Source organism: Zosterops lateralis (assembly GCF_965231275.1).
Source record: "Zosterops lateralis genome assembly, chromosome: 5".
NCBI classification, from domain to species: domain Eukaryota; kingdom Metazoa; phylum Chordata; class Aves; order Passeriformes; family Zosteropidae; genus Zosterops; species Zosterops lateralis.
In genome coordinates this window covers 59,440,110-59,584,288 of record NC_139766.1, presented here as the reverse complement: position 1 = coordinate 59,584,288, position 144,179 = coordinate 59,440,110, and the positions used below count along the sequence as shown (strand labels likewise).

The following is a 144,179-nucleotide window of genomic DNA, read 5'->3' as shown; positions in this document are numbered from 1 at the left end:
CATTTATGTATGTGCTTGGCTTTACCAGCCTGACTACTCCTGGCATCAAGTATGATTTTCATAAGATCAAGGCCTAAGATATCATATGCAATAACTTGGAATAGAAATGCTTTCTAAAAAAATAACACTTGCCCTAGCTGAAAGCTACTGAAATTTCATCGTGATTATCATCAGCAGCCTGGTGAATAAACATGAGACACTCAGGCATTTACTCTGGTCAGGCATCAGGGAGGAGAGCAACGTGAAACAAAAGAGGCAGAAATGAGGCAGAAGGGTAGAAATGGTTCTTTATAGCTTCCTAGTGTTGTAACTTACTCAGAAATGTCTGCTTATTCTTAGTGAAAATTCAGAGAGGTATAGAAAAGGGCCAAATGTGTTTGTTGGGATGAAATTCAGAGTTAGACAGATTTTGAAAGTGAAACTCTGTAATCACAGTAGCTTTGCTCCCAAATACCACACCTGATTACTGCAGAATTGTTTAATGTATCTACCAGGAAAAACAGATCTGGGTCTAAAGGTTTTCTCTTTCTTGCTATTGTAATGGAAAAGAGCATATGATAGGATACAGGTGATTAATAAAGAATCTCATGCTGCTCCATGTCTGATATGACCTAGATTTCCAAAAAGCGGATATTTACTAAAATTAATAATTTAACATCCCCAAAAATACATGGAAGTTGTGTCATAGTGTGGCTTGGAAATCAGTCCAGTTCGTTCTATCATTTCTTTCATGAAAAAGAAAAGTTTCTTCTTTTTTAATAACTTTGTTGCTTTTCAGTGCCTGCTTCAGAATTTTTTCACAGCTCCTACTTCTCATCATTAGACCTTCTCTTCTTAAATCACCCTCTCATTTTCTGTCAAATCCCAATTTGGATCCATTACTGTATCCCTGCACTGAGAGGATCTGCAGATGGCATCCCCTAATCAACCTCAAGCTACTGGGAAATTTTATATGGTAAGTCCTGGACAAGATAAACTAGTGACTTCTATTATTTTTACTGAAAAACTTGAATTTTTGCGTCTGTTAAAAAGGGCTCCAGACTGCCAAATCCCTTGTACATGCTTCTAGTAGCAACTTCTTTAAATTTTTTTCTCACATTAAATGTTTTCTATAACTTAACTGCAGAATCTGGAAGTCCTTACCAGCCATTTGATCTCACTGCAGTCTCTGCATCCTGCCACAATATCAAGACAGACGGTCAGAAGCTTTCTGATACCCTCCACCACTTTTTCCCATTCCTCACCTCCCATGGGAAGAAAAATAGACATGGCAGAGGGGTGTTATATGCTGTGGCGAAGTCTTCAAGCAGGACAAACAATGTGATCAGGTCCCAGTGTTTAGCTGTAGTCATTAGTCATACAGTGGTTAGGATAACAGCCATTACCTCTCATATAAAATGAGGAGGTATTGGAAGTGATCAGAGTCCAACTCCTATTCCTGGGTCTGTCCCCAGTGAGGGACAGACCCAGGAATATCAGCCTGGAAGATCTCTGGTAACAGAATCTTTGAAAGGTGGATTACAGGCAGAGTAAGTTATGTCACTAGGACTTTCCCCATTGCTGAGGAAGTTATTCCTTATTGCTAATGTCTACATTAGCCACAGTGGAATTTCCTTCTAATTTCCACATGCATGTGGGTGAGAGGAATTGAAAAGGATTAAAGGACTTAGCATGAAGGTGTTGCAAAAGTTACCTGGTGGGCCAGCTTGCAAGGGCTGAAGCTACTGCAAGGAACAGCTTGCTTAGCCATGGTCCCAGGTCTGAGGATACTTGTAAAGAAAAATTGACTCAGCAACAAAGGGCGTAATTTCTAGAAGACAAATGTCTAGAAGATATTTTTCAAAGGTGTTGTAGGAGAAGGAGCAAAGTGTACCATAATTGTCCACTGTTCATGAAACTGTTGAACCACTTCGTGGTTTCTTTCTTTCTTTCCTTTTTATTTCTTCATTACCACTCATAGAGGTTTCTAAAAGCTATACCACTGCTAGAGCTTATAACTCCCTGCTGTGATTTGTGGGCAACTAGGCTGTTCTGCGCCTCTGCTTCTTGGCAGTGAAGAACAAAGAAAGAAATTAGAAATTTCTTCCCAAGACACTACAAGAAGAGACAGAAGAGAATGAATTGTATTGTTACATTAGGTAGTAAAAGACTTCAAATTTTTTTTCAGACACTTTTCTGAGACAAGCAAAGACAGTAGGGTCACTGGATAAATGATCTTTTCCTTGAAAACTGTTAGGAGAGACAATCAGAGAGAGAATAATAAAAATCTTAAAGTGTTGATAAGATTATGGCATTACCTCTATGAGAGGATCTGGTTTGGAAGGAGACATGCTCCTGAGAATGAATAATATTATCAAACCAGCTGCTGAGCATAGCAAATGGAAACCTGTTTCATCTGACCTTTCTGTCTCTATAAACAGAATTGCACGCTATGCAGGGCTTGAGAGGCCTGAAATAAGGAGATAATTTTCATGGTCTTTTTTTTTTGTCCTCTGGATAATAGAAACAGATTGTGAGCAGGAATTCAGGAAATGCAAACCTTATCCTAAGATACAAAAGCTGAGACAACAAGTAGAGAACAAGTAATTGAAACTGACAAAAGTTGGTGTATTGCAGAGAATTATTTAGAATTGTACTTAGCATTTTCTAACCTCCTTTGTTTTCATACCAGTCTTGGTACTCATTAGGTTCACAAGAAGCCTTCAAGAAAACCATTCTCATTTTGTTGTGCAATAGGTCAGACATACTTGGTTGACTTGATTCACCTCACTCTGTTCAGTAGATGTTCCAAAATTATAACTGCCAGAAGCTGGAATTACAACCTGCTCTTTCTACCCTATTTGGCCAAGTTCAGTGAACAATGGCTCACTGAGTCATCGAAACTCTATCCCCCAAGGAGAATTAGTCCTCCAGTTCCTCTTGGTTTCTCTCAAGCTATTTCAACTTTTGCTGACCAGCAGGCAGCTCACAGTGGGTATAACTCCCCCTTGCAGAGTATCTGGTGCAGTAGAAGATGGAGCAATTGAACACAGAGTCTGTCTTCAAAAATCTGACTCTTAAGTGAAGTTCCTGACTTCTGCCCACACAACAGCTCTCCTTCTTCTTCCTCTCTTGCCAGACTGTCAGGTCAGCCATCAGAAACAGCCTCATGAGAACACAGAATGGTTGGATCCAAGGGACAGCATGCAGTGTCACATGAGATTGAACAGACTCCACATCAAGAACCAAGGAAGCATAGCTGAAACCCTGAAGAATTCTACCTCTGGAGAACATTTTTTGGCAAAGAGGTCACCAAGGCAGACACCTTGCAATCTTATTTTAATTAAAGTAGGCCAGTAATTGTGAACAACTGAATTCCTAACATGGAAAAACCACACAGAGCAGACTAAGATTACTGATACAAAACTCGTAATTGAACTTACAGACATGAGGAAAACGTACATCAAATTGTATCATTGGATTATCCTGACAAGGAAGACACAGATTTTGTTGTCGAAATAAAATCCTAGAATATTAAAGCCACATCTTTGGGACAAGTCAAGAAACTCTTTGCCATAAGACTAGACTCTGGTTTGCTGTGCATATCTGACATCAGAAAGTATCACTTGACCAGTCTGCTCTTAGTGATTCTATCACACGAATGTCCATGGTTTTGTCAGTCATTGAAACAGGTAAGGAAGGGTGAGGGCGTAAGTGCTGTTCCATTCCCACAAACACCATGATTGCTTCCCTTCCTGCCATTGTAGTAATGCCAAACCCAAGCTTTAAAAAAATAATCATAAACTAGGCCTCTCTAAAGTAAAAATAATGACTTCATAGAAACAGAATTGAAAAAAATAACCAAACCAAACACCACATTGCATAAGTAGGCAGGGAGTGTACAGGGCAGGGAGTTGTTCTTGTTATTCACCTTTGACAGTGCATTGTTCCAAGTTCTCTTAAGAAAGATTTCTCTAACCATATTTTAAAATTAGTGGCAGATGATAATATCTATAATTAGTTAATCCGTGGAAATGTTTAGAAGAGACATCACTTATCTTCAGACGGCTTCTTTATAGCATTGTATTTCTATAGCCAATACATATAATGTTCTTCTGTTCATGCTTTTCTCAGAATACCTTAAGATTCAAGATTCAGCAGAAGCCAAACAACACAGAAGAGAAAAATTGGCCAGACACCTTTTCTAACTGAGTGTACTCAAAAAACCAGCTAGAAACAGTTTCAAAATACACCTTCTACCCATGTATCTTGGTAATATGTACTTGGAAAAACATGGACTTTCAAAGTCATGGGTATTCAGATGTAAGATAAAATTAATGACAAAGGCAGGAAAAAAAGAAAAAGGTTGCAAAAGTATCTGTGGCCCTTGATTGTTAAAAAAAAAAAAAAAAAAAAAAAAAAAAAAAGAGCCATAACAAAAGGCAAGTAGTCACATTATTAATCCCACTCACATTTCATGCAAAATGACCTGCTCTTCTTTTAATAGACCTGACTGTCATTTGCAGTTAGAATGGTTTAATCCAATGGCCTCTGCTCTGGTAAAACAAGACTCTGTTAGTATCCTGCTTGAAAGATATGACACAAAAACCTTCACTGAATACTATTCTAGTGTTCTGTTTTAAGATATACATACCAGAAGTGACATTGATCTTTGACTTCCCTTCAGCTGAAATAACAAAAAATTCTTCCCGCTGACTATAGCCTGATAAAATAACATTTAAATGTCAATAACATATTATTGGTACAAAAAGCAGGTTGGCCAGTAGTGTGAAAATCCCCAGGGACACTCTCTTTGCAGTTAGTTCTCCTCTTATTTTTGCAAGCTTTTCAGACTGTTCAATGGGAGTAAAATTCATCCTTTTCCATATGTAATTTAGAATCATTAATTTGCCAAATCAACAAGTCTCCTAAACCAGCATTGTTAGGAGAGTTATAACAAGAGACATATAGCTTAGCAACAGGGGGAAAAGTTCCCTTTGTAATTGAAAAGAAGTGGTGTTACGCATTTTTCTTGCGTAAGTACATTGTTGCCAGCTCATGGAGAAACTGGCTGTGAGATTTGAACCCTGTAGGAGATACAGATGGCTCCTTGATTTACTTATTGGTGAAACAAAAAGGAATTCTGCCCGTGGACAGAAAAGTGGGCTTTGTTTTTTGGGTTTTTGTTTTGTTTTGTTTTCCATTTATTGAGGGTGATATCTCCTGTATGAGGAGTGTAGCAATCCCTGCTGCATTTCTTGCTTGTGTAGCCATCAATGAGCTAGCATGCACACAGTTGTCCAAACCTAGATTAAACATTGTAAATGACCACAGCATTTTCTTCCTGGAGCTAAAGCTATGATGTGATCTACAGCCATTTTCCCCTTATTTGGAGGCTGCAGGGTTCATACTCCGGGCACAGCAAAAACACAACACAGAGCTATCAAGCAAAAGTAATCCTCTTTATTTCAAAACAGATGACTAGCTATTTGCATGGTTAAAAATACCAGAGTTTTCCCTGGGTAATCCGCTAGCCAGTCTGATCTACTTTTTTCCCCCCATAATGCTAGGTCATTCTTGGATTAAAAACAAGAGACTCCACCCTTGGAGAAATTTTACCTTCACAACACAAAACAAATAAAGAAAAATAAAACCCTTTCACCTAGACCTTCACGTTTCATTTTCTCCCAGTTATATTTTTATCTGATGTTGCAAACATTCAGTACTGTAAACTTCTTATGCGTGGTAGTTCAACTTTTGCAATTTTTAGGTTTTTAGGCTTCCTGTAAAAACAATTGATGTTTCTGCAAGCATAAAAATAATTTAAAACTCCTGTCTACCAAAGCAAGCAATCTCCTGAGGAGGTGATGTGTAGGCACAGCTTGCCTCCTTTGTTGCCCACAGTGAGGATTTTGCAAAAGAGTCCCAACTTCAGTTGTAATGAGTGAGATCTAGTGAATATAACTAAATAGCTCAAGGTCCTGGGTGTGACAGAGTTAGATATTCATTGTAGGAATAGATGGATGGCAGGTGAAACAGCCCTCTCTGGCAATTTTGCAAGTTTTGAAGTTGTATGCTACAGTCACATGAAGCAGGAAGAAATTAAAGTGCTTGCTTAGAAGTCACTATAATGACCCAAGCCATCAGATAGATGGTTTGAGATAAGAATTAATTCTTGCGTAAATGGCAAGTGTTGACAGCAATATTTTTTTCCATCACTTATATACATAAACATTGGTTTAATTTTCTTAATAAAATGATGATATGAAAAAAAACGTTGACCTGGAAAGGGAAAAATTTGCCAGAACAGACATCTTTCTGAAGCAAAACTAAATAAAAAAAAGGTAATTTAAAATTAAAGGGCTCACAGCTTAGGTTTCTGAGAAATTTCATGCTTACTAGCAATATCACTCTTTTTTAAAGAAAATAAGTACATACAACCATCAAGCTCATTTTAGAGGCATATCCCACATGAGAAATTACTGGCAAGGTATCTTTTATAACATTGCACTAATATAGATCTCTGGTAACAGCCTTACACAGGCTGTCACTGCTATTCTCTGATGTAGGAGGGAGACAAGTATGTGAGGCAGCACAGACTGGCAGAGCAGGCTACACACATTACACTTGCCAAGGCTCCTGAGGGATGGAGCAAAACCACCATTCAGCCAGACTCCGAATGCCTGCGGAAGCCTGTGTGAGTCTAGAAACGATAAACAGTGACACCTAAGGGAAGGAGTGGATATTTCCCAGAGGACACAAACATTCGTGCGAGGAAAGAAAAGACAACTATTCCAGTCCTCTCAAAGTTACCTTTGTGATCTCCAGGGTATAAGCAAAGAAGGGGGAGGGGGGGAAAAGGCACTTTTAAAAGGGTAGGCTATCACCCTACCTGCCCAGAACAGGAAAACTGACAGAAAAAACTCTTCCAGTCAAAGCAGCTTTTTTACATTATCACCTAGGACAGATTCAGCCAGCTTTGTCCTATGTGGAAAGTTTAAAAAAACCCTGCTATCCAAGAAAATTTTCACACCCAGGACATCAAAAGCACTGTAGTGCAATATTTTCAATATTATGATTGATAACATATCAATTCCACAGCAAAATAATCTTCTCCAAAAAGGTTATCCTCTCTGTAGAAGAGATTGTTTCCACATCTGGAAGAAAGTGTTTGCAGGTTTGTATCACACAGAAACAGCAAAGCCTGCACATCCTCTAGACAATCTAGGTGTTAGCAGGGGATAGGTGTAATTTCTGCACTGTTGTTCTATGACCTATAATACAGAAGCAGGTTTCTTACTAATTTTCTGCTCCCCAGCAAGTCCCCATGTGTCCCATTCAAAAACCATAATGCTTAAAGATGCTGTCACCTATAACAGAAAAATGTACTGGCAACACTATTACATAGCTTTACCAGAGGGAAAGAGACAAAAATCCCCCTTTTGTTTTTTTTTTTCTGGCATTAACACCTTTGAACTTAATCTTAGCTCAAGCAATTCCCTGATGATAGAAGTGAGATGATACCTAAAGTGAGAACGAGGCCTCGTTGAACAGTGATAAATTCAAGTCCCAGCCTCACCATCCTGACACATCTTCTGTATGTTATTGTGTCATGTTCTTGTTTGTCCATGTCTCACAATACAGCATCTGTGTGTTTCTCTCTCTTAATGTCACCAAATGCTAGTTTACACAGAAGGGCTTGCTTAGGTTCTAGCTAGTTATATACCGTACAAACACAAATTAACAGCTTACAAAAATGACTCTACAATCTTCGGCATCTCAGAACATAAAAATAGTCCATTTAATCTCTTCAGAAATGGTAGCCTAACCCAGGCTCAGGGAAGAACAAATGTGCAGTGATGTATCCCAGTACTTCCCCAGCTTCCAATGGTCTGTGACTTGGGGAGATAACTTCCTCAGTTGGAAGTCTAATAATTCTGTTTAACAACTTGGATGAAATCTTTCAGGACTTTGAACCTGCACAAAGATTTTAGCATGCACAATAACCTTTGGCAGCAAATTCCACACACACCATGCGAACACACTGGATCCTGTCTCTGTCTTGAACATCCTGGGAGTTCATTTTGGTGCTTTTCTTCCACAGTCCAGAAAAGACAATGATCATTTGGAGCCTATCTCCTCTCTCACTGTTACTCATCATATAATAAATCCTATTTCAATCCCCATCAGCAGACTCCCAGAGCCTTTAGAGTCATTAGTCCTGTAGTAACTTCTCATATGGCAGTCACCTGGTGACTTCAATCTTCCTTGTTCCTCTTTCTGCTATCAGCTGCTGACATTAGAAAATGTACAATATTTATTTTGTTCTCCATATTTATCACTCCCAACATCTATCTGTTTTTTTTTTTTGTTTTTTGTTTTTTGGTTTTTTTTTTTTTATTTGTAATTGTCACAGAGCACTGAACTTACATTGTCATTAAAATACTACACTTTCTTTCCTGCCTGGTGACATCCAATTCAGAACTCTTCACCACAAACATAAAGCTAAGAATCAGTTTCTCCATCTCTGTTACTGTACCTTTCTCTGTAGTGAATTTATTCTTCCATTTTATCACTCCATGTCACAGCACCTTTCTTCATTGCAGAAAGTTTTCTCTTTTACTGCTCTGCACAACTTAATGCCATCAGCAAATGTTGCCACCTCCCTCTCTACTCTGTTTCCTAGACTGATTACTTTGAATAACATGGGTCTTCATGCAGATCTCGGTGGAATTTGCCAGGTGAAAATCCTACACTGAGAAAACTGAACATTTGTTCCTACCTTCTGTTTCCCGTCTTTTCAACTCTTACTAATATATGTGAAGACCTTTCCTTTTATCTTATAGCAGTTTGGCTTCTCTAAGTATTTTGGAGGGATTTTGAAGACTTTCTGAAGTCAACCTCAATTGGATCACCTTTGTCAAACACACAACAGTGATTCCTTCAGGGAACTACAGCAGAATCATGAGACATGGCAGTTTCCTGCAGAAGGTAGACCAGCTCTTCTCGAGTACATTTTATTTTTCTATGGCTTCCTTCTCCCTGTAGGGACATCAGACTCACCAGTCAGCAATTTTCCACATCTTATCCAAAGTCCTTCTGAAAACTGGTAGTGTGTTTGATTACCACCATCTCTGATACAGAGGCATTTCTCTATATGTGTAATTTGTATTACACAGGTAGTGGTTCAAAACACTACCTAAACAGGAGTTCACTCACTCTTACCCAAATTTCACTCATATCAACTTTTTCAGAATGTTAAAGTAACCCTTGCTTTGGTCCCCCAAGGAATGCCTAGAATCAACATTAGCAACAATTTCTTATTAGGGACTTTTAATTTTGTTTGTTTCACTCTTTTAACTCTTACATGAAGAAGCCCTTCTCTAGCTAAACAAAGTTTTTATCCTGTACACAGCAGGAGCATTGCAAACAAAAGCATCAAACTTTTCAATGTTAATTGAAATCTTGACCACATCTTTATTGGGCTAGTTGAATACGGTTAAATTCTGGTTAAATGAGCAGTTAAAGTCAATTTTAGAAGCATATCTAAGGTAATGTCTTCCACTGACAGAGTAAAAATATCCATGGAAGAACATTGATTTACATAATATATAAGTTAGGGACCTGATTAAATTAAACTAGTTTGACTGAGAGCATAAAAACTGCATGAACATACTTTAAATTACAGCATTGTTCACAGAAATTCAAATAGCAGTTGTATTAATCCAGTCTATTTATATAATATTATAATTTGAAGGAATTTCCTGTAGGGATTTTAATGAATAACTGTACAAAGAATTATAGAAAATTGTATCTTAGTTATTAACAACCATATAAAAGTCTGTTCCTATAAATGGTATAGGAACTAGAATTAATTATGCTGTGGCATTGCTTTCACCTTGATTCAAATCAATTGGCTTTTTGTATAGAACAAATATTCAATATATTTCATGATTCATAGATGATAACGTAGATAAGTCACCACAGGACACTACACAATGCAGACTAATCACTTTAGGGGTTTAGCAATTGACAGGTACCTTCCTAATTAACCATTCCTTCAAAATTCAAGACCCAATAAAGAAAAAATAAACTGACTTTTCACAGGGTAGAGATGCTAAACTACCTTCCTTTAAAATAGAAAATTGGTCCTGACAGTGTCCCATTTAATTGTGAGTTTTGTGAAATGGACCAAAATAAAGCTTGGGTTTAAACACATTTATTTGGCTAGAGTCAAAAGAGAAACTTCTTTTATATTTATTTTCTGCTACTTAGTATAGAATTTATTTCAGTCTTCAAACATGCAAGTAACTCATTATTTAGGAGGAAAAAAAATCACCCCTTTCAAGCTGCCATTTGTTGTCAGCTTCCAAAATTCTACATCCAAGAGATTTTTTTTTCCTTTTCCATTGAACACAATCTTCTGAGGAAGTAAAAGGGAAGACAGATGTCAAAACAAATCTTGCAGAACGGTTCACAATGCTTTCCAAGTGCAAACATCAATGTTGTGTAGGAGACCTTCACAATGATGTCAGTGTTCTCTGCATTTCCACAAACTACTGCATTAGAGGTGCCCATTGTACTATCCACTCCCCCAAGCATTACAGCTTTCCAGGAGAGGCTTTCCTGAGTTGTCACTTCACGTTTTTGGGACAATCCCTCACTTTGCGGTTTTGTGGTAATTTAGCCCCTTCTACCACATTTTACATAATCCCAGCAGTGATGACAAATTTAAAAATTTAATATACAATATTGATCACACTTCACCTATCATCACCCAGTCCTGACTTGTCTTACCTTAGCACTGGCTGATACAATGCTACTGTCTGACCTGCTTAGTTTGAAAACTAAAATGAACGGCATAAACAAACCAAGATCTTCCAGACAGTTACTACACTTTGCCTACAGAAAAAGAGCTATATAATCCCTGCTTCCTTGATCACAGCACTATGGATGAAATCTACTATAAACTAGCAGAGGAAAATTCAACAGGTTTCTGTTAATAGAGGCTGAGCAATGGGCGCCTGATGATAAACAGCTCCTATGTAAATTCAGTAGAACTCAGCCCACAACTCCAGCTAATTTTGTTAGGATCACCTAGGGACAAGTAGTTGCCAGCTCCAATGGTTAGCACAGCATTGACAGTTCATCCAAAAGAAAATTAATTCTCCTCATAGGCAGGAGGTCTTGGTCTGAGGAGCTGCTATTAAACCCCAGGTGGAGTTTAAACAGCTCTCCTAAGTTATAAAACACATGGAAGAACTGCAGTAGATTCATGGCCTTTTGTTTTCGCCTGGGAAGAGCACTTGTGGGAGAGTAGCTGTCCATCTGCTCTGGTAACACCCTCCACATACCAGCAGCAAAAAAAATTAAAGCTACTCAGTATCAGGCAGTGTACAGCTCATCTAATTTAACACCTGGTATAAAAAAAAAAAGCATCAAGCTGTCATTAAAATGGCAAATAGACTGGAAAGCATTTCAAGGAAAAAAAAGAATACAGAGACATGACAAATAGACCAGCGACACCATAACCAGACAGTCAATTGCCACTATCTTTCTATTTCATTGGAGTGTTAACAGAGACCAGAGCCTGTGGTAATCCCCATTTAGACTGACCAGAGTAACCCATACTCTGCTAAACATTCAGACTCCCATTTACCTGTCTAAAAATTGTCATCTCTGTAATTCCTCATTCAAGTTCAACAAAAATGAAACGGGAACCTTTTGTGAAAACTCCTTTTGAAGCAGGGATGTTATCAGCTGTACAGAAAAAAAAAAAATCTGGAAAACAATACAAGGAATAGGAAGCAACCAGGGACTAATAGAGAATCTGTGACTAAAAGAAATTTGGGTAATGCTGGCAACAGAATACAAATACACTGAGTGTGTTATTGCAGGAAGAGAAGGGCAGCCAAAATGCAGAATGAATTAGAGCAGTCAAATCAGTTAAGAGAAAATTGGATGGGTTATAACAAATCATGAAAAGAATAAAACTGGAGACAACGAAGGACTTTTAATAAATGAGGAGGCTGCAGAAATTAATGAGGCATATCAACTGTTAGAGGTATTGCACTGCTTTATAAAAACGTGCCTTCTGTGAGGCAAGTAGAGCACAGAACTGGCAAGTCATCAAGTGGCAGAGGTATGTAATGCATTGCCCTGACTGAAGGTAAGAGAGGACTTTTAAACATGACCATATGTTCCTAAACAATTCTGGACTTCAGAGAGAGGTATTCCTTTTTCAAGACCTGCATGCTTTAGGAGATATGAAGCTATGAGAGAAAAGAAAGGGAAATTTGGTTTTAATAAATACAAAAAAAATATGTTGTGATTATGGTTGTAGGAGATGGGAATACAGGTGACTTTGCCCCTGATAAGTAACAGCTGTGTTAATTACCCAATACACCTCAGTCCTGATAAGTCACAGTTGTATCCAATAAAAATAAGTGTGATAAAAGAGAATGGGTTAGCTGGTGAGGGGGATTCATGAAGGAGGAGGAACCTTAAGGAAGAGGGAATAAGATAATCATAAATAAGAAGGATCCTGGGGAAAGAGAATCCCTGCTGTGAGGTCAGTCTGGGTCTGCAGTCAGAGTCTGTTGTTGGAACCTGCAGTCGCAGTCCAGCCAGGTAAAAGCTGCAGTCAGAGTCTGCACACTGATCCCTGCAGTCAGAGTTTAGCAGGAAATAACCAGCAGTCAGAGGCTGCAAGGGAAACCTCCAGCAGGAGCTGCTGCAGGCAGAGTCAGGGAATGGTTGGAGTCAGGATGGCTGAGCTGTAGAGAGGAATAAACCAGGCCCCTTTTTATGCTATGATAAACAAGAAGTCTGTGCCTTGGCTCTTTTTTGCCCTCTAACAAGAGGGCTGCTGTAATAATTGTCAGTAAATTCAGCTCCAGTTACAGACCAAATAATGGAACAGAACTATTTCTCCTACAGGAGTTTCACTTTTTAAAAGTCAATAAATATAAGAATGTTTATAGAGGTGAGAGGGTGTATCAGTAAATGCAGGCATTACATCTACACTGAAATATTTTCCAAGTTATAGGAAGCATAAACCTGACTTATTCCTGACAAATGTGACATATTCTACATGTCTTGCCATTAATGACTTGGCACAGAAGTAAAACAGCATAGCAATTAAAACTGCCAGAAGAAAAAAAAAAATAGGAAATATTGCAAATACTAGAAAGAACAAAATAAAAAGGCAGAAGACAAAGAGCTCAGAGGCAGGAAGAAAAAAGCTGAAGCATCCTAAAAGAAAATTTAAACTAATTTTCAAAGCCCAGATTTTTCATGGCCAAATCATGGCAAAAGTGTTGCTAAGAAAACTAAAGAAGTGAGTAGCAGATATTAAAGATGTTTCTTCATCAATCTTTCTGTCACCCCCTGCCTTAACTCTGCTATTTACAATCCCTCTCATCTGCCAGGATTCCTGTCTTTCACACCTAGCCCCCATATTCTGTGCCAGCTGATATTGCTGCCCTGGCCTTGCTCTGCCAATCTACACTGCAAGGCTGAAATGAAAGTCAGAAGGCAGAGGGTATAACAATATTTCCCTCTTCTCATCATTGATTGACATGACCTTAGTCAAATTACATCCTGTGGATTTCTTCACCTTTGCTGCAGGACTGAAGGCTAGTAAAACAAGAAGGATTTCAGAGAGGATTTTGAGAATTAATTGCTATGTGTAGGAGACTTAAACCTAGTGTTACTAGTAAAAAACCCAGAGAACTGTAATCTTTTGCCCAGTCAGTACATGCAGCTGCGCTTTCAGCGTGGGGATTCTTGTTTGGGCTTAGCTGCCTGCTCAACCATTGTCACTAACATGCGTGTTTTGAGTCTCCTTATTTATTCATCACTGTTCAGGGAGAAGACTAAAGCCAGCACAGTTAGAACATGACCTTTTTGTTTCAGTTCATATAAATAATGTTATAGGGTTATATTTCTATTCTCCCTGCTGTGAATAGTTGCATGAACTGGAAGAAAATAGAAGCTTTCAGAACTTTTGCAGTCACAAATACAGCATCTCCCCTAAGTGGCTGAATAGCAAAATGGGCAATTCAAACTCTAAATAGCAAGAAAATATGAATCTGACCTATTTACTCAATGGGAAGGATATTAGTAGTACTTGCAACCCTCATTGATACTGACAGGAAATGCAACATTTCTTTTATACTTCCTCTACATCTTCAAGAAAAGAAGAAAAAAACAAATTACCCTTGTACTGAAGGGAACTGCTCCTGTGTCAGTCTCTTATTTTACCCAGACAGATCAAAATACTTTGGGGGTATTTATGCAAGAATTATCTCTGCTTCACAGATGGGGTATGTGAAACAGATTCTGGTGGCTTGTTTAACAGCCTTACATCAAAGATATGTCGGAACTCTAATTCTGTCTGTATAATTCTCTGCTGCATGATCTTGCCAATGTTGGATCCAACTTTGAAGCTAGTCCTGCTTTGAATGGGAGGTTGGATGAAATGACCTCCAGACATCTTTTCCAATCTAGCAGTTGCTCTATGATTCTTGTTTTCCTTTACATCTTTCAACTTTGCAGCCTGGACATACAAATCACTATGCAGATTTCAAACCCCAGATACAACATATTGGTAGGCTCTGCACAGAGCCTGTGCTTAATCAGGAGCCTAGCAGGACACAGAGTTTTAAATAGCAAAATCCACTCCTTGGCATTCAAGCATCATAGTATCTGTAGAATGACAATTGAGCATCATTACAAGTTTTAATTAAGTGCTAGCACATAGCCCATCATCTTTCTCTGCAGCACAGAACACCCAGCTGTTCTCAATTAGAATTAAGCACCCAAATGTAAATATGGGTATCTTATTTGTAAAGAACAAGGTATGTGCAGCAATAAAGATCACAAATCTAGTTTTAAAATACCAGTTTCATTAAAGAACTCTTATTTTCTCCACTAGCACTGAAAGGGTGAGATATCTCTCATGCTGCAGTTTAGTTTAGATGTCTGTCAGCATTCTGTCAAAATGGTTTGGTTTCTCCGCTCTGGAAAATGATTTGAGAGCATAGAAAACATTAGCTGAGAAGCAGGATAGAATGCATATTCTAAGGCAAAGAGGCTGATGACCTTGTAGTAGGGATCTGAACCAAAAAGAGCTTAATATCTTGTTAGATGACCAGAAGCATTATATAAACTCAAGAACAAAGTTACTTCTAATTCAACTAATATTTTGCAAGTCAGTACACCAGGTGGCTGGTACCACATCTTTTTTGATATCACACTGCTCTGAGTAAGTGAATTTTACTCCAGCTCTGCAAAATTATGAGGGTTTGTTTTTTGTTTTTTTTTTTTTTTACAATTACTCTGATTTGTTACTTTGCAAGTCCTCTGTTTTTTGTTGAGGTAGCTGTGGTTTTATAATTATCTCATTTGTTTTTAGCAAGGACAACACATCTTGTGATTTTTCTGATGCCTGGGGTTTTGCTGACCATGTTCTAGCTTCAACATTCCTGTCTTGTTCCTGCTTTCTCTGGGATGTTTGTGCGATTCTTAAAACCTTGCCACTACAACTTCTTAAAAAGTTATTCCAGTTATTTTAACTTTCTTCCAAACTAATTTTTAGACAATTTAATGTAAATTGTCATTTTTGCATGTCAACTACAGTACTGCTACCTAAGAAGCAGAAATTAATTTCTTTAGTTCTTTCTTCTCTTCTTTTTAACCTTTTATTTCAGTACTGCTCACTTCCAGTTTTGCTTTCTCTTGGAAGTCAACAAGCTTTAACCACAACAGCAAACCACAAAAACCACTTTTGATGAGATTAATAAGTAGTCTGGGATCTGTAAAGTATTTCCTCATTTACAGCTAAAAAATCTATTACGTGTCTTTTCATGTACAACCTTTTGAACTTGGGCCCACTTGATTAAACAGTTACCATCACTTACAGTCTTCCCTTCTACAAGGAGCTTTTCACCCATAAAAATCAAGAAAAGCAAACCTGTAAAACTACTCCAATGGAACAGTTCAGAGTCTGCTGTAGCTGATTAATTCACCAGCAAACACACCACCAATAATACCTCAGGTAGGGAACAGAGGGAGCTGAAGAGCTGACAGGAAAATTAACTTTTTTCAGAGACAAAGACACCATGGATCAGCTTTAAGCAGTAGAGGTAAAACTGCCAGAACCTGCCAGAATCTCTGTATTTTTTAATAATAAAGAACCAAACACAAGCTTTGTTTCTTTTGAGAAGAAGAACAAGGCACTTGGGGATATTTCTCTAGCAAATAGCTTTGTCTCCTTAGGAGAAGCAGCTACCTTTTGTCACCGCCTCTAGGGCCTCATTCAAAAGAAACTATGAATATCCTTTGTGCGGTATTTTTTAAAAATACTTATTTTCCCCTCTGTTTTCCATCAGAGAAAAAGCATTCTTAGGAGCAGTTCCCTGAAAAGGTGACTCTGCATGTTTGCTAGCTTCAGAGAAAGGTAGGAATATTTGGAGTTTTGTGGGGTTTTTCTTTAAACTGGACTTTAGAGCTGCTTTTTTTTACCTCTTGCTTGTATTATTTTCCTGTTGATCTGCTGCCCTTGTAAATAATTCACAATATGTAACAGTGTAAAGATGAAAGGGGTCTGAGGAAAAGGAAATACAAGTTCAAGGTCTAGCAGTCTCCCCACAATATTGCTGTACTAATTCCCTGGTTTAAAATGAAGATAAAATATCCTTTTTTCTTCCCTTCTTTCTGGCCCACTTTAAAGGTAAACTCTTTGGGTACTAGACATTATTTCTTATGTATATTTATATATATATATATATATATGTATGTATTCAATCTAGTTGAAGATGTCCCTGCTCATTGCAGAGGAGGTTGGATTGGGTGATAGGATGACCTTTAAAGGCCCCTTCCAACCCAAACTGCTCTATAATTTTGTTATATTTATATTTACTTTGGATATTACTTCTTACAACTCATTGCTCTCAGCTAGAGCCTGCACTTTTGTGCAATAGCAATAAGACAACAAGAACTCACCCAGTGCCTTCCAAATGTTATTTTCCGAATTGCACAAAGAGATGGGTCTAGATCTATCAAGTTTAATGTGTTATGTTGATTTCTACATCATCAAGTAGCCTTTCTCCATGCCTTTATATTTTTTTACCATCAGAAACGTACACAACACAAATCACCTGTTTATTTTCAGCACATAACTGCTCATAACTGCGATACGGCTAGCTGGACTCAATTTGTGAGCTACAAAATTCTATGGTTATGCACAAGCTCTTCTTGCAGCCCTCCCTAGCTCTCAGTACAGCAATGTCCAATAATTTGCTGTGAAACAGCTGAACCCACCAGAGGACTGAAGGGAAGCAGGACAGCAGTGGGTCACACAGTACTCACCAGCAGCAGAGATACAAAGATGTAGCAGTCAAGCTGTAAAAGGATTTTTTTTTTCCTCTAAAAGGAGTATTTAAGGCAAAAGCAGGGGATTGTTTCTTCATTCTGTTTTACTGGGGGGGTGTTTATTGTTTTTTTTTCTTAGTAGACAAAGAATGGTACTCCAGAAAATTATTTAAATTTGCCTTCTTTTTACTGTTAAACATCATAGGTAGTAAATGCATGCCTTAATTTAAGATAAGAGATGAAAAAGGGAGGAATTACTAAACTGCATAATAGGATGCAAACACAATTAGCTGATGAGTTGGGAAATTGCATTCTTTTCACCTTTAATCCTCTTATAATATCAAAATTTTCTTCCTGCAAATATTAACATACAGGGATATTCTGCATGCATTTCTAAAACAACTAAGAAAAAATCCTCCACATCCTCAAACTACCCACAAGATGGCAGAATAATCTGACCAAACCCGATATCGGTACAACCAGCCTTCCTCTGACTACAAACACAGCTCTCAGAAGATGGTTTTTCCCCAGATCCTGACAAAACCACCACCATTCAGCTACTGGCTGATAAGTATTTAACCCATGCATCGTCTACCAAGACATACAAAGTCGGTGCCACCGTTTCTCCCCACACTTAAAATTCTTCTGGAGGGGAGGAAGGATAAAATAAAAGCCAATATCAAACCAAGTAAGGAAAAAAAAAAATGATTTTTTTATCTGTTAAGCTTTTCACATAAAAAATTCACACACTAAATATTAATCCTCCCTCTATTCTCCTTGTTTAATCCACAACATTTCCATGTAATAGATGTTCCCAGGCCAAAAAATACTGACAGAGGTCACTGAGTCTCTGAGAATTACCTGCCCTAGAGTAAATGAGCAGCAGGGTGGCAAAAGTCCCACCATGCTCACAGCAAAGTTGTTTTCTTGCCATTCAAAACAGAAGTGTCAGTGGGACACACAACTGCCCAATTAAAATAGAATTAATTTTTTTTTTAAATCAAACTAGAAATACTTCCATAGTATGATAACAGCAGACTCTCATGAGTAATTTGCCAGTAGAGGATCAGACAAGAGAACAGATGGAATATCTGCTGAAAAATGTAGCTTTGCACATCAATCAAGTCTGTACCATCCCAGCTGGTGTAAACCCAGCTCATATTGGACCACAAGCCTGTCTATTAATGGGTGAAACACTGAAATAGGGCAGTTGCTGCACTTGCATTTGGACTTTGAATGAACTATAGTCTTATACAATTTTTTACCCCTGCGCATCTTGCTAAATTTGAATCCCTCTTACATAAGAATAGGACTGCAAACTAGCACAATTTAAACTACTTTGGCATATGTCCTTGTTAAGCAGATTAATAGCCTAATTCCCTGTTATCTGCTCTGGCTAACTACGTGTTTCCAGGTGTTACAGTTGCTGTTCTATTAAGTAGAGCACACACTGACAGTATATGTGCACGTGTAGATATAAAAATATATAGCAATAATACATCTATAGAGATAAAACTTTCTCTTTTTTTATGAATACCTGTAAGAGCTATCACATACTCTAAGAGATCTCTACTAGAAAAGAGTAGGAGTTCCTGGAAAGGCTTTTTTCATATGTTTTTCTCATCATTAGAATTCACCACTGCCTCCTACACAATAGCCTAGTGACTTACCTCCCTGATGGAAAAAGACATGGAACACCTCTGTGTTTGTAACTGAGTGGCTGTGAATGTTTTTTGTTTTCCCTGTACTTCAATCATTCAGTATTTTTCTGTATATGGCAGGTGAGCAATATACGGCAGGAGTAGCTAATTAACTTTCTAATTCTGGAAAAATATTTCTTTAAAAACCCAAATATTTAATGATTAGGAAAAAACTCTTCCCAGGACACTTTATTGCAACTCTTGCGTTTGTCTGCAGTATTTATGCTCCTGTTTTGCAAACACATGGGTCAGGTTTTTCAGCTGATGAATTACCATTTGCAGGCACATCCCCTCCAGACAAATTCTTGGGATTGTGACCTCTCTGGGTTTAACACTAAGTCCTTTCAGTGTACTTGTGGCACTTAATCCATTATCTTTATGGAAAGAAGTAAGAAAGAGCTAAATCTGAGTATTCTGGGAATGGTTCGCTTCTCCTTACTTACACAGTACCAAAGGGTTATACTGCATTTAAAATCTCCCATATCTGAGGTTTGAGGATGTTCTTAAAGAAAATATCTTAAATTCTCTGAGAAGGCTATATTTCCAATTAAACCCTAGCATCTGACTTTCCTTCAAGGGAAAAAAAGTTTCAAAATTATTACTTTAGTTCCAAATTCAGGCTCAGCAAATATATTGAGAACTCTGGAACAGCCCAAGGTTACTTTGTGCCTGTAGCCATAGTTGTTCTTTTGTCAGCAGTCAGCTTCTGTGCCCCTTCATCTGTGCCCCCCTCATCTCCTCTGCCTTTCAGCTAGAAGTATAAATAAGAATTATTCCTAATTGAGTCACAACTGACCTTGAAATTATTTTGCTTAAGGTTCTGCCTTCTCAAGAGTAAGAGTTGGCTGCACTTGACAATCTCTGTGCAAATGCTTTGATTCTGTATTATTTCCAGTTCTTTACAAAGCAGCACAGACTACTACCCTGTCTGGAAGAAACATGACTGGTTTTGCACAAATTGTTCACTTTCAAGGACCTAAAAAACCCACCAGATTTCCTCTACTTACCTCTCATGGTTTCTTATTTATTGACAAAACAGATTCTTTCCTCTTTCCAGACCTGTCAGGATCAGCAGTCCTAAAGGAAACATTAAAATAAGAAGTCAAAAGGCAGCAATAGTCTTAGTCTAAGTCATCTTGAGAAAATAAATGTGATATTCACAATGTTACTACCCAAAATTAAGCCCAAAGCAGCACTTCATTTTTTTATTAAGGCCGAGAGTTCAATCTGGCAAAGCTCCCACATGACTTTGACTATGCTGGCTGTAGTAGTTGAGAGACATCATTCTGCTCCTAATGCAAATGGCTTTGCTGGCAGCAAGAAGTCAAATGTATAGATTTCTTGTCAGAGACACAAAGAGCACAGAAACACGCCAACTAAAGTATGACTGATAGAGAAAGAGCAGGAGATTAAGGATTTTCACAAAACTGAATTTGATTTCCTTTTAAAAACTAAAGCAACACTCTCATCAAATGAAAGCCAAGTGGCTGCTTTCTCTTTCCTGTACAGGAGCTGACCTTATTGACTCAACTTCATTGGGTACTGTGCCAATGAACAGACAGAATAACTTTCCTGAAGTTAACCAAAATCTTTGCTGGTAATTAGGAACACAACAGCAGCATTCCATTCTCCAGTAAATCTGACAACACAGATGAAAATATTCACACCATAATTACTAAAGAAGTCACACAAGCCTGGAAGGCCAGGATTGGGTTTGATCTCTCACCTCTGGAAAAGCACTTTTCTTTAGATGCAAGAATTCTCTAAAACAAGGTGCCAGAGCACTAAGCTGAAATTGGTCTCTAGTGATGTGCACAGAGCATATATTAGCACAAAAAGAGTGAAAACACTCTAAGGAGACACAACTCAGTCTCTCAGCTGGCTAGGTGACAGATCTTTAAATAATGTTATAAAATTCTCATCAGCAATTTCTGCAACCCTTCCTGATCATCTCCATCCCTGTATTGGTGCAGTGCAAAACAAGAAAAGGTTCTGACACTTTTTAAAGTCTATCACTGGAAATGTGACTATGTCCCAGGACTTCCACAGCCAAGCAGCAACAAGGATAAGGCCGTATACAGGCTTTAAAAGTGAGATATGCATCCACATCCATGCTCACCCCAAACATATCAACAGAGCAGAAATAATAACTTGCTTACTTTTAAATAAATAAAATCCAATTATTCTTCAAAAGAATGTTGCGTTCAGCAATTGCTTATTTTGAAAGTCTCCCTGCACTGTTTTTTAATTAAATATTTCACCTGATGGTCTTCAGATGAATAAGAAATTGAAAGGCTGCATTTGCTGTTCTTGCAGCTTAGCCACAACTTCTGATCAACAGTTCATTTCTTCATTTTCTTGTGGTGAGTTTCTACTCCACCTCAGAGTGGAAACTAATCCTTATACTATATTATACATATATTATACATATCTGTAATTAATATATACATATATAGTTAATGTGTATAAAATATAATCCTTATATATATTATATATATACTTTACCATTTACTTCTACATGTCATTCCAGTGCTGCAATCTTCCAAGTATTTCTGTACAGCATCATCCTTCTCTACTCCATTAATTATGATTTTCAAAATCCTCAAGGGAGTTACAAGGTCCAGCCAGCAAGTAAAGCTAAGGAATAAAATTCTTATTTCTTCCAGGTATTGGAATTCACAGATCCAATGTAAAGTCAGGAGGTCTTTTTTACATCCAGTGTTTTTCTTCAAGGCAGTTCCTTGTTCTGTCCCTACCTCACAGAAGCAACATTCACCTGTTTTACTCTCTGTATTACAAGGCTCCCAAATCTGCTGCTTTTCTCTTGCTAATGTGCCACTCTGATCTTAACTTTGATTAACATAATTAATTGCTCAAGTCATTTTCCTTAGAGCAACGTTCTTTTAAATGGTGCTAATATATTGCTACCCTTTTGGATGTGAGAGAGGTTTGTGGGCTTGAAAAAACTTCCGTCCTTTTGCTGACAGCTGTACTAACTACTCTGATGCAGTGTGGTACCTCACCTTTTCTTGCATCTTGATCATATTATCAATAGATTTGTCCTTTGTGCAATTTCCTCCTGATTTACAAAAAACAATTCCTTGGATGGAAAGGCTCCTGAAGCCAGTGAAGTCAACTGTGACACAGAAGAAAGTAAGGGGGAAAATTATTGCCCATTTCATTCTCTGCAGTTGTTCTATTGCCTGCTGATGCTCTTGGTATAAAACGACACTATACAACGGGTTTGTTCTCAAACCAACCTAAATATGCAATCTTAACTTCCTGCTCTATGACATTTTAGAGGTGAGGGTTATTATTCTACCGAGTACATTTCCCAGATTCAAATTTGCAAATATCAGATTCAAATAAGGGCAGCAGCCCCAGGTGGGTGAGAAAAAACCATCAGGGAATAGGAGTGTAGATGAGAGAATTCTATGTAGTTGGCTTTGCTTCAGTAACCATCATGTTATAAAATTACATTTTTTTAGAAATTCCTTTAGCAGCTAATTTGCTTCAGAATAGGTTTCATTGTTGTTTTCATCTCTACTTACCATCAGGTTTGGGGCATCAGTTTACTTTAGACATCTTTGCTGAAGCAGCTGCCTCAGTAAATTAATTTTTCGTTTCTAATTATATTGGTGATTCACTATAAAAAAAATAATTGTTGCCAGTGATCTTTGAAAAATTTAATGGAATCTTGTCCTTATAAGTTATTTAACATCTGAAATAACATAGTTCTTGAGGATTTTTTCAAGTTCCTACATTTTTTCCTATTTTTAATACCATATGAATAATCATACCTTGAATTAAGACAACACATTAAATGATCCATTTAATCCTGGATCATAGATTGTTCAACCAGAGTTATAGTAACTATCCAGAGAGCCATTTCTATTGAAAATATAGAATTTTGGTGTCTTGTTTCTTTGATGAAACAGCAACAAATGGAAGTAAAATTATTAATGACTATACAAAAATGATGATGGGGTTAGCAGCAAAAAAAAAAAGTAATAGGTTTTTAAAACCTTAATGACTTCTTTCTTAATATGCTAGAAAAAAATATATGAGTAAAAGATTTTTGTCTGTAAATCATGCCTTTCTTCTCTTCAAATTATCTAAATTTCAAGCTATTTTTATTCTGTTACAGAGGTATTGGGTAGATGAAATTTGCCATATGCAAAGCCTAAATGAGTCATAGAAGTCAATATGACAGCCTCGAACTGCTGGAAGAAAAGCAAGTTCACAAATATCTTGCAATGTAGATTCATTAGCAAAGACATACAGTTTGTAGGTGTTCTAATGCCTCCTCCTTTTTAGGCTTTCAGCTGTGTATCCATTGAGCTTTGGTTTGGAAACCCTTCTTTTCAAAAGAATGCTGAATCACACCTGGGCAGTTTGATGAGAAAGGAACCTGGATGTAATCCACCAGTAAAGGCACAGAGAGTTAGGCATTTATTTATATAAAACCCCCTCATGCTCAATTTATTAAATGGGGCCATTTCTGATCCAGCTTGAGTGGGAGAGGATCATTACCTTGTGTCACTGAATAACCAGTTATAACCAGTTGAATTTTACTGGAGTGCAAAAGGGCTGAGATCTCAGTTGACTTCAGAAGGAATCTGCTGGGGAGGGTATCCTAGCTCTTCCAAGATGTTTACTACAGCATAAAAACTAGGTTTGCATAATGTATTTACTTATTTTGAGAATATTTTACAACTTCACTTATGCTGCTCTGGGTGGAGGTAGCATCCCACTCTCAGGCATTCCTACATGAGGGACAGGAAAACGGGACAGAATGTCCTATAATGTTGAATATTAGCAAAGTACTAGAGATGTTCTGCAGAAATCTGCTAATCTGGAAGAAAAAAAAAAAGCACTGGATATGAAGGTAAAAATTATCATCTGAGCAGCTACTGGCAGATGTGAAATCTCAGCCATGAGGAGGCTTCATGAGTCCTTTCCCAGGACCTTGGTGGGAGGGGTTTTGATACATTTAAGTCTTCTTTGGTACAGCAAATTGAAATAGAACATAATGTGAGGATCTTTTCTTCTCTACATTTTTGTGTTTTGGGTTCAACATTGGTTTTATGTGGCTTTTATTCATATGGTTTTTAAAAATCTTAAATTGATGTTCTGAAATATTCTTAAACACAAATTTAAAGACAAAGCTACCCTTTGGGAAGTGTACAAAGTCATCTACAAAGTAACTGAACTTCTGTGTGGCATTTTCATCTAACCTATCAAAACTGGTGCATAATTTTGAATTCTAAATACAGACTTCTAAATAAAAACTTTTGAATTCTAAATACACAGACTTGTTACAGATCCTGGACTCAGACATTTCCCTATGATACATTAAGTTGTATAGAGGTAATTCAGTATTCAACAACACTCAGATTCATACAATTCATCAAGAAATGTTAAGGTACGAACAGCCTTGTAATGAGGTTATGAAATCATAGAATTGTTGAGATTGGAAATGACCCTTAGGATCATCTTGTCCAGCTGCTAGCCCAGCACTGCCAAGTGCATTGTTAAACCGTGTCCCCAAGTGCCACATTTACACATCTATTATGTACCTCCAGGGATGGTGATTCCACCATTTCCCTGGGCAGCCTCTTCCAAAGCTTGACTACTCTTTCAGTAAAGAATATTTTCCTAATATCCAATCTAAACCTTTCCTGATGCAACTTGGGGCCATTTCCTCTTGTCCTATCCCTGGTTTCTTGGGAGGAGGGACTGACCCTCACTTGGCTATAACCCCCTTTCAGGGGGGTAGAGAGGTCTCCCTGAGCCTCCTTTTCTCCAGGCTAAACACCCCCATCTCCCTCAGCGCTCTCTCACAGGACTTGTGCTCCAGACCCTTTCCCAGCTCCATTGCTCTTCTCTGGACACCTCAACATGTTTCTTGTAGTGAGGGGCCCAGAACTAGACACAGGATTTGGGGTGCAGCCTCAGCAGTGCTGAGTGCAGGCAGACAATCCCTGCCCTGCTCCTGCTGGCCACACCATTGCTGCTCCAGGCCAGGATGTCCCTGGTTCTCTTGGCCACCTGGGCACAGCTGGCTCACTAAGGACTGAAGATCATCTTTATTCTACCTACACTGATATATTTCTGTGCTACTTGGTCAAGTTGCTTAAAATTCCGGTTTCCCATTTTATGCATCTATGAAGTAGGACACAGAATCTCACAGGGATGCTGAGAAATTTTATTGTATGAATATTTTAAAAGCATTTTAACATTCTTGGATTGAAAAGAAATCATTGCAAATGATCTTCTAATTGCTTAAATACTCAAATATGGTATCCTTAGTGCTACAAGTAAACATTTCCTTATTGAATTATTCAAATTATATTTTCCATAAATAAAATCTTCAGTCAACAGACCCCAGCTTTATGGTGGGGTTTTTTCTTCTTTAGCAATATTACGTATTATTATTATTTTCAAGGTGAAATCAATGGGCTAAATGTGAAGGCCAGATTTATTTTTTTTTTCTCAAACCACTCACTGTAAACTCTAATTCTGAACTGAATCTCACCTCTCAATCCTATTAAATGTCCTAAGTAACTTGAGTGTCACTGATTACAACCAGGAAGGTAAAGTAAAAAGACATTGCATATGATGGCAAACTTTTCTTAGTTTCCTTCTAGAATTTCTCGCAGGGCTTGCTTGTTTTAAAACAACCAACCAAGCAACAAAACCACACAGGAGCTCTCCTAGATTCAGGAAGAGATTCCAACCAAGAATTTGTGATGCCTACCACAATAAAAGAGAAAGGAAAAAACTAAAGCAAAGCCAGGTGAGAGAACTGATTAATTAGGTGGACATGAGAACTGCAAACTCTTTTCTATTCAAACAGGAAATGTATATTTACAGAATAAGAATATCACAGGAATTAATGATAATCACATTTTAACGGTGTCTGGAAATTTAGGTTAATAACCAAGGTGTAATATGTAACCTTGCTTGCTGTAAAGTGAGCTGCTAATTTGTCAACCCTGTTTTGGAAGAAGACAATGTGAATATATACGTCGCTTCCATACAGGACTGCATATTAATCACATTAATTTTCTAAAGTGTAACAGCAAATGTCCTTCAGTTGCATATGGAGTTGTTTTGGGATTATATTCCTCATTTTGGGAAGTTTTTTAAAAACACCTCTTTGACTGGAGATAACTCTGTAGGGGAAGCAAGGTGGCAAGGAGAAAGCAAAGCATGCACACTGATGGAAGCACTGTGGACCATTCCCAACAGGGATTTACAGATCTTAATAAAGATACACATAACACTGAGGAGAACCAAAAATAAAAAAAGAGCAAAAGTTGTAGGACCACATTTGAGGTGCCACCAGGAATTTCCTTGGCAGTTACACATGCAGATCTAATCCCAACCTCTCTGTAAATAGCCACTTAATATAGAAATAGTTTAGTTTTACAGACCAGAAGTCAATTTCATGTTTATATGTCCTATAAAACACAGCTGCTCTACAGACTTTGAAATTAGCAGGAAATTCACTTTGAGGAGGAGAGAGAATTTTCCTGGTCAAAGCTGGAGAATTCCCTTTTAACTTTCCTAGAGGTTGTATAAAATTCCTTTCCCTTTTCTAGTGTCCCATTTCTAGCTAGATATTTCAGAACTCAGAGCAAGTCCTGTCCATGACACATCCTACCACCCAGCAAAACAACTTGAAACTGGCAAAATGGTAACAAAATGGTAAATGGTAACCAGATTCTCCAACCTATATTCAGTCACAGACAAAGGCAATACATTAAATTCATACATATTTTTATATATATATTCACATATTAATCTGCATGAGTCCTCTGCACACAGTTGAGGGCTGTCCTGTGGCAATAGTTAGCAGCTCGGAGAGACAAAAGGTGTGTGTGTGGGGGGGGGGGATTAAACTTCCCTGGGCTTCTGCGACCTGCTTCTGAGCAAATGGAAAAAGGATAGTCCAAATAATCTTCAGCTGAGGTTTGGACTAAGAAATGTGACTTGTTCTGCAAAGGCCAGATGTGCCCAAGCAGCGTGGCACCATTTGGAAAAAAAATATAATTTTGCAGCTGAGACCCTTCCACTTTGGAGGAGAGTTCCCCGCCTGAGCTTGAATTTTGTCTGTGTAACTTTGCCTGTAACCAACACTAGAAACTACGTATCAAAGGCAGTCTAAAAGTTATCCATACTGTTTTGTGGCTTCTAGGTCCTGGTTCCTAGGCACGACCTGTGCGTCTAATCTTAGCAAGTGTATTCATGCCCTGACTGTAACAAAATTCCCTCTCATTCAGTTCCTTTTGTTGATTTTACCACCAGAGGAGATAATCCAGCTCCATAGTTTATCACTTCTTTTTGCTTGTGGAGGTTTTCAGGCATCACAGAAGTTGGCACTTCAATAAGGAGTGAGTTTCACTGATGTTTTCTATGTATCATGTTCAGAATATTGTAGCTAGATGTTTAATCTACTTTATAAAAAAAACAGTAATAATGGTGAGAAAGTACTCAATTTTATTGGTATTTCAAAACATAAAAAGAGAAAAGGGATAAATCCATTAAAAGTGTGGCAAAGAATATTGGACAGAGGAGCACTAACTGTGGTCACCTGTAATGACATAACTGCAACTTCCTGATGCAAAAAGACCTAAAAAAAATTGAAAACACGTACATAGTTGTAAAAGCTTTTACATATTTTACATTCTCATTGTGCCAAGAAAAGATAATATGTTCTGTGATGGTTGAAAATAAATTGAAATTGCATCCATTTCAGCACATTTGTTGGCCATTTCTATGAAAAGTGAATTTGACTTGAGCAACCTGGGGAGCATTGAGAAGATGCCTGGGGAAAACATGGAATGTGGGCTGCAGCACATTTAGGAGTTTTGGGCTGTGTGAATGGGTTTATTTGAGTCCTCAGGGAGAGGTGGTGGCAAATGCAAAAGGAAAATCACAGAATCACAGAATGGTTTGGGTTGGAAGGGACCTCAAAGGTGATCTGGTTCTGACCCTTCTGCCAAGGGAAGGGATGCTCTTCACTGAATCAGCTTGTTCAAAGCTGTTCAACCAGGCCTGGAACGCTTCCAGGGATGGGGCAGCCACAGCTTCTCCGGGCATCCTGTGTCCGTGCCTCAGCACCCTCACAGGGAAGAATTTCTTCCCAATATCCAATATCTACACCTATTCTCCCTTGGAATCCATTACCCCATGTCCCATGGCTACACGCCCTTTACAGCAGTCCCGCCAACCAATGAAAGGGACGCGTAGTTTTCTGCCCCGGGGTATGTGTTTTAGGCTGAGGGCTGTACAGAAGAAGCATTTTTATCGTTTTAACGCAGTGACTGAGCCACGCACAGCCGGGAGAGGGGCGGGGAGGCTCTTGGACAACCACCACAAGGGCAGCACTACCCCTCGGGCAGGGAAAACTGCACCTCTAAATCCCCCTTTCCTAGAAGAACCCCTTCCCGCTCCCCGCCGTTCCCACCCTTCCCAGGGCCGCTCCCGCCCCCGCTCCGGCCGGGATCCGATCTGGCACCGCCCCTGTGCCCGCCCGCCCGGCCCGGCCCGGCGGAGCCCCGCCCGCTCCAGCTCGGCTCCAGCTCCGGCTCCGGCTCCGCCGCTCTGCGCCCCACGGCCGGGCCGCCGGAGCCGCCGCTGCCTCCCCCGCCGGGGAGCCGGGAGGCTGCGCCGCTGCCCGCGGGGCAGGAGCGGAGCCGCAGCTGCCGCACACAGCGCTCCGGGCCCGCCGGAGCAGCGCGGGGAAGGGGCTGAGCGGGACCCGCGCATTGTGCGAGCCCGCATGGGCACGGCGCGGGGGCGCGGCCGCGGGGCTCCTGCCAGCCTCTCGCTGGGCCCCCGGCGTCGCCCGTAGCGGGCGGGAGCCGCGCCGGGCCGTGAGGGATGCTTTTGTGCGCGGCGGCGGGGGCAGCAGCGGGTAGCGGCGGGGCGGGCTCCGCGCTCAGCCCTGCCGGCCACGGCCGGGCGCGATGCTCTGTTAGGCGGCCCCCCAGCCCTTGCGAGCAGGCGTAGCAGCCCGTAGCGGAGCCGGGAGGGCGGGCAGGCGGCTCCCCATGGCGAGCAGCCGGAGCATCGAGCTGGAGCACTTCGAGGAGCGGGACAAGCGGCAGCAGCGCTCCGGGCCGCGGCGCGGGGGCTCGGGGGCCATGGGCGGCGGCGCGGGCCCGCGGGGCAATGGGCTGGTGCCCAGCCCGGCGCACAGCGCGCACTGCAGCCTCTACCGCACCCGCACCCTGCAGGCGCTCAGCTCCGAGAAGAAGGCGCGCAAAGCCCGCTTCTACCGCAACGGGGACAGGTACTTCAAGGGCTTGGTGTACGCCATCTCCCCCGACCGCTTCCGCTCCTTCGACGCCCTCCTGGTGGAGCTCACCCGCTCCCTGTCGGACAACGTGAACCTGCCCCAGGGCGTCCGCACCATCTACACCATCGATGGCAGCAAGAAGCTCACCAGCCTGGACGAGCTGCTGGAAGGTGAGGGGGGTGGCAATTCCGGCTGGAGCGGCCGTGGGACAGGGCGGTGTGGTGGGATGCGGGCGCTCCCTGGGGTGAGCATCCCATGGCTCCCCGGATCCAAGCGGAGAGGTCTCCTTGCTGGAAACTGGCGGCCACAGAGCCAGTGAGGGCGAGTGCCAGGGTTGCCGCTGCTGTGAGGGGCGGTAGGGCCTCGTTTTCTCGGTGTGGACCATCCCCTTCTCCTGCCACCCCGGGCGCTGCCATCTGTGAGACTGGTAGTTAAGCAGCAGGTGCTCTTTTCGTCTGCAAGAACTGTAAAGTTCTTGGTTACCTTCCATTTGTAAGAGAGGGAAGTGCTGTAATTTGGTTCTCTAAGTGTCATTGTTGAGCCACAGTGGCTTCAGCCTTCAGAGAGGAAGCCCCAGTGCTGTACACAAAAGGGTATCTATATCCTACCACTTATTAAAACTAACAGGTGTAAAGTCCTGGTTTCAAATGTGATCAGAGTGCATATTAACAGAGGGAATTATCTACCTTGCCTGACTTTCAAAAGCATGTTACAGAATCAGATGTATTTCAGAGTTGTTCCTAAGGAGCTTTTCATAATGGGCCTTAGCTGCTAAGGTTATGTATGTAGACCTTGCAAATCTGAGCAGAGCAGCACTTGACTGTCTCAAAATGGGGGCAGAAGTATTGTTTTGTGAGTGACACATATGCCCCTTGTTTGTGGGGAGTGATAATTGTCAGAATGAAGAGCAGAATTCCCCAATCTTTTCACGTGATGTCTTAAAATACAGTTTAAGTTCAGCATTGCCTGCTTCCCAAATGCACGGGTTATGTTGTGCACAATGAGAGGTTTGTAATGAATTTGCACTTGATGGTTGTTCTCAGGTATTTAATGCATCAGCCACAGCAGTCCTACACCCTGTGACTGTGTGTGCCAGGTGTAGCTGGTTGGCATTAATGAAGAACTAGAGTTTTTTGTAGGCCTTCCAATGCCTCCTGCTTCCTAGGCTTTTCAGCTCCCTGTCCTTTGAGCTTTGGGTTGGAAGCTTTCCTTTTCAAAGCAGTGCTGAATCACACCTGGAGAACTGGATGGGAAAGGGAAGCTGAAGACCTTTATCTAATCCACCAGTGAGGGCACTGCGAGTTAGGAACCAGCTCCTTCACAACATGGAATAGAAAGGGTGGGGAGGTGTTACAGAATTTGCTGTGCCAAATGGGACTCCCTCAAAAAAGTGCATGGGAAGACACTTCCTGATAGTACCATAGTGCTGAGAAGTTACATGATCTACTATAAGGCTGTTCTACAGTGACAACTGAGGAAATATGAAGTGGTTGTGGAGTGAAATGCTGACCATGGGGTGATAAAAGAAATGAAGAAAGTAAAAAGAAACTTTAATAATTTGGTGGTTAATTTAGAGATACCTTAAGAAAATATGATATGCTGAAGTGGTGACAGAAGGGAAAAGAGATGAAACTAGATGAGACATGGGGTGACTTTTGAAATGTTGCAGCAGAAATGTTATTAAGCTTTTATGACTCAAAACAAAGACAGAATTACTTGCTGGACAGCAGTATATACTCTTACATCTATAAATTAATAACTGAAAGCAAAACTTACTCTTTGTCTCTTCAAATACTCGTTGAAAGCATGACCTTTGTCTTGGCTCTTCACTGGAAGAATAAAGCAAAATAAATGTCACTGTTAAAATGCCACTTCCATGCTTTTGCAATGAAATAAAAGGGGAAAAAAGAGTCCAAGTACTTAGTCATCTATCCATGACCAATACAGCTCTCAGGAATATTAAGAAAAGCCTATAGCATCATAATTGGATTAGTATGTTCTCCAGTTAGCATGCTAAAAACTTCACCAGTGTAAGACTAATCACCACACAGAGAAAGGAAAATATATATATATATATATAAGAAGGAAAGGACAGCAAACAAGTAGTGAATCTATCATTCCTTGAAATTATTTGAGTTTTTTGCCAGTTTTGTTCTTGAGGTGCTGGAAGAGATTTGATTTGGGTTCGTTTTCTTTATTTCTCATGGTTGCAGCACAGCAAGCTTGAATTTCTGCTCTCCAGTAAATACTCCAACAGTGGTGTTGACCTAAAGCTTGAACTGCAGAAGCACCAGAAGTAGCTTTGAATGGTGTTTTGCTGCATTGCTTTTTTAATATTTTCAGAAAGGAAGACAGAACTAAAGTGCTGTAGTGTGTGTGCCAGCCACAGGCTGAGCACCAGACGGGCCATGGCTGTGTGATGCAATACTGAGCTTGCTGCTCTCCTGGCACCTTCCCAGTGTTCCTGAACTGGGACATGGAGTCACAGCAGTTCAGGTTCAGTAGTGGCAGATCCCTGCAGTGAGCAGAAGGTGAGTGCTCAGCAAACCTTGCCAAGCCAGCAAGATCTGCATTAAACCTCCCTCAGCTCCAGCCTGTGTGTGTGGCTCTTGGAGTGTCCCAGTACAGGACAAGCTCTTTAAGGTTTATTTGCTTTTTATCTATCTGGGATATAAAGGCAACATCAAATTCTGTATCATAACGACCTGAGTTGAGTCGCTGATAAATGTTTTCTTTGGAGTTTGGCTGTATTTGGCAATCTGCTTTACTATTTGTCATTTTAAGAGAAAAAGAGCTGGTGCATAAACATACTGAGTATATAAAATGTTGCTGTTATGGGTTGAGCCAGTTAAAAATTGGACCAGATCATGTTTATTAGTCAAAAATAGAAGCTCCATTTTCTGAAGCATATTGCTTTTCTTAACTGGATATGACAATCAAAAAAGCATGCTCTGCTGGACCAGCCTGAGGCAAATATAATTTATATTCTCAGCCCCTGTAGATTAGGAAACATTATGGCTCATGAATTTGACAGTTTTCACTGTTTTCTTAGAATGGGAGGAGGGAAGAATTTCATTGTCTACTCCTGATCTGTTTGAGCAGGCAGATCCAGAGAGGAGGTGGGGGCTGGGACTATTATGACTTTTGTATAGTTTTCTTTCTTCCAGCCTTACTCTCAGACATAGCACTACTTTTTATTTTAGAATATGATATTCCATGTGTAATTTTATACTTGCCCTTCAATATCAAAAATTGAATTGTAGATTAATTTTTATTTTCTACCAGAGTTAGCTGTTCAAGTGTTTGTCTATTTCCTTCAGTTTCTCTTGAAAATGTAGGCTTCCTTAAGCCATGACACCATGGTAATAGAACTGTGCAGCTCTTTAGTCCTGAGCTATGTGTTTTATGTGGATGTTGGTCATGCTCTGTCTCTTTGCTTTCATTGTCTTGTTAATGAAGGACGTGGAGAATCCTGATTGTAAAGGTCTGCTGCAAGGTTGGAAGTTGTTGTTGGATTTTGGGAGATGAAAGCAGGCATAGACTTTATTCCTGGAAAGAGAAGTTCTGTTGATTTTGGATCTAATGGGAATCCTTATAGTTCCTTAGAAAAATGGCTGAGAGTCTTTGTTTGTTCAACAACTCTTAATTAATACAGTCCTTTACAAAATGTCAGTAATTTGGTCTGCCTGGTTGTGCACACAAAATCAACAGGGAGGTCTTTGGGCAGGAAGTGGGAAGGTTCTGCACAGTCCTTGTGCACGGCCAGGACACATAGCACAGGGCAATATTTGATTTACAGAAATGAGCTTTGCCTCATTAAGACAGAGAAAGAGAATGTGTTTTGAAGTGAGGTGCTGAACAATCCAAGTTTTTTCTGCTTTAGACCATTGTTGTTACTGCACATTACATTTTAATCCTGCATAAAGTACCTGTGATTTTAGTTGATGTGCACTGTTGTATTAGGTCAATAATATCTTTTCTCTTGTCAGGGCAAGCAGATGGTAATACCAAGTAGGCAGTTTGTATTTTTGCTTTTTCCTGTGCTAAAGCCAGAAGATGTAATGCTAAAAAAAAAAAAAAAAACAAAAAAAAAAAACCAAAAAAAGAAACGTAGTAAGCTGAACAAAGAAGGGTAGAAAAGGAATATGGAAGAAGGATTTAAAAACCAAAAAATATTATTCCAAATATGTGCTCAAATCACTGTAGTGACACAGTTCTGGAATGATGGGGTGTGGACGTGAAATACGCATGTAGTTCTTAGTTAACTTCCCATCCAAGTAAAATAAAATAGTTCCAACACCATCCATCCCCTAGTTTCAGGGATGGGGAAATTGTAGTTGACCTGAAAGGGATTGCTTACTTCCTATGGAGAAGGCACAGGATGTCAGGTGTGTTTGATACCAGGTGGCATTGAGTGTCTTCTGAGAGATTTTACTCTGCTTGCACAGGGGGTTGAACTTCCAGAGGTCTCTTCCAACCTCAGCTGTTCAGTGATTCTGTGAAAGCCTGTAGGAAGCTGTAATCTGCACCTCTTCATGTCTAAATAAAATCAAAAGAGGACTAGTAGCAGTTAGTCATCTGCTAAAATCCTGGTTTTAAAAAGTGCATGTGGAGCTCTGAATGCTGTAGATGAGGAAAGATCGTGACTCATACAGGGTTATTAAAGGTGATATGAAAGTGAATTGTAAGAAACTGATGAGGAGGGAAGTTGCTCAAAGTAAGGAAGGAAAGAAAAATTGAAATAACCCTATCCTTGGTAAAAGGGGTTGCTTTATTTTTAGATCAGTCATATATGCTGTAAATACGCTGTTCCGGAAAGCTGCTTGGCTTTGTGTTACGGAACACGGAAAGGGCACTCTGCTGTGTTTCCTAAAGTCAGAAAGAGGTCAGTAGCCCTAATAACTATACCTTGCTGTACTAAATAAACAGCTTTTAGTGCCTTTGAAGCTAAAGAGTTGCACCCAAAGTAGCTGAGGAACATAAGGTGAGTAGGTGAAACCTATCTAGATACCTGCCCTGTCCTATGGGATTCACAGGGGAACACATGCTAAAAAAATATGGAAACTGTTTTCCTTCTCTAGGGATGTTTTTACCTGACAGCTCTATCATTCTCTGTTATGCAGGGTACCATTTAAAAAGTAATCCTTTATGTGACTTTCAGGAGAAAGTGCTTATTAACCTTGCAAAAAACAAGCCAGAAAACCTTATACAGATACTTTTGATTAAAATATCCCTGCTGAAGATTTTTGAGTGTTGCACGCTTAATTAATTCCTTTTGTTGCTCAATATTGGCATAGTTGGTTTCTAGCCTAATGCTAGGGAAAAGTAAATAACTGTAAGTATTTCTTTAGTAGTTTCTTTTTTTAAGGACAAAAAGTCTGAATATTTCTAGGTTATTTGATAAATGATTAGCAGTGAGGTTTGGCTCACAAAACTTGTGCTGTGAAAACCCCAAATGGTCAGGCCGCTGTGTTCTCAAAAAATACCACAAAACTGCACATATCACACTTGAGGTGCATAAGAGCAAGATGCATCCTACTCTTCTTATTAGTACCTAATATTGCATGGCTGAATTTTGAATAGTTCATGTAGAGGTATAAAATGATCAGGGTTGAAATAGACCTTTGAGATCACCCAGTCCAACCATCCACCCAGCACTGCCACTCTAACCCCTAAAGCATTTCACCATATCACCAGATCCAAATCCTCTTAAACACCTGCACAATGGCGACTCCACCATCTCAACCTATTCCAATGTCTAACCACTGAACAGTGAAAAGATTTTTTCCATTATCTCATCTGAATTTCCCCTGTCTCAGCCTAAGGCCATTTTCTCTATTCCTCTTACTGCAGGCATGACCCCACCTCCCTCCACCTCCTTTCAGGGAGGTGTAGACAGCCATGAGGACCCCCCTGAGCCTCCTCCTGACTAAACAAACCCAGCTCCCCCAGCCATTCCTCATAAGACATATTTTCTAGACCCTTCATGAGCCTTGTTTCCCTTCTCTGGACATGCTGCAGCACCTCAATGTCATTTTTAAAGTGAGGGGTGTGGAACTGCACACAGCACTCAGGTGTGGCCTCCCCAGTGCCCAGTACAGGGGAACATCCATTCCCTGTCCTGCTGGCTGATCCAGGCCAGGGTGCCATTGGCCCTCTTGGCCTCACGGGCACAGCCTGGCTCAGGTCCAGCTGCTGTCAGCCAGCACCACAGGTGTCCCTTTCTGTCCCAAGCCATTCCTCACCCAGCCTGTGTCATTGCATGGCTCGGGGGCAGGGACTCTGGCATTTCACCTTCTTGTGCCTCCTGCAGTTGTGTCCTCAGGCCACTGATGGAGTCTGTCCAGGTGTCCAGCAGAGCCTTCCATCCCTTGAGCACATCAACACTTCACCCAGCTCAGTGTCCCCTGCACAGTTACTGAGGGTGCCCTCCCTCCCCGTGTCCAGATCATCCATAGAGAGGTTAAACAGGACAGCCCAAAGCAGAGCCCTGGGGAACACCACCAGTGACCAGCTGCCAGCTGGATTTATCCCCATTCACCGCAGCTCCCTGGGCCCAGCCATCAGCCAGATTTGTACCCATTGGAGAGTCCACCCACCCAGCCTGCAAGCAGCCAGTTTTTCTAGGGGGATGCTGTGGCAGATGGTGTCAGACACTTTATTGAAGTCTGGATAGACCCTGGGTAGACACATCCACAGCCTTCCCCTCATCTACTAAGTGTACACTCTATTCTCCTTAATACATGCATTTTTATCTTGAAAGATGAGCTAGGCACATATCCTGAGGATTGGTGTTGAAGAAATAGATTGCAAATGAAAAACTTTGTGGCTGAGTTTCTGAGAAAGCAAACAAGTATTTAGGCAGCTGATTATTTGTCAGTCAGATTGACCAGTGTAGTCTTGTTTCTCTATTTCCATTCTCTGTGTTCATCACCTGTATTTTTCTCTTCTGAGGGAATAGCAAGTGTTGTGTTTCAACTAGTGGCTGTCTGAAACTGGATTCCTTTCACATTGTTCTTGAACAATTTACACAGCAGCTTTTTTCATAGTGAATCTGGTTATTAATTCAGTGCAGCTAAATTATTTAGAGTCAGGTAATGTTTCCTTGTCAATAGACAATGTTCCATGTCTCCTAGCTGATTTTCTACTGTTAATAAGACTGGGAAAATCAGAAGTAGACTTATGCTATTTGCTGATTATATTGTGACCCAAAATATCAGCAGGTGTTTCTCATTTTAAGAGAGCACATGCCCAATTTGAGGAGTTTTGGGGGGTAGCAGGATTTCTTCCTGGAAGAGCTGGCACTTTTAGCTTGCTCTGGGTAGTGTCATGAATCATGGGATGGATGGCACATACGCTCTGTTGAAATTATGCTGTGAACTTATAAGGAGGTTTCAGAGTTCTGCCAAAACTGCTCTGCAGCCCGGTTGAGCTTTCTGCTGTGGAATAGTTTGTCTGGGCTCAAGAGTCCCAGATGTCACCTACGTCTTGTTGCATTTTTTTCTGCATTTCAAAAAAAAAAAAAAAAAGTCAAAAAAAACCAAAACAAACAAACAAACAAACAAAAAAAAGCAATGCTTAATTGAGCTTCCTGTTTCATTACCCTATAGTGTGTTTCTTTACCTGTAAGTCTCAGTGTAATGTTAGAGACTAAACTCATGCTCTGGTCTGAAACCTGGGGAGCTGATTGATGTTAATGCCAATGTTGTAAGCTGAAGACATGGTATTTACTTTCCATAATGTAGCTGCTGTGTCTCTGTGCTAGTTAAAGCTAGTATGCATTAGCTTTAAAAGCTTTCAAGATTATAAATGGAAAGTGGGCCTTTGAACCAAAAAATTGACCATATTGAAATCAGCAGTGTAAATATTTGAATTATTGTTTATGCCTCTTTTTGGACATGTGTCAACTTCCTAGGGCTGGTAGATGTAAAAATGCAAAAAGAAGAAAAAAAAAAAAAGCTGCAGCCTGATCAAAATGCCACGAAAGTCTCAGAAAAGATTTCCTTTGTATTTGGGAAGATATGCATTTAGGTTATTCACATGAAAAATCTCATTCAAGACAGTCTGTAAAACAGTCAAATTTATTCGTTTGTGATTTTTAACTGTAAAGGTATCTGTTAGTTTCAACAACATGTGAAATCAATTTGATTGGTTTAACCCTTCTAGACCCCCTCAAAATCAAGTATTTTGTGTTACAATTTACAAATATTACTTTTCTGGAATATTGTGGAGATTATCAGAAGTGTGTATTTTTATATGAATTAATCTCAAGCAGATTTAAAATCAGGTCATACATGAAAGCTGTGAGCAAATATGGTATATATGTGGTATGTATATTTTCAGGTTCTTAACTTCAGAAATTAATGTAAAAAAGAGATAATACTTCTACAAATGACATCATATTTTTTCCAAACCAACACACATAAGTGCATTTTCTACTTTGGAGAATGGCTAAAATAATTTAAACAATAGCACGCCTTTATTAATGCTTGCTTATCAAGGGATGGTGTTTTCTAAGGCACACTTTTGAACTACGCCATTCTGCAGGAAAGTTTCCTGGAGTTAACTTTATAGGTGTGATTTAAGTTACCCCTGCCATTTTTTTGCCTTACATATTTTCATCTGGTAAGTAGTGAATTGTATACACCTGTCAAACAAATAAATGTTTAACTCATTCCTAGAAAACTGTTCTTTATCCAGAGAGAAGCAATTGGCTTCCTAATTATACTTTTTCTTGGAAGGTTTTTTTTGGGGGGGAGGGCTCCAAGTTTTTAAACAGAACTTAGAAACTGTGAGTGAAGTTCTGGCTGTAGGAAAATAATTAGAGATTTAAGAAATAATTTCAAAACTCCATCCTTTGTCTTTAAGTCATGAAACAAGCAAATCACTCAGTGAATGTGTTTTCTCACTTACAGCCCTAGCTCTAGTCTTGCCATATGTGCTCGCCTTGCAGGTGAAGTTGTAAAATCTGTTTTCCATGTGAAACTTGTGTTACTTAACTTTATTTATATGTCTGGTATATGAAAGCAGGCATGGACTGTAAAACACTTATTAAACAATCTGTAATATACTGCCTTCTCAAGTAATTAGATTTTCCTCTATCTGCCAACTATAGGAAATTTTCAATTCATTTTGGCAGATTTTATCTTTTTTATTTTTTTTTTTTTTTTTTTTTTTTTTTTTTTTTTTTTTTTTTTGCTAGAATAGTTTGTGCTTCAGTTTAAGGCTTGGCTAAATGCAGCTGAAGCAAATAAATTGAAATTCTTTCTTTTAAGTTATTACATTGTTTTAACTTGAAAGCACTTCCTGAGTTTTGTTATAAAGGAAAAGAAGTAACAAGAAAAAATCTGCATCACAACACTTTGAGATAGTCAAGAAATTGTTTCATTCAGGCATTAAGCAAAGGAAGCAGTAGGAGACAGAAAGTTTTACACTGCTATTTTAAAGAAATATAGATCCTTTTGGATTAATATTGACTGAACATTTTATAAAAATACGATTTCTGCTGTCCTATAGGGTGCTGTAGTACAGCTGTGACAGATAATAGATCACATTCCATGTTAGCACAAAGAAGATGCTCTATTTATGATTATGAGTCTGTAAAAGACAAAACCAGCATGCCTGTTGAAACTCTTCTATGATAAATCCTTGAGCAAAGACACCTTTTGTCCTCTACCTTTACTTTATGTAAAGCAATTAATTTACTTCAAGTTTAAGACTCTGTTTCTGAGGAGCTTAAATTTTTATTTATTGTTCTAAACTTTGTTAATTTAAATTTCAATTTTAAGATTTAATTTTGAATTACCTTTTGTGCATTTATTGTTTGTTTGGTTTTTTTTTTTTTTTTGGTTTTTTTTTTTTTTTTTTTAAGGTCTGGGAAGTGCATTGGTTTTGAGTCAGAAAGGATAATTCTGGACATGCTCAGTAATGGTGAATTTTGAGGTAGTTCACTGAATTTACTTAAAACTCTTTTGCACACAGACTGTTCTAAGAGTTTGTGCTCATTTTGGCCGGGTTAGAGGTAATTTTCTTGGTGGTAGCTGCTTTTGTGTTTGATTTTGAAACAGTGTTGATAACAGGGGGATGTTTTTGTTACTGATGAGCAGGGCTCACACCAGCCAAGACCTTTTTGGCTTCTCACATCATCCCGCCAGTGAGTGGGCTGGGAGAAACTGAAACTGGGCGGTGACACAGCTGGGACAGCTGACCCCAACTGGCCCAAGTGATATTCCAGACCATATGACATCATGCTCAGCTTATGAATCTGGGGGAAGAAGAAGGAAGAGGGGGAATGTCAGAGTTACAGTGTGTGGCTTCCCAAGCCATCATTACCATGATGGAACCTGGATTTCCTGGAGGTGGCTGAACACCTGCCTGTCCTTGGGAAGTGGTGAACAAATTCCGTGTTTGGCTTTGTTTGCCCCTGCAGCTTTTTCCCTGTTAAACTGTCTCTATCTCAATCCATGAGTTTTATTTTACCCTTCTGATTTTGCCTCTTCTGTCCCAGTGAGTGGAGTGAGCTGGCAGCTCTGTGGTGCTTAGTCTGGAGTTCCGCTGTGCTGGGGTTCTGTGTCATGCAGGAAGGTGGTTGGAGAGGGGAGAATAGCAAAATGATCAGCAGGTATAATTAGTGAGCCTGTTGGTATGACCTACCAGCTTGTTGAGGTGACTCTCATTTGGCAGCACTGACTTTGGAGACAGAGTTACTAGCAATTGTTCAGAAAACTAGCATAGTCCTTTGCATCTAGTGTTAGAGGATATAGAGGGGGAAAACTTTGCTTTCTATTGTGACTCAGCTGCTGCCACAAAACTTGAATATCTCACACTCTGTTGCCATAGCAGGATTGATGACAAAAGTAGCTGTTGAAAGAGAGCTGTGCACATTTTTAAAATCATAGGATCTTGTAGTTTGAAAGGGGCTTTCTGAAGTAATTTCATTCAATATCTTCCTCAGGTTTGATAAAATCAGATTGCTTGGAGATTTCTTCCAATTTACTGTGTAAACATTCTGGGGCAGCATAGGTTTCTACATACCACAGTCCTTACAGAGCTGTATGGAATTTGGGGTTTTTTTCCTCCTAATTGGTGTTAGTGTGCAGCATGCAGCACTTTGTCAAGGAGTTTGTGTGCTGAAAGCACCTCCTTTTTCTTAGTTAATTTTTTTGAGAAAGAAGAGGAGTCTAGTTTTGTCTGTATCAGTTTGTTTTGTTCACCACTTGATCTATGGAAATATAGAGGAATGATGGGGATGAGTGAAAAGGAAGAGTACAGGCAAGGCAATGGCATCCATAGAACCTCACCCCAGTTTCCTAATACCTGAGTGGAATACAGTTCCAGTGGTGTTTGTGGAGGCAGAACTGGCTGCCAGAATTTCCCAACAAAATCATTGTTAACTTGGCTTAATTATAATCTGTTTTCTTTCAAGTACAGCAAGTAGATTTTCAAGAAGGTCTAAATACAAGATAAATTACAAAGCAGTGTAATTGGTATTGGAAAAGAAACAAGAAAGTCTTTCAGCTCACAGTAATTCTTCAGAGCTTTGAAAGCAGTTTAGTATCTTGCTTTTAGAAAAAGCTCTGCAGCTCCTAAGATAAATCAGCTCTCCAAACTGGAGTTCTAGAGAAAGTAAAAGTGTTGTTTAAAAGTTTTCTAGTATGTATCTAAGTGTAGGATACATTTTGGAACTCTTACAATTCTGTCCCCTAGATGTAGATATACTCTTTACTCTTCTTGCTGTGCATGTTAGGAGCGAGTTTGTTTTCTTCCAGCAGTGACTTTGACTGCGTAGCTTTAATTTTAGAACAGGTTAAGCTTTTTAAGATATAGGTAGCTCTTCTGTCTGAATCAATGGTGTATTCTGTCAGTTTTGAATACTTTACCATTCATCCTTCTGGCAGTACTCTGCCCTTTCAAGAATGCCTTGGGATGTCATTTTGTGACACCCCAAGGATGTGGGTTGCACAAATAACTCACAGTCAAAGATGTCCTTTGTCATGGTTTACATCTTCAATATTGCTGTCAGGTGTCATAAGAGTAGTGGCAAGCAGCAAGCAGTTTTTCTTTAAAAAGAAAAAAACAACCCAAGCAAAAATCCACCAACCAGCTTTGAAATAGGAGAGAAAAATGGGGAAGTTTAGATGTCCTATTGTACTCCCATACTCAAGGACTCATTTGTGGCCTCAACAGGTGTTCAGTACTCTTAAAAATATTAAAGTGATGGATTTCAAATGTGTGTCCTTGGTAGAAAGGCAGTAACTCCTGGTAGATTAATGTGCCTTTCAGGGTAAGGGTCTTGAGGTGCCTAAATTTATTCTGTTAAAACTTGCTGTTGTAAAATAATTAAACATAGACATGGGTGTACGTATCTTGAAGTATATGTTTGAGGGATATATGGGGAGGACCTGGATATTTCTTGTAGGAGAATACTCTTAATTGCATGTGTTGTGAGCTCAGGTAGTTTAAGCATATGCAAAATGGCTCAAAATCCAAAAGACATGTGAAATACCTTGAACCTCCTTATTACTCCGTACTATTTTTTATGTTGTTTCTAAACCAGAGATCTTTTGAAACCTGTTGAAAGCACTCTATGAGAGTGTTGTTTGGGTGGAAAGCTCTGATAATTTACAATCCTCCTTTCTGAACTACAGGAAAATAGCTCCCAAGAAATTCACCTGTTTGTTTTATTTAGTTTTTAATTTGACAGAGCAGCTGCTCTGCCCCTTGAACTGTGAAGGTGTCCTCTTCTTTTCAGGTGAGAGCTACGTGTGCGCGTCCAATGAGCCATTCCGCAAGGTCGATTACACCAAGAACGTCAACCCCAACTGGTGCGTGAACATACGGACTGGCTCCAGCCGCTCCCTGACCTCCCTGTCCTCCGCCAGGAGCGAGGTGAAGGAGAGCAAAGACTTCATCAAGCCCAAGCTGGTGACTGTTATCAGGAGTGGGGTAAAGCCACGGAAGGCTGTGAGGATTCTGCTGAACAAGAAGACTGCTCACTCCTTCGAGCAGGTCTTGAATGACATCACCGAAGCCATTAAGTTAGACTCGGGTGTAGTCAAGAGACTTTGTACACTGGATGGGAAGCAGGTAGGAGAATAAACTACTGTGGCCATCTAATAGTCTAAGATTATTATAAAGTTTATTATTAACTTATTATTATTATTATGATTAAGATTATTATTAACTATTACTAAGTTTTCATAAGTTCAGTTCTCATTACTATGTTTGCTTCAGTCTGCTTCTGAATAATGGCAGTTAAAAAATCAACTTTTAAAAGCTTGAATAATGGCAGTTAAAAAATCAACTTTTAAAAGCTTTATTAAATATTAATACAACAAAATTAGAATTGTATATATATATATATATATGTATAAAATTGGATATTTACATTCAAGTAAAACAAATTATTTTTTATGCCAGCCTTTTTGCATTGCCTAAAAAAGTGACTGTTGGTTAAGTAATACCATTTATTTGAAACATTTGAGCTTAAGATATTTGTGCATTTTCAGAACCAGGATCCTGTTTTCAGGCTACCACATAGTAGCTGAGTGGTATAAGAAAAATATTGATGTCTCCTTCCATTGCACTTCCACAGATTGCTATTTCCAGAGGTAGTAACTGACAAGAGCTGAAGTCAAGAATTTTATCTGAAATTGATCATTCTGGGAGGGTGGTTACATCTTTGCAAATTGCTTTTTTTCGCTTTTGCTTTTACCTCTGCAAAAACACAGCCAGGGTTAAGGTTTGGTAGTTGTGTCTTCTTGCACAGAAATACAAAGCAGTGGCCCACAGGATGTTCTGCTGCACCAGTTTAAAGTGTCAGGCACACACTTGCTGTTGATCAGTCACATTAATGGCTAAACCCTTCATAGAACAGGACTTTGATATCTGATACTTCTATCTGACACTGCTGTGGAGTTCTGACAGCATTGTGACTTTAGTAATAGAGCAACACAGGCTGCAGAGGATGTCACATTGGTATCAGGTACCCAGACTCTTGGACTGTTGACTGAACATTAATAATCCCTGCTCATTCAGCAGGTATTTATATCAACCTGTGTACCTATACATCTGCATGAAGTAAATATAAAAGTTTCAGTTGTGTTCAGAGATGTGCGCATTTTTATTTTCAAGATTTTTATAATGTTCAGTGCCTAAAACCCACTTTTTTGTGGTGCAAGCTTCTAGCAAATGTATCGCAGAACAAGTGCACTTAGATTGCCTCAATATGAGCTCTGTCTCTGGTTATGTTCTCTGTGCTTGGATACACTTCTTGTAGGGAAATATGTGAAAAGAACAACTTCTGTGTTTTGACAAAAATATAGCAAGGCAAAGGCATCACTGAAACTCTTGATTTTCAGTGTTTGGTGGCAGCATGATGATGCGCTCTTTAGTTCTTTTAGCAGGTTTGATTTAAAATGAGATTCGCTAATGCTACTTTTTAACAGAGAATCCTTCCTAGGCACATCGAAAAAATGTTTGTCATGTTTAATTTAATTCATAATAGAATAGCTTTGAAAATATTTATTATGCAGTAATTAGTCTCTTCTGCCCATTAAGTGTTCTGTCACTGTCTCAGATGATTTCAGTCTTCTCAAGCAAGTAATGAGTCAGTAAGGGAACCTGCAAAAGCTAGGATTGTCTTGCATTGTTAAAACAGCAGAAACCCACTGATCTGCACTGGTATGGAAGATGCAGTACTGCATCAGGGATCAATAAAAGTAGTTAAATTTAAATGTCACATACATTGCTTGTGTGTTGCCATCATGGTGGATGATGACTGTGTTCAATGCTCCAAAATACAATTTTTATTTGCTGCAGTACCTCCTCCTCCCCTTCTGTGGTAAAGGCAGTCATCAAATTTGGACTACAGCTGTAGGAGTATTCTCAGGCAGGATTGAGAAATCCCTGATTCTGCCTGTGAATTGTCTGCAGAGAGTTGCTCCATGCAGCTGCCTCTCTGTGTACACTGTGCCAGCAGTAGCAACAAGTTAATGTGGAGACCTCCCTTCCATTGGGAAGACAGGCCTTGTGCTTTTCCACAGAATTTGGGTAGGAGCCTTTGTTGCACAACCATAGTGCAACCGTGTTTTAAGAGCTTGTGAGATGAAGTGTCCCAAAGAGAATCACTTCAAACACCCTGACAAAAATAATAGCCTTCTATTACTTACCTAGGAAGATGGAGAGTTCTAGTTTTGTTTTATTTTTTGTTTATTTCTCTTTCCCCAAAACGGAGGGCTGACCCCAGTTTGAGGCAGTAGGGTTTGTTTTTTTATTTGTTTGTTCATTGCTGGTATACGTAGAGGTTGGTGCCGAAGGGCTTTTTTGGGGTTTGGCACATAAAGAGTTGCTCTGCTGCCAACTACCAATTGGTGGAAATTTCTGAGCTTATTTTCTCTAATGTAGTAATTGCTTATTCTTCTAAATCTGCTAGGGAGGCAGATCTTTTATGTTCGTTGTAGTGTTGGCACAGCTTGAAAGGCAACCATTAAAAAAAGGCAGTTTGTAAATGGCTGTGTTCCTATAAAAATGTAGCTCTTAGGTTTCTCATGGTTCTATTTTCTTTTCCTTGCTCCTTCATATTTTTATCTCTGTGGAAATACTTTTTTTTTCTTTTTTCTGAGTGAATAGGTTGTATTTTATTTTTAATGTGAAAATGGGGCTGAAATTCAGACAATTAAAACATGCATGTATAAAATCTGTATCCTTTGATTAGGGAATGCATTCTTCTGTTAACTTGTGATGTGATCTTTTATTCCAGTAGAACCATTTAATGTGTAGGAAGAAATGGTGATAAAACCACTGGTCTTTCTGACCAGTAGAACAGAAAGGGTGTCCTCAAGAGAGTTTTTATTTACTCTTCTGACTTCATTAATCTTGACTGTCACAACGTCTTGATGATAATAGTAATACAGAGAATAACACCTGAGTTGGATATTGATTATTCTGTGTGAAAACAAACAAACATCTGTTTTTTAATTGTAAGATTTTATAATGTTTGCAAGGTTTCCTTTTATCTTCAGTTTCAGTATGAATGCTGTAACTTAACATATTACTCTTTGTAGCCTGAAGTACAGATTTATTTTTGAACTATGCTGATGCTGGCCTTAATTCTAATTTTTAAGCTATTGAGCAACCAACTTTTTTTTTTTACCTCCCAAGATTTTTAAGATTATTTTTAAGTGAGAAAAGTATTTCTGTAAAAGTAACTAGGCTTTAACTTTGCAGTGCAGGCTTCTGCTGTTCTAGTCTTTGTGCTTCTGACATTGAGGTTTGTCTAATATATTTGCTTGACCATAGTGTTTTCCTTACTTGGCTGCATTTTCCTGGAATCTGTCACTGTCCTACTGTGAAGCAAGGACAGTCAGACTGAAACTTCTCCAGTTGGGAAGTTAACCCTTTGTTATCTCTGAAGGGAATGGAGGGTTTCTTTCTTGCTAAACAAGCTTCAAGCTTCAGTCATTGTGAAGTGTAGGGTAGTGACTGTGTGGTAAATTGGGGGGAGATATTTTTTTATGAAAAGCTCACAAAAAACCATACAGAACTCTGAAGCTTGTGTTATTTGACACAAAAGAAAATTACATCTTCACACTTTTGTGTGTCGCTGTTAATTATGGATTAGTGTCCATAACAGGTTTGAAAGGTGGATGAGACACCTTTTCTATGCTCCATTGCCAAAATAGTGAGAATGCCCCAAAAATTAGCCTTATTTTGAAGGTCCTTTTTGATGGACCACAGGTGTATTTGGGGCTGTCTCTGAACCCAAAAGTTCTCCTATTTTCTATTAATGAAGCTGTTTTATAAAGTGCTCATTAAAAGTAAATTGGTAACTGAAGAAAACAATTACTACATGTGAATGTTTTTGTCACTCATTGTGCTCTCCTCTCAGTTTTTTGTGGGGTTTTTTTTTTTTGTTTTTTTTTTTTTTTTTTTTAATATTTATTTATTTATTTAATTATTTTTATTTTGTAGGGACAGATTTGAAAACTCTTAGCAGAGAAGATAGCTTTTGAAAACTGAATTTTGTATTTGCTTTGCTGTTAGCATACCCACCATAGAGGGCAGAAACCAAAATAAGGAATGAGCAGGAGAGATTTTGTTTATTAGTGTACTGGATTTTCCCCATATTCTTGACAGGCTTTTGTCTTTCAGGTCTCAAAAATTTCCATTAATACAGTGCTTTTGCAACAATCTTAATCTCAGTAGAGATCTTGCTGTTTAGTACTGGGAGAAGTTTTAGAACATGTGAACTTCATTTTTCTCAGTTTTTCTGTTTTGTTGGCAAAGTCCTGCTTGTTTTAAAAAATAATTTTACTGCAGGTAAGTACTTTTTGCAAATATTTCCCTTTAGTTTGATTTTTCTCCTACTAAAGGAGGATGTTCCTTAAGGAACCAGGCTCTGGATGTGTACTTCTTGGGTGTGTGTGTGATTTAACTGTGCTGTTACATCACTGATATCTCACTGCAGACTAAGAAATAACTCTAATAGAAACTTGCTTCAGTGTTAGCAGGCGTGACTTGTAGTTGAAAGCTACCAAAGTATAGCAAGTTTTTATCTTGCTTGTCAGATTCTAACCTAATACAGGCACTGTACAAATGTACTGGAAATGGCACAGATTTGAATTTCTGCTACAAGCAATTTTGGAAGAATAGAAATCTCCAGCTTTTTTTTTTTTTTTTTTTTTTATTTGTCAGTTCTAGTTCTGCTGGAATTTGAAATAGCATTTTAAGCTGAAATGTTGCATTAATCTGCAAGTATGAGGGGAAGAAATCCTTAAGCCCTCATATAGCTCACAACTCTTTATAAAAGGCTTATATATTGTTACAGAGGAATGTCAGTGGCAGCTGCAGAGAGAGAGATTCTCTGCATTGCAGATCCCACAGAGGGAATTTGTGGGCAAGGAGTCTTTCCTCAGCTAACGTCAAGATTTTGTATAGTAATGATATTCCCTGAATTCATCCTAAAGGCTGAGGGTCACAAGAGGTAGAGTCAGCTTTTAGAAAGCTATCTACAATTTGCCAAGCTGCAGCAGAGTGAGTGGGGATATGACACTGTGGATATGATTGCCAATAGAACTATGGAAAGAGTAGATATGTTGGATAGAAAGGCTTTTCAGAATTCATATCTACATGAAAAAACAAATGAATCTGCCTATTTTGTGGGAAATTACACAAGTGGTAGTTACGTATATTGTGGGACAGAGGGGGACACAGTTTTTACATTGATTTTGAAGGTTCAGTAGGATGTGTGCATCATGAGAGAATGGGAACAGGACCAGCAGAGACCTCTTGATGCAGGAGTGGAATAGCACTGCAATGTAAGAGTGAAGTATCAGCTGGAAAGAGGCATTTATATTTTTGGTTTGGAGTTTGTTTGTTTGGAGTTTTGTAGCTGACATGAGTCCGCAAATTATTAATGTGTGAGAAATAGTACAACGTTTTGTGAAGATGAACCCAGAAGGTATATTGAGATTATCTTTAAAGAAAGAGAATGGAACTTCTAAAAGAGAGATCTTCCAAGACAGTAGGAACTAAGTGTCCTGGTAAATTAAATTAGAAAATATACACACAGTTTAGAGGAGGGAAACTCATGCTAGATGTCAAGAGCCATTCTTCTCATTCATAGGATCAACTTGAGACAAAACCAATGTGGAAGAGCTAAAGATTACTTTCCAGGGCATAGGGAAAACTGAAAAACAGTATAGAGGAGTCCTGTATGAATCTAATGATCTTACAGCTAATGTTCATTAGATGAGATGTGGGTCCCTAAGGTTCACCTAAATAAACTTAACTCTCAGACCTACAGGGCAAAAAAACAATGGAGGAGTACTGTGAACCACCTTCTGGTGGTTGGCTGGATTGTTTCCCTTTGAGTAAATATGTGGCAGTGGAATACCTGTACCAACCTGGAAGTTGAAAGATTTCACGTTTAGTGCAGTCACTTTTATGTGTGTTACAGACCAGAAGGGCTCTGACACAGCACCTGTCTGTTTGGGGACCCTGCTGGTTTGAGTTGAGCTCAAACAGGAGGCTTCAACTGAGCACATGAGGTGGGATTTTGGGGAGATTTGGGGGCTTTTCTGTTTTTGTTGTGGTTTTTTTCATAATACATATTATGAATCAATTACTTGACTGGGGAGAGAGGCAAGGGGAAGAAAACAACAGTGGCTAGTTCTTTGTATCTGAAATCAGGGTTTTTTTTCATGCTGTCTTTTCTCATCAGTCAGCTAGGGAAGCATGGTCCAGAAAAAATGCACTACTTGCCGAATGCACAGTTGGAATATTGTTGTTCCGAGTGGTTATTGATGACTCACTGCCAAACCGGAATTTCATATTGAGTAGGGGTCAATGAATGTGTGTCTGTACGAGCCTCTGGAAATGACCTGGAAGATGGAATGGAGGATATGCTTAATAAATACAGATGAGCTACAGGAAACCTGGACAGCAGAAGATTAGCATCTTGACAAACTGCAGAAACAGCTCAGGACAAAGCAGGTTGAGTAATCTTATCCTCACTGGTTATTAACAATGCAGATAGGAAATGACAAGTAGTTCTGGCTGAAGTGCTAAAGGATTGTAGCTGAAGATGTGAAGATGAATTCATGGTGTCACTGGTTGTGCACAGAAGGGGAAAGCCAACATCCATGTAGAAGTTACAGTCAATGATCTTGTTTCTGATGTGTCTATCAGGTGCCCACTTTGCTCTGTCCCATTCAATCCAGTGATGCCAGCTAGAGACAGTGTTATTATGGAAATCCAGACAGGAGTAAAAAGATGTAAGGAAACATGTTCTGTGAAAAGAGATTGAAGGAAATGGAATAGCTGAGACTATAGAAAGATAAGATGTTTTTTGGGGGGATGAACAAAAAAAAATTACCAGCAAAGGAAAATTACTTCTGTGCCTTCCTTATGTATAGGAAAAGAAATAACAGGCTTACAGTCAAGATCAGATCCTGTGGAACTCAATGGCAGATAGCCACTGTAAAAATAAGAATAATGAAGAGGTGATTATCACTATTTTCAGCAGATAACTAGAGTCCAGCACTCCCTGAGGTTTCTGAAAACTGATTGGGTTTGAGTATTTTCGGTAACTAAAGGTGATCTACCACTTTGGTAGAGCTGTTAAGCTGGAGGTAAAATAAAAATTAGAATGCCTGTTAATATTGAAGTGTGCATGTGTACACACCTGCAACCCAGAGAATTCAAAGAGCAGAGGTTACAGTTAAAGTGAGTTTTATCCTAGTGCTAGCTAACATCTTCTAATATTTGATGTGAACCGCGATTGAGGGGAAGTTGGGCTCGTGCTGGAGGCTGGAATTGTTTCAGAGAACAGCCCTGGAGAGAAGCCTGTGTCTAGTCAGTGTGGGACACAAACCTTGCAAGTCTTACTGAAAACAAAATAATTAAAGTGGCTTTAATCTTCAGGAAGCCTGTGTGGCAGGAAATGAATTCATCCATGGACACCGCTACATGGTATTTTTGGTCACATTTCCAATTGGTGTGCTCAGAGCTGGGAGCCAGGGTTATTTATTGCTAGAAGGAAGGAGGAAGTAGCATTCTCAAGCAGAGGAGATAATTTTGGCCTCTGCTCATGGAAATACAAATATTCCCGTCCTTCTATATGGAAGGAAATGTTTATCTGAAACCAACCTGAAATCAACCCTGCCCTGTCATAGTTGCAGCAATCTGAAAAATACTCTAAATATGAAAAACAGGAATCTTTTCCCAGGTACATATTTGTCATGGAACACTTTGCAAAGCATTTTCATTGCATGCAGTGGTGCTCAGTACATAGGCAGATAATGTGAGGTTTATGATTTAGCCTGGAGAGTATTTACAATTTTATCACAGTTGCCAGAGGATCACATAACCAGTCCAATTATAATTTCAAGAAAAAAAGGCAATATGGTAAGGATTTTGTTTCAGGGCAAAGAAATTGTGATGCTGAAGGTGCTGCATAAAAAGGATTAAAAAGGAAACAGAACATCTAGGGAGTTATCTCAGAAGAGTGTGTTAAACTTGAAGTGAACAATAATGCTGAGGAAGCTCTTCAGCTTTGTTGCATATGCAAAAAATAAAGGTCATGCCATGTGAAACAGCCACAGTCTAGCACTGGAAACCTTGGCTCTCTGGAACAAAGGTCTTTAGAATTTCTCACAGCAGGGGAACCCTTGTGTCCTATTCTTGCTTTCTGGAGATCAAAACCCCAGAATACAGTACAGATAGAATAAAGAACGTATCTCTTTCCTTCCCACAGGGATGCACAATTCTGGCTGTGGGACTGTGGTGTAGCATTACTGGGAATGTGATGGCTGGTGTCCACTGGGTGTGAATTTAATCTTTTTCAGTGAGGTACAGTTTAGAGATGTGATCAGTAATACCCATTGCCATCGGATTAGCAGGTTGGTGAAGTGTGATGTTAAAATAATAGATTATTTCTAAAAATGAACATAAAATCAAAACCTGGTGTGAAGTCAGCACTTTTAAATTAAAGCGTGGCAACTGAAAAAATTTGCTGATATTTTAGCTAACAGCAAGCATGTGTGTCCTGTTAGAAGTGACATCCAACTTGCTGAAGTTTTTGTAGATCTATAGAGAAGATAAATCCTACTGGGATTTCAATTTTTGTCTGCACACACCAAGAGCTGACAGCACTTAATAAAAATGGCATGCTGCACAATGTGGGAAACAATCACCGCAGAAGCAGTGGCATCACCAGTGGTAGTTGTATCTTTGTTGATGTCTGATTACAATAATTTCAGTGCTGGGTTACAGAAATGGTGTGTGTAGCTGTCGGGATAAAGGAGCGGTATGCAGTCATTGTCTGCCATCTGCCATGCTAGAGATCGGGTCACATGGCTTGGAAACTAAACCTTGGGAATTTGTTGTGTCCCGCTGAGCCTGCCCATTAACACGTAATTAGTCTGGTAAAAATCTTTTGAATTTATTCTGCAGCTGTCATATGCCAGATTAGGATTTGTGTCACAGGTTCCTCATTACTTTGAGATCTTGGAAATTTTTTTTTTCTGTAATTAAATTACCCTGTGTTCCTTCAGCAAACAGTTCTTACATTATAACATTTTAACATGCAAATTTTCTTAAAGAATCTTGCTACATCTTACAGTACGACCATGTACGAAAGGGTTTCAAGGTTGAATTTTCTCCATTCCTGTTCATAATAGAGTCTATAAGCAGACTTGATAGTTTTAGGATTTGGCCTTCAGGTTGTCAGGTTGATGGATCTGTAGCTGCTGCTTGGCTGGCTGAAATCAGCTAGTGTTTCTTAAGTTTACTGAAGCACAACTGAAATCTTAAAATATGAACTTTTTTATTTGTACCAGTTGCTAAGAAAAATGACGTTCTGTTCCATACTAAATTAATGGCAGGAAACATGGAACAGTTGGTTGAAGAGAGGAAAGCAATCCTTGTCTTTAATGTTCAAAATATTGCTAGCTGATTAATTTGCAGTGAACCTTTAAACAGAGAAACCTGAAGACTCAGAAGAAAAAGCAATAATAAAGTAATAGCAACACAAGCCAGCTCTTAAAAGCAAAGAGCTTCCCAGCACTTAAAAGGAACAGTGACCCTGTTTATGGCTTGCAGATTGAAAGCTTTGCATAGGAGGGAGTGATAATTCAATGTTTACAGTGTAGGCAGTAAAAGTCAGTCTTCCTGTAGCACTTGTTCACTGAGCCAACTATCTTTTTTTTTTTTCTCTGTTGTGCAAATATGCAATCTATGCCATGTTCTTAAATATTTATTTTGTTCATATTTATTTGGTGTTTTATTTATTCATACATGGCACAGGATATCTCTGTATTTATGAAAGGCTTCTTGAAGAAACCAAAATATTTCAGAACAAAGCAAAAAGGGATAGATTATAATGTCAGCTAAGTGGGAATTTTATTATTGGCTAGTAGATTTGGCTTTTCTTGGCTTTCCCAATCTTATCTCTAACTTTCAACTCAACTAGTACTTAGGGAGTTATGGATAAAATTATTGGAAAATAAGGCAGTTAGCTAAAAAAAAAAAATTAAAGAAAGATGGTTATACCACAAAGAGTACCAAAACAGTCAGAATCCTCTTTGTAAGTGATTTCTGAAGGTGCCATTTCCTTGCATGTAGAAACCTGCTGTGCCTTTTTTAAAGAAATCAAGGGTCCGCTTGATTTAACCAAGATAAAATTGATGAAGAGAAAAATCATGCCTGAAAGATAAGCATTCCTTAACCTCCCTGTATTTTGCAAGGGACCTGGTAATGCAGACCCTTAGAATATGCCCATGTGGCTGTACAGGCAGACATCTGGAGAAGTCTTGGAAGTTGGAAAGTGTTCTGGTTTAATTTGCAAAGAGAACATGCTGGTGTACTGAGCATCTGACTCCAAAAAACCACCCCTATCTCTGCAAACAACTATTCTGGCCACTTCTCTTTGTTGCTGATATTTTTGCCTTGAAGGGAAAAGTATTCTTTCCACTTCCCTGGACCTGAGGAGGTCAAGCAGGGAAATCAGTCTTCTGCAGATTCTTTTGCAAAATCTGTTGCATAATTTTTTCACATTAATCTGTTGTATTTAGAGCATGTTTTAAATATTTGTTTAATATATACTTGCAAATTGTAGAATATATTACTTTATATTTTTACTTAAAGTGAAAATGCAGTGAAATGGATATTCGAAGCTTGTGAAATCAAAGAGAACAATGAACAAATGATGACATCTCATTCGCAAGGCTTTGTATTTTGTCCTTCTTCACTTTGATGCACAAACAATATGATTTCCTGGAGTTTTAGTATCAGAGTGATGTTATTACCTGCAGTCCTTGAAGTCTGTCACCTCCTTAGGAGCACACTCCTAGTTCAAGCACTAATCTTCCTTTACCTGGCAGGGATTTGCTTGTGGGCTGACGTAGGTAATCGGATGTGTGAAAACCTCCTCGTTGTCTTCTGTCACAGGTTATCAAGAAGCCCAGGAGAGAAGTTTCAGTCCAAGGTGCAAAGGTGTTTTCTGAGAAGTTTTTAGGGTCTGAGAGGCCTTTGAACACTCTTGAAACTAGTAATTATTTTACAGATTTTCTTCGATTTGGCACATGACTACATTATGATTTCTTACCGCACACTTTACCCTTTGAACGTTATTTTTTCTGACCTTCTACTTCTCAAACATTTGACTTTAAAAAATGTATTTGTGATACTTATCTCAATAAGTATCTTCTTTTTCTTCCTATCCATATGCCACTGAATATTCAAATTTTAGAACAATATTAAAGCTAGTGGAGGAATGAAAATGAATAAACATTTGTCTGGAATTTCCAAAATAATTCTCACAGCATGCTCGCATATTTTGGCAATAATTAGGTATAGATGAAAAATTCTACTCCTTGAGCTTCTACTCTGGAACTTCATTTTTTTGTCTTCATTTAAGGCCTGCATAACCAAGTATGAATGACACCACACCTACCATAATGGAAATGAAAAGGACTTGCCAGATGTTTTGTTTGTTTCAGTACAAATCAAAATACATAAACAGGAAATTATCAGAAGTAGTGAGAGACCATGTACGTCTAAAAATGACTGGGAGTTTAGCACCTTTTATTAGTTTTATCTGAGGCTTTCTGAAGGCTCTGTCACAATTGTAAGACATAAGATTTATATGGAGCTTTTGGATATTAACACTCAGCAAAAGTTATTAATTATGGGGGAAGGGTATGCCTGAAAACTCAGCCTGATTAACATTTAAGCAAAAAGCACACCTAATTTTAAAGCTATTTAAAATATGATTAGTCACATGGAGTTTATAGAGCCAGATCACAACACTTAAACCTCCTTTCTTCATCTCTTGGGAGGCAGATGCAAGCCCAGGAGTTTCTAAATACCTATCTGAAACTGAAAGCTACAGTTTATCCATATTGCTTAAATAAGGATTCTTAACTAAGCAATAAAAGCAGCTTTCATTGTGTTAGTCCTGTCTGCAGGGTCTTCACTTGGTGGCTGGCAGTGGAGGGCATTGTTTCTTCACCAAGAGCCTCTCTGAGGAGAGGAAATGGAATAGTTTGTGGTCCATGCTATGGAGAATGCTGCTGTTGTGTAGAAAATAGTTTGTACACACTCTTCTGGTTACACAAGATAAGTTATAAAAAGTCAACTGGTAAACAAAGAAAAATGAGATGTATACCTGCTCTGGCTGTTCTTCAGTGCTTGGACACAAATGCTCCATGCATACTGAGGTATGTTTGTATGGACAATGGAAAAGCTGTGAGAATAAGACTCTGGGTATTTCTTCCGAATATGAGTCCTCAGTGTTTCACCCTTCCCAAGTTGGCAGCTTGTACCTGAAATTACTTCCAAATCTTTTGATGTGATTTTTGCTTTGGTTTTTCTTCTTCATCTGTAGATGAGTTTATTGGTGAAATTCTCTTGGAATCACATGTGTTAGGGGCAAAATACTCCTGTCTTCTGGTTTGGCTGATTGTTGGAAGTGGAATTATATTTTACCTGGAATATTCCTCTTCCCGAAATTGTAGTAGTGCCTGTGTTTCTTCCTTCTTTTCAAAGCCAATGAAAATTTATGCAGATTCCTGGCAATGTACTGTGAAAAGTATCATTGCTCTGAACAAAAATCCTTTGCTGCTGTAAATGTTGGAGAAGGATTGAGGGAAAAGCTGGGATTTCACATGCAGTGAAATCACTGTTATTTGACTGATAAGAATTACAACACTTTTTCATTTGTATGGTAGAATAATAGGAATAAATAAAGTTCTGAACTGACTGGGGAGTGAACTAGAAAAACCTTTTCAGGTATGACATGAGGAATAAATATTAATACCTCTTTTATAAATTAACTTTGTTAGGGATGAGTCTGAAGTTAGAGGCTCTTTTTGAACTCATGTATTTCTCAGTGCTTTATATATTCATATATAATTAGTCTCAAAATGTTTTAGATGATTCATGTTCCTTCATACCATGAGTCATTTTCAGTCCGACTGGCATACTCAAAAATTTTTATTTTTAGCTAAGGGTTAGATATTTTTTATAACTTTGTAATTGCATGTAGAATGTTTGTGTAAACTGTGTCCAGATGACAGGGAACAAGTTATAACTTTGTCTTATTCTATAGAGTTACTTTTTTAAATTCTCATTCGCTGTAATGCTATCATTGCAGGCTTTCTGTGAAATGGAATATTAGCAAAGGAACTGTTATTCTAATAGTGTATCACCAGGTTTCAGTGAGAAAAGTAGCATTCTTTACCATATATACACACCTATATATATATGTGCTTGAGGGTTTGTATTTTGTTGAATACATAAATAAAATTGTTTTCAGAATTTGTATCCTCAAAAAAACCACAATTTTTTAAAATAAAAATATAATTGAAACAGATTGTTTATTTCTAATATTTTGCTAGACTAAATTCTTTGGTTAAATCTGGCTGAGAGTTCTTAGAATTTGATGTATTAGGTTATACTTCAGATTTATAAACTTACGAACATTTGCAACAATTTTTAAAATTAAATTCTCAGGTCAGAATTAGAGTTCTGAAAAATTAATTTTCAAAATATACCTGCATGTTTTCACTAGTGCATGGATATACTTATAGCACTTGGCAAGCTTTTCATTTACCAAACAGTGATAATAAAATTGCTGGTTGCAAATTACTTACTGTGCATCACCTCTTTTGCAGTAACTTGATATCTGCTTTCCTCTGATTTACAGTGACCCTTCTCCATCACCTCTCTGATGGGATTTGATTTGCATTTGTCTTGCTCACTTAACTGCCACTATTGCAGCATTATTATTTCATTATCATAGTATTAAGATGGCCTTGGAAATCCCCCAAGTGATTTCAGTCTGAACATTACAGGCTTTTTAATCCCTCTTTCCCCCTTTTTCCCCTGCTATCTATAGTGCTGGTGTGTGCTGGGCAAGGTATTTAAATGGATATATCTCTGGGCAAGGTGTTAGTTGTGCATAGGAGTTGAGGGATAAACTTACCTGCTTCAACATTTATTCTCTTTGCCATCTTTCCAACTTTAAAGAATTGAGTGTCCACAACTTTTTTTTTTTTTTTTTAATATATATATGTATATATATATATTTGGTGTAGATACTTTTTTGTTTTCCTGCTGATAATACACAATTTCTACAGACAGGTAAATGTAACATTTCACAAATTCTAAAATTGCATCAATGTACCCATAACTGCATGTTCTCTACAGTGTAATAAATGTGTTGTGACTTAGAGTGATAGTATGAGCTTTCCATAAATTTTCACTGAGAATTTTTACTTGCCTTTGCCACTCCCTCTCTTGTGATCTTTTCTCCAATGTGGAATGAACTGTAGTAAAAAGGGGATTTTGTAAGCTAGTGGTATCAATACATTGTTGGGGGCTTCTTTTGTTGTTGCAGCAAAGTATAGGGTCATTATAAAATCTTTTAATGGCAAATCTGTTGAAAAGCTACTGGCTGGGGCTGTAGTAAAAGTTATTTAGAACACATTGTATTGGAAGAATAAATAATCTTGCAACTTGCTGAAAAATATATCTTGGGTTTTAGTTGATGAAATATTGATGCTTCAGACCACTCACATTAGGTAATTATAATCTCACTACACAGAAAGGTAATTCTGTCAAACAAATGCTTTTTAAAATTGATTTCAGTTTCGTGAGTTAAAAAAAGTTTTATTTTCTTTTGGGTCAATTTTTCCCAAGCTTGATGGTAGTAAGGGATGAGCAGTTGTGTTTCCCAGGAATGGTGGAGATTGGAGGGACCATCAAGGAGTAAATGAAATGCACTTTTGCAGTGTTTCTTTAAAAGAATGTCACCAGACAGTTTTAGAAAAAGCTGATGCAGCATCTGCCACTTGATGGTGGCAGACAGTAAATCCCCACAGAGGATTTCTGCACTCATTTGGATATAAGGAGTTTACAATGACACACAATAAACGTGGCCTTTACTTCAGCCTACTTAACTGAAGTAGGCTGAAGTCTTATTTTTAAAATATTTTATTCTTAAAATATCAATAAAATTTGCCAATTTCGACAAAACAAGTAACTATTTACTGGGGAATCTGAGTCGGCAGGTGGTGGCAATAGCTTCTGAATTGCAGGGCCAAGAGGGTGGCACTGTTACAGACTGAGAGTAGATACCTTTGCATATAGCCTGTGAGGCATATCAAAATTGATATGGTTTACTTTTTCAACTTCTATACTTGTTAAAAAGCATAGAATTCCTTCTCAATTTAAAAATGTTTTAAATTTATGCTCCTGACATCTTTAATATGAGTTTGGAGGGAGATGAAATGCGTATGTTTGAAATTGTGCTATTTTCATAACTGTTATAATCTTAAATTTTGCTGATTTTCTATTCTTGTTGAGTCTTACTGCTTTTTGCTTCCCTGTGTAGATTTATCACAGCAGTAACTTGCTGAGGCACAGGGCAAAACTTGAACATTCCTGGGGGCTGTGTGTAAACTTAAATTTGAGTTGACAGCAGTTAATTAAACATGAAGCATATGATGAGTAACTGTGTGTAGGGGGAGATTGCACTTGTGTTGTGGGTTGTTTTGGAAGTGGTTTTCATTTTTTAAGCCTGCTGGTTTTAGAGCTATCCTAAGTATTACAAATAAGTCAACCAAATCAGAGAAAAGAATCTTCCCAGGAGGACTAAGAACTTTGAATGAACTTGATTTTTGTACTACAGGCACTTCATGCTGTATCTTTACAGCAACCTCCAGATGCTCTCAGGAATATCCATACTGACAAATACTGAGCTGAGAAAACTCAGCATGAGTCCAGAGAATCTATTGCTCACTTACAGCTCTGAGCTGTTGTGTTTTGTCTGATTTCGGTCTTAAATGCAAAAAAAGGAATTATAAAAATGACTTTTAGACTTTAATGCAGCTCTGCAGCTGCCTTCAGTCCTTCTAAGATACTTGAGTTCCTTTTTATTAAAGCACCATTATATGACTGCCATCTATTGAATGTAAACATTTGTGTAAAAATTTCAAGAAATTTCAAAAGATTTGGGGTTTTTTTGTTTGTTTGTTTATTAGTTTTGGGTTTTGGTGGGGTTTTTTGTTTGTTTGATTTGTTTTGTTTCATTTTTTGTTTTGACTAGTGAGCAAAGAGTTTCATAACAAAAAATACTGTTACAGCCTTCTTTCCACAAAAGAAAAAAGCCTGTCAGGGAAACATCTATGGAGCACTTAGATGCAGGATGAACCATGGGTTCCTGGAGCTGCAGTTCACTTTTCCAGATGGTGTTCTAAGCAGCAGTTTCAACATGATGTTCACAGAAAACAGATGGTTTCCAAAAACTAATTAGGAATAAAAAAGTATAATGGCTGATAATTTGAAAATCTTTTCTTGGGGGGGGTGGGGGGGGGATCTGTGTCTCCACTAGAAATACTTTTTTTTGGGAGACTCATAGAAAGGTGGAAAAATGTTCCATCTCTTCAGTATATGCTTTCTAGAAAACCTTTTAGCATTATGGCCATATTTTGGGAATAGAATGAGCCACGTTGCCTATTATGCCTCAGACTTTCCACTTGCAACTGTATTGAAAAAGGTTATTGTAAATATCAAATAGATGATCTGTAGGATTAGAATTTTTTCTCTAAGCTTTTCTTTTCTTTTTTTTTTTTTTTTTTTTTTTTTTTTTTGGTTTAAGAGAGCTACAAAGACAGATTGTTGTTTGGGGAAGGCTTTGCAAGTCAGGCAGGTGTCTGGCAGCACACCTTAATGCACTGCCCAGAGTGCTCTGGAATGCCAGCCCTTTTTGATAAGCCACTGGAGAAAATGTCACAGTAAAATAAAATCAAACAACTATGGTTGGACATGATGAACACAGACCAAAAATCAAGAGTCTCTCACAGAGTGAATCTGCCAAAAGTAACTGGGCTTGGGTTCTAATTTTGAGCAGTGAATCAGTTGATCACTGACAGGGCCCCAAGGAGGTCTGCTTGGCACACACAGTGAAACCCTACCCAGAGCTAGTAAAAACAACATATGTTCCCAGAAGCTGCTTAGGAAGCTCTTTAAGCACGGGGGAATATCTGCAAAAGCCTCAGACCTTGGGAGTAGAATAAGGACAGCAATAACCTCAGTAATGAAGGAGTAGTCACCACAACTATTCCTTCTGCTGTAGCAATAGTGGTTAAATGGATTAAGGCTAATAGTACTGCTGTAAACAAGTGTAGGAGTGGTTAAATTCTATCCGGGATTCCAGTGTGGACAGAAATTCTCTTGACTGGAAGAATTTGTAAGAGCAGGAAGTGTAAAGGGAATCTTTTAGTATAACTGGTTCAAAGGTGATATTCTGACACCTCTAACAACCTGCTTTAGCCTTTTATGGTCTGTATTATCTCAGAGCTGGTGATATTCCTGCATTTGAAGAGAATGTCAGAAATCACACCTAAGGAAGCATTTTCTGCTCTTGCAGACTGTGATTCTTTGTGGTCTAAGGAGAAATAAGTGACAAGAATTCAGGTGTTTCTGACACAAGGTGCCTACAAAATCTTAGTAAAATGGTTTGGTTTGTTGTTTGGTTGGTTTTTGTTTTGTTTTTTTTTTTAATCAGTTTCTTCAGGCTCAGACAATTAAGTTTGTATTAAGCCATATGGGTAATGGAAGTTAGCAGGAAGACAAAAGACAAATCCCTCTGTGTGTTTAGATGATGATGCTTCTCCAGACTTGTTGTGTACTTTGTGCAGCTGAAACCAAAGAAATCTTGAGCTGGCTGCAGAAAACACGAGTTTTGTCTGGTGCCATGGTGCTGTGTTGTATTTGTGGTCAGAAGTGTGTGGCAAGGACAACCCATGCAGTATTTGCTTCCAAGCCTGTGTAGTTGTGAGCAAATTCAGTACTTGCTGCTGATGTGCTACTGAACATTAGCTGGTGCTGCTGCTGGCTGCATGCAGTTGTGTTCTTGAGGTATCAAGGGGCTGCCTATTCCTTTTATTCTGTTGTGTTGCAAGCAGACTCTGGTCTGCAGTGTGTGCTTTTATCTGCCTCAGCAAGCCCAGGTGCAGGCTGCAGAAGGGGCTGTGCTACAGACCTCCCTTCTGCATGGAGCATTCTTATTACAGAATAATTTTTAAAGCTATTTAAATACCCCTTTAGGCTCTTTATGTTGTGATCTTATGATGCTTAGTCTTGGTGAGGACATTGTTTTTAGGGAAACAAAGAGGGAATTTGGAAAAATTTTTTGGTGTGTTTTGCAAATTAATCCTGATGATGGTAATGAAAAAACCCTGTAATCCAAGTATTCATGAGTTACTTGCATAGGTATTTCCATCAGCTGCAACCATAGGTGTATTTTGATCCAGATGGAACATTTTGGTATCATTCCCTTTAAACTGCAGTATGCAGCAAAAGCATCAGTGCTGCAGCTTGGTTTGGCCACACTGAGCTGGACCTTGATTAATTCCACTTGTTGAGAGCTGTGATGGAAACACAATTAAAGCTACCAGAGAGACATTGCAGCTACAGTAGCTTCTAATTCTGTGCAAAACAACAATGCAGTTCACTTGCTGAGGCTGCACTTGCTGTTCTTAAATGCCACAGACCAGCTTAGGATCAGGAACACAAGGAGCACCCTCCTATCACGAGCTGTGCAGCATTGCAGCCCTCGTCTGTTCCCAGTTTTGTTGTAAGCTGAAACATAGTTTGCATTTTTTTATCTATATATGCAGTTTCTGAAAATCCTCTTTCATCAAAACTGAAAACAGATTTGATGGATACATAAAGATGCTACAGAGAACTATTTAAACAGAAAAAAATCTCCACAGAATGCTCTAGCAGCACCACAAAACTATTTCATAACTGCTCTTGCTGATACAGGAACATAATTTTTTTTCATTAATGACATGTATAACTTTTTTTTCCATTTCCATAGCCTGGTCTTAGTTTTTAGCTTGAAGCAGGTGACGTTTTGCTTGTTGTTCGTCTTAGCTTATTTAACCAGAAGTAGGTGATCCCTGATTTCTAGACTAGCTGGCTTTGTACACGATATGACTTGGAATGTGAAGAGATCCTACTGCTACATTTGTTGGTTTTCTGTCTGTGAAAAAAATATAATCAATGCAGTGAAAATAATGAGGTCTGATACATGGGGCATCCAGCATCCTGTAGATAAAGTATGATGAGGTGCTTCATGAAGGGGTGATTTAACAAGAAAAAACCCCCTGAAATTAACAAAAAGTGTACCCCAATTCACATTTTTTTACTGTATTTAAATGCCTTTCAGTAACGTATTCATGCTTCTAAAGTGCTTTTTAGATAGAGGGAAAAGGGTTAATTGAAAAAGCAGCCCTCAAATAAAAAATACATTTAGTGAACTCTGACTTTATTATTGGAAAAGCAGAAACTTGGGAGACTGTCAGTTTAGCAGCTTAGCAGTAGTTAACTTGAATAGAATTTTGGAAAAAAAATAGCTTTTGCCAAACCACTGAAAAGGTTTGGTCAGCCAGAATCTCAATATTGTACAAATCCAAATTTTGCATTGGGCCTCCCATTATATAAATTGACTTTATGCGTCAAAGGAGGTTTGTATTACAAGGAATAAATATATAATTCTGTGTAAATGCAAGGAATATTTGCTCTTCAATGAGTGGTAGGAGTTTGGAAGAATGTTTGGATTCAAGTACTGCCAGATGTAAGTGGAAGAAAGTGAAAAATTCTTTAAGGGTGCCAGCATTACTTTCTGAGCAGAGCCTTCAGTGTTGAGTTTCAGTGTTACTTATATTATGGTTTTATGATTGTGTTTGCTCCAATCTGTGCTTCATAATTCAGTGTCTTTACAGAAGGAGGAAGCCTGGAATATATTTTTAAAGTTTCTTATTTTAAAAAAGGAGGGGAAAAAAAAGGTTTTGAAATGTATCTTCAGTAGCAATCTATGATGTCTTGTTTCAAGTCTCTGAAAATTTATTTCCAGATAGAATTAATGATTTCTGAGCTAATCGTTTCAAAATGGGATGAACTTCCTGATGCATCTCAAAAGCACCTCTGATATGATTGATACAGGAGTCCATAAAACAGTGATGCTACCCAGATGTTTCCAGTGTTCAGCAGTATTTCTCATGCTGTGGCTCAGCAGAAACAGTCATCCAGACTACTTTAGAGGCTTTTAATATTTAGCAGCCTATTGCTGAATTATGGTCCTCTAAGCATCCTTTACCTTCTGATCTACTCACTCTTCAACTAAAGAAAAACCCACACTGAGTCAGCATTTAACTGAGAAAAGAAAAAGTACTGAGTCACCTAAATCTTCTGCCTAACTCACCAAAGCTGAGTTCCAATCTTCTAATAGCAGTATGGCAATGAAATTATTGTGGTGTGATTTTAAAACAAGCCTCAAAAGACGCCCCAAAAGTCAACTGACTGATAAATTAGGTTTAGCACCTCTTTTTTCTGCTCTTAAATGAGCTGGGGAATTGGGCAGGGGTTTGCTTCTGTGTTTCTGGGCTTTGGGTGGGCATCCATTTTGCTCTTCTTCCTGAAGTTGTGGATGTTTGTTCAAAGGAAGAACTGAGATTTCCAGATATTAAGAAGAAGTGTGTGTGGCATTTTGTTGGGTTTTGTTTTAAGGAGAAACTCAGAGACACCTTTTCTTCTGGCCTGACAGTAGTGATGCATCCATTCTTTTGTCAGTACCTAAAGTGTATTTGTAATACATTTGCTGTCTGAACGTGAAATCAAAAATGTTTCCATGTCTTCAGATGTCTTTTACATCTGTTTATCAGCTTATTAAAGCAATTCAGAAGCAGCAGCAGCAGACTTGGAAGTAATATTGGTTGAAGTTGAGAGCTAATGAGATTCAATTGGATCTTTGAAAGCCAGATAAAAAGTAGTTTCAATTTCCTGTGGTACATTAATTTTTTTCACAGTTTGGAGCTTCTCATCCTTCTATTAATCAGTTATGTCCTCATTTTTCTTACTTGATGCCCCTAGTCCAGCGCAGCTGTTCCAGTTTTTGCCTACAAGTTGCAAGTACAACAGATCTCAATAATTCATGACAGGCAAAGCAGAGTAAGCATGGAAGTTAATTTGCTGAGCACAAAATGCCTCCACACTGTATATGGGTGTATTTTTACACAGGATTTCTGTCCTTTTATCTGCAAAATGTCATTGTTTGAAAAGCTGCACAGAGAGAACATCCATGAGCTGAATTTTCTTCCTGCATTTCCAGTTTGGAGTTAAGTGAGGAGGATACTTCAAGAATCAAGTTAAAAGCTGTGTGCGCTGTTTAGCTGTATGGCAAGCTAAATGTTAGCATTGCCAGGTAAATAAAAATAGAATTGTAAATTTAGTTACAAGTACAGCTGTTGTTATGCTGAAACAAATAGGACACTTAAGTAAATGAAATGTCTTAAGGGCTAAAATACTGTTAAGTGACCAAAACTTCAAATACATATGAAAAAACATCCCTCTAATCTTTGTGGAGCTCTATGAATTTTATCAAGGCTTGTTGATATGTGAAGTGCAGTATCTATGAAGGGAACAGAATTGAGAGAGAGAGAAACTTGAATTTATAGGGTAACTAAAGTTTTTTCTCCCTCCTATTGCAGTGCTATGAAAAACAGCTTTAAATGACTGCAAGATTGAAACCCTTGACACAGGAACTCGGAGAACAATAGATTTTTATATCTCTATGTAACCATATTAATTTCAGTGAGTCATGCATTTCAACTAATATTTTGTGCCATAGAATTATTTAATTTGATTTTTTAATAGAATTTGAGCAGCAAACATAATTTAGCAGCTCCTGCATGGACAATTCAAGCTATAGGACAAACACAGAATCACAGAATTATCAATTGAATGGCCCTTTAAAGGTCATCTAATCCAACCCCTCTGCAATAAGCAGGGACATCTTCAACTAGATCAGGTTGCTCAAAGCCTCATCCAACTTGACCCTGAATTTTTTTCCGGGGATAGGACGCACACAGTCTTGCTGAACAACCTGTTCCAGTGTAAAGCTATAAATCTCTCATTTAAAGCTTAAAGATTCATGAAAAATTATTTGTACCTGTCATCAAAGGACATTTCCAGATTTACACCTTTTCTTTTATTCTTTCTGCACTGGCCACAAACTGAGTTTGAACTTCTTATTTGTCTGTGGAAAAACAGTTCTCATTTAAAGAGCTGCGGCTTTTGTAATGTCTCCAAGAAATTGTCTGCCCATAAACAGTGGAAACTTAGGATTGCAATATTAATACTACAGAAACTCTTCTGACCTAAAGACCCAAAAACCCCCCTGAAAGTACATAGAATATACTAGAATATAGGCATAGAATATTGCCCATATAATTTTCAGGGTTTTTAAGTTCTTCATAGTATGAGGATGCCATGTTTTTCAAGTAGAGTGATTAGCCAAAGGCACAATTTCTATAATAGTGCAGAATAGGTGATTTAATGGGAAAAAAAATGGTATCACTTAAATTTTAACTGCATTTGTATTTTGGAACAAGGTGTCATTAAATCAGTAAGGTTTGATTGAATTGGATGAACCAGATATCTGTCCTTATATGTGCCCTTTTAATGTTCTTTCATAATACAAGTAGCTTTTATTTTTAGCCCAGCTGCTCAATGGTGAGATGGAAGGTTGGCTGTGTGAAGTCAGGTGCTATTTTTGGCTTCCCAGTTATGCCACTTAAGGAGAGAATCTGTTATGCTGACTGGTGAGCTGGTGTGATTAATGCACCTATGGGCAAAGATATCCTTGTCTTGTAACTGGAAATCCTCTTGTTTGTTTTTCTCTTCAGACAAACTGGATTATGTTCACAATCACAAGCTGCACTTGCTGGTTTTCTGTTTCCAATTTCCACTTACTGCATGTCTAGTAAGGCTGCTGTTTCTTTGTGTAACTCATGAAAGTGAGAGGCATGGCATTAAATTTCGTTGTTTGATCTACTGAAATTATCAACTCTTGTTGAAGCAGTGGATAAGGCTGAGGGAAGGGATGTTCAGGGGTGTTTTGTGTTATAGAGACAGATGAGTTGTACAGAGTGATTCAAAATTATTCAAGTTTTTCAGAATTTTAGTACTTTTCAGCTGTTATTTTCTGATATCTAAATAGCTGCAGATAATCAGTGCGATATTTGAAATGCCATTTTGCAGACAGATCACTTTTACCCTTTGGAAAAACTGGTGAACAGACCTTGCCAGAAAGTCCTACTGCACTGGAAATCTGTAAGAAATAGATACATATAGGAACTCACTTTAACTTATGCATATTCCTACAGCTTATTTTCCTTCCTGTCACTGCCATTACAGTGAGGATGATGTGTTTGAATCACACCCAAACGCAATCTTCCAGTTCCACATGTGTTCATTTTCAGAATGAAATTTTTATGTTAAAAAAAATATGCAAAAATCTTTTTGAAATTGAGATTAAAAACTGAAGTGTGAGATGTGCTCTATTCTGTCATCTGTTCCCAACAGCTGTGGGGCTGTGTGAGTAGTGGTGACCTGACTACTCTGTTTATTCAGTATTTCTGCATTGTCATACTGTAATAGGCGTTTCCTGGGCTTTCTGCCAGACTTTTTCTGTTTACCAGGCAGCAGGCAAAGATTTAACATTTCTGTTTCCTTTCTCACTCCTTTAGATTCCCTGTGGGATGGAAGGGCTTGTCTTCTCCTTTTCTCACTGCTGTTCCTTGTCATGGAGTATCAGTGAAAAGAGGTTCATTTTCTAATGGTGACTGTAATTATGTGACACAGCCACTGATTAAATAGTCATTTAAGAAACTGGCCTAGAAGAATTGCTCTCATTATGGTCTTTGTTTCAATTTTTTCCCCTCTTTTTTTCTGTTTTCCTAAATAGGTTAACGAGCTCCCTTTGTCCAAGGCAGGCAAATTCAACATTTACAAATTATTAGAAACAGAAAACTTTGTTTTTCTGTCACTGCTTACAGAATTTATTAAACTTGAAGGATGGGACAAAACGATGCAAGATGCCAAACCTCAGATGGTAAATTGGACGTCTTGTGGAAGCTCTGACCTAGAAATCGGATTTATTTCATAGTTTATTGCAGTGTCCAGCAGAGCTGAGGAGGCCCTCAGACCTTTCCCAAGCTGTAGTTGTGCATAGCTCCATGAATGTGAATGATTTCATTGACTGCAGTGAAGTTTAAAATTTTCAATGGCATGGGTTTAAAAGGGACTTTTAGAGTAAGAGTGGACCAAAAAAACCCAAGTGAATTACTTAAAGTAACTATAAAGAACCTTCAACATGCTCTTTAATATCTGAGGTAATTTTGCTGGTCAAGATGCACAGTCATATAACAGAAGATCGAGTAATGCATTTTAAATTTTGCAACAGAGTTGATACTTTTGCATTTATTCTGCATGATCTGATCCGTTACCAGATTTCACGTTTCCCTTGCAGACAAAATAGTTGTGCATTTGAGCCTCCAAAATTAAGAGGCATTTGACCTAATTCCAATTATTTCCAGAGAACAAAGGAGGGATTTTTGTCCCTTCTTGTCTGCTAATGACCTCATGGAAGTTGACTGTTGGGGAAGTTATTGTGATGCCTTGCATAGTCCTCATAGCTACAGCCAGGAGGAAAAGTGTGGCTGTCTAGAGTCTTACCAAGCTTTATCTGTTCAGACTTCAGGGCTCCCCAGCCTCCCCTAAAGCTGTTTTGGGCAGATTTGCCCAGCCTCTGTAGCATTTGAGTCCTTTCAAGCCTTAAGTCAGAGGTTAGCAGTTTGCTTGCCCTTCTCTTGGTGTTGTGTAATCTTGTGCACGTTGGGAATTCCCAGAGGAATTCTGTAGTAGAGCTGTCACAGAGGACACACATAAGCTGGTGAGGAACAGAAGCTTTTGCAAGTGTCAAGTGCTTCATCATTACACCAGCAGGAATCTTACCAGTTTGACCTGATTTCCCAGGTTTACTACAGATCTGATGTAGCAGTGGGTTTTGTTGCTGTTCTTGTGTGCAGTGTGGGCTTCTGGCCCTTGAACAGTTTCCTTTTTTTGCCTGCTTCCAAATTGCTGAGCATACTTGCCTTTGACACTTTGTCATCCCTGTGAAGTGAATAAGTTGTTAATTAAAAAAGGAATACTGGGAATTACAGTGTTTTTTTTAAAGGGCATGTCATGTCTCATTGGTTTGACTTTTCTCAGTATTTCTCCTTCCTGGATGCATTCTAGCTACCCATCTGGCTATTCCCTCACTGAAGACATGTCAGGAAACATGACTCAGGATAACCAGGCAAACAGCTGCCATAATTTAGCACTGAACTCCCTGTGTGCCTCTTGGTTAGTCATGAAGGTCATTGATGGCTTAGTAAATAGTCGAGAATATTGGTCAAACACACCCCCCTTTCCCTTGGTTAAATTATTCTGAGAAAGAGCAGAAACCAAGGGGAATTTTGCAAGGTAAAATATCCTGTGTGAAAATCACGGTACTCAGTAGGGAGGGGTGGGAATGCCCTTTTCACCTTCCTTTTTGAGTTCCCGAGGCTGCCCAGAGGAAAATTCCTTTTGAAAGTTAAGCCTGCTCCTGTTGGTGATGGAGCTGAAGCAGCAGACAGACAACTGACCTGTTTCTGCAGGAGTGCTTTCCTTGCGTTTTGCACCATAGGACACACATAAACCCTGGAAATGTAAAGGCTGGCAGCTTCAGGAAACACTGCAAGAATTTTAATAAGGCTGAATGGCAGTGAAGAGGAAGTGGCAGTGCTAAAAGTATTTCAAAAGGAGAAACAAAAATGGTGACTGCAAATATGACTTGACTGGTAAAATAGACAAATATTTGACTTTTACTTACTCAGAAAAAAACTTTATGCAAGGGCAAAGGGCAGAACTGGCAGGGCAGCACAGTTATAACCTGCCCCAGTAAGAGGAACAGCATTTCCCATAAGAAATGTGGAGACCCCTCACACTTAAGGCACTAGCAGGGAGGTTGTATCTAGATTTGTCATGCTGACGTTTAAAAATTGTTCACATCTTTTTTCAGCAATTCATAGGGAAAAAAAAAACAAACCCTCACTGCAGTCCTTGAAGAATTTCAGCCTCAAATGCCTGTCTCAGCTGCTGAGCTGAAAATGCATTCACAAATCCGGCTGTTACTGTGCATGCCAGTTTTTCTAGTTTTCCTCTTGTCTCCTGTGTTCTCTGCTTCATTTTAAAAATATTTACACCGTATCCTGTTTTATAGTCAATAGATAGAAATATTTCTTCCATTGTTAAAAATATACAAATACAAACCTCTCATATCTTTTCTAGTTTTGATGTTTTAGGTCCATTTTCAGCTGCTGCTGAGAATTTTTCATCCAGAGAAGCTTTCCCCAGACAGAGGGTGTGGCTCTTCAGGCTTAAACTGTGCAGTCCTGTTGCTGATTACTTAAATGGAATCAGACATACTAAATTAAGCCAAACTATTTGTGTTTATAGCCCTTCCTTCTATGATTAAAATGAAGCACATATGTAGAGCTGGAATAAACAAAATTTACCCAGCAAGCTCCTGGCTGGGGGCTGTTGATATATGATCACAGAACTCTGTTTAGTGCTAAAGATTTCAGGGAATTTGAATTTCCAGGAATTTTTCAAGTGTTTATAAAACCTTCTTGGCTCCAGTCTCTCTCTCTCTCTTTTTCTTTTTTTTTTTTTTTTTTAAAGTATTTTTCTTCTGGAGATTGAAGGAAAAATATTTTATAGATAAGCGTTCATCTATTTATTTCAACTTTTGTCCATTGTATCTTCATCATAAAGGACAATCAATAAAAACATTATGAAATCTATTTATAAATGATTGATCATTATTATTTTTTTTTTTTTCTGGAGGGGAATGTATCTTCTGTTTCTCAGAAGAGGTGGGAGCAGGGATTTGATGTAAATCACATTTCAAGGCATGTGCGGTGTTAAGGGGAAAAGGATTTCCATATGGATGACAAGTTGTATATTCTAATCCAGTGGCTTGATCTGACTGAAGAAGTATTTCTTTGGAAAGAGCAAACTTCTCTGGTTTAAAATATTTGTCAGAGACATAAGCCTATTTTGGAAGGTAAATATGACATCTGTGTGACATTGAAGCACTGCACTGGTAGACAGCAGTGGATCAGGAATTTGATTTTTCAAAGAGATGTGGTTTTCTCCCTTCTTTTCCAACACCCCATGTTTGTGGGGTTTTTTCTGCATTTAAACCACAATTTTTGTGCTTTTAGCTGTGTGATTTTGCAGCGCTTTGACTACTAATTGTCTTGCAAGCTTTTGTTAGTCAGGAGACTCCTATAACACAGTGTGGTTTTAGTCATATTTACCTCTGTGAGAGAAGCCTTTGTGTTTGTCAGAAACTTCATCCAGTGTCTCAAGATTTCATTCCTTCAGTTGGGGTCTTTTTTGAGCCCGTCAGGGATGCCCTGAGTGGTTTGCACATGGTCTCAGGAAACTGTGGAGAGAATGCAAGTGAAAGGATTCTGAGGAAAAGACTGAGTACATATCCAATCCAGTCTTACACATTCTCCACTCTGCTCTGTGTAAAAACATATTTTGAAGAAAAGCAGTGCAGCAAGGCAACCTGAGCAGCCTTGAGTTGTCAGAGGAGCACCAATGAGTCATTTCTTGTTTTAAAGAAAAGGAAAGCAGTGGAGTTACCAGGTCACAGGCGATGTTTGTCTGGGAAAGGGTGTTGTATTTAGAAATAAATAAAAATAAACATGTTAATTGAAACATGCAAAGTCAACAGAAAAGAGGTTTTATCACTAAGTGTGACAAAACAAAGAATGGGTAAGACTATGGATGGATAGTGGGAAGAGCAGCAGTGCTGTCGTACACTGGTTTGATAAACTAGATATTGGTCCCTAACTTTCTGAAATACCTGACATCCTATTCATATGCACAGATTCCACTGCTAATGAAACTTTAAAAAAAAATTTTCAAAATTCTTTGTTTATAAATTTCTAAACTGATTGCATCCTGATTAAAATAATAAAACTCCCCCCTCCCGTGACCTAAGTTTGGATATTCCTTGGAGTGAAATTATGTGATTTGCAGTTAGACCACGGTGGATTTGCAGCTTTCAAAATCGCATGCAAACAAGTTCAAAATTTCAACTTATTTTTTTTTAACACCGAGCAAAAAGCTTTTATCAATAATTTCTGTGTATACATTAGTTTTAATTCTGTAGGAGATGGAGACTTCATTTTAACATCACTTTGCACCTTGTGAGATGTTCCATTGACTTTATTACAATAAAAGCATAGAAAAATAACTATTAAGTTGTACTTTCAGAAAAATGCATTTCCATTAATTTAGTTTTAAAAATTCTTTCCTCACCCATAATGTGGGGTGGTAAATTCTAGCAGGTCTTCATTCTTCGTTGCATACACTTGTTCAATATTTTTTCATTCTCGTGTATTTTATGTGTAGCCAGTCTGGATTATTTCTGGGGAGAAGGGGGGGCTTTGAGCATTCCCTGCTGGACCATAATGAGCATCTGAGTAAAGCTTTCTCATAGCTGTGTTTATCTGGCATTCAGTTATAATTGTAATGAACACCTTTTGCAGTAGGGTGAATACTTTTTACAGCAATCTGTCCTGGTGTGTGACTGCCAGGTGGGAGTGACACAGGTCAGGCATGCCCTGGGTGAGCAGGCAGAGGCTGGCATCAGCCTGAACTCCAAGATAAAGGTGCTGTGTCTCCACCTCCAGCAGCTTATCTGATCCCTGGCACTCAGGATCACTCCTGTTGCCTGGGGAAGCTCTATCTATATGAACTTGTGAGGAAGGATATGTGGGAATTATGCATTTCTTAAAATTCTTTATTCATTCCCATTTTCTAGTAGCCATTTTCAGCAGATTTTCCGGAGCATTTCTCAGGGTGCTCCTGTCATCTTTTGTGCACAGATCTGAGCCTTACTTTGTAGAATTGCTCTGCAGACAACAAAGGGACGCTGCAGCTGGCAGTTATACCTCTGTGTATTTCCCAGACTCTGACATCAAATATGTCATTCCTTCCTCCCTTACTCTCAGTTCAGATGTTAGACTGCATGGGTGAAGGGGTGAGGTAAGGTGAGGCTTTCAATCAGAACAGAAAGATTAATTTTAGGCACTGCCAAAACACAGCATTTAACTCCAACCTGCTTGAAACAGCACTGCAAGGGCATCGGGGCAGTGGTGAGCAGGTAGAGGTTTTGGAAGTGGCTCACAGGTTTAGGGGCTTTGAGTGTGAGCTTGCACCTCGCAGAACATCTGTGCCCATGTCCTGCCAGTGCTGCTGTGTCCTGAATGTGTGTGATGTGTTCTGGGAGCTTTCTCACAGCTTTTCCTGTTGGCTCGGTTGCTGGATTCCGGAAACCTGTGGAAATGATGAGTCCTCTTGGCTATTAAGCAGAGAGGAATAAATCCCAAGTTAGCAAAACTTCTCTTAAATTTGAGAAGTTGCAGCCTTTTGAATCAAATTTTTGGTGCCTCTGGTTAACTAAAAGCAGCAGTTTCAGCCAGAGCTGAAAATCTCTCTCATCAATGAGAGCAAACTGTCATGGCCTCAGTAAGGGTGACAATAAAAGGATTTTGGTGCTGGCTGTGGCCCTTTGGCTGCATAGCACAGTGACACAAATGCTGTGGATCTGGCTGCTCTCCTGGGGGAGCTGCCATGACAACTGCATTGCTGGTGGGGAATGCCCTGCGCCGGAGCTCCCGCAGAGAGCTCGGTTTTATCCCCCGTCCGAGTGGCTCTGGAATACTGCAGGCACCAGAGACCCCTCCCTGTACTTCTGCCAATGTTTACTATTATCACACTGGGTGAAATATGCAAATGGTCTTGACAGGTATCTGGGAAGGGAAAAAAAAAAAAAAGCTGGTTTCTCTAAAAGCAGATTTTTGTATTACTTTGATTTCATGGCTTTACCGAATGATTCTGACTCTTACTTCTAAATTCCATGTGGGCATGAATGTTAAGAAAAAAAGAGAAACAACTATACATTAAAATTTTAATCCGTTTACGTCTAGAAAAAATAGCTTGCTACCTGCAAACACTTGTTTCCCTCACAAGGGAATTAAAATGGCCTCAGAGGATTTTCTTGTTGTGGCTTTTTTGGTTTTAACTGTTTTTAAAGCAGACACTTATTCCCTCACAAGGGGATTTTTATTGACTTTTGAGGGTGGAGATTTTTTTAAGGCCTTTGGTTTTGTGTTTTTAAACCATCTTTTCCTTCTGATATCCCGATCCTTCTTGACATACATTACTTGCATAACATCATTATCCAAGTAGCAATATTACTCGGATAATTAAGAACAGACAACTGCAAAGAGCATGGAAGGGACTCTATTTTTTTATTTTCTGGAATATGAAATACGTTTTAATAAAAAGGGGAATTATTTCTTTTTTTTTTTTTTTTTTTTTTTGACAGGACATTAAAATGCCTCAGAACATAAAGAAAAAACCAATTTGCAGATGCAATCACTTTAACTCAACAGATCTTCCCAAAAGCAATTAATGTATTCTTAATACAAGAAGCTTTGATATTTCAATAGTGTTTTCAGATGTTCCTGTCAAAGCAATATGTATGTAATTATAGCAAACGTCATCAGTGTGCTTATGTAACTATAAGCAAAAATACAGGTGCTAATAGTAGGAGTTTTTGGAGGTAAGGGGCAGTCATATTTTACATTCTTGCCCTGATGTTTCCTGCACCACTGGAGAGCTGAAGTATTGTGTAACGACAGAATGCTTCTGTCATTACAGCTGAACATTATGGTATCACTGTGAGAAGCTGAATACAAACCTATGAACTGTTGCTGCCTAACTCAAGATTTAGTTTTGAAAGTGCTGCATGTGTTTATTTTGTCCAGGTAACGTGCTTGCAGGACTTCTTTGGAGATGACGATGTCTTCATCGCGTGCGGGCCGGAGAAGTACCGGTATGCTCAGGACGACTTCGTGTTGGATCACAGTGGTAAGGCTGCACATCCTGAGCCCACTGAAATAAGAAATTCTCCATCCCATTCCCCTGTTCAGCCCTCAAGAGTGGTGTGATTCAGGAAAATATACATGGGAAGACATTTTCCTGGGGGTAAAATAGTTTTGTCAAACCATTGTCTGGATTCCATAAGCCTGTTAAAACGCACCAACAAACCTGATCCAATTTCCTGCAAAACAGACATGTCCCTAAAATTACATAGAAAGCAGAATTGAATTCACTCGTGGATCTAGTGAATCTAAAATCTGTTAAAGATGTTCACTTTCGGCATCTGTGGCTATAAGATAATTTCCATATTGCTTTCTTCACGAGATTTTTGAGAAATCTTGTATGCAGCCGCATTCATTTCCAGTCTTGAATTATCCTGCCAGACAATTCACACACTCCAGTCTTGTCTGCTATAGACCAAATGTTGACCTTGTGTATATTGTGAGGTTATAGGGGATGTTGGGTAGGGAAGGAGGTGAGACAAACTGGGACTCTGTGTTCCTGCTGTCTGCCTTGGGCAGATTGTGAATTGAACTTGTTTATGAGTGTTGTTCTTCTGTAAAGAAAAACTCTGTCATGTAAGTTCAAGGAAAAAGCAATCCTCTACCAGAGAGTTTTGGAATTGTCTTTGAATATCAATTCATAAATATGCTGGGTTTTTTTCCCTCCATGTTGCTGGAACTGTAGAATGGGTTGGGTTGGAAAGGACCTTTAAAGGGACCATCTAGTCCAACCCCTGGCAATAAGCAGGAGCATATTAAAAAAAAAATAAATTCAGGTTGCTCCATTGAACCTGACCTTGAATGTTTCCTGGGGTGAGACATCTACCACCTCTCTGGGCACCCTATTCTAGTGTTTCACCACTTGCACAATAAAAAATGAATTCCTTATATTTAGTCTGAAGCTGTACCTTTTTTTTTTTTAGTTTAAAACCATTCCTCTTGTTCTGTCACTACAGGTCCTACTAGATGTGAGTTTTTTTCTGTCTTTATTGTTTGAGGTGCAGAAACAGCCTGTTTTTCTTTTATGAAAAAAATTAATCTCTGGTAAAGAAAACTTGCCCTGGCAAGAACAATCAGATTACTCCAGAGGAGCTTCAGGTTGTGAATGAAGGATTTTATATTTTTTTAATAAAAACAGCAGCACCTCCTGTTCCTGTAATTTTTACACACTTCATAATTTCATTACAAAATGCTCAGTTGCAGCAAGAAGATTTATATCTACCCACTGGCCTGTACATTTGGATGAATGGAAGAGTCATCTTGCTGTTCCTGCGAGGGTGCTGCTTTTCCAGAACTGCTTGAATATGTTGAGTCAGTTAGTGTGGGGGTGACCAAAAGGGTTTTTTTAAACATAGTTAACAGCTGAAAAATTACTTTATTCTTATGAAGGAATGGAAGAGCATGGTTGTATTGACTCACAATGTAAATCCCAGTCTGGGCATAATCCTAATTTCCCTAGCAGGTTTTAAGGCTGCAAATCTACTTTTCCCATTACACAAGGCACAGAATAGTTGAGCTCATTTCCTTGCCTTTATCTCTTTCTTTCCTTTATCTCTTCAGCTTTGGTGGTCCCTGCTTCCTCTGGGGGTCTTAATGGATAAAAGCAGGTTATGTACATGACTGGTAGGGCATGCAGCTCAACTTACTTTTTTTATGACGACATGGCATCCTGATGATGACATTGGCATCAGGGACAAAATAAGGAGAGAAATTTATGATCCCATTTGGAGTGATTTGCTAACGATGCTAACTGTAGGAATTAAAATGTTTCCAAAATGTCAGTGCACGTGTGCTCATTGATTCCTTTCCCATTGAGGTTGTTATTTAGTGATATATAGCTGATGGTAAATGACAGTAATCTATTGTTTCAGCCTTCTGGAAACAACAAGCATTTTTTACCTGTTCAAAAATTGGTCACAGCATCAGTTTCTTGAAAAAGAAGGGAAATAGTGCTGGCTGTGCAGTTGCCCTGTATGGAAGTGCCATCTCTGCAAGAACCTTGGCATCAGCTTATGTACAAACTCAAATTGTAGTAATAATCCAGCCCCAAGACATGAAGAAATATTGTCTGCAGTGTCACTTACAGCACTGAGTAGCTCAAACAGGTTGTGGTGAGCAGGTTAGAGTTGTGAGATGCTCTGTGTGACTGAGCTGGGCAAAGATGTTTACAAAGTGCTGGTCATTTTCTGGATAGCAAACAGCCATGGTGGTGTGTGGAGGGAGCCTGTGCATGGAACTGTTGTCCAGACCCTTGACAGAGAGTTTGCTTGCTTTGTAGAATGTCGTGTTATGAAGTCTTACTCCCGCTCCTCTGCCATGAGGCACGCTGCATCCAAAAGCCCAGGACCTTCACGTCGGAGCAAATCCCCTGCCTCAGGTACTGCTGCTAGGAAAGGGCTGAGCACACCAAATGTACAGAAATTAATGGTTTTTTAATGGGGTGAAAAAACCTGTTGGCTCTGTCTGTAATGCAAGTGTTTCCAGAGGGGAGAAAAAAACATTTTTTCACTTTGCTTCAGAGATTTTATACTAACCTAAAATAAATTTGCAATTTTTTTCTAAATCCTAGGATGAAACATGGTTTCTATTTTTTAATTACAGGCACAAATAGTTTCAGTTTATGAACATTGGAGTAATTTGTGCTAATTGTGCACTTGGGATATGTTTTCAGCATGGTGCTTGATTTTCCTGAAAACTATTAACTGCAGGGTTATATATGTGGTTAAATTCATGTTCATTAAACTAGAGTATACCCATAAATTTTGAATAAGAGATTTCTTCTGTATAAGCCAAATATTGTCAGAAATACAGGCCTTTTCTGGTTCAAGTAATTTTAGGAGATGTACTGTACTGTGATTACCCATTAACAGAGAATTTTTCTTCTTGTGTTTCTCATAATTTCAAAGAAAGGTGTTCACACCGTGATTTTGCCACCAGTTTGGCTGAGCACCATATGTTCCAACCATTGAGTCTTTTATGTAAATAAAGGGAGAAGCATGGTTTTAGAAAAAAGAAAAATAGCCTCTGCATTTAATTTGTAAATACTTCTTTTTCCCCTGAAATCAAACTATTGAATATGTAAACATATGATGCTCTTTTTTGAATATAACTATAAATATGAGCTTCTGTATGTGTTCAGAACTGTGACATGTTCCATATTCTCATCTCCACATTTGTTTTGCTTAATTGATGCTGGTTACAGTCATTTTATATTTGGGTTCTTTCAAAGTGGAATGTTACTAATCTGTTTATAAAGGTTGAATGTTTAACTGGAAAGCTTCAAAGAAAGATTGAAGAAAAATATATCATGAAGGGCAAGTTTTGCAACTGATCTACATTTCATGCAATTGTGTTACCTCCACTGAGATCATGTAGAATATCTATCAGCAGTGAATATTATGCAAAGTATTTAGATATCAATGCTCTCATTTCCATGCTTATTTCTACTTAAACCCTCTTTGGTTTGGTTAATTTTTAAAATGTATACAAAATGTCTGGTATTTATCCTTCTATTTACTTGCCTTTTTTTTTTTTTTTTTTTTTTTTTGTACATGCAGTCTTTACTTATCTTTCATTTACCCTTCTTCCTTCCGTGCATGTTCAGAGCTGTTTAATAACTTCTTTCCTTAATGTCTTTTTCCCTTGTGTCAAATATATGAGTACAGTAAAGAGGGGTGGCCACTCCAGTGCTCATTCTTCAGCAAAATCCCCAGGTGAGCCATTACTATTATGGCTGTATATCACTAGTGTGTCTCCTCCCTCTCCATTTACCTGTATTTTTGGTGCTGTGTTTGTGAATATTTTCAAGCTTGAAACACATTTTGCATTGGACAAAACAGAGACATAATGGATATTGGATTTGGGTTTTTTTTTGTTGAGGTAGATAATTTCAGTGAGATAATGCATTTCAGTTGTAGGACATCTGCTAATGGTGTCAAAGTTAAATTTTTAAAGGTATAATTTGACTGCAAGAAAAGCAGTGCAAAACCACCTCTTGTCTTTCAATTTCATGTGCAATTTCTTACTTTTCTTTGTTTTCTTGTATTTTTTCAGCCTAAATTCTAAAAAAAACTGAGGAATCGCTGAACTTTCAGTTCAAAGTCAAAGCATTTGTGAAACAAGTAACATACAAATTGATTAACAAACAAACTGAGTCTTTGGTTCATACTAGAAGTTAACCATTTAGAAGTCATTAATAGATTTTTAAGTTTTAAACATTCCTGGGTGCCAAACATGTAGCCTGACATGTACTACTTCAGACTGACAGAAAAGTTTTGGGGTTTTTTTCTGTGTATTCAGACTGGTATGCATGTGGAAAGAAACCTCAAAAGAATTTATGCATAGAAAACAGATTAGAAAGTTAAGTTTGGCATACACAGGGAATAGCCAGCAACAGACAGATTTGTGCTAATAGAGATTGCTGGGTTATTGAGTGACGGGGGAAAAAAATGCTGCTGTCTGAAATAGCAGTGTCATAGTTCAACTAAGCACCACACAGGCACTTCCTGACTTCTCTGCTGCAGCAGGATGAAGGAAGTGAATTGGAAGGGTGAAAGGGAGAAAATTCATAAGTTGAGATATGAGTGGCTCAATAACTGAAGCAACAATAGTCATAGCAACAATGATGCTGCAATGGAAATAACAGAGAAAGAGAAATAAAACCCAGGAAAGACAAGTGATGTGAATCAGCAGCTGACTGATGCTGTTGTGTCCCTGAGCAGTGTCCTTTCTGCCAATATTCCCTCTCATTTTATTGCTGAGCTTTATGATGAGTGGTCTGCAATATCCTTAAATCAGCTGTTCCATCTGTGTCCCCTCCCAGCTCCTGAAGAGCAGAAAATGCCTCGGTGCAGGTGCTGTATTAGCAGCACTTCCCAGCACAAGTCCAAAACATAGTCCTGTGCTAGCTGCTGTGAAGAAAATCAATTGCAGTCCAGCCAGACCCAGCACAAGCAGTTGGTTGACTCCCTACAGATGCAAAACCTTTACATCTGGCCAGGGGCTGTTGCAGCTTTTTCTGTTGTTGCCGCTGCTGAGCAGCTCACGTGCAGTGGATCTCTGGAGGCACTGGCAAAGAGGAATCTGAGACAGCTCTTTCCAGCAGGATCCTCAGCAGAATGAGCTGTGTGTTCTAGAATCATAGAAGGACAACATTTGAAAGGGGCTTCTGGGTGTCTCCTGGCTCAGAAGACCACCCTTCTCCACCAAGAATAGCGGGAATAGCTGAGATATTAGCAAGGAGCTACAATACTGTCAGCATCAGCTGGGCTCCTCTTCCTTAGGCAGTCTTGGGAGGGAAGAGTGTTATGTTAACCAGCCAGTTTCACTGGCTCAGTTCAGTGTTCTGACTTTTCTGTGAGCTGTATAAAAGAACCTTTGAGCAAACAAACAAAAAATTCCTCCTGTGGTAACAGTTTGTCATTTGGAAGCAAACTCTTCTACTGAAGTGTCTCATTTTTGGTCATGCAAGAAGCAGCAAACAGGAAGATGGCAGGAAGATGGCAGTCACTAGCCCTTGCCATTGCCATACTTGCAAATTCTTTCTAAAACAAGGATGCATTGATATGGCAGGTTATCCAGAACAAATTGTTGAATTCTACAGGAGGGTAGTGTACTCTTAGATGCTTTCAGCTTCTCAAAAAACCCCAAGCACACCAAACCCTTAAAATCACCTATTTTTCTTACAGGCAAACATTGTTAAAATCAAGATGAAAACATCCTAAATATGCTGAATACTTTTTAAAGAAAATACTAAGGTCTTGGTCCTGTAATGGAACTGGGAATATAAATCCAACAGAACTCAAGATAGACTTATTGTGTAGCTAAACACCAGTTAGTTATATCTTAACATCATACACCAGAGAAGGAGATTTTTGTGAAAAACAGGGATTTGTGGAGGTTGCAGTGCAGTCAGCCGGGCCTAGTGGCAGATAGGCTGTCCAGGTTGTAAAAATAGTCCTTGAAAGGCATCTCCCATACTCAGATAATGTTAGTGTGCTGGGTCACTGGACACTTGTAAAATAAATCCAATCGTTTAAAAAGTAACCTATGACAGACCTGAATAAGTAAAGGATTTGTGCAGGTGTATCTGTTATTTAATTTGAAGCTCAGTTTCTGTTTACCAGGGTTGTCTTTTCTTTCTGGAAAAATAATTCATCACCATGCTATGGAACATTTTTAGCTCTTAAATTTCTGCCGACTGTTTTTCTCTGCCACAAAAAAATGAGGATCAGCTAGAAAGAAATGATGTCTCATCATATAACATTGCATCATATTTGTGTCTGATGGACAGTGTGCTATTCTCTCTGCATAATGAAATTTGTCAGTTTGTTCTTTTCAGAAAAATACAAGGACTGACCTAAGTTATATTCAATACACCAGAGAGAAAACTGATGTTGTATGAGGCCTGTGTAAAAACCTGGGCTTAAAATGAATGAGTTCTTTAAGTCAAGAGCTCATTGTGGGTATTGTGTGTTTTCAAAGACACTTGTACTTATTGGAAGCTCAAAAACAACCTACTAGCTTTTCTCTCATTGAGGTTTTTTTCCCCCTAAATCAATAAGTTTTCTGTCATGCACACAGTTAATTCTTCCTGTATTTGAACAACAAACAAACTTGTGTTCTGTGAAACTTTCTATCTAGAAAGTAAGGCCTTGATCGAAATTGAAGAAGAGTAGGATCAAAAATCCTTAGAAATATTTTCTTTCTATAAATTTTATGGTGTGATGCCACAATTTATTATGCAATTTTTAAAGACTGTATGGCTTTTTCTTTTTCTTTGTTTCTTTCTGTGCCCCAAACTCTTGCCCTGGCAAAGGATAGAAAAAAATGGTCCTTTTTAATCTCTGGAATGACAATGCAATATTTGTGTGTCCTCTTGATCCCATATCCAGCCACATTTCAGGGTGCAGTTTTGTGACATGAAAATGTATAATTTATTCCTGAATGCTGAAGAGACTGTTTTGGTCTTTGATTGTAGACTTCAGTGATAACGTTTGATTTTTATTCATCTTTTCTTTCATTTGTTCACTTTTATTGCTTTGGCCAGTTAATGGAACCCCAAGCAGCCAGTTATCCACCCCAAAATCTACCAAGTCCTCCAGTTCTTCACCAACAAGCCCAGGCAGCTTTCGTGGACTCAAGGTAAGTGCAAGAACCATCAAACTCCCTAAATTTCATTATTCATTGACTGTGTGACACTTGTGCTGAAGGAAAAATAAAAAGCTATAATTTTGGAGGGTATCCTTGCAAGTATGATTTTTGCTCATGTGGAGAATAGATGTGAAGTAAAATTTTTGTTTTGTCTGGGTTGAACACTCAGCTGAGGAAGGGCAGAGAATGATGCTGGCTTGAATTATGCCATTTTGTCCTCCAAATTTTCCATTGTTCTGTGGACTGCAGAAATCCTGCAAGCAATTTGTATCCCTTCAGCCTATGTGAATGTAGTATTGTCTTTTCAATACCTTATAGTTTGTAGCATTGCCCAAAGCAGACTGATTTCTCCCTGGCACCAGTTTCACCCCAAAACCCAGTCTCCAGCCAGAAAGCGTTTGAGGGCTTCCTTTGGGAGCAGCCTGATGTCTGGCAGATTTTTCTGTGTTGCACCAAGAGATTTCTCTTTCTCTCCTGCATCAGAACTGGCTGCATTTGCAGTTCTTGGAGGCTGCTCTGTGCCTTTGGCTCAGTGAAATAAAAGGAACAGTCTGGGGAGCATTTCATTGCTGCATTTGTGCAGCTGTCCTTTCAAGGGGAATTTTCTTATGGAATCATCAATTGCAGCCTTTCTGGAAGCAGACTTGATGGTTTGCACTGATTATTCTGATCAAGTAATAGCTCCTATTGGTTAACAGAGGGTTTGTGAAGAGGCTGCATAATTCTGTGGAAAACTGTTTTCTCCATTAGGAGACTGGCTAAAGGACGTGATTTGAATAGTGCTCAGATTTGGGGTTTGACATGCTAATTGTTATCAAGTCTTGTTTTGCAAGGAGTATGGCACTGGTTTCTGCCAGACTGCTGTGATAATTCTAACAAAGGATTGTGATTAATTTAATTTATTTGTATATCTGTTTAAGTTTTTTAGTAAATTTTAATTATATTGGTAGCTGTTTGGTTAAATAATTTTCAAGAGCAGTAATAGCTCTGACAGGGAAAATTAGAACTCTGGGTCTTAAAATCTGTCTGGACAGCTCCTCTATGGATCTTACAGTAGAGGACACCAGAATCACTGGGCTTGAGGCTCTCAGCTGGTCTGCACTATGTTTAAGAAATGCTCTTTGGTCTTTTTTTAATAAAATCAGAAGTTTAGAAATGAGATCATTTGCCTTGGTTTTCTCCTCTGCTGTCTGGTCTGCTTTTAACTGATTAAAGCTTCATTAAGGCAGAGGTAATTCTGATAGCAGCAAGTAATTCTCACTATAGTGGACATGTCCCCTTTCCCATTCACTTTCACTCGAGTAGGCTGCTGTACTTTTATCCATTTGGAGTTTAATTGGTGCTGGGTACTAATGGGATTTCATGTCAAATAATTCACTCCCATATGACCAAAGAAAACAGCAAAACCAAATTAAACATCTCAGACCTGATGTGTTACTGAGGTAGTGAGTACCTCTTGTTTTATCCTTTAGGATGCGTCTGTTTAGTAGGAGTGTCCCAGCTGTGCTCCTGAGCCTAAAGATAGGGAAAGTTATCTGGTGAATCCAAGGGGGAATTCCAAAAGGATCAAGTGTGCTGTTCAGTCACTCTTGTTTCTCAATTATATTGTATTAGTGAGGACTGTTTTGGGGAAGTATAAAAGCAGTAACAGGGAGGCATAGTTTTATGTAAAACCAGATTATTTTAAGAAATTCATACACCTTTTTTGTGAAATTGGGATTTTTTTATTTTTTTTCTTTGTTACTCTGATGAGAAAAAAGGGGGAAGCAGGGAACAATTTTATTATTTGGAGATTATTGCTTTTCCTTATTGTTTAATAGTTCTTTGTTGCTAAGACTGCATTGCTGCACAGACAAGCAGTCTGGCTTCCTGCACTTGTATAAATAAGGTGCCATGACTACAGCTGAATGAAAATTTGGATATAAACACCATGTCAGTGACAGAATAAGGTGTATTTTAGAGCTTTCTGTCTTTGGGAGTTCAATATTTTGAGTGATTTTTTTGTGTAGAAATCATATATGTTTGTTTTTGTAGAGGCTGAAACAGAAAGACTGAATGATGGTTTTGTATAAGCTTGAGGCAGTATAAAAAAGGGAAAAAATCAGGGTTGATGTTTCTGGTTCCTGTAAAGAGCAGAGCATCAGAGCAGCTGCACTCTAACTGCACTTTAAAAACTGTTTTATTTGAAAAGCCAGAGCAAAGTAAAATATTTTACTATAGAGTAGAACCTTGCTAAGCTTTTTGTAGTTTGACAATCAATGTAGAGTATAAGTGATGTGCCAGTCATCAAGGCAGCCAACATGCAAAAATACTGACTGCAGCAGCAATTTCTTCTCAGTCTCAGACACTGAATCTTATAACATACTCTCTGAATGCCACTATTCCTTTCAAGAGAAGTCTCTTCAGTCCCCAAGGATTCCTTGTGCTTCACAACTCTTTGTTAGGAGTGGTATGTTCAGGCAGAGAAAATTCCTCACAGGAAAGACTCCTTGTGGAGAGTTTATTTTTAAGGGGAAGGGAACTTCTTTCTGTCCTTGTGCTAATAATTGTCCAGTGCATGCAGTAAGTCCAGCATCTCAGGCTTGCAGAAGTGTTTTAAATAGTGGGCTCTGAGGTTATATTGAAGTCAGGAATTAAAGCTATGTCTCAATAATAGCAAACATGACAGAATTTCCCCACAAACCCAAATAAAAGCCTTTTTTCTGGTAAGTGACAAATGTGGATACTATGCACCCAATACCCTATATATTCTTATTCAGGCTGTTTATTTTTAACATCCCAGTATTATTCTGTAACTCAGCATTTCACTTACCAGAGGCTTTGTTTCAAGGTGAAGATTTAGATATAAAAGTTAACAAGTATGGGCATGAAGTAAATTACTACTCTGTAGAGTGTTCTCTTTTGATCAAAGGCACTGAGTTTCTTATTATTCTGTTGAATTCCCATGGAGATAAAGTCTGGTGCACGGGTTAATAATGATGGTGATGGTGCATTTGGTGTCACAGGACAAGAGTCCTTTTGCTGTTCTGTAGGCAGTGGAGAGGTTTAACATTTTGCTTTGGTTCTAAGTGTACATTTCTATGGCATGCTGTTAGGGGTGATTTGACTCTTAGCTGTTCCAGTACATCTGTCATTCTGCACACATTGTACCATAAAAATCATCCAGAGACTAAATTAAATCCAGAAATTGGTGTAACTTTGGAAAGTGGTGTCATAACTTCCTTATGGCTACTTGGATTGCTTTGTTGTCCCCTTCTAAAATTAAGGACCACAAAGTCTTGCAATCTTTTTTAAAAGAAGATAAAATCATGCAAATAAAGAGGCTTTACAGTTGAAGCCTTTCTTAGACTCACCATTATGCTAAATAGCCTTGTGTTTGGATTTCTCTGGGTATTACTTTTGCAATTGATGGACCAAATGACCAAAGTGAAAGGGCACTAGAACCTGATCCAACAAATAACTTAAGTATTTGCTTAACTTTCAGCTACTGAGTAGTCCCTCTTGCTTCAATGAGGATGTTAATGTACTTAAAGTTAAACATGTGCTTAAGTGATTTGAAGGATTAGTGCCTATCTTCATCAAGGTTTTAATCTCTTCAGTGTTGTACACATGTGCTTTGTGTGCAGTTATATGTAAAGATTCATTACAGCCTGAAGATTCATCCATGCTGTGGCACAGAGCCCACAGCAGTTCATAGAGGCATTCTTAAATGATGCATTTGGTGAATTTGCAATTCATTTTTAAGGATCACTTTAAAAAATATTAAGTTTCTGTCTTACACATTATGTATAATTAAGCATTATAATAATAAATACAACATCCCTATGAAACACTGATTATATAAATAAACATTTTATTTATGTTTGGAATGTCTTTTAGTCCCTTCTTACTGCAGCCATTCAGGATGAATTACAATGTGTAATTCACCAGTGTCCCCAGATTTCAGAGAATACTTCTGCAAAGTTAATTCACAGTTTCACTAAAATACTCATACTCCACAGCTAGATTCATCACCACCCCATGGAACTGCCAAGGATTTAAGTATTTCTTTCAATATGAAAATAATCCCCAAATGTTTCCACAAACATTTGTGTCATGGGCAGTCTAATCCAGAGTGCAGAGGTTTGCCAACCAAGGCACCATTCCACTACAAAAGAACATGGGTTTGCATCTGTTGATCCTTCCTCACACTCTAATGACATGAAAAACAGAATCCCATCAGCTGTGGAGTTGTGGCAGAGCTAGGGTTAAACCTGCCGTTTCAGATTCTGATCTAACACCTCAACCACAATGGCAGCATTAATTTTATTTTTATTTTTGTACTCATTTTAACTTTTTTCCCTGTTAATGTTTGCTTCCTTCTTGTGGTAAGAAGGAATGTGCCCAGTCATGCTCTGCCCTGATTACAGGGCTGAAGGAAGTTGGAAATGTGGGCTAGATGTTCCCATGTATTGTCACTCACTGAAAACCCAAAATAGATTACTAATATTTTAGGCTTATGACTAATACTTGGCCATGGTCTGTTCTGATATCTCTGCTTCATGCTTGAAGAAAATGTGACTGACTGGTTAAGAGACTGACTCATGATTTTGTACAAATGTCATTTAACCCAAATGTCCTTGCTCCTAATCCCTGTTAAATAGACAGATAACTCCAAAAGACAGCAGCATTAACATAGCCTGGGTTTAAGTTATTAGCAAGGAGCAGAGTAGTAGCTGCCTGCTTGCAGTTTGGTACTACTTCTGTGCCAAATGCTGGTAAACTTCATTTTTTTAGGGGCTCTGCAAAATTAAGTTGTACATCTCCTAGTTACTGTACCTTTAGCTGATTTGGCAGCTCAGCTGCCACTAGAAACTTAAGCATTCATTAGCATTTCATGAGCCTTTAGACAATATCCCTATCTGTCAGTTCAGTTCTTTCCCTGACAATAGTGTTAATGATTTAAAATATTCAGCAGTGTAACCAGACAATGTCAGCTAAAAGGCAAAATGCTGCATTTGCATTCCTGGTGCCTCGAAAAGCCATTTCAACAGACACTGAGCTTAAGGCAGAGCAGCATTTTAATCCTTCCTGTGGTGAGTGCTGAAAACTACCATAATAGCCCATGAAGAAAACAAGATCTGGAACTTCACAGAACAGCAAGAGATGTTACACAGAGGAGAGGGAATGATCTAAACTTTATTTTAATTTCATGCAGCATCCCTGTACATAACTGTAATAGGAGAGCTTATAAAAGTGGTGCACAAAACATATCCAGTATATTTCAGTATTTGTGACATTCATTCCTATGCCTCCACCCCTTTTCAAAATAAAAACTTACCCTTATTTACATCCCTGGGCAGTATGACAGGATGACTTAAAGTAGAATCATGAAGATTGAGATCCAATTAGGTTGTTAGTGCAGGAAAATCAGTTTTCTTCAACTGTCATGCTTGAAAATCATTTAGATGTTTGTTTATTTACAGTGTCACAGTTACTAAAACTAGATCTAAACCACAGGTTTTTTGTTACTAAAACATAGTTACTATATCTGGATATGTATCAGACATCTAACTTGAAATGCTTGTAGGTGTCATAGATCTTCACATCTATAATAACCTAAAATATATACTGATAGATGGCTAAATAATTCTGATTATCATAGATGCACCTGGCCACCTAGGCCAGAATTGTAGGTACAGCTGAAAGGATTTTTCTTTGCTCTTTACTGAAATCTGCTGCTTACCTAAATACAAATATTGTGGCTGAATCTTAAATTGGTACAAGTGACAATGATGATGAACTTTGAGAAAGCAAGAATGAAAATAAGATGGGAGTAGAAAAACAAACTGACTCTGCATAAGTGTTTTTAGAGGTTTTTTTTTCTAAATCTTTGCTGCTTTTATGTATGGCTCTTTCTTGTGATTACCATCAGAAACTAGTTCTTGTGTACTTCCACAGATCTCCACACATGGTGGATCTTCTTCCAACGTGAATGGCGTACCTGAATCACTCCGTTGCCACAGTCCTGAAGGTAGGACACCAATAATTGCTGGCAATCCAGAATTTTGCTGTAGATGACACTTGCATCAGCACTTTCAGATGGTTTCTGATGACTCCAAATCATTTTCTGTTTGGAGATGTTTGTTACCTTGTTGATTCACCTTGGAAAAAAATTTACATCAAGGCAGTAAAGTAGGAAATAACATGACTTGCATTATCACCAGAAACGTGTTTGTGGCTGGAACCCTCCTCATAAGAGCTCTTTGTGCTTCAGGGAGAACCACTGGCCAATCAACTGACCTTAGCTAAACTTAACCTTTCTTTCCTCATCTCTTTAAAGCAATGCCAATTATTTTAAATATTTTAAAATTTCATGTCGTAGTAATGTTTTTTATTTCAAATATACTGAAATAAGCATCTCTTGCATTCTGGATGGTTTAGGAGCACCTATAAAAACTTGAGCAGATAAAACTTATTGGGTTTTTTATTTGTGCATTGTAGCTGAATCTTATTTGCATTTTTGCTTTGAGTTTGCAAAAAAATAAGTCAAAAAAAGTAATTTAAGGTCAGAAAATTTTAGATGAAGAACTTCTAACTGCATTCATTACTTTTAGAATATGCCGGTACAAAAACATAGCAAGAGACTTATTTGTATGTTCAAAGGTGAAATAACTTTGGGTTCATCTTGTTCTTCTTTACACTTGAGATAAAACCAAGGGTATTGAGGTGGAGAAAACAGCTTACTTTTAAGTTTTGTTTTGCATTTGTGACCGTTTTGTATCTGTGGAGCCCATTGGGGATATATTGCATCCTGCTGACACTTCTCTTCAGCTTGCATTATTGACTTCTATATATTTTTTACAGGCTTGAATGGAAACAAGTTCTCAGGGTCATCTACCATTCTTGAGAAGTACAAAGTGGGGAAGGTGATTGGTGATGGCAATTTCGCAGTTGTAAAGGAGTGCGTGGAACGGTGAGCAAGGAAACTGTTCAGTCCTGCTGTTTGTTGTGCTGGATAAAGCCCTGTGTATTAACATAATTTCCTAGACAAATGTAATGAGATGAAAGGGAGGAGCAGTTGCAAAAATATGCACACACTTCAGGAGAAACAGGCATAGCAAAATATACAGAGCTTCCTATGTTTTCTTCTACAAGAGCAGCAGAGAGCCATGGCTTTTTATCCCACAAACTAAAGGAGGCATCACCTTCTCATGGTGCCTCCTCAGGAAACCCCACAGCTCTTCAAGAAGTCTCTCACACTACAGATGGTTGTGGATGACAGGAAATTCTATGTGGCATCTAAACAGAGCTTGAGAGACACCCCCCTTCTGCCTCAGCAATTCTGCTGCTGTGGTGTCCCCCCTGCCTGCTGCTGATGAGATTTTTCCCAGCTTCCAGTATCCTGTGGGTAGAGTACTCTTAAAGACATGTAGTTCTGGTGGCTCCCTTGGGCTTGCTGCTTGTGTTTTGTGGTGTGGAGGAGCCAGACACTTCACATGAACCCTCCAATGTGCCTGAAACATCCTTGTGCCTGGTTCCCTGTGGGGTGGGCAGAACACCTTTGCAGACCTGTGCAGTGCTGCTGCTCTTCCTCTGCAAGCTTTGTGCCACGCTTTGCTGCCAGTGCAAACGTAACAGATGATTTGACTGTCGCTTTCTCAGTCTATTTTTTTTTTTAGAACCACCTTCTGCTATCTTCATCAACCTGAGAGTTATGTCAGTTTCTTAAATATTATGAGGAATCTCCAACTTGTATGCAAATACTAGGAAAACTCAACAAATTACTGTGAAAAACATAAATGTCTGAGAAACTTTCTATTATTTGATCCTCATCTACTGGTTTTAGTTAAATTGAAAGAAAAAGAATTCTGAATGGAGCCATCTCATTCCAGATCTGAAGTTAGACTAAGAGGTCTGTAGTTCCCTGGGTCTTCCATCATGCCCTTGAAAATTCAGTGTCAGCAAGTGGAAGGTCACTGCCCCCACCCTTGTGGTCCTCTGGCTCAGGAGACTGGGCAGCCCAACTTCTATCAGTGACTGCACTAAAGACTGTGGCAAACAAAGAAAGCATTCCATGCCTTTGCTTTATCTTAACCTCTGTTAGTCAGGTGACAGCCTTCAGCAAGTTCCAATGTTTTCTTTCCAGCTCCCTGTGCTATTGACACACTTAAGAAAGGCTTGTTGTCTGCATCAACTCTGGCCAGTGTCAGCTCTCATGGGGATTTGGCCTTTCCTCTCCCTGCATGCACCAACCACAGCTCTGTAATATTGCTGCAAAACCCCACCTTGCTTCCTAAGAGCCTCTTGAGCACCACAAGAGTTCCCTGCCCAGCCAAGCTGTTCTCTGCCACTTAATGTTTGGGAAAATTGAAATCTCCCCCAAGAGCAAGGGCTTCTGATCCAGTAATTTCTCACTGTTACCCACAGAGTAGCTCATCCGTGCTTACATCCCAACCAGGTGATCCCAGACACTGCCTACACCATCTCCTTTGTTTTCCACTGCCCTTATCTTCACCCAGAGGCTTTCATGAAAGATAGCAGATTAAAAGCACAAGATAACGTATTTATTGTCAGAAATATGAGCTGTGCATTTTTGGAAATCACTTAAATCCCACTGGAAATGGGACAAGGGCTGCTAAGTCACTGAACATCATCTGTGCTTTTTGGAATGAGGAAACTGGACCCCAAAAACAACCCTCCAAACATAAAAAATTTAAAAAGGCTTAATTACGCTTCAACATCTAGTTTTGTATGTGATCAAATCTTTAGTGCAACATTATAAAATATTTAAATAATATTAATTATATTAATATTATTTATTAGCAAAACAGTTGCTAATAATAATGATGTCAGAGGATATGCCAGCCTTTAATGCTTCTCTTTTAATTCCTATTAATTATACTTAATTTCTAATAGTGTTGTGCTAAGAAGCCTTAGCTGTGGAGCCAGGATCCTATTACACAGCTACCAGCTGGGATGTTCTACAAAAAGAACAAGAAAAGAATAAGGTGGTCTCTTTTGTGCCTTCTGTGTGTCTGTATACAGAGACATGAGTCAACAGACGGGCATTGACAGCTCGAGAAGAATCCCAGAAACCTGTCAGACAATGCTGGTGTAGGATGTGCAGTGATATTAGCACACAAACTGCGTGGGTTATATCCACCTTTTTTTCCCTGGGTGCTGTGGTAGAGGACGTTTGCAAGAGGGATTTGAAGAGGGATGAATTGGCTTTGTGAATGTTAACTCCCCTTGCTCACAGCACGGGTGCTGAAGGTTCTCTGAGTGGGTGCTGCTGATGAGTTGTTCACAGGCTTTCTGGTGTAGTGGTGTTCAGGACAAATTGGGATTTTGATTTCCACGCTGTACTCGTAGCAGATCTTACATCGGGTCTGCAACATGAGAGGGTGGCATTTTACAGATACCATTTAGATAAGGGCTTCTATCTACAGACCAGATCAGGTTGTAACTATGACAACCTCGCAGATACTGCTGCACTTCCAGGGCAGGGATTCTCACCTGCAGTTTTTCAATAATGCATAAATGGAATGTTAGGTGTTAATTCAGTTCCTTCTTTTCTGTAAGGTGCTGATTTTGGCCAAAAGCACAGTGAAAAGCACTCTGGAAGTTTGAAAACATGCCTGACTTTTGCTTTTGTATCTACCTCCCATTTTCTAGCACTGTTCTGATGCACACTGGAGTCTGTAGGTACTGGCGCAGTAAAAAATATCAGCAACTTGGTCTTACGGCAGTTTCATAGGATTTTTAATTCACCAATAATATAAGTCATAATTTATTTTTTGTTTTTAAAAAGAGATTAAATTGTGTTGCTTTTTTTTTGCTCATTTTCCCCCCTTCTGGAGAAATGGAGATTTTTATTGCTTAAAGGGATGAAAGACAAACAAGAGCTCCTTTCTGTGAGAGTATTTGCTGGAAACAGTAATCCTTTTTTACTTTGTATATGACCCACCCTGTTAAATGTCATGGGACTTTAGATGACTGCTGTAGAATTCCACAAAATACTAAAAAAAACCCCAAAACCAACCCCAGCAATACAAAAGCTCAAAATCAGTGTGTAATAAATTCTACAGGATTTTAGATTATATGCAGACTATATCTGCAATGGACTATGGGATTTTAACTCCTATCAAAATTTTTTACTAGAGTATCAATCTTCACACATCTATGTATATGGTTTTATCTTCAAAGCCCACCAGTTGAGCAAAGCTAAACAGAAGGCCAAAGGCAAATTTTGCCTTAAAGGAGTGACAGAGTTGTGCCAGGTCACAAAGCAGAAATTGCAGCTGGATCCTGGGATTAATACACCAAGGGGAGCTGGGCTGTGGTAGTCAGGGAAACAGCAGGCACAAATGCTGCTGAGGAAACAAAAAACAACTCCAGGTCTGCTCTCTGAATTTTCTGTCAGGAACCTGCATGGGCCTCAGCACGCTGTTGTGATGGTGTATTTATAGAAAATGTCACAATTAAATGCCACAACTAATTTTCTAATTAATGGCTCTTGTGTTTTTCTTGCTTAGGTCCACAGGAAAGGAGTTTGCCCTGAAGATCATAGACAAGGCCAAGTGCTGTGGGAAGGTAGTGTACCACCATTTGCATGTGCACAGAAGCAGCACTAGCAGCTGCTCATTAGTCATAAGTGGTGGCTGTGTTTGGGTTTTCTGACTATTTGCAGAGTATCTCTTTAGCAAGATGATAATGTATCCAAGAAGCAATAATAACAGTAGCAAGTGTTAGTCCACTAAATAATAGAGAAAAAAAAAAAAAACCAAAACCTAATTATTGCCTATTTTATTGGGCTGACAAAATGCTAATAAGCACCCAAAATTTACTGGACAATTTTGATGTGTAAAACATGAGAGGGGAAATTTGCAGCTATATGTTCATTTATGTAAGTCCCATCCCACTCTGCCTCTTATTTTTTCTCTCTGTATGGCTCAACATGCTCCTTTTATAAGCAGAACATGGATTTGAAAATAAATTTTCGCAACCTTTTATTTCTGTTTATTACATAGTGTCACCTTCCTGTATTAACAATCTTGTGTTCTGAAAACTCTCTTCTAATTCAAACTTTAAACAGAAAAATCCAAAATTGTCTTTTCAGGAGAGTAGCATTTCATATAATCCAAGCAAATACCTGAGAATGTCACACCTCTTCTTTCACTTCGTACTTCTTGAGTATAGATATTTTTTAAAGGAAGAATAACTGCCTCCCTCCTTTGTGTGGTAAGGAGCTGTGTGATGCTGTGATGACTTCCTATTAGGAGAGGTCCTCAAACAGAAACATTTTATCTGTGCAGATTTTAAAGCACTTATTAGGTGCTAAGAGATGAGTGTTTCATTTCACCTTATATTCTCCAGGTTTATTTAGAAAATTTAGAAAGGAATCATAAAAATGAGCAGCTACAAGAAAAAGTGCTAGGATTGCTTTTCTGAGATTAAAATGTTGCAATTTCTTCAGCTATGGAAAGGGTGACCCACTGTAAACAAAATTTTTGGATGATGTGTATAGCTTGCAACTTTAGATGGTTTTTATTACTTGTCTGAGTCAGCTGCTTAGGTATCATAAACTGGAATGGTCTGGAGATAGATAATCTATTTTACACAGTAGAGTTTAGAGGAATTTTCTGTTTATCATTCTCGTTGCTTTAAAACGTATTTAAAAAGAAAAATCAACCCCATGGATGCATAGTTGCCTGTTTTGAAAGGACCTGTATCTGCATAGCTAGAGACTGTTGGAAGATGTTTACACCTCTTAGGTGTGAAGTGGCGGGGTGTTAGTGGCAGAATCATCCTGGAAAAATTCTATCAGAGGAAATAATTAAATTTTGCTACAGTCTATTCCCTCCTCACTCAGTTCTACAGCCCTGCCTTAAAAGCAGCCATCCAGCCCAAATTTGGATGATTTACACGTTGCTCACTACTCCCTGATCTTGGATGTTCAAAAATTTGAATCCAATTGACTGTTTTCCACAAGAGGCTTAAATGCTCATTACAGAGTAATGGCTCTGTAAATAAATCATATTAATGTGGACTGGAACATATATTGCATTATCCAGGAGAACATCATAATGAGTTTTGGAATTATCATTTTTATATGTGGCAAAACATAGCAAGACAGTGAGGTGCTTGGAAATAACTAGCTATATATTAGTCAGCATTTTTTGAGGACAGATTTTTAAACCATAGCACAACAACCTTCTGGAGCCTTTTTAAAAAAAAGTATTGTTAATTTTAAACAATAATTATGCCTGAGCAGTTTAGTCTAGAAAGCACAGATAAAGCCATTGTGCCTTATAATGTGTAATAAATTTAATATGTTCCCTGTTCTTTAGGATGAGAAAGCTGTAATGATATTCTGCAATACCTGTAATGATACTTTCACTTGGACTCTCAATGTTAGTTTTGAATTTCCAGGCTGCCATCCCTAGGGCTTAGTGTGCTGTGGCTGCTCACGTCTGTCTGGTGATGAGGTTCAGCATTGTGTTTAACAGAATTGCTTCCTGTTTGTCTGTTCTGTTTTCTCTCCAGAGCACTTTGCTTGGAGCAGGCACTCAGTTTGTTCAGAGTGACCACTGCTGCTCTTTCAAAGTGAATTTCAAAGGTGTGATGTTTAACCCGTGTGTGCTGCACAAAACGAGATGCACACGTGGCATGTGGTTTCTGAGCTGTGTGGCCACAGAAAGCTTTGGCAAAAGCACAATGCATCCGTAAATAACCCCAGGAAAAGAAGGTGAAGTGGTGTAAGGTCTGCAGTCACTGCCTACACACAGTGGATCACATCTCCTCCTAGTGCTCTGCTCACAAATGCATGAAGTGCATGCTCCTTATCAGTGCATTCAACAGGGATAAGTTCCCAGTCCAGTGACATGATTTGTTCCCTGACAGGGTGGAAGGATACTCGTGTCTGATGTGAGCATTGTTTCTTATTTTGCAGAGAACCTAAATACAATATCCATATTCCAACATTTAGAAAAGAAAGCTAAAATCATTCTCCGCATGGAAGGAATACGTAATTTCTTTTACTCTCCAGCGTTAAAATGTTTTAGAAAACAAGGCATTTGAAACTAATTTGTTCTCAAAAGCCATTACTTCCTCAGAAGCACAGGGAGGGGAAATTGAACTCAGTCTGTGTGCTGTTAAGCTTGTTGGAGTCGCAACAATTTAACTGAGCTATTACACATTTTGCAGATTGTAAATCTGAACAGACATATAAAATGAACCAAAATCCATAACCAAAGCTCTCAGAATATTTTTTTCTTGAATGCATTCCATAACTTAAAAAAAAAAAAAATAAAGTCCTTGGATAGAAATCCTAGCTAATCTGTCCTTGATTGACCTACACTAAATGAGAGGTGAAGGCTGGAGAGGATCAGGAACATGTTAACTATTGATGAGGGGTGACAGATTCCAATGATCCAGCTTGGGGGCAGAAAGGTTCTGAACTTAATTTCACCTCATAACACCCACATAAGAATATAACCTGCACTTTCTGAATTGCTGTCATGTTCTGAGGTCTTTTTCAGAGATGTCTCATTCATTATATGTGTGAAATATATTTTAAATTAAATGTGGTCAGTGATGAAATGCAAGTTAAGATTCAGCCACTGAAAATAACCTTCTATAAATTAATCAGCAAAAAGGGTACTCACTTGATCAAGGGATCAGTGGATCGAAGGAAAAGTGAATTGGCAAGTTCATGTTTCAGATAAACTTCCATCCTCTTGTGAACAGGAACACCTGATTGAAAATGAGGTGTCTATTCTGCGCCGAGTGAAGCACCCAAACATCATCATGCTGATAGAGGAGATGGACACCCCCACAGAGCTCTACCTGGTGATGGAGCTGGTCAAGGTAAGGCTCAGGGGGCTTTATTTGCCCTGTTTGAATTCTCTGAGCAGTATCTAGGAGCGATGAGATCTTGGGAGACATAACCAAATAAGGTTTCAGGGGCAACCTGCATTTTTAAATCATAAAAATACACCTGTCAGGCAGATATATTAATGGGATTTCTCTCTCTTCAGTTGTAATTTGACTATTAACATGGATTTGAGGTAATTTTGCAATGTGCACAGTCTAGAGAGAAGAACAGGTGCTGCTTTTGTTCATGTACAGAGAAAACACAAATATTCATTTTGCTGTCACCTTGTGAGCCAAATACAAATAAATACATGAGTAGCATCAGGTTCTAGTCATGCATTCTCTTGTCTGAGTTCTGTATATGCATAGCAACACTGAACAGCAGCTTGATTGGCATGTCAGATGCAAAGAACATACAGCAAAAGCAACACTGCTCCTTTTTTGAGCAGCACTTTTTATTGCTGACTGAAGCTCTGTTACATCCAGGAGTCCCCTCTAGAATGGTTGCCAGACTGGGAAACCTCTAAAGAAAGCATGTGTAGTTGTTGAATACATAATTTCTGCAGCCCACTCATCTTTCCTCCTTTCTGGAAGTTATTTTTATACCCTATAGGCTTTTTGGGGATTTCAAGACGGTGTTTTTTTAATGTTTTAATTCACCACCATCTTGGCCTGTATTCCCTGAATTGCTGCTTCTCTTCGGTGGGCACTGAAATGCTTGGAATGCCACCCACAGCTCAGAGAGATCACTCCTACAGATGTATCCAGGGAAACCATCATGGAGACACCCACATGAAATTCGTTGCAATGACTGAAAATGCCGCATCAGTAACTCACTCACACATTGCTGTGTGTTCCCAGAGGAACAGGGCATCCATAAACACAGCTTGACACACTCAGAAATCACCTGGAGGTTCTGCACTTCAGTGTCTCTCAATCAGTGGATTCATTTATGTTGCAATGTGTTTATCTTTTTTGTCCTCTTCAGCTAGATTAATTTGGTATTTCTTGAAATACCAGCAGAAAATTGAATTTGCTGAATGTTTGTTAGTTAGGGTTTGTTTTTTTATTATTATTATTGGGCTAATTTATTTTAGGCTTTACTCAAGATCAGGGCTGTTTTTAATATGTTGAAGGTATTATATTGATAAGATGAAGAAAAGGGATGCTGTATGCCTGTACCTGTAAATTTATATGCCTGTAGGTAATATAAATGAGTGATCAAAGATAAACAGAAAAAAAAAAAAAGTGATTTCCCCAAGCTCAAACACCAGAAGCCTGGAGTACAGTTAAGAATTTAGTGTAGATGACCAAAGTCCCAGTCTAGTAATCTTGGTGACAAGATCATATTTCTGCAATTTTTTTTTCCTGTTTAACAGGAATTTGAGCATGTCTTTTGTGAAGGATGATTTTACATGTTTGTTTAGGTTTGGTTGTGGTTTTTTTAAACAAAATACTATCTTAATTATTTTTTAAACACTGATCCTTTTTCTTTCCATTAAATAGGGAGGAGACCTATTTGATGCCATCACTTCATCTACAAAATACACAGAGAGAGATGGGAGTGCCATGGTCTACAATTTAGCCAGCGCTCTCAAATACCTGCATGGTCTCAACATTGTGCACAGAGACATCAAACCAGAAAATCTGCTGGTACGTCCCATTTATTTTCCAGTATTCTCTCTTACTTTGTTCTCATTAATGCAAATGCTTGTGTATAAATGTCAAGGAGCACAGCAGAGAACAGCAGGCATATTAATTTAGAATAAGTGTGTATGAAGTAAATCTTTTGCCATGAGATAGCAATCACTGTAATGCAGGAGAGCTGTGCTCAAGCCTTTCCTTAGACCTATCTTTATTTACATTTTGATTGGCTGCCTTTTGGATAAGCAGGAGTATTGTCTCACAAAACAGTGAATTTTAAAGCTATGTCAATGAATCATTTATCAGCTTGCAAGTGGGAGAAAGGTGGGCTGAGAGCCATTTCTTCCATTTCTTTGAACAATCCTATGGCCACCATCTGAAGCCAATGGCTTTTTTCCTTTCACTGTCATAGTAGGACCATCTTTCTGATAGGAAATTAACTGGGAATTAACCCTTTACATAGGTTTATTCTTTTCCTAGGCAACTGGCTATTTTGTTTTCAGCAGAGACATAAAATGACTGTGTTGACAAGAATTACCACGAACTCTGCTTTGGGAACTCCTTATGCCCCAGCCCACAGAATGGGATCAGGGTGTGCTGTCCTGCTTACATGCAGAGGTTACACTTGTGCATTACATATTGGATATTAAGTGTCACGCACTGCACGGACAGGGCCCTAATCTCCCCTGCTTGAGGCATTTCTTAAAGTCTTTTGTGGTGTTTGTCAGTCCTGTTTAATGACTTTGCACCGAGAGTAGGAGTCACAGCTTATCCAAGACTGGATTTTGAACTATTACAAGGACAGGGCTACAAGCTGAAAATATTTCCTAATTAATAGTCAATTCTTTTCCCCAGTAATTCCACTGACTGTTTAGCAATTAAAATAAACCCTCAGATGAATTAGATTATTTAGCAAAAAGAAGCAGGGGGAGAGGCTTCTCCTGGAAAATGTAGTCACAGCAACCTGGCACTTGAGAGAGAAAATGAAGGCGGAAGTCTCATGTACTATTGGTGCATCTCCAAACACAGACAGTCCAAAGAAATTTTAGGCTCTCATTAGTGATTGAATCAGTTATAAATAGGCACAAATGCCCTTTCTGCCTAGAAAGCCTAAAGAGATTACTCAACAGATGCAAATCTTACTCACTGTGATTGACAGCAGCAGAATGTTGAGATAACATCCTGGTATTGAATGTAAATGCAAATAATTCCCATCAACTGCTACCTGTAATTGCACATAGTTGGGGTTTTTTTTGCACAGGGTCATCTAGCCTGTCTGGATGGGAATTACATTCCCTTTGCAGTCATGCATTTTAAAAATGCAAACCCTAAGAGTAATAGCTGATATGAAGGTGTTATATAAAGGAGAACAAGTGTTTCCATTACTGATATGAATTACACAGGGGAATGAAGAAAGGTATTGCAGTGCTCAGTTGTTTGGGGAAGGCAAATAAATTCAGCCATTTTGGAGATTATGGGGTCCTCCATTCTAGAAACTAGATGCCTTTGAAATCATGTTAATATGAACATTTTACTTTACGAGCAAAACTGAGATGAATTTATTATGGGGATGTTTCCTTTGTGTCAGTCTGGTTTGCTTTATTCCTGCCATCACTGTTGTATAAGCACTTTTGAAATGCACTATTGAAATGCAGCTTCTTTCATCAATAAAATGACTCAGTGCTACATTGTTTATGGTAAGGTGCAGTTGGGTCAGCACAGAAACCTAAACTGAAAAAACACATTTATTTTGGTAAGGAGCAGTTAGGTCTGCACAGAAACCTAAACTGAACTTGCCCAGACCAAGCACAGGGAAGACATTTGCTGATGAAATTGCCCAGGATGCTGACTAGATTTATGCTAAGTTAACAAGATGTTAAACAAATCTGATTGTAGCTGCCAGTCCCATTTTAAACTTTAGGTTCCATTCAAATGAAAGTGTAGAGTATTATATTTTACTGAATATATTTAAAACTTCTCAACATTCAAGGACTGGGTTTTCTTTTCCACCTCTAGTTGCTCGAGGCTGTGTCATGGTCTGACCTACATAGCTGGCAGACAGCTCCATTGAACACTTGCTTCAGCTGCAGTCAATGGGAATATCATTTTTTCCCTTCTTTCCCTACAGGACCTATTTTTCCTATCTCCTTGGTTTGGAGATGATGATTTCCCAAAGAAATTAGAGGATATAAAAATGCAGATATTCTCCTCCTCATTCTGTGTTGATTTCTCTGATCCTAGGTGTGTGAATATTCAGATGGAACCAAGTCTTTGAAGCTTGGAGACTTTGGACTGGCGACGGTGGTGGAAGGCCCTCTGTACACTGTCTGTGGGACACCCACCTACGTGGCTCCAGAAATCATTGCAGAGACAGGGTGAGTGAGCATGGCTGCCTACAGCACAGGCCTGGTAACCACTTGTTTTTGGCAGGTTGCAAGATCTTGTAAGACCTAAATGCTCCAACAGGGTGGCCCTCCATTGTTTTGTAACCAAACCACCCATGGGCACCACTCCCAGGTCCTCCAAGAGGCCAGTATCCATGCTCTCTGCCTGCTCTCAGAATTCTGGAATTTGGATTTTGGCCTTTGCCTCCTCTGCCACCTCCCCAGGAGCAGCTCTGGTGCAGTGGAGTTCATTTATTTGTGCTCTCTGCCTCACCTCAGCATCCATTGCCCATGGTACCACCTGTGGCCGCTGCTTGGGGAAGAACAGACAGGAAAACCACAATGTTTGCATTAGAAATGGAATCATTTCTGTTGGAAGAGGCTCCAGAGGTCACCTAGTCTAAACTTGTTCTCAGGACAGTTCCAATTAGATCATGTTGATTCAAGCGACCCTTTTGGGTGGCACATCTTGTTTGATAACAATTAACAGTCCCATTATTCTGTATTTAAGAGGTCATTGCATAAATACAGAAAAAGTTTTGTAAAATGGTCAATTTTCACCAATGGCAGATTTTCACAAGTCCTCTCTCCTTTTAGACCTATGAAAACTCCATTCCATGCTCTGGCTGACTCTTGCCACAGCTGTGACCACCCTGAATTTCCTGATGGAAAAGGAGGTTTTGTTGTGCTGTTTCCCTCCTTGTTCAGTGCATTTGTTGCATTGTGAAACATTTCACAGCTGCAGTGAGTTGTGGTGTCAGGAGGGCACCTCATCTGCGTGCCTGGAGGCTTTGACAAACTGAATCTACTGAATAGGGGAAAAGGCCTCTCTCTGACCTCCAGTGTTTTAATTTCTGTGCTTTAAAAGAAAAGTGCAGCTCTTCTTCCCTGTGTTACTCACTGGAGAGGCTGGAGAATTGGTGTGCCTTGTTGCTTAGCAACACACAATAACCTTAGAGAGTTACTTCACTGTAGGGACCAAGGAGGCACATCCTTGTCTTTAATCATTAGTGGCTCTGGATTGGGAAGCCTGGATACTGATTTGGATTTGAGTAGATTCAGAAGACCCTGAGGAGCCCTGAGACTTATGGTAGAGAAAGAAAAAAAAAAATTTAAAAAAAAAAAAAAAAAAAAAAAAAAAAAAAAAAAAAAAATCATGCTTTCTTAAAGCCTGTAAAGGTGTGAAGAAAAAGATGGTCAGGCACAAAATACATCACCACATCAGCAGCAAGTAGCTTACCACAGATTCTCACGTAATCCTGGCAGTGTGATCAGTGTAATTTATTTTTGACTGGAATGACTTTTTTCTTTTTTTTTTTTTTTTTGTTAATTCAGCCCAAGTAACACAGCCTTGTTTTCTCAGGTACGGCTTAAAGGTGGATATTTGGGCAGCAGGTGTGATCACGTACATCCTGTTATGTGGGTTCCCACCTTTTCGCAGGTGAGTGCCAAAGGGAAAACCAGCAAAAACAACCAAGTTCTTTCAGAGCAGGTCCCACCTTCCTCCCTGAGGGAGGGAGGCATCCTCGGGGGAGGAAAAAAAAGGTGGATCAGATTTATGTGTTTTCCCTACGTTTTTAACGGTTTTCATTTGTTCCTCATTTTAGGCTTTGGGATCCGTTTTATTCATTTGTTTTCCTACGGGGGCAGGTGTTTCAGTGCTGTGTGGGGGGTGCTGAGGGCAGAGCCGCTTTTCCTTTTGTCTCCAGTCGGATCCCGATCCTCCATCCTTGGGCACGCACTGCCCTCCGCCGATGGCGCTGGGATGCGGCAGCTCCTGGAGAGCGGCGCTGGGAAACTGGGAGAGGGGGGAAAATGTGCTTATCCCGCCTTTTTTAACCTTGTCCATTCTCTTGGGAAGTGTCAGACCGAGCTACGAGGTTTGCAAACATCATTTTCGATACTCGAAGTCAGACTATGTATGAGTTCTATTGAAAATCAATTTTTTTTTTCCAGAGAATAAGAAGGAATTAGCACATTTTGAGAGGGAATTCTCCTCTTAACATATAACTTACTATTGCCTCTATTTCATTTTTACAGCAAAATACTTAACAGAATAGTTAGGTTTTAACCAAATCACCACGCTGAATGGAAATATTTTGCAAACAATGCAATTATTGTGGATGGAAAAATATTAGTTCAGGTATTTGGAGTTTTCATGTTATTTGTTCATGTTTAAAGCTGAAAATGTGTTTTGAAAGATACATTGTGCAAGCAAATGTATTCTTAGATTAGAGTTTGGGGGTAGGGCACAGAGATGTCCATATCATACAAGTAAGAACCAGGTCATGAGATTAATAAATGTGTGTTAACTATGCAGTTCCTATTCCAGTGGAAGAGTTACCTCAGTGTATTGGCTCAGAAGAGCTATCACTGTATAAACTTGCATTTCTAGTAGTTATTAACATAATTTCTGTTCCATCCCCAAATCAGGTTAAAATTCCTATGACAAACTGGCTTTTTATCTCATAATGTATTTTTGTTACTGTTGTTTTACAGTGAAAACAACCTTCAGGAAGACCTCTTTGATCAGATACTTGTGGGGAAGCTGGAATTTCCCTCTCCCTACTGGGATAACATCACTGATTCAGCAAAGGTACTGATATTTTTTCTCACCTGAAACAACATTCTGTGCAGCTTGTGCTCAGCTGGGAAGGCAGCTGGAGGATCCAGAGCAGCCTCTTCCCCAGTGCCCCAGATACTGTGCTTTTTTAGTTGGTTTAACTTAACAGTGCCTGATGAAAGCTCAGGTGTTTGAGGTTGTCATGTTCTGCCTGGGCAAGGGTAGAAGAATGCCAGCTGCATTCAGGGAACATCCCATCATAACCCAGCTCCCTTCAGGATGCATTTTACAGCAGGTTCAGTGCTTCAGCTGTAAAATAAATGTGTCTCTGGATTCACTCTTTAAAAAAGAAAAATTATTGTCCTGTGGATTGGATGCAGTTGGCATTTCTTCCTATTTTACTTGAGGCATTTATTAGAGCTTTTCAAGAGGTGTGGCCATTACTAATTGCCACTGCCAGCAGTTCTTCTGTGATGATTGCAGTTTTGTTTAAAGTTATTGTGTCTGTAGGACAAAGATTCAAATTTTCAACCCCTCTTCTCAGGTTAATTCACTGAAGTTCTCTGAATAATATCTGAGGATTTGATAGTAAGTGGAGTTGGTTTTTTATCCAGCCAATGAGAAGCTGAATTTTTTTCTTCATTTTTCTGCATTTCCCAATGTATGTTTATCCATTTACCAACATTTGCCAGGTCCCAGTCATCTCACACATTTCCAGACATGCGTTCTGAACAAACAAGGTCCTCAATCTCGGTATTCAAGGTGATGTCTCTGACAGAGGAGGTATGACTGACACCAAAAAAGGCTTCAAGCATCAGCACTTTATTGCTCTCCAGTACAGCCTTTGATACCCTTTATCTTACAGGCATTCCACCTGTGCACTGTATCTACCCTTCTGGGATTGGACAGGCACACCTCAGCATTCTGTGCTTCTTTACCTTCCATATTCTTCACCTGTCCTACACAGCTGTAGCCTATCAGGGATGAGGCTTAGCCACAGCCCCATTCCTAATCCCCACAACTGTGTGCCCACAATTCCCCTTTCTTTTTCTTTTTTCTTTTAAATAAATGCCCTGTTTACCATCCTTCTACAGCGCCCTTGCAGAAGAAATAGCAAACATGGTATGAGTATGTTTTTGTGTAGGTTCCACTAGCTCTGGGATCTTGATTCATTCCCCAAATCTACATTACATTTCATCAGAATCCTTATACCTACACTTATGGAATATTGACAATCAAAATCCTTACACCTACATTTTAGAATACTGACAATCACAAAATTATTAGCCTTGACAACACGTGCACCTAAAGCTGCAGAAGCACTATGCCAATGCAAGATCACTGTTTGGTGTTGTTTTTTTTTTTTCTTTTCTTCTGTATGTACAGAAGCTCAACAGGCCTTAGAATAAGTGTCCACAGAAACATGAGTGAGTGGTGACTGTTTTTCTGTGCTGATAGAAATACTCAATGTAAAAAATGCAAAGGATCATGTAGACACGCCACTGGGATATGAGGCCCACGGGATGGTCCAGAGATAGTAAAATATATATATATACACTGAGAGTTATGGTGGTAACCACCCTCCATGCTTTTCCCTTTTGTACTCTTCATTCTACTTTCCTCAATGTAGCAAGTGGTTTCGGTGACAAGCTCCTGGAAGACAACAAGGAAGGACTATCTTTTAATGAATCTGGTGCCAACAGCACATTTGATAATCCCAACAATAATTTGACCTGATTGATTGTATATATTGTAACAATTTTTGCAAGTCATTCAATGTTTGTATAGAGTGCTGGACAGTCACTGTCTGAGGTTTAACAGTTTGGTCCAAGATTTTCATCCCTAAATGCTTCCAGGGAGCTTCCTGTTGTGCTTTCCTAGGAGTAAAACACAAACTGTAACTTGTTAAAGCCTCTTGCATTATAGGCAGTGCCACGGTGAACTGTTCTGCAGTTGATGTAGTAACTAAAACATCATCCATAGACTGTACTGAGTATAAAGACACTGTAAGTTGCTTTCTCACCAGTGTTCCCTAGCTCCGCATTAGTTTTAAGGCATGTATACAAATATGAATATGTCAAAGTTAGGGAAAGACAAATATAGCAAAATGCACACTGCCTTATTAAGAAGTAATCATACAGCAAGTTCTGATTTTAACTGGAGTAAATGTTACAATCTACTTGTGTTACTGATTTTCCTTTTGCGAGGGCTGCCTACTAAATGAGTAAACTACATATGAAATACAATATGCTCAACCAAAAAGACAAGGTGCACAATACAGCAGTTTTGCAAACACGACTGACTTGAAAATTTGTTTCTCTATGCTCAATGGGAGAAAGTAAAGCTTAAAATCAAATTAGTTTATTATCTTATAAAATTTCAAACAGTTAAATATTGCCAACATGCTATACCTCAAGTCACGAGTCTTTCCCATTTATTATTATTCAAAAGAGAATTCTTTCCTTACTCAGCCCAGTAATACTGTAGGAGGGAGCAAGCCAAGGGGAAGAAAAGCCCTCTCACTTCTACTCTTGGAGGCAACCCTGTTTGATGCAGAGCATGGCCAGCAGTCCTGTCCTTTTGTGCTTCTCCTTGTCTGTGATGGAGGCCAACACCAGATCCTGCCCTGCCCCAGGTTCTTCCAGACATTTTACACTGTTGGTACCCAGAGCCTTCACATCGTGCAGAGCTTTAATTGCCTCCCCTTCCTCTCTGCACACAAAGGCACCTGTAGTGTTTATCTCTGCCATGTCTTAGTGGGGAATAGATTAGGCTGTAAAATAGAGCAGGATTACAAAGAAAATCACTGAATAAATACAATGCCTTGACATAACCTTTTCCAAGTAACCTTATTGTGCCATACTCCACTCTGTCTTAGCATATATATATTAATTTGCAATATGGGTCACACTTTGAGCTTTGAAGAAGACACAAGTGACCTATAACAGCTTCCTCAAAGAGATCATCCTCTGCAAGATCTAGCAGATCTATTCCTTTTAGTTTTTCTAATTCCAAGTTATCCTTCCTCAAACACAGCAAATATTTATGGAACAAACTCACATTGCTCTGAATACAGCCTTAATAAAATTATAATGTAAATTATAACATGTCATATAAACTTTTATCTGCAGAAGATCATATCATTTATCCTCAATGCCAAATAAAATAAACTTCTTTAATCTCCATAGCATATCAGGAAAACTCCCATTCATCCATTGCTTTGATCTGCATCCTTTTTCCTTTAGGATGAAACTCAGATCAGGTGTCTGTTGTTTGAATATAATATTATCACCCTATCCAACAATAACTTTTGAGGCACTATCAAATTGAATGTAATCTGTTCATCTTTGCAAACAATTTTCTCAAGTGTGCCAGAGAACAACACTAATATCCTAAGAGCATCTCTAACCCACCACATATTAGAAGAGCAGCACGTTTATGGTCAGCAGCTTGGGATAACTAAAAAACATGGCAAACAAGGAGCTAAGAAATAAACTTTGAAATTATGACCTGCCTTATTGCAGGTGAGCATTCTGCTTCGGGTTATCCCTGCAGAGCTGCAGAGTATCATTTCCAGCAAATTTAGTCTGCGTGTCTTGTGAATAAAGTTGTCTAACAAAAGCTATTTCTTCTGAACCAAGTGAAGTTGCTTAATAAAAGCTACTCATGTCACGATTTATAGCGTCTGGAAAAGCAGTGAAAAAGGTTACCACTTAAAAGGAACAAGAGAATTTTAATTTTTTTTTTCCCCATTTTTGTTGGGTTATTTGGTTACTGCAAGCCTCTCCTCCGGCTGCGGCCGCCAGGGGGAGCCCGGCCCGGCCCGGCTGCAGCGCGCCTGCGCAGGGCGGGGCAGGCCGGGCTGGCTGCATGGCGCATGCGGGCTGGGGCGGGCGGCGGCAATGGCGGAACTGGCCCAGATTTAATGAAGGCGGCCTGAGTGTGTCTGCCCCGGCTTTGTACCAGCGCAGCTCCACCTCCTGTGCACCAAATGAACAAAGTCCGTACCCTCGCTCTGCGCCGGATAAGCGAAGTGCCGCTCTTTTATGGCAAATGCGCGGCCGTGCTGTGTTTCCCTCACAGCGCGCAGGGAAAGCACACAGCGCCGCTCTGTCTCCTGACGGCAAATAAAGCCCGTAGTTACGGTGTTTCTTTCGTAGCAAACAGCCAGAGTGCGTAGTTACGCGCTTATTGGGTAGCAAACAACGAAACTACGTGGTGGGACTTTAAACTCATTTTTAGAGTAAATATGCGAAGTGCGTAATTACGCGGTTATTTCGTAGCAAACAGCGAAACTGCGTGGCGGGGCTCTGTATTCCGTAGCAAACAGCCAAAGCACGCAGCGTTACTCTGTTTGCCCCGTACCAGGTCAGCCAGATGAGCAGCGCTCGCTCCCCCACCCCCTCCCTACGCAATCGGTGACAAAAAGCCCGTAACAACATGTCCAGGATGAATTTTCCGTCTCCTGACGTTTCAGTCCTCACTATGAGGTTTCCCAGCCGCTCACCTCCCCTGCGGGGCACGCACTGCCCGCTCCTCACATCTTACATTCCACCTGTGCACCGTATCTACCCTTCATTTATTGATTTATTATAAATAAATCTCTTATTTCTGATTTATTATAAATAGTTTTATTATTTTATTGTTATTTATTGTTGTTTATTTTTATTATTCAATACACATTCGTTCATGTATTGGTCAGGTACACCTCAGCATTCCGTGTTTTTTTACCTTCCACATTGTTCACCTGTCCTACACAGCTGTAGCCTGTTAGGGGTGAGGCTCAGCCACAGCCCCATTCCCAATCACCACACCTGTGTGCCTGCATGTCTCACTTCAGACTTCCACAGACTGAATAACTTGGCTGGTTGGGAAAGCTCTCAGTTAGGTGTGTTGTTATCATCTGCCTGAAGAAACCATTTCCCAAAACTGAAGCAATGGACAGTCACCTTGGAATAATCTTGAAATAATCTTGAAATAATCTTGATAAGAGTATGAAGACTGATAATTTGGAGGCTATAAAACAGGGGGTTTTTTTGGAGGGGAGAGTAGACTTGTTGGCTCAACGTCTTTTATTGTTCTGCAGCAACACAAGAGAACAGTTTTCAAATAATTTCTTCACTTTCCTGACTTTCAGATGCAGATTCTTGTCTCTGGTTTGTGGTTTTTATGTTATGTTACTGAGAGCATGTGCACTGCCCAGAGAGGACCTCACCTCTCCCACACCTATTTTTGTTCTGGCCATGTGTATGAATGTATAGAGAACAAAGTGGAATATTCGAGCTGATTTTTTTTACATTTCTTTTTAATTTGTTTTCAGTAGACTCAGTGGCACATGAATACTGTGAAGATACTGATATCAAACACACTGCCTGGCAGAGGCTTAATCCTAAAGGGCAAATTTAAGTTCCACTTAAATCACACTAGTTCTGGTATAAGCTGGGGTTGCGTTTTTTCCATCCAGGTATTAAGAAGATTGCATTGAAAACTTGGTGCAGCAATATTTTCAGTTTTAATATCCTGTTCCACTCCCTTCAAACTCTTTTTTTTTTTTTTTTCCCCCTTTTTAATGAAGGAGTTAATCAGCCTGATGCTACATGTGAATGCTGAAGCCCGGTACACAGCAGCACAGATCCTAAGCCATCCCTGGGTGTCAGTGAGTAAATTACATTTCACTCGTCTCTAATTTGACATTAAACCTGTAAATCTAAGCATTAACATGCAGTGTTCAGAAGCAGCAGTACAATTAGCAAATATAACACCTAATTTACCACAGACACTAAGCTGATGCCTGCCAGGTCCTTCATCATCTCAGGCAGCAGCAAAAGGGAACACCAAAGTGCATTGCTTATTGATTTAAAATCAATTAATTATTAATAAATACTAGGTTTACATGGACACAGTCAATGGTTATTTTCAGATAAGTTCTAAAAGAGGAACTGAGTAGGATCTGTGGAGTTCCCTGACACAAGAGAAGACTACTATTAACAAGCATATAATTGGCTAGCAGCTCCTCTCAAACAGATTTATGACACTTTATAACACCTCCTGACATAGGACATGATGGGCCATTTAAAGTGATGATTTGAAAGAAATCCAAGTGACAAATATGCTTTTCATTTTTAAGATTATTTTCAAGCATGTTATTTTTAACTTGCTTGAATCAAACCTGCAGCCTATAATTATGGGACAAATCAATGCACTGGAAGTGTCATATGTCACTTTAAGAAACAGAAATTCATTCATAAAACAGTGAGTGATTGCTCTGCTCCTTTCCTCAGGAATTGTCTCTCATGTAGCAGAGTGCATTCACTTTTGGAATGCCTGTCTGAATATTTACTATGCATTAAAAAGCAGAAATTATCTGATGATAAAAAACTTTTTCATTTTTTCCTAACTTGAATATTGTGTTCCTTCTTACACAGGATGATGCTTCCCAGGAGAATAATATGCAAGCTGAAGTAACAGGTAAACTGAAGCAGCACTTTAATAACACCCTACCCAAGCAAAATAACACATCTGCTGGGGTTTCTGTCATCATGGTAAGAGAAATGAACATTTTTATACATTGATAGAATACTCTGCATATTTTCCTAACAGTGCTCTATGAGCATGTGTGGTGCAAGAATAGCAAACCCAAAACTAGAACAGTCTCTAATTCTAGTCTTTATTGATGTAAAATGTGGATTGTCTCATCATTGCTTGAGAGCAACCAAGTCTATCACAGGGTGCTACCCAAGAGATAAAAATGAGAAAAATGAGCTTTCAGACAGAAACATGTGAACACTAAGTAGGTGTCTGTTAAAATGAAGTTTAATAACAATTTGAAATATTTTATTATAAAAAATGGTGGGGTTTTTTTATGATACTGCCCACCTAATTAGTTAAGGGTCTTTCTCTGTGCCTGACCAATTATTGCTTCATCTTGAGCATAGTGTTGTTCAACACTACCTGTGCCATGAAACCAGACTCCATTCCAGAAACTTCCTTTCTTTCTGATCTTACTGGGGCCCATCCTTGTCCAATGCAAGGATGGACACTGCACACAAAATGTATCTTCAGTCACTTAAAGAAAGCAAAACCATCCATGGTAACATAACAGGGACTTCCACCCTCACCCTCCCATTAGTATTAATTACTCTCAAAGCCCAGCCCACTTATTTTAACAAAGAATTGTTTTAATCATCTGAGAGCCAGTAAATTTAAATAAAATGTTTCTGCCTACATCTCTGCCTTTGCAAATTTGTGTGAGTTAAATAGGCAAACAATTTAAGTGTAGATAAAGTGATAACATAAAAATAAGTCAGGAAATGGATTTCAGGTTCATGCTCTTGTCTACATTTCATTTGACAGTTTGACTTGACAGTTTGAGAGGGACTTCAGAGCTTCATTCTTTATACTGTTGAGACTATGGATAAGCCTGAAGCTGAAAACTGGTATAAAATGCACTATATGTAATAAGAGCAATTTTAATTCTAACTCTCAGCCCCTCTCCAACTTGCATGCCACTTAAGCCTGTCTCAGATCTCTGACACAGCATAGCTTCTGGCTTCTTACTGGTGTGGGTTTTTTCTGTTAGCTACTGACACTCCTTCAGCCAGGAAGGTTCACCTCATTTTACCTTTTCCTGCTTTATTTCCTTCTAACAGGTATGGAAGGATGTAAATGCATAATTATTAATTGCTGAATGCAGCTCCCAGTTAATGCTGAAAGGAAAAGTAAAACCTTGTTCCAAACACTGTGATCTAATGAGGATAAAGCCCCCAATTTGTTATTCTTGCCCTGGTTTACCTTGAGCATTGAAATTTAGTTACCTTTGTGTTCAGAAGTTCTTCACTTGCTCCAGCACTCATGGCTTACCAACATTGAGCTTCAGACAAGCACACTTTGTAACTCTCGTGTATTGCAGTGCATTGCTCTCTCAGTCCACCTGCACATTCACTGGAGCCCCTTTAGCATCACCTCATTCCAACACTGTCACCTGGCCCATGCAGATAATACCATCCTGTGGCAGATAAGTAAAACTGCACATCCCCAGTTCAGTGTCCTTGCACAGGAGGCTCCTGCTGCCCCCAAAAGCATGTTGCTCTTAATTCATTACTGATTTTTTTTTTTTTGTCAATTAAAGAATGTTCTGTTAATCTAAATTTGTTGCAATTGTGTTAGTTCTGCTTAAAGTAAGTCTAGTTTCTGTCCCTTGCTTCCTTCCTTTTTCCTCCTTTCCCAATGCCTGCATTGCTTTCCTCTGAGTAGGTCCAAGGCAATGGTACGTACTAACTGCAATGCTTTGTTCTGCTGCACAAAAAGTACATGGTCTCCATTCGTAACAAGAAAGGAGAAATAACTAAGCCAGTCTGAAGTGGAAAAAGCTGTACAGCCACACCAAGCCAGCAAAGCAATACCTTTTAAACACTTAGAAAAAAAAAGTGTTCTGTCTTGAGTGATGCACATCTGAAATAGGATAAGCAAACACCATTACAACAATTTTTTACTTCCTCAGACATGTCCTGGTCTATTCTCCTGGCAGTCATTTTGTGCATGTCTGTATCTCACTGTATCTAAAAACAGCTAGAAAAAGATGAGAACCCTTTGAAGACAAAAGCAAAAAACTAAACCACCGAACTAAACATTGTTTCTATTTAAAATAAAAAATTCAATTGACTTCCTTTAGAGCCAGACAGGAGATAATCAGTCCTGAATAAATAAAAACCATTCTTGCTTAGCAATAGTAAAATTAAAAAATAAAACCTTAAACTGCATTACATAGGAATGTATAGCTGCTGTGAGGACAGCACAGGAGAAAATCACTGTCAGCATGAACTGAAAGCATGCTCTATCCCTTTTAAATAACTTTACTGGCCACTGAAATAGCAGAAACCCTTATTTACAACTTTTTCCAGCAAGGAAAAAGGCAATGCAATGGTGTCTTGATAATGGTAAAACTCCTTTAGATCATCACTAATCTCAAAAGCCCAGACTCAGTTCAGCTGCTCCTTTCCTTGCATGCTTCCTTTGCAGTGTTGATTGTCAGTAGTAGAGAACTCAGTTGTGGACTATTGAATTTTCTCCTTGTACCTCTATGCAGGGAGGCTAGTGAGTTAAATAAAACCAAACAACAAAACAAAACAAACAAACACACCAAAACAAAAAAGAGGGTAAGTGCCTTGTATCTGCTGTCCTTGATGACTTTGATATAGTAAAGACATCTGAAAAAAAAAGCTAATTTTGACTTGTGTCAAAAAGTTATTTCAGTATTAAATACCTTCAGTGAATAGTGTATTAGTCAAACCCAATTAAAAAACACATAGAAATGCTCACATTAGTAAAGCAAGTCCAGTCAAAAAGTTGCTGAGAAAAAGGCAGAGCACCTGACTTTTACAAGTAGCACATATCCTTTAGAGGGCATGGAAATGGTGGTCATCAGCAGATGTACCACATACTCCAGATAATCTACCCATTCACTATGGAATTCAGTTTTCATTCCAACCTGTTGCTCCCTTCTCCTGTGAACCAATTTTTAAGTACAGAATTCAGAAATTATGCATTTTTGCCACCATGGGAGGTAATTTTCCTCCTTCACCACTAAGCAGAAAAGGAGGTCCTTTTCTTGAAAAAAGAAAAACTGTTTAGGTTTCCATCTGTCACCTTCCCCAGGGGCTCCCCTTCTGTACGCTGTGGTTTGTTACAGGAATTTTAGCACTGAGTTCTCAGTAAGGACCACCTGATTATTTGTGTCTGCAAAAACACAGCTACATAAATTTTGCTAATAGTTACTATGACAAGCTTCTTCTCTATCACAACCACTCCTGCCATCTTTTTTTCCACATCAGACTTGCAAAACAAAAATTTTCAACCTGCAACGTCATGGCAAGCAAACATCTGGAAGAGTTTTCCTTACATTTCCTAGAGTCAGCATCACAAAAATTACACCATTCATCATATAAAAGATTTCTAATGTTATTTCTCCTTTTTTACCCTGGCTGTACTGCATGCAGTTTATGTCTTGTTAATTGTTTTAACCTTTAAGACAGGGCTGTATTTAAAGTGCTGTTTCATGTTTTGCCTTGGGTTTGTTTTGTTTGTTTGTTTGTAGAACACAGCTCTAGATAAAGAGAGTCAGATTTTCTGCAGCAAGCGCTGTCAGGACTCTGGTAGAGCTGGAATGGAGAAAAATTCTGCAATTGCTGCTGCAGCTGCTGATCCTCGTGTGGCTGGGCCCGAGCCCCTCCTCCCTGCTGCTCCTGAGCCACTCCGGTGCCCCACGCTGCCTTCTCCTGAGCTTGCTGGGGATCAGCCCGGTGCGTAGGACTGGGGAAAACAAATCCAACTGAAGCTCCCCACCCTCTGGCCACAGTTTTCTTCATTTCCCATGACTGTTTTTCAGTTTGTGTGCACCTCTTGTGGCGAGCCCCAGCCGGGTCTGATCCTCTCTCTCACAGCGGGTGAACGAACCACGTCTTGGGAACAGAAGTAGGGGAAAGACTCTGGCAATGTTAGGTGGTTTTTTAAGTTCTCTGTGTTAATAATTAACTCCATTTCACACAGCCTTGGGCTCTAAATAGACTAACTTATGGTGTAGCTAACCATATTTTTATATGAGCAGTGAGGTGGGGAACAGTTACCTGGCCTCACTTCCACCAGCAGGCCCTGTTCTGTTCTTCTGATGGGAATTCTCAGAAAAGTGGGAGAGGCAGACAAGGGAAGAAAACTTCTATTTGCCTTCTATTCCAATGCCTCTATTTTTAGCCAAGTTTCTACTAAACTTGAAGAGGCAAATTTTCATGAAGAATTTTTTAGTGGACTACCTGTAAAATATCATGAGACAAAAATTTGGAGATAGAGAGGGAAGGATGGTTGTTTTCAATCAAGTTTGTGATCTGATTTGCAGGCAGGGTAGTGTTTAGATAATATGACTTTAAATAAAGTAACTTGGGATGTAAACATGAGCAGTGGACATTTATTTGTTATGAAGACTGAAGTGAAGGAAGCCTTTTTGCTTTAGCCATTTTCTATCCTAACCACAAGTGTCCCATTCACACCTTTCTCCAGGGTCAGACTACCTGATAGATAAAATAAAATTACTTTGGGCCTGTGAAGGGGAAGCCTGCTGCATGTTATCCAAGCTATGATGAACTGAGCAGCTCCTAATTCTAGGACAAGCTGCCATTATTAGCCATCAGAGGTTTGTCAGTGCCATCCCCTTATTCACCTGGTGCAGGCACTGGAAACCAGGATTGGGAAGCAGCTCTCCTTAATCTGCAGTCACAAAATAGATGAGGTTTTCTCTTTACCATAATGCTTAGTTCAATAGAGTATGTATTCAGCTTAATCCTTTTCCTTTGCTCGTTCTTATGAATTGGTCATAGTTCATTTTTTTCTCTTAGCTATACTTTCTACTAGAATTGTAAAAGAAAGACCTGCAATAAACTTTCTTCATTAAAAAAAAACCCAACAGAACACAAAAAGTCATTCATTTCTTTGAGAGCTCAGTTATTTTGTCAGCGACACTGTTGTCTTATTCCCCCTGGAGAGACTGAACAATTAGATGCCTACCAAAACAATTTAATAAAATTAATTTGAGGGATTCCCATAAACTTCATTGTTTTAAAGTTCATTGCTTCCTATGAAAGCCAAGATAAAACATGGTTGTTTTACCTTTTGAAGAGCATTTAAAGATCAGAAAGTGCCAACTGATAACTTAAAGCCATGGTGGCTGAAAGATCTGCAACATCTTGGCAAAAAAATGGTATTAAAGGTAGGGAAACATGGCATGTCTTAAACTATGATAAAAAGGTTGGCCTACAGCCAATCCTTGTTAATTAACTTTGTTGTGGTTTCCTAGAGTAAGTTCAATATACTTGAAGAGTATGGGAACAGCCTTTTTGTAAAATAATTTGGGTTTTGGTACAGTGCAAAAAGATGAAGCTATCACTCTAACCTTAATCAGAAGGGAAACTGGTGAGAGTCTGTAGCTGGCTGCCTGTGTGGTTGCTGATTTCTGCAACACATCTCAGACTCAGCCAAAGAATGGGTGTGGAATTTCAGGTGGAGCAAAAAATTTCAGGTCCCACAGCAAAGACAGGGAGCTGAACTGAGAGATCAGCAGAGAGGGAGCATCAAGCAAATAAGGGATGCTGGGTTAAGTTCTGTTTTCCCTAAGAGGATGGATTCACCTATGAAGAGAAAAAACCTGCCATGGATTGGCAAGGATTTCCAACAAGTTGTGTCGCACACATAATTATGCATCTATATCAGAAAGGATCATCATTTGCCTGGTCAACAGCTGCCAGTTCTAAACTATTACCTTGTCTCATGGAAGAAAAAGGTAAAGAGAAATGCCCTGAATTCATGTCACTGAGTTCATGACTGATCAACATCTAAACAGTCTTAGACAAGTATTTTGATTCACAGAGCAGAGGCAGGTTCCAAAGTGCCTATTTAAAAACAGTGATGACAGCTGGAAAAGATGGTCATATGGCCAACAATCAGATGAAAACATAGGATAGCTGGCAAAGTCCCAAACTCTTTGTGTGACCTTAGCAGAATTACAGCACTATTCCATGCCTTAAAATAGTTCCACATAAGTTCATTCTGTGCATAGGTGCATGAGATATCACATTTTAACATAAAGATAAAATAAAGATGTGTTGGTTAACACTAAAACACTTGATGAAGGTCCCTAAGTATCACATTTGATTCCTTACCTGCTGTGCTTTCATTTAGCCCTTCTCTTCTTGTAGAACCACAAGTTGCTGCTGGAAGAAGGCAAAAATAGTTCTGGTTCACATTTTTTTTTCCTATTATAAAGGGAAATAAACTATTATGGAAATTGAAAACAAGTTACAAATTTTTCAGAAAGGACTGTTAGAAACATAGGGACAGCTCTACTGCTACCATGCCTACATTAAAAAAATTAATTTAAAAAATCTTTTAAAATATTCTAATTTTTCTAGGTCCTTTGAAAATGAGTAGTTGTTCACAAAAGTCCAATAAACCATTCCTGTCCTGCAGTTCTAGATTTAAAGTCCCAAGACTGAATCCTCTCCAGCCATAAATCAACACAACATTACGTTCGCCGACTGATTCCCATCAATATTTGCCCTTATAGACAATTACCTCTATTCTGGAATATCAAAAATTAAATTTAAAATAATTCTCAAATTACATTAATGAAGATGCTGTTTTATGGTATTACTCATTCTTAGCAGCCAAATGTCAGGGATATTTACATAAATCAGTAAATCCCATTTAACCCTGGTTTTCACATCTTTCTTCCTCCCAGTAATCACTGGTCTAATTATTACAGCTTGATAGCACAGATCTACTGATTCCTTCAATTCTACATAAATACATGTATTTATCAATCAATCATCTTTGGTTCTATCAGTTCTATCTATTTTGCATTTACTCATTCTTTCTTTCAAGCTACATCCAAACAGCAACTGGAAAGCAGTAGAAATGCACAAAACTAGCAACCTACCCAAAATGCTTGTTAAGTAAAACTGATGGTTTTAAGACAACAAAAAAGCAAATCAAACTCTCCTACTTGCAATCAGCTTTAATGTCTAAATCACAGAAATAGGTATTTAGTTGAGCTTTTCTGTCAAGAGGGATTCACTCTAGCAGGATTTCTGTTTTCTTTTTAAACTAAATTACCATTATGAAAAAAAAAAAAAATACCAGGGCAGGGACTGGTAGCTGCAAGCAGCCATGCAAACCATCCACTAGGAAACTGTTGCTTCTGTTCTTGACTTTTTTTTCAAAGAGAATTTGAATTTTAAGTGCCTTTGTTTCTTTTAGAAACAGGAAGCCAAGAGTGTGAATCGTGCAAGATGCAGGTTTCAAAGAAGTAGCAAAAACTGTTCCCTCCTCCCCAGAATAATAGGTGAGATAATTGCCAAGTAAAAGGAAATACTGAAGTCTACAGCATTTAGATGCTGAATGTTTAAACACTGCCTGAATTACACTACTTGTGTTGTTTCAAATGGTTAGATTTCGGTTTTTGCAACTGCATAGGTTTGAAAAAAAGCATCCCTTGCACACAGGATAAGCAAGGCAAAAAGCAAAATGGGAGAGCAAGGTACAGAGTCGTTACTGGACACTGCTATTACTGATTGCACCAAAGTCTCACCACACAACCAGACTGAGCTGTGCCTACAACATTTTGCAGCTCAGAGCTCACACAGCAGCAAGAAAAATACTACAGTAGCTTGAAGAAAAAAAAAAATCACTTCTCAAAAATTGTCCATTTAGCAAATAGCAAGTACCACATTTTGGGAATGCCTTTTTGTCTATTCCCACACCATGCAGCATCATTTCCAAAGCATGTGCCATGGTGTCTTTAATTAGATGACTTTATGATGCAGTCCCAGGGGCAAAGTTGTGTGTAATTTCAGATTTTACTAAATACACACATCTCTTTGGTTTAAAGACTATACTTTCCTCTATTATCTCAATTAATTTACAAAAAGTAGTTGTATTTCCTACAATATGAAATATTTGACATTCCTTTTCTAACAATATGCTTCTCGATAATAAGTCTCAACTGAAAGTAGGCTATTTAGAATTTATTCTTTCAAACTTTGTATATTTTAATCTTTTTTTACCCTATGACAATGGTTGTTTTTGAATTGAGGAGCTTTAGGTTAAATATAGTTGAATTTTAGTACGTCTAAGAAAAATATAAAACCATTTCTTACTTTCCCCCCCCACCCACAGCTTTTAAACAGCAGCTTCAGATTACAATGCATCATTAATTGCATTAGTTTACTGAAGATCTTAGGTTGGTTCTGCATAAAAGTAAACAATTCTGGATTTCATGTAATGTTGCATCACATGGTAAATCCAAAGCAAATGACTCATTTCAAGTGTTACACAAACATCCTAACCCTGTATGGGAAAGGTCTCACTGGTTTAGAGCAGCACTCTCAGAATGGCCCATCTCTGGTTCCATTTAATGAGGATAAACACAATTTCTCAAGAACCGTGGTCTGTTAGTCCCCTTGAATTACTTCTAGGAGAAAGAGAAAAAAAAAGTATGCCATACCACAAGCACACTGAAATCTCTATGAATATGAAATTTAGGACACTGAGTAAAAATCTACAATCTAGACAGTCACCTTACCTAGGCCAATCTTATTCAATAAAACTAACAACAATCATGTCCTGACGAAAGCTGCAATAAAATTCACTTTCCATTTCCTTGGTATCAGATCAGCTCTTTGGGATGTTTATCAGGAACAAAGTGCTGCAGATAGGTGAAGGACTACCTAGAGGATGTCAGGGCCAGAAACAGTAACAGACACATACACAGCTTGCCTTCAGGTGTAGAGACAGCACAACACAGCCAAGAACTGCAGAAATATTCTTAACTCTCAGAGCATTTATTTACCTCTGCCTGCAGTAGCACCACAACACAAACTTCCTTCAGAGAAACCCCCACTCTGACCTCATCTTCTCTTGCCAGATCCTACAGCATTTCCATCAGCAATTTGCTGATGAAAAACATAAAGGATTTCAAGTTATATTTACCAAGTACAGCACAACCCAAGCAAGCACTGCTGCTGCAGAGCACTTCCCATAACCCCAGCTGGCAGCAGCTCTGCTGATAAATAGGTTTTCAGGTGATCGATGTGACACAGGTTCTGCCCTGAAGAGAGTAACAAGTACCTGGAAATTTAACCCTGTGTTCCATCTCATCACCAACAGCATGAGGTGGACTATGTCAGCCAAAGCTGAGATCCCAAGTGCCTGCCTGGGCCCCAGGATGGAGTCCAAGATATTTGGGTTCACCTGTGGAAGGAGGGGATGTCCTACTCACCAGGGCAGTCCAGAACGAGGGTGTCTTTGCAGGTCTGCTCACAGAGGAGAAGGTAAAAATGTCCTTTCCCACAGAAGGACTGCGGCATTCCAAAGGCAAAACACCACATTGCAGCAGCTGCTGCTCCCCAAGGAGGGTTAGATGCAACTCAGGACAGCACACACAGGTACAGCTGTGCTTCCAGTTTGGGAAAGCACCTCCTGATCCAATAGAGCCCTTTCTAAAACAAGCAACCTACCAAATCAACTCCCCGTGAAATATCTTGTCTCCAAGATCAGGAGCTATTATTTCTATCAGTAATGAAGTGTTTCCTCATAATGAGAAGACTTTCAGGATTTCCATTTGGCAAAATACACCTTTTTCTTGTTTGTTTTCCCTCCACTCAGTGTAAGAAACCCACCCCTGCTTGAAACAAACACAAATTTAAGTTCAAGACCATTCCAATTTCCCCTCAAACTCTGCTGATACAAGGCTGTGAATGTTGTTGAACTTTCAGGAAATGTGAACTACAAGTTTAGGATAACAAAATGTTCAGTACACAGGGCTCAGTACACCAGGCACTCCGCACAGACACAACCCACTACAGCCTTTGCTTAATAACATCATGCTTGTGCTACAAAAACAATGAAAATGTAACTATTGATACACAACAGCCACCTCAGTATGAAAATGCAGAAAGCACAGAAAACATCATTTCATACACACCAAAAGTACATGAAATAGATCAGCCATGGCACCCCTTTCCTCTGTTAGGAATACATCCTGAATCACAAGAACCCAGTACTCCAGTGAAGGTCTCAATTACAAATGTAATTTTATTTAATTTATTCACTCAAACTGAATTTTCTCATTCCAAATCTTTACTGAAAGAGAGAGTAGTTAAATGCTTAGAAAAACCAGGAACTGCTCTAGTAGGCAGCTAGAGAAATGTATGTATCAATACAGATATGGAATGTAAATTTCAACTCAGAAATCACAACATACAAAGAAGATTTTTATGCAATACAGACTTACAAAACAATAACAGTTCTTTTCACAAATATTTTCACAGAGTTCTGCACAGCAATCTTGTAGAAAAGTAGATTTGTGCAACACCAAAATAACTTATTGTTCCTTAGTATAAATTATTTTTCATTTCCTAAAAGAAAGAGGTAATTTAATATGACTGGGCAGGATCCGACTGGATTTGGTGGTAGCAAAATACAAAAGACATTGTTGCTATAGGCAGAGAAGGAATATGGTATGTGCTACACTATTGCAGGGGCATGTTCTGATGAAAAAGAAAGAAAAAGTGGCCTGCAAATCTTGTGCTTCTGCTGCTGGAAAGGGGCTGTGCACCAGCAAGCACCTGCTGCCTCCCTGCTTTCGCAGTCACCCAGCAGAAATGTGCTTTGGAACTTGCCCCTGCTAAAAAACACCTGCCTCTGTGAGCTTCTGGCTTGAAGCCTTCAAAATGAACCTTTCTGATTTGGAGGAACAATCCACATTTTGGTGTGCTTTGAAGGAGATGCCAGGTAGGAACTAAAAAGGATTCACACTTGATGTAACAAAAACTCCATTCCCGATTTCTCTCGTAACTGCACGAAACATACAACTAAAAAAGAACTAATTGTCTAGGCCTAGAAACATGCTTGAAGAGTAACATTGATGGAAATGATTTGCAAAGTTTAAAATTACATTAACCATAATTTAAATATTACCCCTTGATTCCCAGAAACTTCAGTGCTGATGTAGTACAATCATTTGGAAAAGTATGAGACAAAGTGTGGTACGGATAGCACAGATTAAAATTCCCCCAATACCATAATTCATTTCCGTTATGTTAAAATCATATATTCCTCAAGGTTATAGATAAAGCTTCAGATGGAGCATCTGTTTCTTCATAATACAGCTAGAATGTGAGTTTTAACCATCTTTACTTTAGGTTTTGTTTACATACAGGGATCAAAATAGACTTCTCATTGTGACTAAAAATATAGATTTTTTTTTTTTTTTAACTACAGAACTCAGCAGCTGGTTTTCTGCTTCTTTGCCCTTTCCCCAAAAAAGTCAAGCGAGGTCTACAAAAATAGCAATTAACTTTAAAAAATAGGTTGCTTCTTCCAGCAAATTTAAGTTACATTCAGATGTAATAGAAGTATTTCTAAGGAACCGTGTGGCGGCTCGACCCCGAGGGAGGCAGTGCTGCGTGCAGCTCCCTCCTGGCCACAGCTGCTCCTGTCAGTGCTTGTCCCGGCCTCCGGGAAGGTCAGTACCTGGTCTGGTACTCGTGGTGCCAGCGATTGAAATCGTTGTAGAAAACCACGATGCTCCCGGACGCCATTCCAGTCATTATACACCTGAGGGAAGCAGATTTACCGTCAGAGAACACGCAGAGCACTGCCAGCAGTTTGTGCCATACACCTGAGAGCTGGGCAACAGAACCGTGCACCAGCATCTCTGTCCTGCAAGGTCACCTGGGACTGCCCAGGATTATTTCTTGGCTGGTTTTTGGGGGGTGTTGGAGTGGGTATGAAGCCCTGGTGTAGAATCAGAGGGAAGGAAGGCCAGGAGAAATGTTCATTTCAGTTTTAGCTCCCCCAGTTAAGCACATCTACATGAAGGAATTGGGTGCGGGCACAAGCCTTCGAAATACTGAAACTGAAGCCTTTGATTGTTTGGGAAGCTCCTGAAAGCAATCCCAGAGCTTTCCCACTCAGACACTCTTTCTTTCTGAATTCCATACCCTTGGCCTGCAACTGGAGATAATTTGGATGTGTTTGAAAGACCATGACCCTGACACAGTACACAATCACAAGAGTTTCTGGATCATCTTCTCTAAGTCTCATTAAAGTATTACAGAAATCAGAACTAAAATCCTGTCATTTTGGGGAATAAAAAGGCCTTAGAAATAAAAAAAATTCAGAGTAAAAGGCCACAAATCTTTTCTTCAAAACAAAGATTAAGTATGAGATCATAAAAACATTGCATTTTGATAGGATCACCTATTTCATGTCAACAGTACCATTTTGATTGTTTTCCTATTACATTAAAATGTCTTTTTGCACACTCTCAAACACATTACACTCATGCATACCAAATAAATAACTCTGAGTAATTACCTGTAATTAATCAGTAATTACTCATTAAAATAGTCTGAATATATCTCTTCCTTGTCTTCCAACCCAAAGTGAATATGTTCTGAACTCGAGCCCATGGACAAATTTTTCTATGTCCATATTAAATTTCAATTCATTAATATGCCTTTAATTACAGTTTAAAGATTTTCTACATGCAAAATCTTCAGGGTCTAAAATGCAACAGCTGTAACTCCAATCTTTGAAGTATATTTAGCAGCAAGGGCTTTTCTTAATGGAAAACTGCTTTATCCAAAATGCCAATATTCTCTAATTATGCTTATCAAGAAGCTGTTCAGTGTTTCATTGAAGTCCACAGGTTTTACTGGTTTGAATTTTTCAAAGTTCGTTTTATGTAAGTTTTAGAAACATAGATAAAAATTTTACAAACATTCAGTATGGACTTCAGTAAATTAAAGGCTAAGAGCCTCAGCAATATGCTTTACTGCATAATGTAGACATGCCTAAGGGGTTTAGGGGAAAAATCTGCTTGAAAAGTACACAGAAACACCATTTAGTAAATACACCACAGCAAATAAAATCCCGGCCTGAAAGCTAAAGGTGTACAGATGAAATGGGAAACATTCATCTAACAAACAAACAATATTTCTGTGATAAAAGCACTGAAGCATTGTCAAGTACAGCTGCATTGGAAAGTGTGATGTGAAACCGCAGTAAAAATTTTAATTGGTCATCTTCAGCAGGAGGAGTGCTCAAAAAGGGTAGTGCTGTATGTGGATAAAATAACTTCTCTAGAACTAAGAATGACTCCTTGCTTTAGCAAATATATGGATGTGTAGAGGGAATCTTCTTGTGCTGTTCTATCTAACAGTCTATCCAACTGTTCTATTTTTAACATGAAAGTCTGGAATTAGGAATGTGATTCGTCTTGTAAGTGAAAGAAGAGAGATGAAAGCACACATGTAACCCTCCACCTCCATGTGACCCACACTGTACATTGGTGCAGACCAATAACTCAGCCTATCTTGAAAGTCTGCCAAAGTAAGATTTCTTGGATCTCTCTTCATTCCCCAAAGAGGTGAAATCCTGAAAAAGATTATCTGCCCTAAATATAACATGTTACAAAAAAAAAACAAAAAAACTTTTGCCAGCACAGAATTCTCAAAATAATCACCAGGATCTGTGACCCACAGAAAATCACAATCAGAACAACAACAAAACCACAATTTAATTGTAAATATCTCTTCCCCAACGCTCTTGTCCAGAGCAGGCTTTGCTCTCACCTTTGGTCATAGGAGAGGGCCATGGATCGGATCCCAGCGTCGCACCCTGGGTAGGCAAAGAGGCGTTTGAGGTCCCACACCTGCCAGACCATGACCACGCCGTTGTCCCCGCCCGTGAGCAGATACTGTCCATCCCGACTCAGCTGAATGGCCTGCGGGAAAAGCACAGGGAGAGCTGTCAGATAAATGTGTGTGTGCTGCTCTTACTTCCCCACTTTTCCTTTCAATAAAAGGTTTCATATTGATAGTTCAATGTCCAGGGAGACTTGGATATCAACACAAGCTTTTGGGAAGCAACATTATTGTTATGTTGTTTTGCCCAGCAAGAGAATTAATGCTGTTGTGCACAAATCTCCAGTACATTAGATGTCACTAGTTAAATCTCACCTGACCTGTGATTTATTCCATGTTCCAAAGATCCAATATAAGGTCAGCTAAAGAAATTTACTCTTCTAATTAGCTGGATTTACAAGATGCAGCAGCACTGGCATTAAAATATAGCACCTGACATTCCCCCAAGGGTCTTTAATACCAGCCTAGCAGAGGCTGAATGTTGACAGGAACGGAACTGTTATACGAATCACTAAAATTAATTTAGACCAGCACTTTTAGATTCCTGCACTGGATTTATAAAAGAATGATCCACCTCTCTTAACGGAGACAGTGTTTCCTTTCATCATCCATCCTGAAACTGCCTGTGAAAAATCCAGTGGCATATACCCTGTTTTGTATGCATCATGGGGACTGATGGCAAATTTGTATTTGAAATCTTCTTTTGGGAACCAGATCATGAAGAAAAATGGGATATCACTGATTTTCAGAGTCAAGACTTCTTCAAATAGGAATCTTCAATCTATTTTAGTATTTCTTGTGTGCTACTGGAAAAAAAAATGAATATTCAAAAGAATAATTTTCCTTCTTTTCCTGATGACTATACCAGATGATACTATCAGATATTAAATGGACAAGATTAAGGAGAAATCTTTCTTAAAAGAGGGATTTTCCCAGTGTAAATAAGTCAAAATGGGTCTTAAGAGAACTGAAATTGAAATTTTATTAGAGCAAGTGCTAATTTATGGGGTGAGACCCTCTCCCCCTGTGCACCAAAGCACCCAAAATTACTGGATTAGGAAGATCAGATAGTTCCTGTTCCCTTTAGTATCTATTTATGCAAATGCTGCCCATGAACTTTCTTCCTATTTTTTGAGCCTGCTGATGCCTTCTGAGGGGGGCAAGAAATTGGCAGAAGTTCACCACAGGTTTATTCCCTATTTTGAGGTGATCTTACCAGTTTCAGTGAGTACCCCTTAAATCTCAAATTGTGGAGCTTCCTGAATAAGAGTTCTCCATTCATCTCAGGCATTGCCTTCATCACTCAGTAAACTTTCAGCATTCCCCACCTCAAAAAGCATTGAATGAAGCTGGTTCCCAACACCAGCCCTTGGAAGACTCCATGACTGACTTTTCTCACAGCATGTGAGCATTTTCTCCATGTGGGTCTCAGTAATTAGTACTACAGAAACCCTGAGCAGGATGAAAAACTTCATCTGAAAGGAGGCTCCTGCCTTGCTGCTGTGCAGAAAAGAAATGTAAGCAGTAGAGGATACCAGACTCTGATTTTATGGCCTCATCCTCCAACTGTCCAGGAAAACTGAAACGTTCACAGCAATTTCCAAAGGAACAAAACCAAAAAGTTGAATGGATTCTGTCATGGGAAATGACATCAACATGAGCCACCAGCAAGAGCAAGACCTTTGAAACTACATTTTGGACCAATAGATTTATGAATGTTCATTATGAAATCATTCTCAGAACAGACAGAATTAATTTGTAAATAAAATATTCTGTTAGAATGATGTAAGAATGGAGGATGTTCAGAGCTGTGGCTTTTAAATTCTATAAATACACTCTCTACAAACAACCTGATTCCTTTTGACTAGAACATTGTCTAGGAATGTTAGGAAGCAAGGACATTGCCTCAAGATGATAGTCCACATGCAAAATTTTAGAGATTCAAATTCAGGAAACAGTAGAAAGAACTGAAGACAGGATTTTGCAAACATCTCTCTGCTGAAGTCTGTAATTATTTTGGCACTTGCAGTCTCTGCTTATACAGGTTTGCAAATATGCAAAACTTTTTACATACCTCAGGAAAAGGAAGTTTGGGGCTTTTCTTAACATAGAGAATTTATAGTACACGCACCAGAAAAAAAATCAGCGGAACTAAAACACAAAGACATTACGTTCATGCAACACTGAAGTGTTTATACAGACTGCTGACAAGCCTAGAAACCAAAATATACAGTGTGTGTAAGATACTGCTTTGTGAGCAGCAGTAACTGAAGTCAGACATATTGCACATCTGTATTTTTTGTATTGCTGCACTCTATTACTGTGGTGCCAAATACATCCTGTAAGAATTATACGACGTGCGACACTTAGATTAAGATAGAGCTCCTATATTATGTTATAAATTTTGAGTGTTTACTGCAACAACTCCCAAGGAGTCAGAATGGATCGCATTGCTGGAATTTTATTTCATACAATAACTTTAAGAGGAGTGTAATTGATACACAAAAATATACTGTAAACAAAATGTAACACTGAGGGAAAAAAAAAAAAAAAGAAAAAAAAAAGAAAAAAAAAAAAAGAAAAAAAAAAAAAAAGAAAAAAAAAAGAAAAAAAAAAAAAAAAGATGATAAACCTACTCCAGCCTTGTTTTGAACTAAGATGACATGACATACATGTAATTTTAAACACAATAAAGCAGAACTGGTATTTTTCCAACCACATCTAAGTATGGAAAATGGAATACTTACAAAGATTAGAACTGAGTATTCTGAGTTGAAGCTTCTCCCTCTCCCCCCCAAAAATAAATGTTCCAACCATTAATTGCTTCTGTGACTGTTGCTATCAGAAACGTGCTAAGCACCTCAAAAGCACAGACACAAGGAGTCTGAAAACTCTAATTTAGAGGCTGTCTTAGAAGAATAGAGTAAGAAAGGGGCAGAAAACAAACTGGTAAGACTGAAAATTATCTAAAACTAGCACGCACTGAGTCGATGATCACGAGATCTAACTAACCACACAAGTACTAAACAGATTATTCATTAGAAGCAAAAATCAATATGGGGTAGTTTTGTTCTCTATAGCAATAGCAGCCTCCTAAGGGTATTTCCAAATTGCAATGAAGACCATGACAAATAATTATTTGCTACACTTATAAAATTCAGCTGATGAAAATCCATTAACCTTATGGTCATGGTTCACTTGAATTTTATACTTGAGGCTTTTACTCAAGAAATGCTTTATTAAAAGGCAAATTAAAGCCATTAATCTTTAACTCTTCCACTACCTGCAACATGCAGTAGGTTTTGTGGTCTTTTGATTAAATAAAGTACAGGCTTTGAACCCTTACTAATACCTATGCAATATTACTAAGTCATTGGCTTGTCATGCAGACAAGATGTTGATTTATCTAATTTTTATTGTTTATAAATAAATTTCTCAGCCACTTGCCCATATATATATAAATATGAAGGAATGAATGAAGGGACGAAGGAATGAATGGAAGAAAAAGGTGACCCTGTCAACATTTCAGTTTCATTATACTCCCTTCAAGATTTAACAAATGAAAGGATGCTTTTACTCCCAAGTACTCCAGCTGGTATAGAGGACAACATGAATCAATTTTACTGTTCTGCTTTTCCCTAGCGTAGTTTATCTGCAATTCTGCCAGGTATGAAACTGAAACAACCCTGCAACTAATCTTTCTCACAACATGAGCTTCAGACTCTCGAATAATCCCCAAAGCACACAATTTCAGCAATGTTCTAAAAGCTGCATTTCTGACTTGTATTTCCATGGAAAGTCTCAAAACTTTGCACAAATCCCTTTTAACTTTTCAGGTTTTTGAACGGCAGTGCTTTGTAAAAACGCAGAGCTGACACTGTGACAGCCCTGGCTTACAGCAACAGGAGTCTTGTGGGTACTTCCACATTTCAAAACAGACTCAGGAAAGGAAAATAAATTGGTTCCTCTGGGTGAAACAGCATACAGTCTTTGTTTAGGGTAAAATAACTTTACCTTTCAGAACAAGCAGACTATTTAGAGTTAAAGGTATTCATTAAGATATCTAAACACTACATGGTAGATGTACTGTGATATGCCTAAGCTCCACTGAGCAATACAGTATTTAAAACAAAAACAGGTGGAAGGCATTGATTAGACCCTGAATTTCCCCAGAGGGTCTGGATTTTTTCTGGCAGTTTTCTAGCACAAGAATACAAGAAAGAAAATCAGAATGTTGATTTCAACGTCACTATTGAAAACTGCTATTTCTGCCAACAGCATCCTGAAATACCAGCCCATAATGACACAGGAAAACCGAAGCTTTTACATTACAAATTCCACACTTATGACCTTTTTCCTTCCTTTTTCTATCCTTCCCAAGCAAAAGCCAATGAGGAGAGTTTGTCAGCACAGCCCATGGGTAGGTGCTATTCATTTTAAATGCCCCACTTTAATCATGCAGTTGCCACTCTCCTTCAGCGATGATGTAGTGCAGAAGCACTGGCAGAGACGCTGTAGGTTGTTTAAGCGTAAAGCTCAGCTGGGACCACTGGGAGAGAAAGAAAACAAAACAAAACAAAATAAACCCCAAACCCCTCTACAAACATAATTCTGGCCCACAGAGAGCAGAACTTCCATTGCCTCCAGCAACATTCCTAAAGCTGTGGGTACTGACTGAAACACTACAGAAATTGTTTTAGCCGGCAAGGGATTTCTAGATATTTTACAGATTTGCTGGCCTAGCTGACAACATAATCACAACTGAAAGTGACAGATTATCAACATTATTAATGTAAAAAGAGAAAACATTGTGATATAGACTTGCTTTATGGAAAGAACTCTGGGATGAAGGGCAGGCTGAAAATCTCAAAAGTATTTGTACAAGGACAGCCAAAGGTACAATTTCAGGGAATTGATGCAAAAATCTACATTAATTTGGAAAAATGTCTGGGGACAGAAATATACACATTCCTACTTCACTTCCCCAGCCTCAAACCTGCCACAGAACACGGAAGTCAAACACCCCCTAACCCCTGTAGACTACACTCGCACTATGGAAAAGGGACCTACACAGAGTTATTTCTGCATATTCCACCACCAGCATAGCTGACATTTTGGATGGATAACATAGGGATACTGCATCAGCAGAGCATAGTACATGATAGGAGTTTTAGAAGGTTTTAAGTGGAATTTACTGAACTGTGTCAGTGCTAATGAGGCAGTTCCATACAAATTATAAAGTGCAAAGAGTGAAGATCAAAATTCTTTAAAACACACTGACACATTCTTCCATCTTTAGTATGGAAAGAAGTGCTCACAACTTTGCACAACAGCTGAAAGAATGCCAATAATTCTGTAGAACAAACATGATGGCAGAGAGGGATTTTCTTCCTGACACGTGCAATCCAAATAAAGGAAAAACTTTTGAGTTTTCAACTCAAGAGAACATTGGAAATCCCACCAGCTGAGTCCCTGGGATCTTCCATCAGATTACAAAAATCAGCTTGGAGGTGTGGTACTGCAGTAGAGCTGCCAGCTTCTTTATGTTTCATAGGTACTATTACACAGGAACTGGCAAGAGACTTTCATTTTGTATTATAAAATAATTTCCATAAAGCCATAAGCTTAAAATGCCTTCTGCATAGTTATGGACTTTTCCATGTCTGTTTCAGCTAAAAATCCGGAACTCTGCTGCCTGCTTAGCAAATGCCAAAGAGCTAAAAGAGCTGAAGTATAGACATATCCCTACAAACTTCCTGAAGCTCAGCACAACACATGCTAGCTGAACCAGGATGCAGGAATGCAGTCAGAGATGCCAAAAGAAAGGGAAAATTAATGTCAAAATAGCATGTCCACTGACCTCCTGCCTTCAGACTCAAAAGTAAGGATGCAGCACAGCCTCTCCTGGTCAGTAATTAGTAATACTTGTATTCTCCAGCTCAAAGAAATGCCTACACAGTATTCCTTACTTTATGAAGAGTTCTTTTACAGTTAAAACTGTAAAAAACTCCTTCTCATGTTATTAAGAGTACATGCTCCCCTTAAATTTTTTTCAGAATGCTGCTATGCTATGGTCTGGTACCACATATTATGGTCTGACTATAGAAAGAATCTCCACACAACTCCAACACTGACAGCTTTTCCCCATAGAGCTGACAGCACACATTTGAGGACACTCACCCTTATCTTGTCATCGGTTTCCATAGTGGCCTGAAGTCTCCCATTCACACTGAACACACAGAAGAGGCCATTTTCATAATATATGACACAGTGGCCTTCTCTGGAAGCTTGAATAAGTTTTGGTCTCAGGCAGCTTTCGGGACCTTGTAATCTTTCAGGACCTTCTAACGTCCTCAGTAGATCTCCATTCATAGAATGTATGAGACATGGTCCTTCTAGTGAGACACAACAGGATCTCAGGTTATTGATTTATACACTCAATTAAAGACATCATTTTCCAAATAATAACTCATGGCTTCTACTTGAATAATCAGTATTATACTACTTTATAATGATTGTTACCATGTTTAGGTGAATTGCCTATGACTTAAAGGGTGCCAGACACTAAGATAAACAGCTTATACCTTAAAAGCTTTGCGTTAAGGTATTTTAGAGTACCTAGATTGCCTTCTGTGGATTTTCTTTTAAAGCAGGTAGTAGTTAATGTTGAGAGTTAATTTTGAGATAATTTAATTTTGAGTAATTAAACATACTGCTTAACCTTGAAAGGAGATTTTCAAAACACTAAGACACACAGAGCTGAAAGTAATGAATTTACACAGGTAGGTATTCCACAAGTGTATGTTCTCATATTAGGACTCTAAGCCATACATGACCCACTAAATATTTGCTTTTAAAACATATTTTGACAAATACCTGCTTTACTCATAAACCTCAAGAGCTCACATGCATGACACAGAAATGCACACAGGTACAGATCATGAGTACACCCAACTCTGAGGAAGTGTCTCTGAGTAGCTACTTCAGAAACACTAAAGTAGAAAGATACTAATTCCAAGAAATTTACAGTTTAAAAATAATTGTGGACAATTAAGCAAATAAGAAAATGATAAAGAATATCCACAGAATCAACATCATTCTTTATAATCTGCCTGCTAAAAGCGTGTCTTTGAGAACACAAATGGAGCATATTAGAGGCTTTGCAGCCAAGCTGAAAGAGCCTGAACAGAATTACCAGTAGTTTATACACACCCTTCATCAAACAAACAGTCCAGCACATTCTCTTTCTCTCAAAACTAATTTTTGTTTCTCCTTTTTGAGAAGTTCTCCATAACAGTCTCTCTTTACCATCCTGGTCCTCAAAGCCTGTATCCAACTATGTTATATGCAATTACACACTAGATAAACAAACAGAAATAGCAATCAGGAGGGAAAATGATGTGGTTGCCTCTTCTTATAAATGTCTGAACTATCCTCAGTTTTAACATGTTTAAAATTCAAATTCCACAGCAACTTAAGAAAGGGTTAGAAGTAAAACCACCATAAAATTTATAAATTCTGCCACCTGAGACTGTATTCCTCTTGGCATTAGGATTATAGCTTCATGAGAAAGAAATGGCAGGAGCTACCTTACCTTTTGAACCACTTATTACCAGGCCAAGCTCAGCACAAATGGCAGCACAGGTGATCTCATAGTCGTGTCCTGTCAGAACAGCTCGAGGAGTTGCAAAATCACCTTCAGTGAAAGAACAATAAAAGCAATCCTTGGTTACAATCTATTCCCAAAATTACTGCTTTCCATCACTGAAGCACCTTTTGATTCCTTGCTCTTTGAGTTCCTGCTGCTTACAAATCACTTCAGTGCTCCTGTTTGCATATGGGAGTGTTGTACTCCTACCTGTGTAGTACAGCAGCAGCACTCTGCCTATGTATTTACTAACACACAGTAATATGAAAATCAGGTGTGCAGTGAAACCAAAGTTGGTTTCCCCTCCCTCTGTCTCCCCCTCTAATTTATATTTTGTGGAGGGAGAGATTTAAGTCAATTACTACCCTTTCCTACAACAGGCATTAGTAAATCCAAGTATCACTACAGTAGCTATCAAAAGAGAACACCTCAAGTGCCCAAAGATGAAGGAAAACTTTCAGTGACTGATTTTATTTTAATAACAATGCTGAAACCTTAGCCTGAAGTCTAGTTCTTTGCAAGATGTGGAGCTTAGACCACAGTCAATATGAATTTCCGATGAATTTGCAAAAAAGTCCCACTCAAACCCAGCATTAATGCTCCTATTATACATTTCCCTGCTACAGGAACTGCTTTTTGGTTTGGGGTTTTTTTCGTGACTTGTTTTATAATCAAACATATATAGATACAATAAAAAAAGAATTGTACAACTGGCACATTTAAAGTTAAAAAAAATATTCTCCAGGTCAAGGCAGAGAAAGGGTAAGCAAATGCTATAAAGCTCTTTGAATAGTCTTATAACTTTGCTCACAGGTCATTCACTGCTCTCTTCAAGAGTGTAGGCATTTCACAAAAAATCACAAAGTTATTTTTGTATTACCATATAATTAGCTCATTCATAGCACTCTACAAAGCATTTAAATTCGAAAGGATGTTTCTTGGGCAGCACTGTCATGTAGTTTTCAAAAGGTTTAGATGAGTTTTTAAGCAGCAGGGAATAATTTCACTTCACGATGAATGATGATATGTGAGACAACAATAAGGCAGTAAAGCAGTGGCAAAAATCAACCTTTTTTTTTTTTTCACTAAAAAAGAGGAAATGGTTTTACAAAGACAGAGTAATACTGGGACCAACTGACTCCATCAGTTACTAAATTAGCATCAACCAAATAACATTTGGGGTTGTAACTTTTTAAAATATAAACCCGGCATAATGTCATTAATCTGTCCATGCAGAGCAGCACCACAATACTGGTACTGAGCTACTAGAAATCATGGAGCTATATTTCAAGGGATAGCTTCTCAGATCCTGCATGTGTACACTGAGAGATTTTTCTGCAAAAGAGGTGTAAGACCTGGGCTTGCCTAAATATTTTTACTCAGACCATTTATACCACCTCCCAAAACATCAGCGCAGCTGCCACATTCCAGTGGCTTTTAAGTAAAGGTCATAATCTCTGACAAAGTCTCAAATCAAGAATTTTGACCTTTCAAAATTTGATTTATTCTGCAGTGACTATTACAATTTGTATCAGCAATACAAGATCCTGGAAAGTAAATAAATCTATTTCTTCTTAGATACAGCCACTGACATTTTATTTGTGTGTGCATACATGTACACACCCAGGCATGTATGTTGCCAGCATTTTAAATGTGAACATGCTTTGGAGCAACTTGCTGAATTGCCCTAATCTCTTAAGGAACAGTCACTAGAAGCTGTCACTTTTGTTTTATATAATGTTTGAAAAAAGAGACTCAAGCCCAGGAAGTATGGCAGACAGTTCAGGAGCAAAGGAAAAAAACTCCCAACAAATTAGAAGCATAAGGGTGGATTTAATGACCTCTAGGTACTTCTCAGGTGGCTGATCCTGCGAATTTTGCTCACAAACCTTTCAGAGCAAAGTTGCTCTATTGAACTTTGCTGCCCTAAACATGGGCTGGGACCTCAGAAGATTCATAAATGAACTCTATGTAGCCAAGCCACAAACCTGCAGTTTTAGGGGAAAAACGTAACAGCAACCTTAACAGTCTATCCAGTAACAATTTAATGTTGCCGACCTAATTCTTTCTCCCTGTGGTTCCCAAGCCCTAGTACGTGGCAGCTTAGTGCGTTTAAAGGTCTTGTTAGTTTGTTTTCTTTTAAATGAGATGCCTATGATGTTTGCAAAATTTTACAATTCTGGTTTTATTGCTTTCTTCTGCTTTCAGAAATTCAGTTAACACATACTTGCATAGATCAGCAAGGAATTAATCTAATTATGGACTCCACGTTAACGAAACTTTTGAAATCAGAGAAGTTTTAAATACACAACATTGCAGGAGGTTATGAATGTGAGATGTTTGAGTTAGAAGCACTTATGAGAAGCAATGCCTGAATGAATTATTAGGACTTACAGATAAACAAAATCATAAGAATAAACTTATTGCTTACAACAACTACATTATTATGGCCTTTATCTGCATAAGCCGTCAGCAACTACATCCAATAAATGTAGGAGATAAGACTCTTAAATCAAGAAGTAGAAACTGAGCATATATATATTTCACAGTTCACAGAAAATAAAATTGCCTAAGTAACATTCACAGTCTTTTCAGAATTTGGACTTGACTTCAAACATAACAGAGTATAAATCTACAGGTGGAAGGATCAGAGTTTCATGGTGTATCTACTGTTTCCTAAATTATATTTGAAATAAACACCCCCCCCCCCCCAAAAAAAAACCAACCAAAAAACCAAACCAAACAAACAAATAAAAAACCAAAACACCTTTGCCCAATCGAAGCAAACAAAAAAAGAAGAAAACTAAGTACTATCTTTAAAGAACTTAGGATTTGAATAGGTACTGTAAAAGAAGAGTCCTGTGAAAAGTCAGGCTGACTCCTTTGATAAGAATGTCAAGTATTTAGGGGTTTCCAAGCCTCTGATTTCCCAAATAATGGGGTCAACTTAAAAGCTGGTCATAGAGCAGAACAGATTTCTTTAAAAGCTTTTAAACTGTTATTGCTTCAAAAGATTGTCATGGTTTTCAATAATGCAAAGAGAAAATTTTATTTTGTTGCTGGTTTAAGGGGCACCACTTCAAACTTTTCTAAATTGTTTTAGGAGAACAGACTTGCAGAGCCTTTTGAAAAGCTAGGGAAGTGACTTCAAAGGGAAGAGAGTCTTTGTCCGCTAAGCAGGTTTACGACCACTGATGCAAACCCTAAGTAAGGGCTGAAAAGAATACTCAGAGAGACTTTATGGAGATCCTTAAGGAAGATGAACAAGTCAAATGAAATTAAAGATAGTTCAAATCCTAGCACTAATAACCAGGACACAATAGTTTTACAGATGTGCTTTTCTCAATGTAGGATATAGTGATATCCTCAGACTATCCCATCACTGCTTGGAGCTGAATGCTGTAACATTCTTAATGCCACATTCACATTGCTACAAATGCCATCAATGATTTATTTAAGTCACAGGAGGCACACATAAACTTACTTTCAAGCAATGGACAGAATACTTTACCTTTGCAGCAACCATTCAAATTATTTCAAAAGAACTCACCTACATTCCAATAAATAATTTCTGCAAAGCTGTTTTCCCATAGAAAATAACATAAAATATCACTCTTACTTAAGTGACTAAAGTACATTTTAAATCATAAAATTCAAGCTTCAGAAGATAAAAGAGCACATGATATCATGTCAGCCTGTGGTGATATATCAGTGAAAAAATGTTAGGCTTTTGGAGACTATGTTTAAAAAGGAACAGTGGGATTACGGCGAAGTCAAAACTTTCTTCCAGTTTAATGACATCCAGAAGAAGAAAAGCCTTACTGGAGAGAACAAGAAATTGGTTTGTTTTACTGGGTCTCTCTCTGCTATTTTTTTCAACTTTGGTGATGTTACAATACAAAGCAGGATCATGACATTTTAAATCCATCAGCAAATTCCTGAAATGGCTGCTTTCTTTAATTTCAGCACTAAGCCGTAAAAGCTGAGCCAAACACAAGAATTTATTTGAAGAAAAATATCTTCCTGAAAAGAAACAAAATGAGAGATTAGCTAAAAAACTTACCTCACAATTAAATACAAAATTGTCTTCCTACTATTTATGGATGAGATAATATTATGCAACACATTAAAATATAAAATATTTGACTGTGCTTTGTTTTATGTTTCATACTGAGAAGACAATTAATTATTATAAGTCACAGAGACCTAAATAGCGACTTCTAAATTATTCTCTGATTGCAGAGGCTGTGGGGCACTTTTAAATGGCAAATTAATTATGCAATTTATGTCAATATAAAATCCAAATTAAATGAAGCATCAGTTATTCTGTCTTTTTACCTATTTCTTAAAAAAGTGATTGAGTGCTTTCTCAGAATGATACACCAACCAAACCAAACCATACATGCGAGGAAGGCCATCTAAAATTAATTTTTAAAATTTCCCAATATGAAAATTGCTTTTTATGATTAAAAAATTAAGAAAGCAATAAAAGGTTTGAAATAAACATGGGAAGTACAGATGTATGTACAGAATATAGGATATCAGGACAAAAATGCTCTCAGCAAAACGTAGGTAAATCAAGAAAACTGCTTTGCTGCTAAAGTCCTATGTTGGTTCTACAGTAGGCTTCAGACTTTAATTGCATTGAAGTGATAATTGTCTAATATTATATAAAGTCTGTGCATAATATTAGTTACAGATCACATAGTCGGCCAAATGATTAAAATCCCATTTCACTGGCACAGAAAGTTACCTGACTGATGAGAGATCTTACTGAAGTGATACGACACAAAATCACTGAAGTATTCCTAAAGCTTCAGTTTGAATAATATTTTCTTTGTAAATAAGAATTTTTATATAACAATATTATATTTTCATATTATATAGGAACTTCATTGTTGTCTGGTTCTTCACGTGACACTCCATCAGCATTTCCTCTTAATTCCTTTAAACTACGTCCCATCTGTTTAGACTTATTTTACCACAAAAAGTACAACCTTATGCCAAGATGCAAGTAAAAAAACACTTTAACCCTGTATTTTCTGAAAAAGGAACATCTTTGAACAATTTATCATTCTATCCTGAAGCAAGGTCTAAACATGCAAAGCACAGGAGATGCTATAGTTTGTTCAGTAAGGAAAAAATACATTAGATTTATCTTGTAGGATTTGTTTCAGTAAATATAACTCTAGAGGGCTTACTGTACTTCCCTCAGTGTCACTCCGTGCAACAAGTGACCATTTATTCAGTATTAATGTACATTTATTCAGTATTAATGTGAGATTTTTCATACATGCTGTGTCACAAAAACTATATTTCCAAAACAAACAGAATAAAGAAGAAGATCTAACAGGCCTTCATAAACTGGGTATTACAATTCAGACTTCAAAAGTCAATAACTCCCACTCTCTTAATTCCTACACCATGTGCAACACAAAACTTTCTGGAACAGGTTGTCCCTTAGTGGGGATTCATCTGCTGCATGTCCTGGAAGTCATTCAGCAGGACTCCTCCCACTGAACCCAGGCCTTTTTGAAGCCCCTGGAAAGTATCTGCAGGTGAATATTCAGGGTCAGAGTACACGAATATTTTAATATTTTCACCATCCCGACTTCATAAACTGTTACTTAAATGGCAGCTTTGAAGTTTTAGAACACTGTCATTTTTGTCTGATAATGTTCTAAAACGGGTTTATGAAGAGGCTTTTTTTTTGTTTATGCTAAAAAAATAATCTATTTTCTTCATACTTCTCTCTTTTGGTTTATAGTACCATTACCTAGTGAGTTCGAGAAAAAAAAATACAACAAACCTAAACAGAAAAGGGGGAAAAAATCAAGCAATTATTTCAGTCAGAAATAGCAGCTACTGAGGAATTGTTGTAAGATAAACTAAGATAACTACATCTAGTTAAAACCTATACAGACAGTATTTCATGACTTGGGCAAAATATAATCTGAGATGAGAGGTTTCCTGTGATAATTCCACTCAGTTTGGCATGTTTTTATGATCTTTTTATTTCCCCTTATTAAACTACATTGATTTTTGTTTTTTGTTTTTTTTTTTTTTTTAAGTCTGTGCTTGACCTATTTGATTATTTTTATAAAGGTCACTTCAAACCAATACTACCACCAGCAGTATGCTGTACTGGAGAGATGCATACCACCTTCACTTACCAGTGTAAGTGGGAGTGCTGACTGCATACACCAAGTTCAGAGAATACATAAAATAGCTGTCTTCTTACAAGTAACTCTTTAAACCAGATACTTTTTCAATGGGGCAGCCCATAATTCCAATATCTTCATGGTACTAGTGCTATTACTAGAATTTCGATCCAGAAACACTTAAAAAATAATTTCTCACTCAAGTCAGGATTATTGTATTGATCAAATAATTTTTATAACACTTATGCTCTGATCTTATTCTAAACTATAAATTGTTATATCTTCTGCACTCCTCTGTTCTGTCTTACACGGTACGGACTTAAACTGAATAGTAATTTTTCTCATCAACCAACCAAGGTAAATAAATGTGATGCATTAGTACATCACCCCACAACTCTGTATATGGTGCACATTAAGGTTGTACTCATTTACCATCTGAATATAATTCCTTTTACCACATCAACTATTAGTTGCAAGTCATAAATACAGCATTGTTTTTCCTGGAACTCAAAGGTCTGTGCTGCATCATGGAGTACTAAATATCTTTATCCTGCTGGAAATTTCATGCATCCCGTTTTAGTACCACCCAAAGCTGGATATTGCCAAAAAAGAAGCATCCGAACTCCTCCTGTGTTTCCAGTCTCAAAATACTAACATCCTTGGTTGCCTCAAAACTTGCTCTACAATGCTTTTTTGAATTCCTGATTGACAAGTCCTGAAACACAATCTCTTAGCCAGCTGAAAACAGGGATGATAGAGATGCTACACTTAATACTGTAGGATATACTTTTAGCCAAAACAAATATTTATGGCACAAAAACTTACATGCTCATCACTGCCACTATGGCTATTTAGCTGCTTTCCAAACTATCTGTGAATGCTAGTTCAAGTTCTTTTCAATGAAGACCTTGTCCCCACAGGTATCTACAACACAACTTTTGGCATTATATAAAAATGAAATTACATCTGGCTTGTGCACCATCATTGCAGATTTCCAGATATACCAGAATTCATCCACCTGTTATTCCTCATCTCTTTTCCACAGTTTAAATATGTGGAAGGTAGAACCATCATTTCTATGTGATTTACAAAGTACCTGGAGGCCTCCATACAATGAGGTTCAATGGGGCCTCAAATTCTTTGAGGTATCAATGTGTTACAGCTGAAAGAAGAAAGGACAGTGACCTTTTGTGGCTGCAGAATTTAAGGCTCTGTTCTAGATTCACGCAGATTGTCCCAGTCCTTGTTACCTGTGAAGCTACAGGGAACTGCGGGACCAGTTAGAGCATCAAGGGCTCTGTCCACTAAGCTTGCATGAGGCTTTTAAGGCTAACATTGAATAATGCAATAAATGTTAGATAAAAGAATATTTAGTGGCTACTATGCCTTTCAAAAACATGTTACAGACACTTTTTCCAAGCTTTGTAGATCTTCTCTATGATATACTTCATACTGAATTGGACTTGCAAGACACATAGAAAAAGGTTACATTGTGCTTGTTAAAGCCCTTTATAGTAAAAAGAAAAAAGTACTCCATTTCTTTTTATGGTCTCACTTAAGAAAAACACTCCTGACCTATTTCTGTTTCAGTTCATATGATGTACTTAAATTCACTTTGTATTTTCTCATTATAAGTCCAACAAAAAGGATAAAAATTATACTACAAATGAATTTTATTTTTGCCTCCAAAATGTGAAAAAGCATTTTTAATTTTTTACTGGATAGTGCTTAGGATCTAGTCCTGCGATCTGCTTCAACTGGATGCCAGCAGATGGTGCTGAAGGACTCTGGCTTTACAAAAAACATTGTGCTGTCCTGCCATTTTTGAGAAACAAAGAATATTTGTTAGGTCTGCAGTAAAACAATGTTACAATAATACTGAATTATTTACTGGCTATTTTTTTAAGGAGAGCTCACACAATAATGGAAAAAATGCGTGCAAGGGTAAAAAAATAAAAATGCTATTGAGCACCTAAAGGAGCATGTGCAGACTGTTCTAAAACTCAGTGCTGGAGCAACACTCTTTTTCTACCAGGCTGACTTCAGTGGACTATTGCTTCAATAGCTGCAGCAATTTCAAACATATTTTAGTATGTATTTTGAGGCTCTGCAAATTTTTAGCTCCTCTGGTAGACAGAAAGTAACAGTAATAGGAGAATTACTAACTAGCCTGATTAGTGATTTATGGACATTTTGATACTCCTGCTACTTAGCAAGACAAATGAAAAAGGGAACACTAACAGGTAAGCTTTTTACAACTACTTCCTAATTCAATTTTTAAGAGAAGCTGCTATTAAAAAATAACCATTCAATTTTTTAAAAATAATAATTAGAATTCTAAATAAATATTTATGGTACCAACATTCTTTGGAAATGTGGATCCTCATCTTCTATGCTACCACTGGTTTTGAAACAAATTTTGAAAACAGAAGTCCAGACCATGCAGACCTGGGAACCAAGATGTAGGTTAATTCAAGATGAGGGTGAGGGAAGAAGGCAAAGAGGGTTTTTTTGGCTACTGAGTTAACAGCAGACACATGACCTGCTTGAAATCAGTGTGACTGTTCACCGTGTGCAGAGAGAAGCATCTATGCAAATCCTCACAGAATTCAACTTTACAGGATTAGTTTGTCTAAGTACAAAGAAATTATAACCCATGACATTATTCTTCAGTCAATCAACATAAAGATGCTCCTCAGGTGTAATTTCAAAGTTTAAATTGCTGGCATTCTCCACTTTAATAATTAATTATGAAGCACTCACAAAAAGTTTTAATTTTCCAAGTGAAAAATGTCTGCAGCAGCTGATGAAATACAGATGCTTTATCTTTTACTGTGATTACCAGTACAATTAAAACTAATGATTTATCTAGTCTCAAGATCATAGCTTAATAGTTAATAGTGATTTACAATTATTTTATAATATATCTGCTATACATATTGTATGTATTTAATAATGTTAATTGATAAAAGTCTTGCACGTATTCAAATATTTATTTAGGAATTCTAGCTAAATAAAAATTAAACAAAAATGCAGTTTCTTTTAAAAGTAGCTTGGATGGGAACATGACTGTTCTTCAACAAGACAAGAAATGTGATTAAATTTTTAACCCTTTGGGGAGATTTCATATTTTGTAAATTGAAAAGATTAAAAGATTTTGCATTTTAAAAGATTGGATCTGAGGGAGATATTCTACACATTTTCAACAGCAAAACTCTTCAGTGAATCTTCCTAATTAAAACTTAGTTAAATACAGTAAGTGTATTTTTAAGTATGAAATCAGAGTCTTACATTCACTCGAGTCCTGCTACACAGCTACGCCACTAAATCCATTTATTTCCCACACTTCAGAATACTTGAATATAGTACCCTCTAAAAAATATAAAGCTATGCAATGAAAGCACCCCCATAGTCCTCGTGATGCAAATGTGATACATACAGAGAGTAACATTTTCTAGTTTTATGGGCTAACATAAAAGAGGTAATATAATTTGTTTTATTCACATATGTGTGGAAGATCAATGCAATAACTCAGAAGAGAGCCCATTAGTATTAGCAGTAGTGATACAGTTACACACAGACTATACAATTCATAGCACTGAAGATTTTTATCAGTGAAGCCTTAATTTCCTTAGCAAATTAAATTTCTAATTAAAAATATTTTGGTTTTTTCAAAATATGAAAACTAAAACCTAATTGTGGACATATTGGTAGATATCTGAAAGCAACAGAGCCATATCTTCACATTCCATGAATAAAGACCAAGAATAGCAGAAAAACACTTTATCTTCCACTGGACTTTAGAAATGCCTACCATTTTCTAAGCACAAATCATTTTAGAAGCGTAAACAATATCAAGATAAATTCACCACCACAAACCTCTCCTTCAAGAAAGTAAATCCAAAAAAAATAGCTGCAGTGAAAAACCTAAAACCTTGAAGACACAAATTTACAATCACTAATATTCATGATTGGCCTCTACCTGGTCCATGCAGATGAGGGATTATTAAAGAAAACTGGAGAAAATGGGATATTCCAACTACAAAATTATGTGTTGGTAAAGGAATACCACAAGTATGTGTGGAGAAAGAGATTGGATAACAATTTTTACTATATAACAGCTAGAGATGATCTTCTAAATTTGATTATAACCAATACAGCAAAACAAATTTAAAAACACCTTGCTGAAAGGAATTTACATATGGAAGTAGCAAAGATATGAGAATGTTCAATACACTTTATAAGGAAGAAATCAATGTCAAGATAATTTCTGAAGTATTTTGGGAAAACAGGTTTCAATAGATACAGAATATCCTTCTATAAGATCTCAGGGGCAGTTATGCCTACAGAAAACAAAGGAAAAAGTAGTAAGGATACTAGTAAATGCAGCACAGGGATAAGACAGACAAGATCCCAGCTGGAACAACTCAGAGTTCTCCAGTGACTTTGACACAGGAAAGTCAGGCAGAAAGATCAAAATAAATGAGATATTTCTGAAACAGTGTAAGCAACAAGGTATGAGCAAAGAGACAGAGCCACACAGAGATGAGACGTAACTAACAAGGACACTAGGAATAACATTCTAAAAACACAAAAATATGCCAAGTTTTCTCAAGAAGTTGGTTTGTTATTAAGAGCAAGCAATACCAGTAGATGATGCCACACAAAGGACTTCAAGAAAATGTCAGTTGCAGTCAGACAGCAAACCCAAGTAAAACCAGCAGTGAAAACTGTTGTCTCAACTAGAGAATACCTGAATGAGGCAAATGTTTGGCACTCAATTGGCCTGATAATAGTGAGTTGAGGATACTGTTACAATGAAGGTACATAATCCCAGAGTTATAACAATTGTTTCATGGATATTGGGTAGAGTTCTGCAAGACTAAAAAACAGTCTTGTGTTATTTAAGAAGCAGGAAAAAGAAAAATCAGAGAGTAGTCTGCTCGATCCCAACAAACAGAAGAAATACTGGCAGAACACTTACTTTTTTATATATATATATATATATATATATATATATATATATATATACATATACACATATATATATATATATATACACACACATATATATATATATATATACACATACAATTTCCTACAAGAAAACAAGGAGATGAGTAACAGCTGATTTGGATTTGTTCTGAACAAATCACTTCAAAGCTATTTTTCTTGCAATGGCAAAGTAACAGGACGTGTTCAGGGAGACATCACATATTTTTACTTTAGTAAGAATTCCAGTGCTGTTCCACGTGAGCAATTTCTTAAGGAAAACAGGGAAGCAGATATTTAGAAGATACTGTGATACATTGGAAAGATATATTCAGAAAGCTATTCATTGTCAAAATGGTAAATGTATTGATGGGTATTCCTGAAGTGTGTACTAGCTGACATTTGCTTTAATGACCAATTTAATAGAATAAGACTGGAAAGTATATTTGCAGATATGAGTCGCTGCAAGGCTGCTGGAAGACAGGATGAGAATTCAAAGTAAGTTTGACAAATTGGAGAAAGAGTCCAAAAAAAATACACTTCAGGAAATTTGAAGATGAGATTCCATAGCTAAACTACACAGAGAAGGAGACACAAGTGCGTAGATTCTTCAGAAAGCACTGAAATTCATACTGGCTCATGCCCTTAAAATAATTGACAGTGTCATGGTGTTTTGAAAGAAACAGATATTCCCTGGGGATGTGAAAAGTACTGGTCTGTAAAACAGGTTGTTTTCTATTTATTACTGGAAAGGCTTCAGCTACATTCCTGGGTCTACTTTGAGGAAGACAGTCAACTAAAGAGAGGAGCACACAAAAAAAATCAGAGGTCTGGAAAGACATGACTTATGGCAAAAAACAAAGAATTGAGTTAATAAAGTTGGAGGCGAAGAATTGCAGGTCATGGCAGTCCAAATGACTGGAAGTAGCTGCAAGAAGGAAATAATCTGTTCTCTAGACAAAGGAAAAATAGATAAAAGATGATAGAATGTAACTGCTGCAAAAAGAACTGGATACTAGGCTGAACATTGGGAACAGACTGCTAGGGACCAGGCTTCTAAGGCCCAAAAATGTATTTGCTGACGTTTTTAAGGGAAGATTGGACAAACATCAGTGGAGATTGGTTTTTGGCACAGTTAAGCCCTCATTGGGAAAAAAGAATAGATCAGGTGGCCAAAGCTCCTGCCTGCCCTGTTTCCTATGGTTCTGTGATTACAAAGGAAAATTTGATCCCCCAGCCTAGGAAATGTCCAAACACCAGGAGTTGCCACTTGAGCTTCAAAGCGAAAGTGGGATCTGAAAGTGATGCTCACCATTTGTATGCAAATGAATTCTCTCATCTCTTTTCTCCAGCCCTCACACAATCCCTCCTCTCACCCTTCACTTCTCGCCCCTCCACCTCATTAAGTCGGGCAAGAACAAAACACAGCATCTTTCCACAGCCCTCTCCCAGGAATCTCCACACATTCTACCACACAGGTCCTGGTGCATAATGTCACATCCCCAAGTGGTGCCTTGGAGCCTCTAAATATGCAGAAGCCAACTTTGTGTGCCACAGATCACACATGGGCTCCAAGGAGTACCGAGGGGAGAGCCACATCCTCTCCCTCCCACCTCCCCCAAGCCAGCCACATGCCAAGGAGAGAAAAGGAAAAGCCCCTTGCACTATGCAAAGTGACTTTACATCTCCACAGTAAATTATGCTAATCGATGTGAAAGCAAAACGGCTCAAGGCTATTCCAAAGGATATAACTACTTCAGGTCCTTAGCTCTGTTCTGAATTATTTCAAGGCTTGATCAGAAATTGTCCCCAGAAACATTTTTGCATCAAAAAAAGGCCTGTGCTCCAAAGTGAAGTAGTGCCATGCTTTTACGTTTTCAAAACCAATTAATTTAGAAAGAGAAAAACTCTACATTTGATCAAAGAGAATAATAAAATTTTTTTTTTGCATTTCAGGTTTTAATTTGAGAAGGAATAAATGATTTAACCCAAATGTAATCAAGCTGTTTTGTGAAGAATAAAATCGTTTCCAGCAGATGTGTCCCACGTAGAAAATTCATATCTCTGAGACCTCAATTTGTCAGATTTGGTTTACATTGATCAATGCATTTGAGAGGTATTGGGGAGAAAGTATTGGGGAGAAACTAAATAAGATGGTGAGACTCCATGGCTATAATTTCTTAAAAAATTCAGCCTCCGAGTTAAAAACTAAATTATGTAAATAATTAGTATTTCAGTAACAATTTTCTTCTCTTACACCAAAACCAGAAAACTTTTCAATACAGTCAAGTTGCCCAGAAAATTGTCCTTGATAAAGAATACCAAGCCACTCATTTATCACATGTGCCATAGCCCACGTGGCTTTCCAGGTAAGTATTATTCTAAAACATGAATATACAGACCCAGAGATCCAAAACTCGTTTCTCTGAAAGTAAAGAAATCAAACAAGTGAACCTAAATAAAATATAACTGGTGGAATAATGGGTGCCTAATGGGATATTATTTAGGGTGGATGGATCATACCAGCCTGCTGGCTGAAGTACATCTGAGGCAACAGGTACTATGAGAGGAGGAAAGAAACACTCCCTGGTTTAAATCACTTTTTCTTGAAATTACTCTGGAACCATGATTTGCTAAAATACTATTAGATGCACATTACTGTGAAGTCATCTTTAGATGGACATTAGAGATGATTAAATAGAGAAAAAAAATAGAAAAGAAATATCAACTTTGAGACTATCTAAAATTCCAGTGGACAGTGCTCACTGAAAGCACGAATAAACTATAGTTTGAGGTAAAAGAATCATAAGCTTAAAATACAGAAAGACATTAGACTGGTTAAATATCAACATACTGCAAATGGATGGAAGTTACAGCTGCAGTAACAGGGCTCAGAACCCAACAGGTCTGCTGGCTTTCAGTTTCTGACAAAATCAGAACTAAGCAGAAACAGCTCTTTTCATTTGTCTTTTCAAAAAAAATTTTGACTGAACAGAGAAACCTATAGACAGCTATTTCTGGGAAAAATTAAACACCCCAGATTACCATCTCTTTGAAGCAGGAACTGTCTATACCCATGTCAAGGACTACGTATAGTGCCACAAGATTCCAATTGATAACAGAGGTTTCCAGGCATGCTGTATCACAAAAAAACCTTACATAAAGCCAGTTGGTAAACACAGGAGCCATTGCAAGTCCCTAAAAGTCCAAGTCTAATAGAACTACAAGCACAGAGAATTATCAGGTAGCTACTGTTTGATTTTAAAGAGCAGCTAGAATTGCTTGGCATTACTTCTAAAAACTGCAAAATTCTAATATCTTAGAAATCTCTGGTAGAGAAGGCAGTCTAATATAATTAGATTGCAGATTGTAATATAATCTACATGTTTGAGTCAAACAGTAGGTACAGAACCTCAGCAAATGATCTATTAGGGTGATCAAGGAGCCTATAGCTTCAAGGTCTCGTTCACACAGCAGGCAAGCCTGGCAAATGTGGGATAAGTACAACTTCTCAAGGCACGCTTAGGAATCTGCAAACTCTTTGGAGTTTGCAAGGTCTGCAAAAGTGACACAGAGTCTGCATTTTCTTTAAATTGATAAACTGCAAAATATGTATGAAGTATTCACAGAGGGTCTTTTTTTTTTTTCCCTCAAGCAAAGTCATATTTATTTAAAGATGCTCATAGAACTCTGCTAGCCACTTCCCAGAAAAACCCCCATCTCTTGACCAGGGCTGCTTAGAAGGATAATAAGGATAATTTTCACACATCCTCTGCCCTAAGATTCTGCAACTCTCTGAACTGAGCTGCATCTTGTTCAACTTTTGAATGGCTTTCACAGTCAACATCAAATAATCTGCAAGTTAAATTCAGATATTCATTCTGATATTAATTAGTTGTGCTTCTTCAAAGTCACTCACCGGATGCAATTTCAGTCAAGCCACCTCTGTGTTCCAAAGTCAAATACCTCCAGATGAGTAACAGATTGAATATGGAACACACAACTTCACCAAATTGATTAATTTGGAAGATGTCAGGTATTGTTTCAATTATATAAAACTGTGTGCCAGCTATAACTGCAATATATGACAGATCTAATACCACTTCTTGCATTCCAGATGTCCATTTTGCCCTCTGCAGAGCAGTTTTTACTACTATTTAAAAAGGGTCAGAGAAGATCTTAAAAGAATGGATAAAAATCTAAGAAATACTCCTCATAGTATAGAATATCCTCTTCTTTCCCCTTCCCTTCA

General features: G+C 38.5%; 2 protein-coding genes across 7 annotated transcripts in view; one reads left to right on the top strand and one right to left on the bottom strand.

Moving 5' to 3' along the window:
- Window positions 1-29,116: 29,116 nt before the first annotated feature.
- On the top strand, window positions 29,117-112,313 carry DCLK2 (doublecortin like kinase 2; the record flags this gene model as incomplete). Of its 4 annotated transcripts, none has more annotated exons than XR_014590106.1 (18): window positions 29,117-29,534; window positions 42,116-42,450; window positions 73,158-73,260; window positions 75,553-75,651; window positions 76,940-76,987; window positions 80,323-80,417; window positions 86,367-86,439; window positions 87,273-87,381; window positions 90,944-91,001; window positions 94,158-94,277; window positions 95,790-95,936; window positions 98,169-98,302; window positions 99,675-99,752; window positions 100,811-100,907; window positions 106,450-106,530; window positions 107,300-107,342; window positions 108,228-108,310; window positions 110,968-111,079. XR_014590106.1 is itself a non-coding variant. In XM_083861540.1 (17 exons), the coding sequence occupies 17 exons, from the start codon at window positions 29,117-29,119 to the stop codon at window positions 111,178-111,180; spliced, it is 2,325 nt and encodes a 774-aa protein (XP_083717666.1). In that variant the 3' UTR covers window positions 111,181-112,313. The 4 variants fall into 4 exon arrangements, 2 of the variants coding, with proteins under 2 accessions (XP_083717666.1, XP_083717667.1); XR_014590107.1 differs by having other exon boundaries at window positions 107,300-107,416; XM_083861540.1 differs by lacking the exon at window positions 108,228-108,310 and having other exon boundaries at window positions 107,300-107,416; window positions 110,968-112,313.
- A 5,183-nt stretch (window positions 112,314-117,496) lies between these two features.
- The window catches only part of LRBA (LPS responsive beige-like anchor protein), a gene marked incomplete at its 5' end in the record, with an annotated part of 363,200 nt that continues 336,517 nt past the window's right edge, over window positions 117,497-144,179 (bottom strand). For all 3 annotated transcript variants that reach the window (XM_083862452.1, XM_083862454.1, XM_083862453.1), the window contains 4 exons: window positions 117,497-119,033; window positions 121,055-121,206; window positions 127,307-127,521; window positions 128,721-128,822. In XM_083862452.1, the coding sequence (XP_083718578.1) occupies window positions 118,943-119,033; window positions 121,055-121,206; window positions 127,307-127,521; window positions 128,721-128,822 (560 nt within the window). In that variant the 3' untranslated portion in view covers window positions 117,497-118,942. The remainder of the gene's footprint in view (window positions 119,034-121,054; window positions 121,207-127,306; window positions 127,522-128,720; window positions 128,823-144,179) is intronic.